The following is a 144,179-nucleotide window of genomic DNA, read 5'->3' as shown; positions in this document are numbered from 1 at the left end:
GCACAGCCACAACAGCAACTTGGACAGGTCACACCGCTTCCTCCTCCACGCTCTGGCTCCCAGGCAGTTGGTCCTTTTACAGTGTGCACCTCCTCCTCCCCCGTGTCCTCTGCCTCCACTGCACGTCCAAATCTCGGTGGCCCTTCATCGTACCACGTGTGTAGGGCACAGCAGTGTCAAGCCGTCCTTCACATGGTTTGCCTTGGCGAAAGGAGTCACACAGGGGAGGAACTGCTAAAGTTCATTAGGGTAAGAAATCAGAGTATGGCTTACTCCACGAAATCTGGAAATGGGTACCATGGTGACCGACAATGGGAAGAACATTGTGGCCGCGCTGCGACAAGGAAGTGTGAACCATTCGCCCTGCATGGCACACGTGTTGAATCTGGTTGTCAAGAAGTTCATCAAGTCTTCACCCCATTTGCAAGACGTCCTGACAATGGCAAGGAAACTGTGCATGCACTTCAGCCACTTGTACGCCGCCAAGCACACTTTGCTTGAGCTGCAGCGTCAGAACGGTATCCCACAACATAGTCTCATTTGCGATGTTGCCACACGTTGGAATTCCACTCTCCATATGTTGGACAGACAATACGAACAAAGAAAAGCCATCACGGATTTTTTGATGATACAAGCAGATAGGAGTACTCCCCTGTGTAACTTCAATGTGAACAAGCGGCAGCTCATACGTGAAACCTGCCGTTTGCTGAGGCCCTTTGAGGAAGCCACATTTTTTGTTAGTCGCTTGAATTACGCCATGAACGACGTAATTCCACTCCTACATTTACTCCAAAAAATGATTGAAACCATGGCTGGTCACGGCAATGGAGACGTTGCGCCTACATCAGAAGGCTACATGAGTCCTGTGGGGGATGAACTGGAGGAGGATGATGAGGGGCAGTGCGGAGCACAGTTTACGGTGGATGAGATGGCCGGTGTTTCTGGTCATTGGACAGGAGAGGAGGAGCAGGAGGGTTATTATGAGGGAGGCGAGACAGAGGACCCAGACGCACCGTGGCAGTATGCAGTGGAGATGGAGGCAGGTAGTCCAAGCGAGTCACTGTCACAAATGGCACGATGCATGCTGAGTTGCTTGCGTAGTGACCCACAAATTGTCAAAATTCGTCAGCGCGATGCCTTCTGGATCTCCACCTTATTAGACCCTCGCTACCGGCCCAGAATGGGGGCCTTTTTTACACCCACTGAGAGGGAGGACAAACTGACCTACTTTAGGGAGCTTCTACGTAGTCGGCCACATGGTCCATCCACTCGCAGGTCTGACTCGGGGGGCCCTCTGCGCTCATCTTCCACTGCCACGGCTGCTGGCTGGGGAGGGGGGGGGAGGGGTGGCAGGAGCAGTACCGGCTCAATCAGCAGCAGCCTGAGTCTACAGTCGCTGATGAGTAGCTTCCTTCGGCCGCATAGTGAAGCTACTCATCAGCAGCAGGTGGACATGGAGCAGGACCTGAAAAAGCAGGTGGTGGCTTACCTCGACATGACCCTGCCAACAACCGTTGAAGATCCGCTGGACTTCTAGGCAGCCAAACTCGATTTATTGCCCTGGAAAAGCTGTCCTGCCTGCCTGTCCAGTAGTGTGCCATCAGAACGGATGTTTAGTGTGGCCGGGGCCATAGTCATCCCAAGACAAACTCGTCTGTCCACTAAAAATGTGGAGAGACTGACTTTTGTCAAGATGAATCAGGGATGGATCAGCCAGGATTTCCAGCCACCAATGACAGATGGGTCTGAGTAGATTGACCATACTCCTACAACAAAATTTTCTCTATTGTGGTTGGTTATGAAACCCTCTGGGGCAGACCTGGGCATTGTATGGCCCTTTGATTGGCTCTGACCGGCCCGTGCTGATTGGGGGACAACTATGCTGCCTAATCTGGGGGACAACTATGCTCCTAATTTGGGGGACATCTATACGGACTAATCTGGGGGACATCTATGCTGCGTAATCTGGGTGACATCTATGCTGCCTAATCTGGGGGACAACTATGCTCCTTATCTGGGGGACAACTATGCTCCTAATCTGGGGGACAACTAAATTCCTAATCTGGTGGACATCTATGCTGCCTAATCTGTGGGAAAAGTATGCTCCTAATCTGGGTGACATCTATGCTGCCTACTCTGGGGGACAAGTATGCTCCTAATCTGGGGGACATCTATGCTGCCTAATCTGGGGGACATCTATGCTGCCTAATCTGGGGGACAACTATGCTCCTAATCTGGAGGACATCTATGCTGCCTAATCTGGGGGACAACTATGCTCCTAATCTGGGGGACATCTATGCTGCCTAATCTGGGGGACATCTATGCTGCCTAATCTGGGGGACATCTATGCTGCCTAATCTGGGTGACATCTATGCTGCCTAATATGGGGGACAACTATGCTCCTTATCTGGGGGACAACTATGCTCCTAATCTGGGGGACAACTAAGATCCTAATCTGGGGGACATCTATGGTGCCTAATCTGAATAAAATATATGCTGCCTAATCTGGGTGACATCTATGCTGCCTAATCTGGGGGACAACTATGCTCCTAATCTGGGGGACATCTATGCTGCCTAATCTGGGGGACATCTATGGTGCCTAATCTGGGGGACATCTATGCTGCCTAATCTGAATGACATCTATGCTGCCTAATCTGGGGGACATCTATGCTGCCTAATCTGGGGGACAACTATGCTCCTTATCTGGGGGACAACTATGCTCCTAATCTGGGGGACAACTAAGATCCTAATCTGGTGGACATCTATGCTGCCTAATCTGGGGGACAAGTATGCTCCTAATCTGGGGGACATCTATGATGCCTACTCTGGGGGACAAGTATGATCCTAATCTGGGGGACATCTATGCTGCCTAATCTGGGGGACAAGTATGCTCCTAATCTGGGGGACATCTATGCTGCCTAATCTAGGGGGCAACTATGCTCCTTATCTGGGGGATATCTATGCTGCCTAATCTGGGGGACAACTATGCTCCTAATCTGGGGGACATGTATGCTGCCCAATCTGGGTGACATCTATGCTGCCTAATCTGGGGGACAACTTTGCTCCTAATATGGGGAAAACTGATGCTTCTGGCCTTGGGCCTATAATTTTTTGAAGTTTAGCAGTAGCTAAATACATGCTTAATGCAAATGTCAACATTGATCTTTAAATGTAAGGGGTTATGAAACCCTCTTGGGTACTGCGAATGACTGCTCCAGACTCATTCTGTGTCTTTCACAAATTGCTTGCCTCCCTGGTGCCTCAGGCCTTGGGCCTATAATTTTTTGAAGTTTAGCAGTAGCTAAATACATGCTTAATGCAAATGTAAACATTAATCTTTAAATGTAAGTGGTTATGAAAACCTCTTGGGTACTGCAAATGCATGCTCCAGACTCATTCTGTGTCTTTCAGGAACTACTTGCCTCCCTGGTGCCTCTGGCCTTGGGCCTTACATTTTTGGATGTTTAGCAGTAGCTAAATACATGCTAAATGCAAATTTCAACAATGATCGTGAAATTCTCGGCGCTCTGCCAGGGCCTTCTCCTACCCCGCCTGGGCCGATCCGAGGACCTCACTAACCAAGGAGGGGATTGTGAAGCCCGGGTGTGTACTGGTGCATCAGCCAACTCCAGGCTGTGTCCTTCAGGCAATATATGGGTTCCTGATGCTGCAGAGGTGGAGCCTGGGTCTAGGAATTTCAATTTAAAAAAAAAAAAAGAAAATAAATTTATAATTTTTGGATAGCGGGTGCTACCTTTGAGAAATCTTTGTCAAAAATGTAATATATTGTGTTGTTTTTTGGGGGGTATTGTGAATCCCTGGTGTGTAGTGTACTAGTGCATCAGCCAACTCCACGCTGTGCCATTCAGCCACTATATGGTGTCCTCATGCTGCCAACACCTCCATGCTATGTCATTCAGTCACTATATGGTCTCCTCATGCTGCCAACACCTCCATGCTATGTCATTCAGTCACTATATGGTCTCCTCATGCTGCCAACACCTCCACGCTGTGCCATTCAGCCACTATATGGTCTCCTGACACTGATGCCACCACCAGGCTCCGTCATTGTGCTGCTGTGCGGCAGTGATTCTAAGAGCGATGCTGGTAATCTGCATGTTATTCTGAATAACAGTATTATTTCACTACCCCAGCACACTCCATATGAGTTTTTGGACACAGCAAAGTGTGTGACATCAGCAGCAACCCCTCCACTGCTTCAGAGCAAGAAAAGGTGGTCTACAGCCTAGGCTATGAGCAGTAAACAAGGGGCAGAGAAAACAACTGTAACATGAAAAGGAGGTAAGATATATATATATATATATATATATATATATATATATATATGTATATATATATATATATATATATATATATATATATATATATATATATATTTAAATATTAGAGATAAGCGAGGGGGCGGGCGGGCGAGCGGGCGGGGGGGTGGCGGAGGTGCACGGAAGGGGAGACCTTCCTGTGGTCTGGGCCTCTTCTTCTTTAGCCCGCCTCTAAAGATGACAACACTAGAACCAGAAGAAGATAATCAAGATAAGATTGGTAAATATGAGTCTGTTCACATTGAAAGACTGTGGGAGTTGTAGTTTAGTAAAAAGGAGCCTCAAGCTGTTGCTAAAATACAACCACCATGTATATAGAAAGCAGGCGGGCTCAGTATCATACACAATGGGGTGCTATTAAGCGTACCAAATAACAATGACTACACAAAAAGAGAAAGAGATACGCAATATAATGCACACCCACAATAACTGTAATCCAAAAAGTATATCTTTATTACATATAAATAGTACAAAAAGCAGACAATACAGTTAAAACCAATTAAAAAAGGCCCAATTGGCCACTGCACAAACGAGGGGGGGGGGGGGGGAACCCCTACCAAAAAGAAGGGGAGAAACCCCACCCAGGGCACCTGCCTCCACAAATACACAGGTTATCAACCTATCATACAACGAGAATGTTACATCAATACAGTCCTGTCCCCACAACACCAATAATATGTATACAACCTGAATATCCTCAGTATATAGCACAGAGGACTGGTAGTAGAGGACAAAAGATGGAGGAGTAATACGGCAGGTGCCCCCCTAAAGACCTCACGCGTTCCGTTGCCCGTCAGCAACTTCCTCAGAGGAGTGGTTTCCTGTCTCACTTCCCTACACTTGGAGATGTTGTCGGACCAATTTCCCACAGAACGGTCTAAGGTGGCTTTCGTAGTTAGTCTTCTGTCTGGAAAGGCCTCGTCATGGGCCACACCGCTCTGGGACCGCAATGATCCTGCCACAGCCACTGTCCAGGCCTTCTTCGCTGAAGTCCGTAGTGTCTTCGAGGAGCCAGCCCGGGCCTCCTCTGCCGAGACTGCTTTGCTGAAACTAGTCCAAGGAAGTTCTTCCGTAGGCGAATACGCCATCCAGTTTCGTACCCTCGCCTCAGAGCTAGCCTGGAACAATGAGGCCCTCTGCGCGACCTTCAAGAAAGGCTTATCCAGCAACATCAAAGATGTACTGGCTGCACGAGAAATTCCTGCTAACCTGTCTGAACTTTTCCATTTGGCCACCCGCATCGACATGCGTTTTTCTGAAAGACACCAGGAGCTCCGCCAGGAAAAGGACCTTGATCTCTGGGCACCTCTCTCCCAGTATCCTTTGCAATCTACCTCTGTGCCTCCTGCCAAGGAGGCTATGTAACTGGATCGGTCTCGCCTGACCCATGAAGAGAGGTCTCGTCGTAGAGAAAAAAATGTATGTCTGTACTGCGCTAGTACCAAACATTTCCTAGTGGACTGCCCTTTTCTTCCCCCACGTCTGGGAAACGCACGCACACGCACCCTGTTCACGTGGGAGTGGCGTCCCTTGGTGTGAATTCTGCTTCTCCTCGTCTCACTGTGCCTGTGTGGATTTCTCCTTCTGCCAACTCCTCCTTCTCAGCTGTGGCCTTCTTGGACTCTGGTTCTGCAGGAAATTTTATTTTGGCCTCTTTTGTTAATAGGTTCAGCATCCCAGTAACGTCTCGTCAAGCCGCTCTACATTTCTTCTGTCAACGGAGAAAAATTGGACTGCACTGTGCGTTACCGCACAGAACCCCTGCTTATGAGCATTGGACTGCATCACGAAAAAATAAAATTTTTTGTTCTGCCCAACTGCACCTCTGAAGTCCTCCTCGGTCTGCCATGGCTCCAACGTCATTCGCCCACCCTTGACTGGACCACAGGGGAGATCAAAAATTGGGGTCCTTCTTGTCACAAACAATGCCTCACATCTGCTCCCATTTGTCTAACTCCTGAGGTTCCACCCTTACCGGTCCCTCCCAAGGCTTACCAGGATTTTTCAGATTTTTTCGGCAAAAAGCAAGCAGAGATCTTACCTCCTCATAGCCTCATTCCTGGTACCACTCTGCCCAGTGGCAAGCTTCACCCTCTGCCCCCCCTCCCCATTCCCACTTCTTCTGGAGTTCCTGCCCTAGATGAAGTAAACCAGGACTTCTCCGTTATCTGGAAGGAGACTCAAGAGTCGCTCCCAATGGCCTCGTCTCGTATGAAGGGACAAGCACATAAAAAGAGGGGGAAACCTAAGGGGGGGTACTGTTACGCCGAGCGCTCCGGGAACCCTGCTCCTCCCCGGAGCGCTCGCGGCGTTCTCCTCTCTGCAGCGCCCTGGTCAGACCCGCTGACCGGGAGCGCTGCACTGACACTGCCGGCGGAGATGCGATCCGCATAGCGGGACGCGCCCGCTCGCGGGTCGCATCCCAATCTACTCACCTGTCCCCTTCCCCGGCTGTCACGTCCTGGCGCGCGCGGCTCCGCTCTCTAGGGCGCGCGTGCGCCAGCTCTCTAAGATTTAAAGGGCCAGTGCACCACTAATTCATGCCTGGCCCAATCAGTGTAATTTGCTCCCATCTGCTCCATGCCTATAAAACCTCACTTCCCCTTCCCAGCATTGCCGGATCTTTTTGCCTCAGTGCCAGTGAAAGCGTTTTCTGTGTTTGCCTTACCAGTGTTATCAGACCTTCTGCCGTTGCCCTTGACTAAGTACCTTGCCGCCTGCCCTGACCTTCTGCTACGTCTGACCTCGCCTCTGTCTAGTCCTCCTGTCCCAAGCCACTCTCAGCAGTCAGTGAGGTTGAGACGTTACCAGTGGACACGACCTGGTTGCTACCGCCGCAGCAAGACCATCCCGCTTTGCGGCGGGCTCTGGTGAATACCAGTAGCAACTTAGAACCAGTCCACCGGTGCGGTCCACGCCAATCCCTCTCTGACACAGAGGATCCACCTCCAGCCAGCCGAATCCTAACAGTGGCCTTGACATGGCGAGTGGGCTTTGTACTTTTTGATCAAAACGTATACTAACAACCTGTTAGTTTTTGAAATTATGCTGAGAAGCAATTAGATCATTATACAAGATTGTAGATGTGCGACCAGGTCTTTCTTCTACCTGAATTCACATTCGCATATATATCTTCACATAAAAAACGAATATTTGTTAATACGAATATATATCACTATATTCTAAATATTTGTAGAATCACAAAGTGCCGATATTCATGGTAAATATTCGTATTTCGAATATTCACACTCAACACTATTGCTGGGAACTTTATCTTTATGTAGACATAATCAGATCTTCTGCTTATGTGCAAGCTGTACTGTGTCAGTGAGTCATGCAAAGTGCTAGTAGCTTACATAATACCAGCCCTCTATAGGTAAGGAGAAGCCCCCCAGCTGCCATTTAAACTCATCGGACCCCAGCGATTGCGCTGCAGGGGTCAGATGTCCACTCTAAACCCACAGGCAACTGTCCTTCTATCCAGTAGATGTTGTGACTGTCATTGTTTCTGACAGCTAAAGGGTAATGGCAGACATTGGTGTTATTAAGAATGTCTGCCATCAGTGGTAAGTCCTTGCTGCTGATAGTAGCCGTCACTTACTGTCTACAAAGTGAGTGCAGCTCCTGACATCATACACTGCAGGACCCAAATGTGTGTCTTGGTGCACAATGTACCACGTAGCCAGGATGTACATTTATGGCCTTTGTCAGGAAGAGGTTAATAAAATACTGACCAGAAAAGAAGCTGATAACTTTTATATCATGCAACAAATAGCATTTATTTGAAAGTGGTTACATTGTGAAATTAATTTTTTGTAATGCAATTGTCATAATCATAATGTAAATGATACAATGTAACGTTATTAATGCTATCATTTCCTGGAAATTTATTTTTCTTTCCTATAGAAGTTTCCTGACCCAATGGAATTGTCTAAGAATCTGTTACTGAATTATAATGAAATTACTTAACTGGGGCGGCTCAAGCCTTGGGGCCAATACTTATTTCATATGTCTACATGGCAGGGTAGGACAGGCGGGCACTTACATATCATCAGTAGTGTATAGGAAAATACTAAATGATAAGAAAACAGTGAAGAAGAAAAAAACCAGAAGAACAACTCTAGAGGTGATATATATATATATATATATATATATATATATATATATACACACACATTGGGGGATATTTATCAAAGCTGTCTATGTCCCGCATCAATATAGACCAAACTACAGAGGGTTAGGCTGGTCTATTGTGCGCCTAATTTATCAAAAGGCGCAAGGCTCTTGATAAATTCTGGGCACAGACTTTGAGATCCATGCTTTAGACTGTATTTAAACCTGCTCCAGCATGGTCTGTAATTTCGGCGTACTTTCAGCAGATGCGACTTGTCGCTGAAAAGTCGCTTTTTATAAATTCAGCACCAATGCATTTTCCAATGCATTTCTGTCTAAAATAGACTAGAATGCATCATGTTCTAAAAATCCTCTAGAGCAAAAGTCGCAAAAAAGTCGCACATATTTAGACTGCGACTTCCTGTGCGACAAATTTAGACAAGAAAAACCAGTCTAAATCCTTTGATAAATATCCCCCATTGTCTCACTTTATCTACATATACATTTCCGTTTTATCGCCTCTAGATGTAAACTCTTCTGATGTAATGAAAACTTGATCTAAAATATTCTGTAAATTAATCAAAACCAAATTTAGCCAGTAAATGATATTTATCTATTATAAAATGATATGTGTGTAAAGCCTTTTAATATTTGGCTCTATCATGGGCTCAATCCACAGAACAGTTGTCACTTGTGAAGTTCAGAAGGTCTGACTGGGTAAGCTTTGTATTCTAGCTCGATCTGGAAAAGCCCTTGTCCACAGTTATCCCCTCTTTCATATCTATCCCCTCTAACATAGGTATTGTCTGCTGCCCGGATATTGTACAGGCCATAGGTGTCAATGCCTCCAGTGTCTACACACGTCACATCGTCCCATCCCCCTCGATTTCCCAGGCGTCCAGTAGACTGTCCATTGGAGAATCCTATGGTCACTTCAACCTGAGAACATCTATTATAACAGAACTTCATGGATTGTACACGTCTGTCATGTAAGTAAATTTTATGAACCGTTGCGCCAAAACTACTTCCGCAAATTAAACCAGCGCCTGTGCTGTAGAACACCTGGAAGCCTTCAATAATATTATATTCTCTAACACTTATTCTGGTGACATCACCTCCCCATGTGTTGTCATCATCTGGTGAATAAAAAATAGGTTTTCTTTTTCCTCCATCAAGTTCTGGTGAAATGGGGCCAAAGCTAGCTATAGACATGGATGACGGTATCACTGAGGGATTATCTTCATTCCCGGGGATAAAATTATCCAGGTAGAAGGTTGGCACTAATATTTGCAGCATTTCACCATTCCGAAAACCAAACATCTTCTTTTTTACAACTTCACATGAAGGTCTAAAATACTCTTTATCGTTACCTAAATAATTCTTATCATTAAAATAAATTGTTTCTGTGCCTAATTGATCATAAACTTTTCCATATGATACGTATTTAAAAACCGTGACTAAGGGGGCAATCACATGTTCAAGCGATTTACCTAATTCTACAATGATTTGTGAATTTCTCCATTCAACCCATTTGGAATAAATGTCTTTTATGTAATCTTTATATTTAGAAATCTGATTCACCAGCTCCTTCCTCCACACTGGAGTATTGTCCTCATCGTACATCTCCTTTCCATGTAGAAGTCTCTCCTTTAGGATCAGTAGATGCAGAGTGCTGTGAGTCACCACTAGGGGGATGAACTGCACAGAGTTTTTGGACTGTGTTAGCTTGATGCACAATTCATTACAGGCATGGATCATGGTTGACATCAATGAGCCCTTTTCTTTGATCTGAGCGTCTACATACATCTCCATGGTTCTCTTTATAGCCCCGATCTCATTATTTCTCTCCTGAAGTTCATAGTCAAGGATTTTTTCATCTATCAATCCTTCTACTTGGTCTTTTATGAGGCTCCAGATATCTGGCTCAGAATCTGGCCAAAATGTATTTAAAATAAAACTTAAAGTTTTTCCAATTGGGACGCCTCCAACCGGTGGAATCGCTCCTGTGATGGAGACCAAAACTTTTTTCATTCTAGAATTCCATGTACCTCCTGGAGATCTTCTGCTTTTCCTTCCTAGGGACATACAGACATAAAAAAGTATTCAAATCCTGTAATAACATTAGAACTTATTGAAGATAAAAATATAGTAACTTTTGAAATTATAGAACCAGTCATACACGTGTGATGTTCATAATGGTCTCCGGGGAAAAAAAAAAAAAAAAGAACTCTAGAACCTCTTTTATATAGGCCCCTATGTTTATAGAACCAAAAATTTATTCCAAAAATAATTCATTAAATACTGTGTGAAACAGTACTCATATTATAGTAAATCATTGGATTAACGCAAACCCCCGCCAGAGCCGTTCAATCCCGAGAACTTTGGCGAGACTACGAATTACAATGATGAGTTAATCGCATAGTAACTGTGAATTGCTTCCAGGAGGAATGAGGTATGGTATGGGAATGTAGCTGTGCGGTACTTTAATGGGGTCTGTTTAACCCTTTCTACTCGTGATGCCAGGGTGAGGGCTCCTCTGTAATGCTTGACCTACCGCTACCCGTCCCAAGAGTGATAGGGAGGTATGAAATAATTGAAGGTCCACAACCGGAGAGTTTGCTGAAAACAGTCGGAACTTTTACTGAAGATTTTATGCAAGTTTTATAACCGGAACAGTCTCTGTACAAGCGCCTAGGTGGAGGATATCACTCTTCCTTCAACCAGCTTACAGTACAGGTCCACCCTGGGCTGAATGCCCCCCGATCTGCTTTCCTCCTCTCTGCAGGTCGATGTTGCTGTGATCCTGGCTTTGTCTAAAGGATTAAGGGTTCAGTCTGAATATGGTGCTACTTCCCCCAAAATCCCGGTTCAGACCTCGCGAGTCCAGGGTACACAACCTATATATCCAGTATCCAGTCTCTTTCTGTACTATCTTTTTATATCTCCTCCCCCATCTTGGTTAGAGCCATTCATTATTCACCTGGAATTTAAGTTGTGCTATCGTATGTTCTTTTTCTTTAACCCCTTAACGACCAAGGACGTAAATGTACGTCCTAGTTTGGCGGGACTTCCCGCACCAGGACGTACATTTACGTCCTGTGTATGACCGCGAGCATCGGAAGGGTGCTCGCGTCATGCATGGCAGGTTCCGGCTGCTAGCAGCAGCTGGGGACCCGCCGGTAATGACCGACAATGGATGTCCGCCATTTACCCCTTCGATGCCGTGATCAATACAGATCACGGCATCTGCGGCATTGCGGCACTTTGATTGGATGATCGGATCGCCCGCAACGCTGCCGGGGGGATCCGATCATCCAGCATGACAGCCGGAGGTCCCCTCACCTGGCTCCGGCTGTCTCCCGGGGTCTTCTGCTCTGGTCTGCGATCGAGCAGACAATCACCGATAATACTGATCAGTGCTGTGACCTATGCATAGCACTGCACAGTATTAGCAATCAAACAATTTCTATAGATAGTGTAAAAAAAGCTGAAAAATGTAAAAATAAAAAGTAAAAAAAAAAGTGAAAAATCCCCTCCCGCAATAAAAATGAAAATTGTCCGTTTTTCCCATTTTACCCCAAAAAGCGTAATTTTTTAAAATAAACATATTTGGTATTGCCGTGTGCGTAAATGTCCGAACTATCAAAATATAATGTTAATGATCCCATATGGTGAATGGCATAAACGTAAAAAATTTAAAAAGTCCACAAATGCTGCTTTTTTGTCACATTTTATAAAAAAAATTCATAAAAAATTATCTAAAAGTTTTATATATGCAAATGTGGTATTTAAAAAAGTACAGATGACGGCGCAAAAAATTAGCTCCCATACCGCCCTATATACGGAAAAATGAAAAAGTTATAGGTGGTCAAAATAGGGTGATTTTAGATTACTGATTTTGTACAAAAAGTTTTAGATTTTTTTTAAGCGGTGCAAAAATATAAAAGTATCTAGCCATGGGTATCATTTTAATCGTATTGACCCACAGAATAAAGAACACGTCATTTTTACCATAAAGTGTACAGTGTGTAAAAAAAAAACTCCAAAATGTGCAAAGTTTTGGTTTTCATTAAAATTTCCCCTGTACATTTTAAGGTAAAAGAGGTTTCATTACAAAGTACAAATGGTCACGCAAAAAAAACAAGCCCTTATATGGGTCTGTAGATGGAAATATAAAGGAATTATGGATTTTAGAAGGAGAGGAGGAAAAAACAAAAACGCTAAAAATAAAATTGGCCTGGTCCTTGAGGTGAAAATGGGTTTGGTCATTAAGGGGTTAAAGGGGTACTCCACTGCTAGACATCTTATCCCCTATCTGAAGGATACGGGATAAGATGTCTGATCGCGGGGGACGCGTTGCTTATTTTGGTTTATGTTTTGCACAATGCTTTTTCCAAACTGGTCTTGGTAGACACATTTTGAGACAGTGGTCACTAGTTTACTATTCACGAATAATTATGAAGTTGCAATTTTAAACCACAAAGCGTTAAAATAAAACACAACTATAGACCACCCTCCTACCTTCTTTACAATGAGAGAAATAGTGTGTGAGGTCATTTTGTTAGTTTTGGCAGACCAGGGTATTATTTATTACACATGGTGAAACTACATAATAGTCGAGTATTAGCCGACCCGAATATATGCCGAGGCCCCTAATTTCACCCCAAAAACCCAGGAAAAGTTATTGACTCGACTATAAGCCTAGGGTGGGAAATACATCATCCCCCCTGTCATCATCCAGACCCCCGTCATTAACACCCTCATTATCATCCCCCCCCCTTTCATCATCCCCCCTGTCATCATCCCCCCTGTCATCATCATCCCCCTGTCATCATCCCCCCTGTCATCATCATCCCCCCTGTCATCATTATCCCCCTGTCATCATCATCCCCCCCTGTCATCATCATCCCCCTGTCATCATCCCCCCCTGTCATCATCATCCCCATGCCATCATCATCCCCCTGTCATCATCATCCCCCTGCCATCATCATCCCCCTGTCATCATCATCCCCCTTTATCATCCCCCCCTGTCATCATCATCCCCCTGCCATCATCATCCCCCTGCCATCATCATCCCCCTGTCATCATCCCACCCCCTTCATCATTACCGCCTGTCATCATTACCCTGTCATCATCTCACACCACCCCCTTCATCATCACCGCTTGTCAATGTCTGATTTAACAGTGGTCTTCAACCTGCGGACCTCCAGATGTTCAAAAACTACAACTCCCAGCATGCCCGGACAGCCATCGGCTGTCCGAGCATGCTGGGAGTTGTAGTTTTGAAACATCTGGAGGTCCGCAGGTTGAAGACCACTGCCCAGGCCTTCGTCATCATCCAGACCCCCACCCTCCTTCCCCCCTTTAATTTTGTACTCACCTCCGCTCGGCGGGACGTTAGGGTGAGCTGGTCCGGGCCATCTGTGCTGCAGGGACCGTCCGGTGGGGAGGGATAGTCGTTCCGGTCTGTCCATCTTCCCCCGGTGGGGGGGCCTCTTCTTCGCGCTTCATGCCCGACCCCGTAATAATGACGTTGCCTTGACGACGAGGCACAGGGACGTTCATGAGCAACGTCCCTGTGCGTCGTCGTCAAGGCAACGTCATTATTCCGGGGCCGGGCCCGAAGCGCGGAGAAGAGGCCCCCCCGGTGAAGATGGACAGCCCGGAACGACTATCCCTCCCCACCGGACGGCCCCTGCAGCATAGATGGCCCGGACCAGCTCACCCTAACGTCCCGCCGAGCGGAGGTGAATACAAAACTAAAGGGGGGGTCTGGATGATGACGAAGGCCCAGGCAGTGGTCTTCAACCTGCGGACCTCCAGATGTTTCAAAACTACAACTCCCAGCATGCCCGGACTGCTGATGGCTGTCCGGGCTTGCTGGGAGTTGTAGCTTTGAAACATCTGGAGGTCCGCAGGTTGAAGACCACTGAGGGCGGAGAGTTCACTCGAGTATAAGCCAAGGGGGGTGTTTTCAGCACGAAAAATCGTGCTAAAAACTCGGCTTATACTCGAGTATATACGGTATGTGCACTTCTGCCAAAAAAAAAACCTGCGACAAAAGTGACTTGAAAAAAGGACATACAAAACAACTTCAGTGATAAATCTTCCCCATAGTGTCTAGAAATCTAACCTGTGCCTGGCTGTATGTCATTGTAAATTGCAGCTTATCCCTGATACTGTCAAAAAATGTCTGTAAGGACTAAGGTGGCCTTTACCAAATACAAAAGATATGGGGGGAGATTTATCAAAACCTGTGCAAAGGAAAAGTTGTCCATAGCAACCAATCAGATCGCTTCTTTCATTTTGCAGAGGCCTTGTTAAAAAGGAAAGAAACGAGTTGATTGGTTGCTATTGGCAACTGGGCAACTTTTTTCTCTGCACGGGTTTTAATAAATCTCCCCAATTGTCTATAAATCCGCGCCACATGGCTGCATTTTTATTTATTTATTTTTTAAAGATCATGAGAGAGATTTATCAAAATCTGTCCAGAGAAAAAGTTGCTGAGTTGTCCATAGCAACCAATCAGATCGCTTCTTTCCTTTTTAACAAGGCCTCTACAAAATGAAAGAAGCGATCTGATTGGTTGCTATGGGCAACTCAGCAAGTTTTCCTCTGGACAGATTTTGATAAATCTCCCCCCGATGTCCATAGACAAATTTGTTTTCCAAAGTAAGAAAAATATGCAAATGAATACATGAATAATGGGGGGGCGGGGGGGGGGGGGGAGAATCCTCAGAAATGAAATAATTATTTCCTTAGACAATGGCTAAAGCTTCATCCACTCTTGGGGCCCATTTCTAGTAACCAGACCGACATTTTACTTCAGACTCTTCTATTTACTGACAAAGTCTCATTTCCGGGAGAGTCCTCTACAGCTCCGGATGCTGCCACATTGGGTCCTCCAACCCAGGATCCAGAAGCAGTAAGTATATGGAGAAGTTACTGTAGTGACCGGAGCCGTGTAGGATCATGTGATGGAAACCACATGACCCAGTACAGTAAATCTACTAACAGACCAGTGTCCTGATACCTCCCACCCTGCTGTCTGCTGTGAGGATTAATCTGGTTACAATGTGACACATGAAGCCTGAACTTGTTCCATCTCCACTTACCTGCAACGATTGTTGTATTTAAGACAATATCCTTCCCCTCATCATCATAGTGCTGGGCCCCTAAAAATCAAGAAATAAAAAATACACATTATTATGTTACATTGGTTTTCCAGGCATTATACATGAATGGACTATGTTTAGGATAGTCTGTAAAATGCAAGAGAAGTGCAGCTCACAGCATAGAGCCGGGGGCCACCAGGGTTAAATTGTACCTGTCATTACATTAAAACTTTCGATTTAATGTAGATAATACCAATATATGTATATTTGTATAAAACATTGGTCACAGAATCTCAGTGCACTGAGCCCTGCTTGTCCTCAGTGTACAGAGCCCCGCTTGTCCTCAGTGTACAGAGCCCCGCTTGTCCTCAGTGTACAGAGCCCCGTTTGTCCTCAGTGTACAGAGCCCCGCTTGTCTTCAGTGTACAGAGCCCCGCTTGTCCTCAGTGTACAGAGCCCTGCTTGTCCTTAGTGTACAGAGCCCTGCTTGTCCTCAGTGTACAGAACCCTGCTGATCCTCAGTGTACAAAGCCCTGCTTGTCCTCAGTGTACGGAGCCCTGCTTGTCCTCGGTGTACAGAGCTCCCCTTGTCCTCAGTGTATGGAGCCCTGCTTGTCCTCAGTGTACAGAGCTCCGCTTGTCCTCAATGTACAGAGCCCTGCTTGTCCTCAGTGTACAGAGCCCTACTTGTCCTCAGTGTACAGAGCCCCGCTTGTCCTCAGTGTACAGAGCCCTGCTTGTCCTCAGTGTACAGAGCCCTTCTTGTCCTCAGTGTACAGAGCCCTTCTTGTCCTCAGTGTACAGAGCCCTGCTGATCCTCAGTGTACAGAGCCCTGCTTGTCCTCAGTGTACAGAGCCCTGCTTGTCCTCAGTGTACAGAGCCCTGCTTGTCCTCAGTGTACAGAGCCCCGCTTGTCCTCAGTGTACAGAGCCCTGCTTGTCCTCGGTGTACAGAGCCCTGCTTGTCCTCGGTGTACAGAGCCCTTCTTGTCCTCAGTATACAGAGCCCCGCTTGTCCTTAGTGTACAGAGCCCTGCTTTTCCTCAGTGTACAGAGTCCAACTTGTCCACCCTTACTTCCTGTATTTGGTCTCCTCACAGAGACACACAGACAATAGATGTGGGGACAAAAATATTCACAATTTTTAACCAATGTTAGTATTATCTACATTATATAAAAAAGTTTTTGCTAATGACAGGTATACCTTAACTTTAATGTGCACGTATACCCAAAAAGTAATAAAAGAAATTAAGAGGGGGCGTGGCTTGGTGCGCTGGAGGGAAGACGGGCTTAGTGTGAGCTCCTGGCATGGCTACGTTCATAGGACTATTGTAGTGCAACATGGGAGGCAGAAACAAATATAAAAAGCACCTGCAGTTCTCCCAGGATTCCGGGGACCCTCCATGCTCCATCTCAGACTTCTTCCCTCCTCACCAACAGCCCAAAGACCGCACCACTGCTCCGAGCCAACTCTGGGGCTGAAATGGCTGAAACCGGAAGTTTAGCTCTCTCCCCTGTTTGCGCGGCGTGCGGTCAGAAGAGGACCCCACACCTCACAGCCGCTCCACCTGCTACCATGGGCCCTCTGGAAGTGCCTGCTGGACCGGACCCTGTAGGAGAACTCATCCAAAGGGAAGATAGGAGCAGCTCGCCCACCTCCACCTCCCTGTCAGTGTCAGTCCCTGCTGCAGCATGGCCGCCGTCGGCATCTCCCTCCAACTACAGCCAGGAGATACTCCAACAGTCCCTAACCTCTGAAGCAGGTGCGGTGGCGCCACATGATGCTGACAGTGCCTGTCTCCCCACCTCACTTGCAGTGGTGCCAGGAGGACTTTCCACCTCTGGAGACCCCCAAACTCAGACCACTGCTCAATTAGACCTGTACCCTGGAGCGCAAAAAGGTCACAGTGGGCCTGCCCATACTCCACAGGGCTCTGAAGCTCCCATTATTGTAATGAGAGTGTCCTCCCCCTCAAAACATGGCTCTCCCAATACACACATTCAGATACCCCCTGACTACCCTGCTGCCGCCCCTAGACATACTTCATCCCCTGGGCCTGACCGGGTCCTGGCACCCCCACCTAGAAACGTCCTAGACTGGGCGACTGAACTCGAGGTTGCGGATTGCAAATCAGATGGAAGCTCCTGCGAATCTTCGGAGGATACCGCTACACCAGACTACTGGGGTGCTAGCCCCCCGACTAAAAAGAAGCTGTTCAAGAATCCTATGAAAGGGGCTGCTCCTAGATCACACAATTCCAGTTATTCTTCTTCTGACGACTTGCAGAGTTGCTCGAGACACACACCAGCATCCTCTAAACCCCGCGCCTCCCCATCCTCCTGTGATTCTCATTTACCATCAGCCCAGCCTGACTTCAGTGCTGCCTTGCTAGCTCCAGAAATGGCTGCCAACACTCTCAAAAGTCACCCTGAACTCCAGGCATTGCTTGCACTTCTCCCGACAAAAGCTGACATGCAAACCCTGGTGACAGATTTGAAAACGGCGTGGAAGAAAGATCTCCAAGCTGTTAAAACAGAAGTCGCGCACTTACAATCTTGAGTGCAGAAACTTGAAGACTTCTCCCCCTCTGTCACCACACAGTTACAGGCCCTCCAAAATTCTATGAAAGCCCTGTCGTTGAAGCATGCCTCTACCGTCGACCATATGGATGATATGGACAATAGAAATTGACGTAATAACATTAGGATTAATGTCGGAAAAAGTTTTGCCACAGGACTTATCTGCGACTTTGCAGAGACTTTTTAATGAGATCCTTCAGAAACTGCCTGATCATGTCATTGAACTGGACAGGGCGCACAGGGCATTGAAAGCTAAAGATCCAGACCCGAACAAACCTCTTGATGTCATATGCAGAGTGCATCATTTCTTGCAGAAGGAGGAGATCATGCGGAAAGCTCGCATGCTCAAAATCCTCACCTATAATGGGACTGCCATACACCTGTATCCAGATCTCTCACTTCGTACACTGCATCTTAGATCTACTTTGAAACCCCTTCTGCAGATGCTCCAAAACGTGAAAATTGTGTTCAGGTGGGAAATCCCCTTTGCTCTAGTTGCCAGACATGGAGACACTACGGCAACCCTGAGACGTCCAGTGGACACTGCTCATTTTCTCCACACCTTCAGGCTTCCACCGGTGGTGCTGCCAGAATGGGAATCAATGATTTTCGTGCCTGCCCCCCGCCAACCGGACTCCAGACCTTCAGCATCGAGTGGGTCCCGCTTGTCTCAACAGACACCCCCTCTGTCTCAAAGGCAGAAACGAAGGACCTGACTGACACCCCGGTGCTCCTGTGGGTCTTGTTTGATCTGTCCGGATAACCCTCCCTGGACGCTGCTACGATCTGGGATCTTTGATGTCTCCTGATATCGTCCTCCTCGCGGTGTCCTCTCATGTTTTTCTGTTGTCATTTGTTAGATTGCAGCTACACCTGATATCCGCTGTTAGCTTATTGACCCTGGTTAGTCTCTTTTCTACCCCATGTTCCTGCCTCCCTTCCAGTTAATTCTGTAGGGCCTTAGGCCTGGCCGATTTGTCACAGCCCTTCTTTTTTTATGCCCTCCCCCTGCCTTACAGGGTGGATGTCTTCATGTGTCATATCCTGGCCCTGGCCCAGACGTTCCCTTAGCGAATGCACGAGCGATAAGTACACCTACTTGATCGCGGGGCTTCCCTCTGCTTCACCTTCTACGTTACCCTCAATAGCCTGAATGCCGTGCTGGTCATGGCATCATTATGTCATTATGGGCCCATATGGCCACTCTCATTAGCACCTGTGCTGTTGTGTGTATGCGCCAGCTTCTCAGTTTCACCTATGTCCTTACTTTTTCTTTCACCCCTCTCTTTTCTTCTAGGTCTACCTGTTCCAGTGTAGCCATGCCTCTTGGATCGGACAGCGGAGGAACCCCTAGGCATCAGAGTAAGGTGAACAACGCCCCATACACACTCCATGGCAGTAGACATTAAAGTCGCTTCATTGAATGTACAGGGATTTAATACCCCTGAGAAGAGGGCCCAACTGCTATACTCCTTTCACAAACAGAAAGTACATATTCTTGCTTTGCAAGAGACCCATTTTAAAGAAGGCCATACCCCTCCTTTCACGTCTAGATATTTTCACCTATCGTCACACAGCACCAACCCTGAAGCCAGGACGAAAGGTGTGTCCATAGCATTCCATAGGTCCCTGCCAGTGCAGATCACCTCCACTAAAACGGACCCCAATACCAGGTACCTTTTTATTAACTGCACCATAGCGGATCCTTCCTACACGCTACTTTAGAGACACTGTGTACCTTCGCGACGGGTGCCATTATCCTGTGTGGAGATTTTAATACCCCGCTCTTCCCTTCATGCGACACCTCCACGGGACACTCTTCCATTTACCATTCCAAATTGAGGGAAATGCGCAGAACGCTGCACAACATGAAACTTGCTGATGTATGGCGGGTACTGCACCCACAGGACAGGGATTATACCTTTTACTTTCTCACCCTAGAAACTCCTACAGCTGAATAGTTTATACATTTTTCCCACACCATCTTCTACAAAACGTCACCACGGCCTCCATTGGATTTGTGATGCTGTCCGACCACACCCCTGTATTCTGTTCATTCATGCTTCCTTCCTTGACCAAGCCTCATGCCTCTTGGAGACTGAATGAGTCTTATCTGCTGGACACGCTTTGTCTCCAGGACCTAAAAGACACTGTGCTCCAATTTGTCAGCGACCTTGCATCTTTTCAGACTGCTCCTACTATGAAGTGGGACACCTTGATGTGTGTTCTCCGAGGAGTCCTGATGAGACATGGGGCAAGGTTGAAGAGGGAAGCCTCCGCAAAATTTCAGTTGCTAACCCAGACCTTACAGGCTCTGGAGACACAACACAAACTGGCGGACCACCTGGGCTCTCTCATCCATCCAGATCAGGTTGGCTTCGTTCGGGGGCGAGAGGCTAGGGATAACACACTGAGAGTGTTATCCACTATGCTAAGCATTGTGGGATCCCTCTTATGCTCTTGTCCCTCCATGGGGAGAAAGCCTTTGATCGGGTGCCCTCTTTCCCCACTACTGTTTGTCCTCTGCATGGAACACTTACTGATAGCCATCAGACAACACCCCGATATTCGTGGGATCTCTCTGTCGCCGTGCCATTACAAGTGTTCTGCCTATGCCGATGATTTGTTATTGTTCTTGTCCTCCCTGATGGTGTCGCTGCCCTCCCTGTTGAGTGTCCTCCACCAATACTCGGCGATAAGCAATTACAAACTTAACTCTATGAAGTGTGAGGCCTTAAACATCTCCATACTCCCGCATATTCTTCACTCCCTGAACGCATCATATCCGTTTAGGTGGCAGACCTGCTCCCTTAAATACCTTGGCATTAATGTCCCATCAGACGTATCAGATACGTACCAATTAAACTTCCCACCGCTTCTTCACACGCTCCGCTCCGACCTGGCTAGATGGGAGTGCAGGGATTTATCGTGGCTTGGCAGGATTAAGGTTTATAAGATGAACATGCTTCCACGACTACTCTACTTGTTCTCAAGTATTCCGATCTCACTGCCTTGCTCATTTCTACGGGGGATCTCTGTGCTGCAGTCTGGTTTCGTTTGGGCTCAGCGCCACCCCTGCCTAGCCAGACAGATATTGATCAGAAGGAAGGACAAGGGAGGATTAGCGATCCCGGATTTCACCTCATACTACTTAGCAGCGGCCCTGACCAGAGTTCTAGACAGCTTCCATAATAGAGCGGATAAACAGTGGGTAATGCTTGAAAGTAGGGCCTCAGGGATGGACCTTAAGTTTTTACTCTGGTTACCTAGTAACCTGTGCCCTAGAAGACTCTCGCAGGACCTCCCCCCTGTGACAGCATCCTTGCTTTCGGCTTCTAGAACCTACCTGAAACGCTTGCCCATTGCCTCCACTTCGTGCCCACTAGTCCCTTTATTTGGTAACCCGGCTTTTCCACCGACACACAACTCATCCACATTTCTATCCCTTCACAAGGACAATGCCCTTGTGCTGCATGACTTACTCACCCAGACGGGTTGGAACCTATCTCTGACTTTTTCCGGACCTCCCTTCCGACACCTACACAACAACTGCAATACTATCAACTCACACACTTTTATAACGCTCAGAAGACACACTTGTAGCATCATAGAAACCTCACCCAGTTTGAATACCTCTGCATCTCCACTGGGTCGTCAGGCCTTGCAATTAGCACCATTTACTCTCTCCTCCTAGAATCCTACACAACAGACCCCATGGCGTTCTGTTCAGCCTGGGAAAGAGAGCTAGGGTGCTTAATCTTGGAGAGGGACTGGAAACTGGCATTCTCAAGATGTCACAGATCCTCCACGTCTTGCAAGGCACACAAAACTAATTATAAATAATCACCTGGTGGTACCGGGTTCCCTCCCTCCTTGCACATATGTATCCAAATGTAGCAGATGTCTGCTGGCGTTGCGGGAACCCTGGTGGCACCATGACACATATATGGCTTGACTGCCTGGCCCTAGCCCCCTTCTGGTCTCAGGCACTAGATATAATTTCCAGGCTAGTCTCTCATACGATCCCTAAATCTCCTACGCTGCTCCTCCTCTCTATACCCCAGAGCTCCTTACCCGGCTCCTCCGCAAGACTACTTCACTATCTCTTGCTGGCAGCCAGAGCGGTTATCCCACGACTGTGGAAATCACCTCCACCCCCCCCCCCCCCCCTTACATCTCATCCTAGCTTCGGGAGGTTTCTGTTACGCCGAGCGCTCCGGGTCCCCGTTCCTACCCGGAGCGCTCGCCTCATCCTCGTTGCTTCAGCGCCCCGGTCAGATCTCCTGACCGGGTGCGCTGCGGTACCGCCTCCAGCCGGGATGCGATTCGCGATGCGGGTGGCGCCCGCTCGCGATGCGCACCCCGGCTCCCGTACCTGACTCGCTCTCCGTCGGTCCTGTCCCGGCGCGCGCGGCCCCGCTCCCTAGGGCGCGCGCGCGCCGGGTCTCTGCGATTTAAAGGGCCAGTGCACCAATGATGGTGCCTGGTCCAATCTTCCCAATTACCTTGATTAGTTTCCACCTGTGCACTCCCTACTTATACCTCCTCCCAGGCACTCCCTTGCCGGATCTTGATGCCCTTGTGCCTAGTGAAAGCGTTCCCTTGTTTGTTCCTAGCCCGTGTTCCAGACCTCCTGCCGTTGCCCCTGACTACGATCCTTGCTGCCTGCCCTGACCTTCTGCTACGTCCGACCTTGCTTCTGTCTACTCCCTTGTACCGCGCCTATCTTCAGCAGTCAGAGAGGTTGAGCCGTTGCTAGTGGATACGACCTGGTCACTACCGCCGCAGCAAGACCATCCCGCTTTGCGGCGGGCTCTGGTGAAAACCATTAGTGACTTAGAACCGGTCCACTAGCACGGTCCTCGCCAATCCCTCTCTGGCACAGAGAATCCACCTCCTACCAGCCGGGATCGTGACAGTAGATCCGGCCATGGATTCCGCTGAAGTTCCTCTGCCAGTTGTCGCCGACCTCACCACCGTGGTCGCCCAGCAAGCCCGACAGATCACCCAGCTAGTCCAACAGATTGCCCAACGAAATCACCAGCTGGCATACTTGACCACCGTGACACTGCAACTTCAGTCACAGATACAGCAGCTGCTGCCGCAGATACAGCAACTTCAGTCACAGACACAGCAGCTGCAACAACCATCTCCTCCGCCGGCTCCTGCAACTCCTCCGCAGCAACCGGCCGCTCCTAACCCCTGCTTGTCCCTGCCGGACAAATTTGATGAGGACTCTAGACTCTGCCGTGGTCTCCTTTCTGGAAAGGCCTTGTCTGGGGCCACACCACTCTGGGACCGCAATGATCCTGCCACAGCCACAGTCCAGTCCTTCTTCGCTGAGGTCCGTGGTGTCTTCGAGGAGCCTGCCCGAGCTTCTTCTGCCGAGACTGCCCTGCTGAACCTGGCCCAGGGTGTTTCTTCCGTTGGCGAGTACGCCATTCAGTTCCGTGCTCTTGCTTCCGAATTGTCCTGGAATAGTGAGGCTCTCTGCGCGACCTTTAAAAAAGGCCTATCCAGCAACATTAAAGATGTTCTGGCCGCACGAGAAACTCCTGCTAACCTACATGAACTCATTCATCTTGCCACTCGCATTGACATGCGTTTTTCCGGATGGCGTCTGGAGCTCCGCCTGGATATGGACTTTGTTCGCACGAGGCGTTTTTTCTCCCCGGCTCCTCTCTCCTCTGGTCCTCTGCAAACCGTTCCTGTGCCTCCCGCCGTGGAGGCTATGCAAGTTGACCGGTCTCGCTTGACACCTCAAGAGAGGACACGACGCCGCATGGAGAATCTTTGCCTGTACTATGCCGGTACCGAACACTTCCTGAAGGATTGTCCTATCCGTCCTCCCCGCCTGGAAAGACGTACGCTGACTCCGCACAAAGGTGACACAGTTCTTGATGTCAACTCTGCTTCTCCACGCCTTACTGTGCCTGTGCGGATATCTGCCTCTACCTTCTCCTTCTCTACTATGGCCTTCTTGGATTCCGGATCTGCAGGAATTTTTTTTTTTGGCCTCTCTTATCAACAGGTTCAACATCCCTGTGACCAGTCTCGCCAGACCCCTCTACATCAATTGTGTTAACAATGAAAGTTTGGACTATGCCGTGCGTTACCGCACGGAACCCCTCCAAATGTGCATCGGACCTCATCACGAAAGAATTGAGTTTTTGTTCCTCAGGTTCTTTGGACCCAAGAAGAGGGGGAGACCCAAGGGGGGGGGTACTGTTACGCCGAGCGCTCCGGGTCCCCGTTCCTCCCCGGAGCGCTCGCCTCATCCTCGTTGCTGCAGCGCCCCGGTCAGATCTCCTGACCGGGTGCGCTGCGGTACCGCCTCCAGCCGGGATGCGATTCGCGATGCGGGTGGCGCCCGCTCGCGATGCGCACCCCGGCTCCCGTACCTGACTCGCTCTCCGTCGGTCCTGTCCCGGCGCGCGCGGCCCCGCTCCCTAGGGCGCGCGCGCGCCGGGTCTCTGCGATTTAAAGGGCCAGTGCACCAATGATGGTGCCTGGTCCAATCTTCCCAATTACCTTGATTAGTTTCCACCTGTGCACTCCCTACTTATACCTCCTCCCAGGCACTCCCTTGCCGGATCTTGATGCCCTTGTGCCTAGTGAAAGCGTTCCCTTGTTTGTTCCTAGCCCGTGTTCCAGACCTCCTGCCGTTGCCCCTGACTACGATCCTTGCTGCCTGCCCTGACCTTCTGCTACGTCCGACCTTGCTTCTGTCTACTCCCTTGTACCGCGCCTATCTTCAGCAGTCAGAGAGGTTGAGCCGTTGCTAGTGGATACGACCTGGTCACTACCGCCGCAGCAAGACCATCCCGCTTTGCGGCGGGCTCTGGTGAAAACCAGTAGTGACTTAGAACCGGTCCACTAGCACGGTCCTCGCCAATCCCTCTCTGGCACAGAGAATCCACCTCCTACCAGCCGGGATCGTGACAGTTTCCCACATCCACAGGATGGAGGAACTCTTAGCTGACTCTAGGAATCGGACAGATCTTATGGAATTTGGAGGCCCTGGATGGAGTTTACGTCCTCAGCAGACTTTGAGACCCTTCACCTGTAGATCTGTAAGTTAACCCTGTACTTTTACCATACACTCTCAATTCTACTGCTGGTGATGCTGCAATGATGCCCGGGGGTTTCCCATTTTGTCTGCTCTGAGTGGTAAGTGTCTGATTTCTCTAGACCTACTATGACTTTCTTTCCTTTCGTTTCTTCCTCTTCTCTACTCCCCTACCTCTCACCTTCTACCTCTCCCCCCCTTTCGCCCCCCCCCCTTGCTCCTCTTTATTATCCACGAGTACCAATCGTCAATGCCTCTTAAAGCCTTCTCGAGGTTCTCTACAGTTCCTTTCTGAGTGTACTCCTTCAGACTGAATGCCCCTTTCACAGGTGCTGAGCTCTTTCGAGTAGTAGTCAAATATGTTTCTAAGATTTTATTCAGCTAGGTTTCTTCATGGCTTGCTGTTAACAGGTTGCCCTACACTCAATGTTGCTGCTTTGGGCCATTGATGTACTGGTTACCGGTTCTTGACACCAATTGCATTTTTGAGTTGCTGTGTCTATTTTTCCTTTGAAGCCATTGTTTACTTTGTGTCCATTGTTTACCATTGATTGTGTACGACACTTTACCTTACATTGACCTTTGTATGGTTCCATGAAAAGTAAATAAAGATATACTTTGAAAAAAAAAATTAAGAACGAAGAGACAGTCCTCAGGTGGACCCTATTTAGTATGGAGAATGTTGCATGGGGTTAAGGTAATAAGGAATAAGAATAAATAATGGTCATTAGAGTCCATTTAGTTTCTAAGGTTGGGGTTAGCGCCCTTTTATTTATGATTTAAAAATTAATAAAAAGAAGTATGCAAAATTTTTTATTAAATTAATAAAAAATTTGGAAATGTAGAATATGCTCAATAATATATAACAAATAAGAAGTGCACGACATGGCCTCTGTGGGCTCTCAGATTAAAGGCCAACAGATATATGCTGTGTGTATAATAGGCTCAGTACATAGATGAAAAGTAGATACAATAGGGGAGACTTGATCAAAACCTGTGCAGAGGAAAAGTTGCCCAGATGCCCATAGCAACCAATCAGATCGCTTCTTTAACTCTGCTGAGCTGGTGCATAGCGTTTAGTCATCAATAATTGCAGTGGGTCAAATCTGCTGCAAATAACTTCTTAAAGGGGTAAGGATAGGGGATAAGATGTCTGATCATGGGGGTCCCACCGCTGGGGACCCCCACAATCTCTCATGCACGACCCACCTGTGTTGCAGGTCTGAAGGGTCACAACTAAGGGGCCGGAGTATCGTGATGTAACGCCTCATCCCCTCTCAAGTCTATGGGAGGGGGCGTGATGGAGTCGTGACATCACAATACTCCGGCCCCGTAGTCATGACCTAGAGCGATCATCGCTCTGTGCAGCAGACACAGGTGGGTGCTGCATGAGAGATTGCAGGGGTACCCAGCGGCAATACCCCCATGATCAGACATCTAATCCCCCATCCTTTGGATAGGGGATAAAATGTCTTAGGGACGGAGTACCCCTTTAAGACACGTCTGATTGACATGTAAAAGTTGTTTTAAATTACAGTAGCCTTAAAGGAGAACTCCAGCCAAATGAAATGACTTACAGTACCAAGCTTTTACTTGGTCCTTTGCTTTTCTTCTATAGCCCTGCATCTAATGATTAGTGTTGAGCGGCATAGGCCATATTAGAATTCACGATATTTCGCAAATATATGGATGAATATTCACCATATATTCGCAAAATTTGCATATTCGTAATATTTGCGTTTTATTTTCGCATATGCGAAAATTTGCGTATGCGAAAATTAGCATGTGCAAAAATTTGCATATAGAAAAATAAGCATAAGCGAAAATTCGCATACGCAAAGATTAGCATATGCTAATTTTCGTATATGCGAAAATTCGCACGCCAGTCTTACACAGTAGTATTAGAGCCTCATTTACACCACACAAGCTGGAAGCAGAGAGGGGTGATCACTGTGATGTGTACTGTGACAAAAAATAAATAAATAAACGAATATTCGTAATTACGAATATATAGTACAAAAATTCGCATTGCTAATATTCGCGAGCAACACTACTAATGATGTCATCATTAGAGGTGGAGCTACAGAAGAAGAGCCCTGGACCAATAAAAAGTTTGGTAAGTATGGGTCTGTTATGAATGTGCATTTTTATGCCTTTTTTTTTTTTTTTGTAAATAAGCATGTTAAAAACATATATTGTGAACAGATCCATTCTGCCAGTGTTTTCCCAAAGCCTTATGTGTTGCTTAACTACAACTTCCATCATTCCGAGAAACTTTTCATCTGTCTGGGAATGATGGGAGTTGAAGTTAAACAACCGCTGGAGGCTCCCAGTTTGGAAACACTCTGATTTATGGGCGCTCTTACTCAGGGCAGAGCTCCCTCAATGAACTAAACTATTTTTGTGTTTCTTCTCATTTCAGATCTGTGTATTCAGAGGACTAATTTGTTTTCGGTGGACTAACCAGTGTTTTTTTTTTAATGTAAATAAAATGGCTAACAAGAACTTCTGGGAGAGTTTTTTTTTTTAACCTCTTCAGGACATAGGGCGTATGGATACGCCCTGCATTCCAAGTCCTTAAGGACCGAGGGCGTATCCATACGCCCGTGGGAATTCCGGTCCCCACCGCTAGCCGGTTGGGGACCGGAGCCGGATGCCTGCTGAAATCGTTCAGCAGGCATCCCGGCATATCGCCCAGGGGGGTCATTATGCCCCCCCATGTCGGCGATCGCCGCAGATCGCTGGACAATTCAGTCCAGCGATCTGCGGCGATTCCGGGTCAATCGGGTCTCCAGTGACCTGGTGACCCGGAATTACTGGCTGTTCGGGGCCGTCTCTGATGGCCCCGAACAGCCAGAGCCTGCAGGGGTGAGGTGGCACTGGTGCCACCTCACGATCGCCCTGATTCGTCGGCCGGATTACCGGCCAACCAATCAGGGCGCCTGCTGCGGGTGTCACTCCCGCACCCGCTCCGCCCCTCTTCCGGAGGACGTGAGCGGTAGTGTTGAGCGGCATAGGCCATATTCGAATTCGCGAATATTCGCGAATATATGGACGAATATTCGTAATATTCGCGAATATTCGCATATTCGTAATATTCTCGTTTTATTTTCGCATATGCGAATATTCGCGTGTGCGAAAATTAACATATACGAAAATTTGTATACAAAAATTAACATAAGCGAAAATTCGCATATACGAAAATTAGCATATGCAAATATTCGCATATGCGAAATGTTGCGCACCAGTCACACAGTAGTATTAGAGCCTTCTTACACCACAAAAGCTGGAAGCAGAGAGGGATGATCACTGTGATGTGTATTGTGAAAAAAAAAATATAAAAAAATACCAATATTCGTAATTACGAATATATAGCGCTATATTCGCGAATATGCGATATTCGCGAATAAAATTCGAATTGCGAATATTCGCGAGCAACACTAGTGAGCGGGTGCGGGACGTGCACCCCGGGTGCTGGGGACCCCGATCCCCGGCGTCAATGTTGGGATCGGGGTCCCAGGAGCAGCGGCGGCGGCGGGACTGACCTCATGCGGCTGGATCGTTGGAGGTGAATGACAGCCTCCTGCTGTTGCTTAGCAACAGCTCCAAGCATGCAAAAAGGGCATGCTGGGAGCTGTAGTTATGCAACAGCAGGAGGCAGACCACCACAACTCCCAGCATTCCCTTATGGGCATGCTGGGACTTATAGTTTTGCAACAGCTGGAGGCACATTTTTTCTATGGAAAAGTGTACCTTCAGCTGTTGGATAACTACAACTCCCAGCTTGCACAAACAGCTAAAGTGCATGCTGGGAGTTGTAGTGGTGCATCTGCTGGTTGCATAACTACAACTCCCAGCATGCCCGTTGGCTGTCGGTGACTGCTGAGAGTTGTAGTTTTGCAACAGCTGAAGGCACACTGGTTGTGAAACTTAAGAGTTTTTTTTTTACCTAACTCAGTGTTTCACTACCGGTGTGCCTCCAGCTGTTGCAAACTCCAACTCTCAGCAGTCAATGTACACCATGTACCGTACATGCTGGGAGTTGTAGTTTTGCAACAGCTGGAGGCACACTGGTTGTGAAACACTGAGTTAGGTCAAAAACTCAGTGATACATAACCAGTGTGCCTACAGTTGTTGCAAAACTACAACTCTCAGCAGTCACCGACATGCTGGGAGTTGTAGTTATGCAACAGCTGGATGTTCCCCCCCCCTCCCCCCAATGTGAACGTGCAGGGTACACTCACATGGGCGGAGGTTTACAGTAAGTATCTGGCTGCAAGTTTGAGCTGCCGCAAACTTTCTGCTGCAGCTCAAACTGACAGCGAGAAACTACTGTGAACCCCCGCCCGTGCGACTGTACCCTAAAAACACTACACTACACTAACACAAAATAAAATAAAAAGTAAAAAACACTACATATACACATACCCCTACACAGCCCCCCTCCCCTCCCCAATAAAAATGAAAAACGTCTGGTACGCCACTGTTTCCAGAACGGAGCCTCCAGCTGTTGCAAAACAACAACTCCCAGTATTGTCGGACAGCCGTTGACTGTCCAGGCATGCTGGGAGTTTTGCAACAGCTGGAGGCACTCTGTTTGGGAATCACTGGCGTAGAATTCCCCTATGTCCACCCCTATGCAAGTCCCTAATTTAGGCCTCAAATGTGCATGGCGCTCTCACTTTGGAGCCCTGTCGTATTTCAAGGCAACAGTTTAGGGCCACATATGGGGTATCGACGTACTCGGGAGAAATTGTGTTACAAATTTTGGGGGGTATTTTCTGCTTTTACCCTTTTTAAAAATGTAAAAATTTTGGGAAAACAAGCATTTTAGGTAAAAAAAAAAAATGTTTTCTTTACATATGCAAAAGTCGTGAAACACCTGTGGGGTATAAAGGTTCACTTAACCCCTTGTTACGTTCCCCGAGGGGTCTAGTTTCCAAAATGGTATGCCATGTGTTTTTTTTTTTTGCTGTTCTGGCACCATAGGGGCTTCCTAAATGCAACATGCCCCCAAAAAACCATTTCAGAAAAAACGTACTCTCTAAAATCCCCTTATCGCTCTTTCCCTTCTGAGCCCTCTACTGCGCCCGCCGAACACTTTACATAGACATATGAGGTATGTGCTTACTCTAGAGAAATTGGGTTTCAAATACAAGTAAAAATGTTCTCCTTTTTACCCCTTTCAAAAATTCAAAAATTGGGTCTACAAGAACATGTGAGTGTAAAAAATGAAGATTGTGAATTTTCTCCTTCACTTTGCTGCCATTCCTGTGAAACACCTAAAGGGTAAAAACGCTGACTGAATGTCATTTTGAATACTTTGGGGGGTGTAGTTTTTATAATGGGGTCATTTATGGGATATTTCTAATATGAAGACCCTTCAAATCCACTTCAAACCTGAACTGGTTCCTGAAAAATACTGAGTTTGAAAATTTTGTGAAAAATCGGAAAATTGCTGCTGAACTTTGAAGCCCTCTGGTGTCTTCCAAAAGTAAAAACTCGTCAATTTTATGATGCAAACATAAAGTAGACATATTGTATTTGTGAACCAAAAAAAAATTTATTCGTAATATCCATTTTCCTTACAAGCAGAAAGCTTCAAAGTTAGAAAAATGCAAAATTTTCAAATTTTTCATCAAATTTACGGATTTTTCACCAAGAAAGGATGCAAGTATCGACAAAAATTTACCACTATGTTAAAGTAGAATATGTCACGAAAAAACAATCTCGGAATCAGAATGATAATTAAAAGCATTCCAGAGTTATTAATGTTTAAAGTGACAGTGGTCAATGTGCAAAAAACGCTCCGGTCCTTAAGGCCAAAATGGGCTCCGTCCTGAAGGGGTTAATACAATTGTTTAAAACATGTGTCCTGTGTTATTTTAAATTGATTTTACAGGCTTAGTAGTGGAAGCCGTCTCATAGACGGAATCCGTTACCAAGCTGGGCTTAGCGTCAGCCCCAAAAACAGCTAGTGCTAACCCCCAAATATTACCCCAGAACCCGCTGCCACAGGGGCACCGTGAAGAGCCGGTACCAACAGGCCCAAATTTTCTAAATTATTGCTCCTGGGCCTCGACATGATTTATGCTTTTTAATCCACATAGGGCCGGGCCAGAGAGGCCAGAGGTTTTTGGTAGCAGACATGCCCCGAGCAGGCATGCACGTCTCCAAGCCCCTGACGTGTCTCTGCCTCAGCAATATCCACAGACCCCACTACATCTCCAACCCCACTACATCCCAGGACCCCGGTGTAGTAAAGGAAACTGTCAGTGCATAGAAGCAGCAGCCTCCAGTACCTCACAGCAACCAGCTATACCGGCGACCTCTGCTGCACCAGGTGAGTGGCAGGCCGTGGCAATGATCTCCTGGGGGTGAGGAGACCGGGGGAATGGGGGGTTTGAAGTGTGTGTATGTATAATAGATGTGTGTATGATAGATGTGTGTGTGTGTAGGATGTCTATTATGTGTGGTTGTATAATGTGTGTGTGATAGATGTGTGTATATGTATGCATGATAGATCTCTGTACATATATATGATGTATGTTGATCTATCATACATACATACACACACATCTATCATACATACATTATACATACACACATCAATCATACATACACACATCTATCATACATACACACATAATACATACATACACACATCTATTATACATACATACACACTTCAAACCCCTCCCGTCCCCCCACTCCCCGGTCTCCTCCCCCCAGGAGATCATTGTCCTGGCCTGCGGCTCACCAGGTGCTGAGGGTCGGAGGCAACGAATATTGCCGGTATCACTGGTCGCTGTTAGGAGGCAGAGGCTGCTGCTTCTTCACCACACCAGGGTCCGGGGACGTAATGGGGTCAGAGATGTAGCGGTGGCAGGTACAGGTCAGAGGCTTGGAGCAGACATGAAAGAGGCTTGGAGCAGGGCACGTCTGCTCCAGGACCGTACCTCCACACAATCCTGTTTTTGAGCTCTACAGGCAATTATTTCCCCCTCATCGCTTGGTTTTTCCTTGATATATATTGTCAGATGAGAGACCTTATATAGACAGGGCATGTCCATGCTAAATTTTAGATTTTCCTTTTTAATAAACTTGTAAACATTTTAAAAAATTCTATTTCCAAACTCTCATTATGGGATATTGAGGGCAGAAGGATGGGAGCAACATTTTCATAAGATTTTTTAAATAAATTTAAGAGTCTGTAAACTTTCTGAATACATTGTTTCACTGTTAGATCTGTTATTGCTGAACCTGCAGAGTTTGGATTCTTACCTATGGGAGAAGCTTCCCCTTCGTCATCTAATGTCGGTCCTACAAGGACTTTACCATAGTTCACTAAGAGGAAAACACACAAAATATTATTATTATAAATACTGTGAAATAAAATTATGAGAAATTATCAACCAGGAACATTATTCCATGAATGTGATGGATAATATAAATACAGTGACCCCCCCCTCCCCCGAACCTACGATTGCCCTGACATACGATAATTTCAACATACGATGACTAGAGATGAGCGAACTTTTCAAAAATTCGATTCGGCCAATTCGTCGAATTTTCCCGAAAAGTTTGTTTCGATCCGAATTTATTTGCGGCAAATCGATGTTAAAAAGGCTATTTCTAGCCTACATACAGCCTCTATAGGGGTATAGAACACTTTGCTGTGTCCTAAAACGCATATGGAGTGTGCTGGGGTAGTGAAATAATACTGTTATTCAGAATAACATGCAGATTACCAGCATCGCTCTTAGAATCACTGCCGCACAGCAGCACAATGACAGAGCCTGGTGGTGGCATCAGTGTCAGGAGACCATATAGTGACTGAATGACATAGCGTGGACATGTTGGCAGCAAGAGGACACCATATAGTGACTGAATGGCACAGCGTGGAGTTGGCTGATGCACTAGTACACTACACACCAGGGCTTCACAATCCCCCCCAAAAAAACAACACAATATATTAATTTTTTGACAAAGATTTCTCAATGGTAGCACCCGCTATCCAAAAATTAGAAATTTCCAGACCCAGGCCCCACCTCTGCGGCATCAGTAACCCATATATTGCCTGTAGGACACAGCCTGGAGTTGGCTGATGCACCAGTACACACCAGGGCTTCACAACCCCCCCTCCAAAATCAACACAATGAGACATTTTTGTCAAAGATTTCTCATTGGTAGCACCCGCTATCCAAAAATTAGAAATTTCCAGAACCGGGCCCCACCCCTGCGGCATCAGTAACCCATATATTGCCTGAATGACACAGCCTGGAGTTGGCTGATGCAAGAGCACAAACCAGGGCTTCACAATCCCCCCCCAAAAAAACCAACACAATATATGAAAATTTTGTCAAAGATTTCTCATTGGTAGCACCCGCTATCCAAAATTTTGAAATTTCAAGACCGAGGCCCCACCTCTGCGACATCAGGAACCCATATATTGCCTGAAGGACACAGCCTGGAGTTGACTGATGCACCAGTACACACATGGGCTTCACAATCCCCTCCAAAAAACAACATTTTAGAAATTTTTTAAAGAAATACCTTTGTGTAAGAACAATAATGCAGGACGGTGGACCACCCAAAGACATTCTTCTCAAAAATAATAAACCACACAATGTTTGAATTTTTTTTTTACAAAAACTAATTCAATATGTGTGTAAGCGCATCTGTCTCCAAAAGATCAGATCACCAAAGGACTTTTTTCGCCCAAAATGATGAAGCAGAGTTAATCCCTGTCCGTATTTTTTTTTTTTTCATTAAAAAAATCACATGCAACAAGCGTTCCGTTGTGTAACGATTAGCATTCTGGAAACCTCAACTGTGCTGCTATAGTATATAGCCTGAAATCTGGAACAGATAATCCTCCATTATTCACCCCTCTACTTAGATAACTTAATTTCATTCTTGTTTTTTTCCCCTTCAAGACCAGTTCTCTTTCCATGGTTTCAATTGTCTTTAATACTCGTTCTCCTAACCATAACGGACTATTGGTCAACAAACAGTGTCTGAGGTAAAATTATCATCTTCAGAAGGCCAATCCTATCCGCCATATTAAGTGGTAGACCTAACCAGATTTTTATTTTCACTTTTATCTTTCTTAGGATGGGCCAGATATTTAATTCTGGATATTTTTGCACTTGCTTTCCTACATTTATGCCTAAATACTTAAATGTCTCCCCATCTCTTATAATCTTTAGTTTCTCGTGGGGCATTTGCTTATCTAGTGGCATTAATACAGTTTATTCCAGTTCATACTTTATCCTGATTTACTCCCAAATTCCTCTATTACCTCTATAATCTCCTTCAATCTCCTTCCGTTGCGTGTTCCGAATATAAAGTAATATATCGTCCGCAAAAAGTATCACTCTGTCCCCTGTCCCTCTCCTCTCGTTGTTACTGATCCTTATTGCCAATGGCTCAATATAAAGGGCAAAGACATGGGGGAACAGAGGACAGCCTCGTCTGGCTCCTCTAGTCAGTTCAAATCCCTCTGACTGCATACCATTTATCAAAACTGCTGCCCTAGTGGAATCATATAGAATTCCCAACCATTTCATAAATCCTTCCCCAAACCCATATCCCCTCATTACCATCCATAGGTAGGACCACTCCACCCTGTCAAAGGCCTTAACAGCGTCCAACGACAGGATGGAGCGGTCCCTCTCTCTCATCTGCAGATTCCCGAACAGTCTTCTCACATTATCTGCCGTGGTTCTTTCACTCATAAATCCGCATTGGTCTTTTGATATTAATAATGGCATTACCTTTGCCAATCTCAATGCTAAAACCTTTGCCAATATCTTCGCATCGGTATTTAGCAGCAAGATTGGCCTATACGCGTCTGACTTACATTCATCTTTTCCAGGTTTAAGAATTAGCATTATTATTGCTTCCTTCATTGAGGGGGGGGGGGCAGTGTTCCTCTTTTTAGAATGTCTTTAAATAATTTCGTTAACCTAGGGACTAAAATACTCACATACTTCTTATACAGCTCGAGGGGATCCCATCCGGCCCGGAGCCTTTGATCTAGGTGTCTCTTTTACTACCTTCCATTCTTCACTTTCTACAATCTCTCCCTCCAACATCTCTACAGCTTCTTCCATTAGTTTTGGTAGCTCACACTCCTCCACATGTTTCCGCATTTCTTCTTGCCCTACTTTTACCTGTGATGTATTTAGCTCTTTATAGAATTCTGAAAAAACTTTTATTATTTCTTTCTGTTCTTTCACTTTTTTTGTCTTTAACAGCTGCTATTAACGTTTTTCCTTTTTCTTCTTCTATAAACCTAGCCAACCACCTTCCTGGCTTCCCTCATTCTAGATATATCTTCTTTTCTGCCTGGAACAGTGTTTTCCTTGCTCCCGACGTTAATATTTCTTTATACCTCCCTGTCATCTCCTCCCATTCTTTTTCATCCTTTTCCAGCCCTGTTACTACAAAGCGCTGTTCTGCTTCCTCTACTTTTCTTACCATCTCTTCTTCTTTCTTTGATCCTTTCTGCATTCTTACTATTCTCTCCTTACAAATACCTCGCAATAGCGCCTTAAAAGTATTCCAGACCATCCCTTCCCGAGCTTTTCCATAATTTATCTCAAAATATGCATTTATTTTGTCCCCTATCTCACTGCCCTCCCTCCCCATTCTTCTATCCAAAATGGATCTATTCTTATGCTTGTTTGATATGTTTTTCTGCTCTCCATTTGGAGCATTACCAGATATACTCCTCGGCTCGTATTTTATACTTTTTACCCATGGCATGATCTCCCTATCTCCAATTATCATGTCTATGTGAGATAATGTTCCCTTAGATTTATTATAGCACGAATATGTTCTTAACTCCGGATTCCTCTCTCTCCAATATTCCACCCATCCTAATTCCTCCACCATTCTCTTTAATCCCGTTATCCCGCCATTCAGATCAGTGTGCAACTCTTATTACTACAGGTGGAAAAAGATCATAGAAAAGGCCTCTGTTGGGTCTGCCCATAGGGGGCGCAGGTGCTCCATTATGCATCTTAAAGTACTCCGGCGCTAAGACATCATATCCCCTATCCAAAGGATAGGGGATAAGATGCCTGATCGTGGGGGTCCCGCCACTGGGGACCCCCGTGATCTTGCACCCCGTTACAATCAGTCCCCGGAGCTTGTTCGCTCCGGGGACTGGTTGTAATGGGGTGCTGGGTGTAAGATCTTGGGGGTCCCCAGCGGCGGGACCCCCGCGATCAGGCATCTTATCCCCTATCCTTTGGATAGGGGATAAGAAGTCTTAGCGCCGGAGTACCCCTTTAATGGGTGAACATCCAAATTCTATCCTGGCCAATGCTTTTGAAAATTTGAGATTTTCCTTTTTAATAAACTGCTAAAAGTTAATTTCCAAATTCTCATTATGGGGCATTACAGCCAGATGGGAAGAAAATTAGATATTTTTTTTATTTCTACTTCAACATAACAAAATGGAAAAAAAGTCAAAGGGTCTGAAAACTTTCCAAATGCATTGTATCACTGTTAGATCTGTTACAGCTGAACCTGCACACTGTGGATTCTTACCTATAGAAGATGCTTCCCCTCCATCATCTAATGTTGGTCCCACAAGACTTTTCCCATAGTTCCCTAGGAGACAAACACACAAAAAAATTATATAAATGCTGTGAAATAAAATGATGAGGAATTATCAACCAGAAAAATTAAAGGTGTCCTCTGCCCTGAGACATCTTATCCCCTATCCAAAGGATAAAGGATAAAATGTCTGTTCATGGGGGGTCCAGCCACTGGGACCCCCCCACAATCTCCGTGCAGTATCTGTCATTTTTCACCAGGTGCTGCTCCAGTCTTGTGATGTTGCGTCACGTCCCCCATAAACATGATTGGAGGAGGTGTGGTGTGACGTCACGAGGGGGCGTGGCACAAGGTCACGTCTCTGTCTTGGAAACCCAGCGTTTCCAAGACTTGAGCAGGACCTGGCACTAAATGCCGGATGTTGCACTGAGATCGCGGGGGGGGGGGGGGGGGGGGGTCCCAGCAGAGGGCTCCCCGGAACAGACATCTTATACCCTATTCCTCAGATAGGGGATAAGATATCTAATGGTGGAATATCCGTTTAAGCTATGAATCTGATAATATAGATAATATAAACCTCATATCTTATGAAATATCCCACCTCGTATACTATGCAATAGAATGTATTAAAAACGCATTAAACCACAGTATTACACTTGCTGATGATTTCTGTCCATTTTGGGAGTCAGTCCCAATGTAGGACTTACATGGATACATACAAATCTGCTCAACTAGCAGGAGGATCCGAGACTTGATTTGGACTGACAGAACTGTGTGCCCTTCTGGGGGAAATGTTTTTGTATATCTATATGGAATGAGTGTTTGATGCATTTTTTGGAAATTGTGACTTTTTTCCTATTTTCTGTTGGATACCTCTGAAGCTCTTAATAATATTCATAAACTTACCAAATAATACCTCTATACAGGGAAATTATTATCACCATACATAATTCAGCGCCCCTGGACCAAATAAAGCAATGGCCCCCTGTGAAACTCCGACCCTGGTAATACCTCTGTCATGCCCTTGTCCCAACCAAATCCCTCCTCTTGCCTTACTCCTGCCCCCCCCCTATATAAATATATACATATATATATATATATATATATATATATATACATACACACACACACACACACACACACACATATTTAACCCCTTAAGGACCGGGCCATTTTGCATTTCTGCACTTTCATTTTTTTCTTCTTCACCTTCTAAAAATCATAACGCTTAAAATTTTCCACCTACAGACCCATATGAGGGTTTATTTTTTATTTTATTTTTTTACGCCACCAATTTTACTTTGTAATGACATCAATCATTTCACCACAAAATCTACGGCAAAACCAGAAAAAAATATTTGTGGGGCAAAATTGGAAAGAAAAAAAAAACGCCATTTAGTAAATTCTGGCTTTCTAATGATTCTACACAGTGCACTTTTTGGTAAAAATGACACTTTATATTTATTTTGTAAGTCCATACAGTTATGAGGATACCTAATTTATATAGATGTTATTTTATTTTATTTTACTACTTTAAAAAAAATTATAACTACATGTACCAAAATTAGTATGTTTAAAATTGTCATCTTCTGACCCCTATAACTTTTTCATTTTTCCGTATTCGAGGGTATGAGGGCTCAATTTTTTGCACCATGATCTGAAGTTTTTAACAGTATCATTTTTGTTTTGATGGGACATTTTGATAACTTTTTATACATTTTTTTTAGGGTATTCAAAATTACCAAAAATGCGCAATTTTGGACTTTGGAATTTTTTTACGTATACGCCATTGATTGTGTAGTTTAATTAATGTAATATTTTTATAGGTCAGACATGTACGCACGCGGCAATACCACATATGTTTATTAATGTTTTCATTTTTTAAATGGGAAAAGGGTGGTGATTCAAACTTTTAGTAGGAGGGGGTTAAATCACATTTATTAACTTTTTTTTTTTACAATTTTTTTACACCATTTTTTAGTCTCCATAGGGGACTGTTACATGCAATCTTCTGATTTCATACACTGTTCACTGCCATGCCGTAGCATAGCATTTTTCAGTGTTATCGGCGGTTTGCTTCTCCAGCGTGGATCTTAGGAATGGAGCAGCAGAGCCCCGATTGGACGGAGATGGAGGCAGGTATGGACCCTCCCCGTGCTCTCAGTTGTTCGGAACACTGCAATTTCACTGTGGCGGTTCCGAACAGCCCAACTGAGCTGCCAGGAACGGTTTACTTTAGTTTTAGATCAACTTTCATTGCACGTCTAAGGGGATAATGCCGGGCAACACCATGATCAGTGATGTCCAGCATTAGACAACGGGTCCTGAAGGCTGATAGCCTCCGGGACCACCCGGCTATGACTCGGAGTCAGCCCGTGTACCAGCTTCATGGCAACAAGAATGTATGAAACATTACAAAAGTTTATTTATTGAGAATCATATAAAATATTCATCATAGCAATTAAAAAGCACAGTGTACACAGCTGGAAGAAAAGGCAGGAACATACAGGCTCAAAGCAAAGGGTATTGAATAAAAAGAACACTGACAAACGTTGCATAAACAGGGGACTCAATGAAGAAATGCAGACAATGCAGTATAGCTAAATAAACTGAGTACAAGTGCAACAACAGTCAGAGAAAAGGTCAAGTGTATATTACCACAACAGAGCCATGTAGTTACCTGCACCTACCCCAACGCACGTTTCACGCCAATGGGCTTCATCAGGGGGCATGGCCAAAGGATTGGCAGGACCCTACAGCAACCACAAGCAAAGACTCTCCCAAAAATGAAGTGGTAAATATTTCCTCTATTCCTCTTACCATGGAACAACTCGAACTGTTATCTAAGGGGCTACATTTTTGCCCCACAAACTCGCCTGATTGGTTCCAAACCGAGTTGGACTTCACTCAATTCCTGAGGAGAGTCTAACTCAAAATTTGGTTCAAGGAACATCCCATTGATAATGTTTCTACCAACTCCAGTGTTAATGCATTGTTTAAGGCATCTGATTTCTCTTTAAAAAACCCCAGCAACTTTCAACCTCCTCTCAGCTCCAACGCTGAGGATACCTTCCACACGTTGGTAAAGAAGGAGTTTGAAAGGATCAGGGAGTTAGAAATGCACCATTTTCATAATTTATCCAATAAACAGACACTGGCACTACAGGAGTTAGTCCATAACCACAACCTAATTGTGAAACCAGCGGACAAAGGGGGCGCCCTTGTGGTTATGGACCGCTCAAAGTACATCAGTGAGGTCACCAGACAACTAGATGACACACAAACATACAAACTTCTCAAACAGGACCCCAGGAGAGAAATAGAGGTTAAAATTAAAACCACACTCAATCATCACAAACGATTGACAAACCACTGTACGATTACCTTACAGTATCGCACCCTAAAACACCTCTCCTCTATATACTCCCCAAGATCCACAAAGACCTCCAAACCCCCCCCCCCCCCCCCCGGAAGACCAATAGTCTCCGGACGAGAGTCTATCACGAGCCACATTTCGATCTTTCTTGATCAAGTGCTCAGAAAATATGCAGAACAAGCTAAATTATATATCAGGGACACCTCGGACTTTCTCCTTAAACTCAATGCCATCTCCCTGCAGGAGCCTGTCATTCTGGCTACACTGGATGTAGCCAGTGTGTACATGTCTATACCACACAATGACGGAATTGAAGCTGTTAATCACATGATTACACCAGACTTCCCGACAACACAGACATCCTTGATCACCGACCTACTGAGAATTGTCCTCGAGTGCAATTATTTTGCATTTAACGACAAGTTCTATGCCCAGACGTTCGGGACCGCGATAGGTACGAACGTCGCGCCCACCTATGCAAATATTTTCATCGCCACATTGGAGGAGGCATTCGTCTATGTATCGCCCCACTTCAGCCTTGTGCTGGGGTGGTGGCGGTACATAGACGATGTCTTCCTCCTGTGGAAAGGTTCCCAGGCCGAACTGGAAGAATTCCACCTTTTCCTCAATGGGATCCACCCACACATACAGTTCACTCTGAACTCCTCCCACGAATTGGTCCAATTCCTTGACACAGTTGTCACCATACAAAACCAACAAATCCACACAGATCTCTTCACAAAAAAACAGATTGCAACTCCATCCTAAGATTTGAAAGTAATCATCCCAAACATGTCCTCAAAGCTCTCTCTGCTGGCAAAATGATGAGAGCCCGCAGAATTGTCAGCAGAGAAGTGAACGTGGAAAAAGCTCTGGACGACATGGCCCAGAAATTTACCCAAAGGAGCTACCCTCGTGAACTAGTCCAACGTAGTAAAACTAAAGCACTACACATGGACAGAAATACCCTCATACAGACAACCAGTCAGAAAAATGAAATGACCCACGTACCGTTTGTCTCTACATACAATCCCTGTTCCCAAAAAGTGGCCAAATCCATTCAAAAATACTGGCACATTCTGAAAGATAGCTACCCAGACATACCTGAATTCCAAACTCCACCACTGATGTCATATCGTAGACCCCTCAGCCTCAGGAATTCTCTGGTTAAGGCTGACATCTCCACCAAAAATGGTACACAACAAACCTTTCTCACAGTCAAAAACAAGGGCTAATATCCCTGTCGCAATTGCATCAACTGTACCTATATTATCAAAGGGCCCACATTCAAACATCCAGGTACAGTTAAGGAATATAAAATCAAATCATATGGACCATGTCATCTATGTCCTCAGCTGCCCCTGCAACCTTATTTATGTAGGTGAGACGACACTAGAATTTAAAAACCGCATCAACCAACACAGGTACTCGATCCGTAAAAAACGCCTCGACCTACCCGTGTCCAAACATTTTGCAGAAATGGGCAACTGCAAAAAAGACCTACACTTCACACTTATAGATCACTTCCCCCCACTCAAATATGGGGGCGACCGTACTAGCATCCTTAAAAAAACGCGAACTAAAATGGATACATACCTTAAAATCATTACGCCCACATGGTCTTAATGCAGAATTCGTAGTAACACCGAGTATACTGCAAATTTCATAAGTATACTCTACCATGATTTTTATGAACTACAGTTTAACTCTTGTTTTTATTCTTTATTCCTTATTCTCTATCTTTAGAAACTGGATATACGCAAGGAACAGAGGAAGCGTCATACCACCACACTGCAACCCATTGCACAAGTCTGCAGCATCCCCTCGCTCCATCATGATAAGAGTCTGCCACCGGAAAAACTACGGACACTGAACCTGTTTCCACAGCACTCCGAATCGGGCCCACCAGGTATGGGTGAGTGGGGGACTGAATCAGTTTTCCTTTCACTCCACGTCCCTGACGGGAGCGGAGGGGGACTGACTGGTGACACTCATTCCACATGTCCATGTGGGGAAGGCCGCCACTGCCCTCCACCCCAACCACGGGCACCCGTTGAAACCGCACTCAAGCATAGCCGTATGCCCACAGGTTGTCCCACAGTTAAAATGTCTGCCAGAGACTCTGTATATCGATCTGCGCAGGCGCGGGCCTGCCAGAAAAACCGTTACCATGGCGCCGCTGATGCCGGCAGGTGATTGGCCCCACAGCGGCGTCTGACGCCACACCGTATGCTGCAGACATCAGGATACAGTATGTATGCGTTATACCTACTCTTAAACCCACATATCTATGTCAATATGAGTAAGCACTTATATATGTTCACGACACTGCTGAAATGTATGTAACAACAGTGTTTTTGCATCTATTGTGTATGTACAGACTTGTATTCATGAAGTCAAATCAAACTTTTATCGAATCACAATTACCATACCCATAATATCAATAAAAAACATATACACAATAGGCAGATTAAAACATATAGAGATGGGGGAAGCACGAGGAGCCCATAATTAAATACTGATAACACCGTGCAATTGCAGTGTACCCTCATATGCAGATAATACACACGTGTCATGATAGGGGGGGGAGTGAGCCCTAAGCTGTCCCTAAGATCGCTATCCCTGCCTACTCGCCCATCCACCCTAAATTGTAATCCTTGCGCTAAAGTGCATGGACGTCAAAGTCAACAAAACAAACGGAACTGTACGAAGTCGGGAACAAGTCAGGAACATAACAGGAACAAAGAACAGAATATACTGTAGCAAACTAACAGGTCAGGAAATCAAGAGCACTGTTCACACTGGACTTAGAACAAGGAACACACTGAACACCCCACTCCATTCATGGAGGGACATCAATACAAAAGCCAAATTGTTATGGCGAGCGCTCCGGCCAGTCATACTGGCCCATGAGTGGTCTCTTCCTCTGTCCGCTATCTGGCCCAGGATTCGCATCGAGGGACGTGCCCGCATGCAAATCTTGGGCCGTCATTCACCCCCTCCTTCTTCTGTTTCTCCGTGTTCTTACACCGCCGGCTCTAACATTTAACCCCTTAACGACAATGGACGGAAATGTACATTATGGTGCCGTGGTACTTAACGCACCATGGCGTACATTTACGCTTTACGTGCTCGCATCATGTCCAGCAGGTCCCGGCTGCTATCAGCATCCAGGGACCCGCCGGCAATGGCGGACATCAGCTATAGCGCGGATGTCCACCATTAACCCCCACAGATGCCGTGATCAATACAGATCACGGCATCTGCAGCAGTGCGGTACTTTGAGTGGATGATCGGATCGCCCACAGGGCTGCCGTGGCGATTTTCCTGACACAGCCCAAGCCATCATTCACACAGGTTCAGCGGATCTACTATCTCCTTGCCGCTAACACAAATTGGCTCATAGCCAGCGGGAACTCTCCACTGAGTAATCAAGATACTGGCCTAGGAGGAAACAGAAATCCTAAATACAAGCAAACATGGGTACAGACACAAGACTAACTCACTCCTAGATAAACAGATAGCACAAGGCTCAGAACAGGATTCTATCCTAAGAGATCAAGGATCAAACAAGGTCAAAACAGGACTGACAAAATGCACAGTGTGAATACAGACTAAGGCAACACAAAGCAAATGCAGAACGAACATACACAAATACTAAGAACTGACAATTGTACTAAAACAAAGCAGGCTAAAATCTATATATCAGACAGAACAGAAAAAATTGTTAAAACTCAGGAAATGTGCTCAGACAAACAAAAGCTGAGGTGTGTCATAAACAAGACATGGTCAGAGTAACGAGTGTAATCACCAGCCAGGAACAGCACCTGAAGAGGCCTTATATATCCTCCCACTACTGAAGTCAGGAAGGTTAACTCTTCTCATCCCAGGGAGAATTAACACAGAAACTGTTCAGACATAAAAAATGTCTGAACAGGACCCAAGGCAAAAAATACAAAATACAGATAAACAGACATTACAATACATCTTTCAGACTAATAATAAAGTGCATGTGCATATGTGCAATGACAGCAGTAGTATTGTAGTACACACTGAGACTCAAAGTACTGCATTAAATGTACAAGGTGGGACATTTATATGGATACACCTTAATAAAATGGGAATGGTTGGTGATATTAACTTCCTGTTTGTGGCACATTAGTATATGTGAGGGGGGAAACTTTTCAAGATGGGTGATGACCATGGCGGCCATTTTGTAGTTGGCCATTTTGAATCCAACTTTAGTTTTTTCAATATTAAGAGGGTCATGTGACACATCAAACGTATTGGGAATTTCACAAGAAAAACAATGATGTACTTGGTTTTAACGTAACTTTATTATTTCATGAGTTATTTACAAGTTTCTGACCACTTCTAAAATGTGTTCAATGTGCTGCCCATTGTGTTGGATTGTTAATGTAACCCTCTTCTCCCACTCTTCACACACTGATAGCAACACCGCAGGAGAAATGCTAGCACAGGCTTGCATTATCTGTAGTTTCAGGTTCTGCACATCTCGTATCTTCACAGCATAGACAATTGCCTTCAGATGACCCCAAAGATAAAAGTCTAAGGGGGTCACGATGACCAATCCACTTTTCAGGACACTGTTCCTCTAGGACTGTTCGGACCTGACACCCATAATGTGGTGGTGCACCATCATATGGGTGTCATGTCTGAGCATTCCTAGATGTACAGTTTCCTGGAAAGTTGATTGGTCATTGTGGGCCAGTTGAATGGCCCCCAAGGTCTCCCGATCTGACCCCCTTAGACTTTTATCTTTGGGGTCATCTGAAGGCAATTGTCTATGCTGTGAAGATACGAGATGTGCAGCACCTGAAACTACGGATACTGTAAGCCTGTGCTAGCATTTCTCCTGCGGTGGTGCAATCAGTGTGTGAAGAGTGGGAAAAGAGGGTTGCATTGACAATCCAACACAATGGGCAGCACATTGAACACATTTTACAAGTGGTCAGAAACTTGTAAATAACTCATAAAATAATAAAGTTACGTTAAAACCAAGCACATCATTGTTTTTCTTGTGAAATTCCCAATAAGTTTGATGTGTCACATGACCCTCTTCCTATTGAAAAAACAAAAGTTGGATTCTAAATGGCCGACTTTAAAATGGCCACCATGATCACCACCCATCTTGAAAAGTTTCCCCCCTCACATATACTAATGTGCCACAAACAGGAAGTTAATATCACCAACTATTTCCATTTTATTAAGGTGTATCCATATAAATGGCACACCTTGTACTTTTGGTAGAGATAGGTATAAGGTGCAAGTGCATAGTAATAAGAAAACATATAGCATCATACCACAATAAATTGTAGCAAAGGTTGTAGAGTAATCACAGGGTTAAACTGTAATACACAAGAATGAAACCAGAAGATAGAATCATAAAATATTACAGGTGAAGTCACTATAATTAGAGGTCCGATATTACCTTGTGTTCCCCACTTCATCCTCCAACACCAGGACCGGTGAACAGGAGGTAATATCGGACCCCTGATTATGATGACTTCACCTGTAATATTTTATGATTTTATCTTGTGGATATCCAGCGGGAATGCTGGATGTCATTTATCTTGATTTTTCCAAAGTTGTACCACATGGGACAGTTTTGGGTCCTATTCTGTTTTTTTTTTTTATAATGACCTTGTTGAGGGATTGTATAGTAAAGTAGCAATCTTTAAAGATAATACTAAACTCTGTAAAGTGGTTAACACAATAGAGGACAGTGCACTGTGTATAGTAGATAATACAATTGAGGACAGTGCTGTCACGATTCGGCTTACAGGTTGTGGATCCACTGTGTCAGCGAGGGATTGGCGTGGACTGTGCCGGTGGACCGGTTCTAAGTGGCTACTGGTGTTCACCAGAGCCCGCCACAAAGCGGGATGGTCTTGCTGCGGCGGTAGCAACCAGGTCGTATCCACTAGCAACGGCTCAACCTCGCTGACTGCTGAGAAGGCGTGGGACAGAAGGACTAGGCAGAGGCAAGGTCAGACGTAGCAGAAGGTCGGGGCAGGCGGCAAGGTTCGTAGTCAATATGGATAGCAGGAGATCAGGTAACACAGGCTTGGACAACACTAAACGCTTTCACTGGCACAAGGCAACAAGATCCGGCAAGGGAGTGCAGGGGAAGTGAGTAGATATAGCCAGGGAGCAGGTGGAAGCTAATTAAGCTAATTGGGCCAGGCACCAATCATTGGTGCACTGGCCCTTTAAGTCTCAGAGAGCTGGCGCGCGCGCGCCCTAGAGAGCGGAGCCGCGCGCGCCAGCACATGACAGCCGGGGACCAGGACGGGTAAGTGACTTGGGATGCGATTCGCGAGCGGGCACGTCCCGCTATGTGAATCGCATCCCCGCCGGCAATGTCAGTGCAGCGCTCCCGGTCAGCGGGTCTGACCGGGGCGCTGCAGGGAGAGAGACGCCGTGAGCGCTCCGGGGAGGAGCAGGGACCCGGAGCGCTCGGCGTAACAAGTGCACTATTACAAATACATCTGGATAGGCTGGAAGTTTGAGAAGTGGAAGATGAGGTTCAACACTGATAAATGTAAGGTAATGCCTGTGGGAAGGAAAAATCCAGGCTGGGATTATTTATTAAATGGGAGAACACTTGGGACGACTGACATGGAAAAGGACTTAGGAGTTTTAGTTAACAGTAAATTTAGCTGTAACAACCAGTGTCGGGCAGCTGCTACCAAGGCTAATAAAAACATGGGGTGCCTCAATAGGGGCATAGATGCCCATGACAGGGAAATAATTCTACCGCTGTACAAATCACTAGTCAGACCACATATAGAATACTGTGTACAGTACTGGGCAGACCACACATAGAATACTGTGTACAGTACTGGGCACCAGTTTACAAGAAAGATATAGTGGAGCTGCAGAGGGTTCAAAGATGGGAAACCAGAGTAATACGGGGAATGGGAGGACTACGGTACCCAGAAAGATTATCAGAATTAGGGTTATTTAGTTTAGAAAAAAGAAGGCTTAGGGGAGACCTAATAACTATGTATAAATATATCAGGGGACAGTACAGAGATCTCTCCTATCATTTATTTATACCCAGGACTGTATCTATAACAAGGGGGCATCCTCTACGTTTAGAGGAAAGAAGGTTTCTACACCAACACAGACGGGGGTTCTTTACTGTAAGAGGTGGGCCGGAAATTGCAGAGGTCGGCAGAGCCATTGGCTCCTCATTCCATTAATCCCTCTTGTGGCCACCCCCATTATGCAGGCAGCCACAAGTGGTCCAACATCCTTTCTCTCCGCTCCGTCACATGAGTGAAGTCATCATCATGTGCCAGAGCACACCGGAAGAAAAGAGAAAAGGCCATGCTGTGGACTCTGTGAGAGCCAGGTGAGTATTTTTTATTTTAATGTTTTGTTTTTGTTTTTTAATCTTAGCAATAGGGGCTGCAACTACTATTACCTAAAGGGGGCTGTTATTATTACTACCTAAAGGGGAATGCTGCTAGTATTAGTACCTAAAGGAGGCTGCTGCTACTTCTACTTAGAATGGGCTGCTGCTACTAATACTACCTGAAGGGGCTGCTACTACTATTGCCTAAAAGAGGCTGCTACTATGACTACCTAAAGGGAGGCTACATCTACTACTACTTAAAAGGGTACTGCTACTACTTAATACAGGTGGCTGCTACTATTATAAATGGGGGAGCTTTAACTTTATACAGGTAATTGTAACTACATACAGGGGGCTACAATCATGGGGACTTACCTATTGGTGGCACCTACATAATGGTGGAAACCAGGCGAAGGAACCTTTCAACCTACTGAAGCAACCTAAGTATCTAATGAGTCTCGGCCAGATGGAGAAACAAAAGGAAAGTGAACAACTCCAGTTAGAAAACGTCACTTGATGTAACTGTATGTGATCACTTATATAGTCTGTGGAGCCTGTGTACAGCTGATATCTACCACTATATTATCACTGTATGGAGGAAATATTTCCTCTTAGCATACTGTAAGTATTAGTCATAATGTTCTCAGTATATATTGGTTAGTAACAGTATGATGGTTATATGTATGGTGATAATAATCTACCTTGTATACTGGTATAATTGGTAATATTACTCTCAGTATACAGGATTTGGTCAGTAACAGTATGATAATATGTATGGTGATCATTTTCCTCCTCGTGTACTCTTTTTGTTGGTGATATTGTTCTCAGTATATATTTGGTCAGTAAAAGTATGATGGTAATATGTATGGTGATAACATTCCACCTTGTATTCTGGTATTATTGGTATTATTGGTCTCAGTATACAGGATTTGTTGAGGAACAGTATGATGGTAATATGTATGGTGATAATATTCATCCTTATATACTGGTATTATTGGCAATATTGGTCTCAGTATACAGGATTTGGCTAGTAACACTATGGTGGTCATATGTATTGTGATAATGTTCTTTCTTGTATACTGGTATTATTGGTAATATTTGTCTCAGTATACAGGATTCGGTCAGTAACAGTATGATTGAAATATGTATGGTGATAATATCCCTCTATATATATATTGATATTGGTAAAATTGGTCTCATTATACAGGATTTAGTCAGTATTTGTATGGTGGTCATATGTATGGTGATAATATTCCTCTTGTATACTGGTATTATTGGTAATATTGGTCTCAGTATACAGGATTTGGTTAGTAACAGTACGATGGTGATATGTATGGTGATAATATTCCTTCTTGTAAACTGATTTTTTTTTTGTAACTTAACATAATTTATTTAGAGGTTTATCAAAATATTTTTTTGTATTTTTCCCAGTATGTATCGTACTATACCACACTATGATTTACATTTGAACTCTTCCCTTTGTGCATCCAACTTCACATGGGCATCTTAGTCTTAATTGTGCGGCCCTGGTAGTCGTTGTTAGCAGAGTGAGCTAGTGGTCATATTGGTAAATCAAGAGGTGAAGTAATGGCCCCAGTGCACTGAATGGCCTCATTTGCATATCAATACAACTAATATTACAGATGAATGGCAGATCAGAGTGCAATATTAGAGGTACAATACTGCAATGCTCATATAATTGACCCCCTATTAGCATCTATCAGACATTTAGGAAGTCCTAACCTGCTGATAGGCTTGATTTAGGGCTCCTGTACAGAGGAAGCAGCTTACCTTGTATGAAGAGGAGTAATATGAAGAGAATGCCCACCGACCATCCGGAGCTACTGGAGACCATTATTACCCTGAGGAGAGCTGTAGGTCTCTAGTAAGTTCTATGTATAATGGTATATATAGCGTTATAGATAAGTTAATGAATGTCTCAACTCAGAGACTGTATCCAGAAACCCTGACATTATAATATTTGTATGACCTTTACAGTAATGAAACAAATCATTTCCCAAAACTCAAACACTGAGACTTCTGCAGAAATTCACACAAAAACATTCCCTCTCTTAGGTCAGAGTCAAGTATATGTCCATAAAATGTCAGAATAATATTACAGACAATGGTTTTATCCAGCTTTTATTTCTCCCATCACATTCCCAGTGGATTCTCAGAAATTTACATACAGGTGATTAGTATTTGGGAGCGTTGCCTTCACATTGTATAACTTGGGTCACATGGTTTGGGGACTATCTCCCAAGATAGATAATTTACTAATATTGTATCATTACAGATTGCACTGGCTTCAGCATGGTTTTGTATGATTAACCCCTGACAGAAAGTTGTGTAGTCATCTTATTGTCTGTGTGGTATCGTCTTAGCAGCTCTCTGGCACCTTCCTTTCACCTGACAGGAAGTTGTTTAGTCCTTTTATTGTCAATGTGATGTTATCTTAGCAGCACCCTGGCTCCTCCCTCTCTCCTGATAAGAAGATAGTGTAGTCCTCTTGCTACTATTGCTGGACCCTCAGGGTACATCCCAGTATACAGTGCCCTGGTGATTACGGGATGCGTTGAGCGGATTCGACACAAATTATGGGTATGGCACGGCTTGCCAAACTTTAGAACTTTTACTGGTTTGACTCGCCCAAGAGGAAACAGAAAGCACAGGGGGCAGTAATATGACATGAGGGTGACCAGCATATCACATGATAACCAAGGTTATTATATAATTTGCTGGTTTATGTTTCAGTCAGCCTAAAGGTCAATAGAAGACAACAGGGGCGGGGGATTTTGCACAGTTAAAGACTTATCATACTGTCTCTGCGCGTAGTCAGAAAGAAAGACAAAGACATACAGACAGGAAAACAGAGAGAGGTGATAGAGATAATACAGGGATGGAGATCAGAAACAGAAACAGACAGTGGGCATGAACAGGAGACATACTCCTTATCCTAACTATTGCATTCCCAATGCATGAATCATATAGGGGCTATACAAGAATTCACAGCAAAGAAGTAATCATTCCCAGCCTCTGTGTGTGTGTGGGCTGATCATAGAGGGACCTCCTGTACATTCCTACACAAGCCTCATCGTGTACCACTAATCCCAACAAGCCTTTGTTTAGACTCATGCAAAAGAAAAAAAACAAACAAACAGTACAAGCAGTAAACCGAGCAAAGCTGTGCTGCAGCAGACCTGTATGATAGCAATACATATGCAAAGTGCCATTAATGCAGAATAGCGCCTTTACTCACATCTACAGGGATTAATTGTCAAACGAGTATACCAACAGTTTGTTACATAGTAGAGGACTAAAAAGAATGTGCAATTAAAACACATTGGCCTTATAAAGACACTGTAGGGGAGATTTATCAAAACCGGTGTAAAGGAAATTATGACCAGTTGCCCATAGCAACCAATCAGATCGCTTCTTTCATTTTTTCAGAGGCCTTTTCGGAAATGAAAGAAGCGATCTGATTGGTTGCTATGGGCAATTGCACCACTCTAACGTTACACAAGTTTTGATAAATCTCCCCCTGTATGTTTATTTTCCAGATTGAGTCAAACTCTCATTATGTCTTCCTAGTTTTGTCATAGCTGCGTACTAAAAAGCATGTGCAAGTGAATTAAATGAAGCTGCCAGTTACCATGGTTTACCACATGTCGCCATAACTGAGCCTTAAACCCACTTCAAAACTATTTGAATACATTCCTAGGAGTGTTATACAGGGCTTTAGTTGATCAGTAGATGAGTGAAAAATCATCCCAAAAAGATCAAAATAACCTGAGAAAATATTTTACAATACCCAGGAAATATGTCTGGTAAAAGAATTGTCCGTCCTAGATGCTTTGTTTCCACATCTCTGTTTTTGCTTCCGCCTTACTGAGAGGAGTGGTAGGGATAATGAAGAGGAGTTTAACCCCTTGGGGACGAAGCCCATTATGACCCTAAAGACTTGAGCATTTTTATTTTTAAATCTTACTTCTATCACTTTAAGCATTAATAACCCTGGGATGCTTTTACTTATAAATTTGATTCCGAGATAGTTTTTTGTGACAAATTCTACTTTATGTTAGTGGTAAATTTTGTCGATACTTGTATCATTTCTTGGTGAAAAATTCCAAAATTTCAGGAAAATTTTGAAAATTTTGCATTTTTCTGACTTTGAAGCACTCTGCTTGTAAGGAAAGGGGACATGTCAAATAAACTATATATTGATTTACATATACAGTATGTTAACTTTTTGTTAGCATCATAAAATTTACATGTTTGTACTTTTTGAAAACATCATAGGGCTTCAAAATATAGCATCAATTTTCCAATTTTTCACAAAAATTTCAAAATCTGAATTTTTCAGGGACCAGTTAAGTTTTGAAGTGAATTTGAGGGTCTTATTGTTTGAAATCCCCTATAATGTACCCCATTATGAAAATTGCATGCCTCATAGTATTCAAAATGACATTCAAAAAGTTTTTTTAACCCTTTAGGCATTTCACAGGAATAGCAGAAAAATGGAGGAGAAAAATCAAAATCTCCATTTTTTACACTAGCATGTTATTGTAGCCCCATTTTTTTTTTCATTTTTACAAGGGGTAAAAGATAAAAAAGGTCCCCCAAAACTTGAAATTCATTTTCTCTTGAGTAAGGAAATACCTCATATGTGGATGTAAAGCGCTCTGTGGGTGCACTAAACGGCTCAAAAGGGAAGAAGCGACATTGGGCTTTTGGAGAGCGATTTTTTTCTGAAATGGTTTTTGGGGGGCATGTCTTATTTAGAAAGCCCCCATGATGCCAGAACAGTAAAAAAAAAAAAAAAACATGGCATACTGTTTTGGAAACTACACCCCTCAAGGAACGTAACAAGGGGTAAATTGAGTTTTTATACCCCGCAGGTGATTGACGAACTTTCGTTAAAGTGGGACGTGAAAATGAAAAGTTTGATTTTTAACACTAAAAGGCTGGTGTTCCCCCAAACTTTTCATTTTTACAAGGAGTAATAGGAGAAAATGCCCCCCAAAATTTGTAACTCCATTTCTCTTGAGTAAGGAAATACTTCATATGTGGATGTAAAGTGCTCTGTGGGTGCACTAGAGGGCTTAGAAGGGAAAGAGCAACATTGGGTTTTTGGAGAGCAAATTTTGCTAAAATGGTTTTTGGGGAGCATGTCTCATTTAGGAAGCCCCCATGATGCCAGAACAGTAAAAAAAAAAAAAAAAAAAAACACATGGCACACTATTTTACAAACTACACCCCTCAAGGAATGTAACAAGAGATATAGTGAGACGTAAAAACAAAAATATATATTTCATTTTCACAAGGGGTAATAGGAGAAAACACCCCCAAAAATGTGTAACCCCATTTCTTCTGAGTATGGAAATACCTCATATGTGGATGTAAAGTGCTCTGTGGGCGAACTACAATACTTAGAAGAGAAGGAGTGCTATTGGGCTTTTGGAGAGAGAATTTGGTTGGAATGGAAGTCATCGGCCATGTGTGTTTACAAAGCCCCCCGTGGACCCCCCACATGTGACCGCATTTTGGAAACTACACCCCTCACAGAATTTAATAAGGGGTGCAGTGAGCATTTACACCCCACTGACGTTTGACAGATCTTTGGAACAGTGGGCTGTGCAAATAAAAAATTTTCATTTTTACAGACAATTGTTCAAAAAATGTGTCAGACACCTGCGGGGTGTAAATGCTCACTGCACCCCTTGTTACATTCCGTAAGGGGTGTAGTTTCCAAACTGGGGTCACATGTGGGGGATCACTGTTCTGGGGGCTTTGTAAATGCACATGGCCCTCAATTCCAGCCTAATTCTCTCCAAAAGCCCAATGGTGCTCCTTCTCTTCTGAGCATTGAAGTTCACCCGCAGAACACTTTATATCCACATTTGGGTTATTTCCTTACTCAGAAGAAATGGGGTTACAAACTTTCTGAGATTGTTTCCTATTAACCCTTGTGAAAATGAAAAAAATTGGTTAACACCAGTCTTTCAGAGAAAAAAAACAAATTTTTCATTCTCAAGTACAACTTTAACCCCTTAAGGACAGAGCGTTTTTCAGTTTTTGCACTTTTGTTTTTTCTTCCTTACCTTTAAAAGATCCTAACCCTTTCAATTTTGCACAAAAACATTTATATGATGGCTTATTTTTTGTGCCACCAATTCTACTTTGTAATGACATCAGTCATTTTACCCCAAAAATCGACAGCGAAACGGAAAAAAAAATAATTGTGCAACAAAATGGAAGAAAAAAACGACTTTTTGTAATTTTTGGGGGCTTCCGTTTCTGCACAGTACATTTTTCGGTAAAAATGACACCTTGTCTTTATTCTGTAGGTCCATACGGTTAAAATGATACCCTACTTGTATAGGTTTGATTTTGTCGTACTTCTGAAAAAAATCATAACTACATGCAGGAAAATTTCATTGTCCTTTCTGAAGCCTATAACTTTTTTATTTTTCCACGTACGGGGAGGTATGAGGGCTCAGTTTTTAGCAGTGCCATTTTTGTTTTGATCAGACTTTTTGATCGCTTTTCATTCATTTTTTTATGGTATACGCTACCAAAAATACGGTATTTTGGACTTTGTATTTTTTTTTGCGCGTACACCATTGACCATGCGGTTTAATTAACAATATATTTTTATATTTTGGACATTTACGCACGTGGCGATACCACACATGTTTATTTTTATTTACACAGTTTTTTTTTATGGGAAAAGGGGGGTGATTCAAACTTTTATAAGGGGGCTATAACACTGCACACACTGATCTTTTACACAGATCACTGCAAAGCCATTGCATTGATCAGTGTTATTGGTGGTTGATTGCTGAAGCCTGGATTTCAGGCTTGTAGCAATCAATTGACGATCGGAAACACAGGAGGCAGGTAAGCTACCCTCCTGCTGCGTCCTACCTGATCGGGACATCGCAATTTTGTCGCGATGGTCCTGATCAGCCCGACTGAGCAGCCGGGATGCTTTTACTTTCACTTTTAGACACGGCGATCAACTTTGATCGCTGCGTCTAAAGAGTTAATGCCGGACATCAGCCCGATCGGCGATGTCCGGCATTAGTGTGGGTCTCGGTTGCTTATAGCAACCGGGACCCACCGGGTATGATGCGCGCTCACCTCGTGATCGCATTATATCTGGGGAACACATATGGACGTTAATAAACGTCCATTTGCGCTAAGGGGTTAATGAAAATTGGTCAAAGACCTGTGGGTGTTAAGGCTCACTATACCCCTTGTTACATTCCTTGAGGGTTTTGTTTCCAAAATGGGGTCACATGTGGGTGTTTTTTTTGTGTTCATGTCAGAACCGCTGTAACTAACAACCACCCCTGTGCAAATCACCTATTTAGGCCTCTAACTACATAGTGCGCTCTCACGCCTGGGGTATTTCCGTACTCGGGAGAAATTGCATTACAAATTTTTAGGGTCTTTTTCTCCCTTTAACTCTTGTGAAAATAAAAAGTATGGGGCAACACCAACATGTTAGTGTAAATAATTAAATTTGTTTACACTAACATGCTGGTGTAGCTCCTAGCTTTTCGTTTTCATAAGGGGTAAAAGGAAAAAAAGCCCCCCAAAATTTGTAACGCAATTTGTCCTGAGCACGGAAATACCCCATATGTGGCCTTAAACTGTTGCCTTGAAATACGAAAGGGCTCTGAAGTGAGAGAGCGCCATGCGCATTTGAGGCCTAAATTAGGAATTTGCAATAGAGGTGGACCCGGATAAAAGGATGGGTCTTGTCTCCACCAAAACCCTACAGCAGTGTTTCTCAAACAGGGTGCCTCCTGCAGTTGCAAAACTCCCAGCCTGCCAGGACAGTCAATGGCTGGCCGGCAATACTGGGAGTTGTTGTTTTGCAACAGCTGGAGGCTCAGTTTAGGAAACACTGCCGTATGAGACATTTTTCATTTTTATTGGGGGTGGGGGGGGGACGTGTAAGGGGTTGTATATGTAATGTTTTTACTTTATTTTGTGCTAGTGAAGAGTAGTGTTTTTAGGGTACATTCACACGGGCGGGGGTTCACAGTGAGTTTTCTGCTGGGAGTGTGAGCTGTGGCAGGAAACCCACTGTAAACCCACCTGTGTGAATGTATCCTTCTGTACATTCACATGGGGGGAGGGGTGTCCAAAACCTTCAGCTGTGGCAAAATTACAACTCCCAGCATGCACTGACAGACCGTACATGCTGGGAGTTGTAGTTTTGCAACAGCTGTAGGCACACTGGTGGGGATCCACTGAGTTAGGAAAAAGACTCTAGCTCAGTAATTACAACCCGTGTGCCTCCAGCTGTTGCAAAACTACTCCTAGCAACTCCCAGCATGTACGGTCTGTCAGTGCATTCTGGGAGATGTAGTTTTGCGACAGCTGTTGGCACACAGGTTGGAATCAGTGAGTTAGGAAACAGACTCTAGCTCAGTGTTTCCCAACCAGTGTGTCTCCAGCTGTTGCAAAACGACATCTCCCAGCATTCACTGACAGTCGATAGGCATGCTAGGAGTTGTACGTATGCAACAACTTGGAAAGAACAGTTTGGAGACCGCTAAGTAGTGGCCTCCAAACTGTGGCCCTCCAGATGTTGCAAAACTACAACTTCCAGCATGCCCAGACAGCATGCTGGGAGTTGTATTTTTGCAACTTTTAGAAGGCCACAGTGAAGATAACTTACCAGCGATCTTCATTGCAGCCTCCTCCACCGCCGCACTTTATGGCCGACCTGCCTCCTCCTGCCGCCGCTGCTCCCATGCCACCGCCGCTGCTCAGAAGCCGCCCATGTAGCCGCTGCTCAGGTAAGCCGGTCCTCCCGCTGAACTTTAACCCCCCCTGCCCCAACTGCCATTGGTCGGTCAGTCCTGATCGACCAATGGCAGGGGATAGGAAGAAGTGGCACCACTGCCACCTCGCTCCTGTCCTTGGTCGTAGCTGTCTCCGATCACTCTTATTTTCCAGGTGATCGGGTCACCAGTGACCTGATTGGCCTGGAATCTCCGCAAATCGCCGGTCTGAATTGACCGGTGATTTGCGCCGAGCGCTGACAAGGGGGGTCTCAGGACCCCCCTAGGCATTTTCACAGGATGCCTGCTGATAGATATCAGCAGTCATCCCGGTCTGATCACCGCCCGGCGAGTCAGAAATGGGAATCAGAAATATGGAGGGCGTACAGGTACGCCCTCCGCCCTTAAGTACCAGGACGCAAGGGCGTACCCGTTCGTCCTCTGTCCCCAACAGGTTAAAGAGCAGGATGTCAGCAGGCATTTTGGTCTAAACAGCTCAGGAGCAGGTGATGGTGACACTGGTGCTGGATCTGCAGGTTTGAGAAAAATACCTTCTAGAACAGTTACCATAGTTCTTTACGGTATCTTGACGTGTAGAAATGTTTTACCAGATGCAGTAATACAGTGTCGTATCTGCAGAGATAACGTAAGGCACAGTCAGGGTCAGACTTCCGACTTTAGCAATTAAGCCTGTACGTCAGCACATGTAGAGGTAGCTCAAGGCCTGGCTAAAAATATACCTAGTCCACCAATGCCTTCTGTCTGGAGGCGGCTACAGCTAAGACTACTTCACCGCTGCCTGCTGTCCACTGGCTACAGTTACCACTAGTCCCTGATGTGCACAATCTTGTGGTGCAGAGGGTAGGCTACTCCATACAGTTTTCGGTGTGCAGAACAGTGCCTGCGGTGCAAACGCTGATTACTTCCAGCCAGACCTGGGCCACCTGGCTTGAATACATTTTTTAACCTCCTGCTGTACACAAGAAAATTAAACTTTTACCAGTCTACCTCCTCCTGCTGTATGCTGACTACTACTTTAGCATTAATGTGTCATCCCACCCTGCTGCTACCTGCAGCCAGGCCTGGGCCGCCTGAAAAAATTGAAATACTTATTATATTTTAATATTTAAACCTCCTGCTCTCTGATTGCTACTACAGTTCCTGTAGTAGCAATGGGCTGCCTGTCAGTAAAAATGTTAATAAAATGCATTTTTAAACCTCTTGCTGTATGCAGGCTACTACACTTCTCTTACCAATCAGCCACCATCTGCTGTATGCTGAATACAGTTACAACTAGTTCCTGCTGTGCACAATCATATGGCTGTAAGGGTGGGCCACTCCATGCAGTTGTCAATGTGCAGCACAGTGCATGCCACAATACATACTTTGAGTAGTAGTTATTGCCAGGGCAATTTTAATATTAAAAATGTCAAAATAGCTATTTCTCTTGTGCACAAAGCTTTTGCCACTCCCACAAAGGAATATTTTTTTAGAATGCTTAAAAAAAAGCCACTGCGTCTTCTGATAGCTCTTTGTGCATTTTTATACCGGCAGGCATTTGCCAACAACCAGGGATACTTTATGCCACTTTATTTTAAGGTTAATAAGTAGAGATGTCGCAAATTGTTCACCGGCAAACAGTTCCTGGTGAACTTAGCATGTTGGCGTTCGCATCACCGGGCGAACAAATGTGAAGTTCGATTCGCCCCCTATACTTTAACAGCAGACACATCACAGCCAATCAGCAGCAGTCCCTCCCTTCCAGACCCTCCTACCTCTTGCACGGACGCCATTTTAGCGTCATTCAGCATGCTGCAGGCTTAGAAAGTGGAGGGACAGAGAAGCTGCTCCTGCTGTAATAGGGAAAGCGATAGCTAGGTTGCTGCTAGGTGGTGTATTCAGGGTCCAGTTTACTACTAAAGAACTAGTGTAACATCTGCTTTAAGGACAGCACCCAAAAAAGCCCTTTTTAGGGCTCAAATATCAGCCCGTGTGTCTTGCAACAGCTGGAGGCACCCTGGTTGGGAGGGAACAGCTGGTTAAAAGGGGAACTCCGGTGTAAAACTTAATTTCCTTCAAGCAACTAACTACAGTATAAAAAGGGCTATAAGTTCAGTCCGTGTGTCTTGCAACTGCTGGAGGCACCCTGGTTGGGGACCTCTGCTTAAAAGGGGAACTCCGCTGGCAACCTTTTTTGCTCATTGTCACACTAGTGCAAATCACATTTGGTGTGACAGTTGTTCAAATAATAAAAAATAATACCTTTTTTGGCTGTGAAATAAAACCAGTGCTACCTAAAGGGAGGCTCTAACTATGTGCTGCCTAATGTGGGGGAATCTATGTGCTGCCTAAAGGGGGATCTAAATATGTGCTGCCTAATATGGGGGCTCTATGTGCTGCCTAAAGGGGGGCTCTAACTATGTGCTGCCTAACATGAGGGAATCTATATGCTGCCTAAAGGGGGGATCTAACTATGTGATGCCTAAAAGGGGGATCTAACTATGTGCTGCCTAAAGGGGGGCTCTATGTGCTGCCTAAAGAGAGGCTCTACCTATGTGCTGCCTAAACGGGGGCTCTAACTATGTGCTGCCTAATATGGGGGAATCTATGTGCTGCCTAAAGGGGGATTTAAATATGTGCTGCGTAAAGGGGGCTCTATGTGCTGCCTAAAGGGAGGCTCTACCTATGTGCTGCCTAAAGGGGGGCTCTAACTATGTGCTGCCTTATATGGGGAAATCTATGTGCTGCCTAAAGGGGGGATCTAACTATGTGATGCCTAAAGGGGGGCTATATGTGCTGCCTAAAGGGGGCTAAAGCACGTTATTCCAAAGAATTTAGAAATAATAGGTGATTTATGCCCTTTCTTGATTAAAACCAGACTCTGCATCAACTATGTAATTTTTCATGGGAGTTTTGCCATGGATCCCCCTCCAGCACGCCACAGTCCAGGTATTAGTTCCCTTGAAACAACTTTTAAATCACTATTGTGGCCAGAAAGAGTCCCTGTGGGTTCTAAAATTCGCCTGCCCATTGAAGTCAATGGTGGTTCGCCCGGTTCCCCGGTTCGTGAACATTTGCGGAAGTTCGCATTCGTCATTTGTGAACCGAAAATTTTATGTTCACGACATCACTATTAATAAGCAAAAAAATAAAAATTGCAAGGGCATTAAACAAGCTGGTAGTTATCATGGGTTACCTCATATCACCATCACTGAGCATTGAAACTCCCTCTCATGTAGAATCACCTATAATAACACAGTCTTCCCACTATGTTGTTCCCTGAAATGTCTGGATGCAACTGATGCCGCACGGGTCTGAACACTGTCCAAGACCTGTGCACCGGTAACATGCTCTGTTTCAATTTCCGAATTGTGGAGTCAATATTTTGCACATTGCATAAGGTACACATAATGTAATATACTACGTGAAAAAGTGAGGATTAAACTAAAATAAATAGATAACAATATAGATAAAGCAATGTAAAAGTAATAAAGATCTGCTGGAGCTGTAATCACTGTCTATGTAGAGGACGGGAGCTTCTTCAGGGTCCTGTACAGAACACAGTGTCCTAAAAAAGTCACAGGGAGCTTCCCTCACCTGGTGTCCAAAGGAGCAGCTAACCCTGGTACAGGTAAAGAGTAGTACAGAACATGTAATACCTCCCTGTACTGTAGGGGGCGCTACCAGACCGGAATTCAGTGCATGCACTTCAGTTATACAGGTGTTTCACCAGTGAATGCCTAATCTAATTGGACAGATCTTCCAGTCATTGACATGCATCAAAGATCTGGACTATCTGTAGTATTGTATAGTGAGTCTGGTTTCAAGTTACAATGGTCGAGAAAAGACCATTGTATGTTGACACTATTGTATGTTGAGGCCATTGTAAGTTGAAGGATCGCTGTATTGTGAAACTTTATTGAGTTATTGTACACATTACATTATGCAGATTTTTAGAGCTCTTGCCCCACAATTTAGTATTTTCTTTGATAACTCCGACATTCACTTGATAATGGGCTTTTCTTCTGGTTCTAGAACTGTTGTCTAGATCATTTATAGGTGGGCACTTGGATTGTGGTGCAAATCTGATGGGAAAAGGTGCAGAAAGTCTTGTCTGCTCTTCTGCCACCATTCACTAATGTATCTGGCCCCAGATCTGTATAATAATCCATCACAGATCATTAGGTCTGATTATATCTCATCTACTTAATCGATTTATTTACAGCTGTTTCCCGTAAGCCTCAGGATATCAGATGTCAAATGTAAAACCTAAAGTTCATTGTACAAAGCAAATATACCAAGTATTGCTAAATGTCCCAGTAATGTGTCTGCAGCTGTCCATACTTATTACTAGATATGAGCGAACTTTTCAAAAATTTGATTCGGCCGATTTGCCGAATTTTCCCGAAAAGTTTGTATCGATCCGAATTTGTTCGCGGTGAATCGATATTAAAAAAGGCAATTTCTAGCCTACATACAGCCTCTATAGGGGTATAGAACACTTTGCTGTGTCGTAAAACGCATATGGAGTGTGCTGGGCTAGTGAAATAATACTGTTATTCAGAATAACATGCAGATTACCGGCATCGCTCTTAGAATCACTGCCGCACAGCAGCACAATGACAGAGCCTGGTGGTGGCATCAGTGTCAGGAGACCATATAGTGACTGAATGACACAGCGTGGACATAGCGTGGCAAGAGGAGACCATTTAGTGGCTGAATGACATAGCGTGGAGTTGGCTGATGCACTAGTACACTACACACCAGGGCTTCACAATCCCCCCCAAAAAAACAACACAATATATAATATTTTTGACAAAGATTTCTCATTGGTAGCACCCGCTATCCAAAAATTTGAAATTAACACACCCAGGCTCCACCTCTGCGGCATCAGTAACCCATATATTGCCTGAAGGACACAGCCTGGATTTGGCTGATGCACCAGTACACACCAGGGCTTCACAATCCCCCTCCAAAATCAACACAATGAGACATTTTTGTCAATGATTTCTCATTGGTAGAACCCGCTATCCAAAAATTTGAAATTTCCAGAACCAGGCCCCACCCCTGCGGCATCAGTAACCCATATATTGCCTGCATGACACAGCCTGGAGTTGGCTGATGCAAGAGTACACACCAGGGCTTCACAATCCCCCCCAAAAAACAACACAATATATGAAGTTTTGACAAAGATTTCTCATAGATCCAAAAATTAGAAATTTCCAGACCCAGGCCCCACCTCTGCGGCATCAGGAACCCATATATTGCCTGAAGGACACAGCCTGGAGTTGGCTGATGCACCAGTACACACCCGAGCTTCACAATCCCCTCCAAAAAACAACATTTTAGAATTTTTTTAAAGAAATACCTTTGTGTAAGAACAAGCGCATATCCAACAGTTCACAAGACTCTATAATGCAGGACAGTGGACCACCCAAAGACATTCTTCTCAAAAATAATAAACCACACAATGTTTGAATTTTTTTTACAAAAACTAATTCAATATGTGTGTAAGCGCATCTGTCTCCAAAAGATCAGATCACCAAAGGACTTTTTTCGCCCAAAATGATGAAGCAGAGTTAATCCATGTCCGTATTTTTTACATTGCACCAGGAGCAGACAAGACTAGGCCTCAGCAGTACCCAAGAGGCTTTAATAACCCCCTACCTTTGCACGATCAATTGTGAGATGGAGCAATACCAGGTGTGTTATGGCCTCTGATTTCCGGGGCCGCAGGTGCGCTCCACTTTATCGGATTAGCGTGTCTCTATCTTTCATCGACCGGTGCTGGTAACCCGCTAATTCCCGGAAAGGTAAGCTGCCGCGAAGCAGGTGGTCTCCCCTAGGCACGTTTGGCTCCAGAATTTCCACTACTGCCACACCACGCTGACTGCCAACCGTGCTACCGCCTTGCTGACTCAAGGGCAACCTGCAACTCTCTTCTCCCGATGATGAACCCCCCTTCTCCTGAGATCGAGCAATAACAGGTGTGTTATGACCTTAGATGTCCGGGACCACAGGCGCACTCCACTGAACTGATTAGGAATTCAGTCCATGCACTTCAGTTATAGAGGTGTTTCACCAGTGAATGCCTAATCTAATTGGACAGATCTTCCAGTTATTGACATGTGTCAAAGATCTGGACTGTCTGTAGTATTGTATAGTGAGTCTGGTTTCAAGTTACAATGGTCCAGAAAAGACCATTGTATGTTGACACTATTATATGTTGAGGCCATTGTAAGTTGAAGGATCACTGTATTGTGAAACTTTATTGAGTTATTGTACACATTACATTATGCAGATTTTTAGAGCTCTTGCCCCACAATTTAGTATTTTCTTTGATAACTCCGACATTCACTTGATAATGGGCTTTTCTTCTGGTTCTAGAACTGTTGTCTAGATCATTTATAGGTGGGCACTTGGATTGTGGTGCAAATCTGATGGGAAAAGGTGCAGAAAGTCTTGTCTGCTCTTCTGCCACCATTCACTAATGTATCTGGCCCCAGATCTGTATAATAATCCATCACAGATCATTAGGTCTGATTATATCTCATCTACTTAAACTATTTATTTACAGCTGTTTCGCGTAAGCCTCAGGATATCAGATGTCAAATGTAAAACTTAAAGTTCATTGTACAAAGCAAATATACCAAGTATTGCTAAATGTCCCAGTAATGTGTCTGCAGCTGTCCATACTTATTTCTAGAGATGAGCGAACTTTTCGAAAATTCGATTCGGCCGATTTGCCGAATTTTCCCGAAAAGTTTGTTTCGATCCGAATTTGTTTGCGGTGAATCGATATTAAAAAAGGCAATTTCTAGCCTACATACAGCCTCTATATGGGTATAGAACACTTTGCTGTGTCGTAAAACGTTTATGGAGTGTGCTGGGGTAGTGAAATAATACTGTTATTCAGAATAACATGCAGATTACCGGCATCGCTCTTAGAATCACTGCCGCACAGCAGCACAATGACAGAGCCTGGTGGTGGCATCAGTGTCAGGAGACCATATAGTGACTGAATGACACAGCGTGGTGGTGTTGGCAGCATGAGGAGACCATATAGTGGCTGAATGACACAGTGTGGAGTTGGCTGATGCACTAGTACACTACACACCAGGGCTTCACAATCCCTCCCAAAAAAACAACACAATATATGAAATTTTTGACAAAGATTTCTCATTGGTAGCACCCGCTATCCAAAAATTTGAAATTAACACACCCAGGCCCCACTTCTGCGGCATCAGTAACTATACTGCCTGCCTGAAGGACACAGCCTGGACTTGGCTGATGCACCAGTACACACCAGGGCTTCACAATCCCCCTCCAAAATCAACACAATGAGACATTTTTGTCAAAGATTTCTCATTGGTAGAACCCGCTATCCAAAAATTTGAAATTTCCAGAACCAGGCCCCACCTCTGCGGCATTAGTAACCCATATATTGCCTGCATGACACAGCCTGGAGTTGGCTGATGCAAGAGTACACACCAGGGCTTCACAATCCCCCCCCAAAAAACAACACAATATATGAAGTTTTGACAAAGATTTCTCATAGATCCAAAAATTAGAAATTTCCAGACCCAGGCCCCACCTCTGCGGCATAAGGAACCCATATATTGCCTGAAGGACACATCCTGGAGTTGGCTGATGCACCAGTACACACCCGAGCTTCACAATCCCCTCCAAAAAACAACATTTTTGAATTTTTTTAAAGAAATACCTTTGTGTAAGAACAAGCGCATATCCAACAGCTCACAAGACTCTATAATGCAGGACGGTGGACCACCCAAAGACATTCTTCTCAAAAATAATAAACCACACAATGTTTGAAATTTTTTTACAAAAACTAATTCAATATGTGTGTAAGCGCATCTGTCTCTAAAAGATCAGATCACCAAAGGACTTTTTTCGCCCAAAATGATGAAGCAGAGTTAATCCATGTCCGTATTTTTTACATTGCACCAGGAGCAGACAAGACTAGGCCTCAGCAGTACCCAAGAGGCTTTAATAACCCCCTACCTTTGCACGATCAATTGTGAGATGGAGCAATACCAGGTGTGTTATGGCCTCTGATTTCCGGGGCCGCAGGTGCGCTCCACTGAACGGATTAGCGTGTCTCTATCTTTCATCGACCGGTGCTGGTAAACCGCTAATTCCCGGAAAGGTAAGCTGCCGCGAAGCAGGTGGTCTCCCCTAGGCACGTTTGGCTCCAGAATTTCCACTACTGCCACACCACGCTGACTGCCAACCGTGCTACCGCCTTGCTGACTCAAGGGCAACCTGCAACTCTCTTCTCCCGATGATGAACCCCCCTTCTCCTGAGATCGAGCAATAACAGGTGTGTTATGACCTTAGATGTTCGGGACCGCAGGCGCACTCCACTGAACTGATTAGGAATTCAGTCCATGCACTTCAGTTATAGAGGTGTTTCACCAGTGAATGCCTAATCTAATTGGACAGATCTTCCAGTTATTGACATGTGTCAAAGATCTGGACTGTCTGTAGTATTGTATAGTGAGTCTGGTTTCAAGTTACAATGGTCCAGAAAAGACCATTGTATGTTGACACTATTGTATGTTGAGGCCATTGTAAGTTGAAGGATCACTGTATTGTGAAACTTTATTGAGTTATTGTACACATTACATTATGCAGATTTTTAGAGCTCTTGCCCCACAATTTAGTATTTTCTTTGATAACTCCGACATTCACTTGATAATGGGCTTTTCTTCTGGTTGTAGAACTGTTGTCTAGATCATTTATAGGTGGGCACTTGGATTGTGGTGCAAATCTGATGGGAAAAGGTGCAGAAAGTCTTGTCTGCTCTTCTGCCACCATTCACTAATGTATCTGGCCCCAGATCTGTATAATAATCCATCACAGATCATTAGGTCTGATTATATCTCATCTACTTAAACTATTTATTTACAGCTGTTTCCCGTAAGCCTCAGGATATCAGATGTCAAATGTAAAACTTAAAGTTCATTGTACAAAGCAAATATACCAAGTATTGCTAAATGTCCCAGTAATGTGTCTGCAGCTGTCCATACTTATTACTAGAGATAAGCGAACTTTTCAAAAATTCGATTCGGCCGATTTGCCGAATTTTCCCGAAAAGTTTGTTTCGATCCGAATTTGTTTGCGGTGAATCGATAATAAAAAAGGCAATTTCTAGCCTACATACAGCCTCTATAGGGGTATAGAACACTTTGCTGTGTCGTAAAACGCATATGGAGTGTGCTGGGGTAGTGAAATAATACTGTTATTCAGAATAACATGCAGATTACCGGCATCGCTCTTAGAATCACTGCCGCACAGCAGCACAATGACAGAGCCTGGTGGTGGCATCAGTGTCAGAAGACCATATAGTGACTGAATGACACAGCGTGGTGGTGTTGGCAGCATGAGGAGACCATATAGTGACTGAATGACATAGCGTGGAGTTGGCTGATGCACTAGTACACTACACACCAGGGCTTCACAATCCCTCCCAAAAAAACAACACAACATATGAAATTTTTGACAAAGATTTCTCATTGGTAGCACCCGCTATCCAAAAGTTTGAAATTAACACACCCAGGCCCCACTTCTGCGGCATCAGTAACTATACTGCCTGCCTGAAGGACACAGCCTGGACTTGGCTGATGCTCCAGTACACACCAGGGCTTCACAATCCCCCTCCAAAATCAACACAATGAGACATTTTTGTCAAAGATTTCGCATTGGTAGAATCCGCTACCAAAAAATTTGAAATTTCCAGAACCAGGCCCCACCCCTGCAGCATCAATAACCCATATATTGCCTGCATGACACAGCCTGGAGTTGGCTGATGCAAGAGTACACACCAGGGCTTCACAATCCAACCCCAAAAAACAACACAATATATGAAGTTTTGACAAAGATTTCTCATAGATCCAAAAATTAGAAATTTCCAGACCCAGGCCCCATCTCTGCGACATCAGGAACCCATATATTGCCTGAAGGACACATCCTGGAGTTGGCTGATGCACCAGTACACACCCGAGCTTCACAATCCCCTCCAAAAAACAACATTTTAGAATTTTTTTAAAGAAATACCTTTGTGTAAGAACAAGCGCATATCCAACAGTTCACAAGACTCTATAATGCAGGACGATGGACCACCCAAAGACATTCTTCTCAAAAATAATAAACCACACAATGTTTGAAATTTTTTTACAAAAACTAATTCAATATGTGTAAGCGCATCTGTCTCCAAAAGATCAGATCACCAAAGGACTTTTTTCGCCCAAAATGATGAAGCAGAATTAATCCTGGTAACCCGCTAATTCCCGGAAAGGTAAGCTGCCGCAAAGCAGGTGGTCTCCCCTAGGCACGTTTGGCTCCAGAATTTCCACTACTGCCACACCACGCTGACTGCCAACTGTGCTACCGCCTTGCTGACTCAAGGGCAACCTGCAACTCTCTTCTCCCGATGATGAACCCCCCTTCTCCTGAGATCGAGCAATAACAGGTGTGTTATGACCTTAGATGTCCGGGACCGCAGGCGCACTCCACTGAACTGAATAGGAATTCAGTCCATGCACTTCAGTTATAGAGGTGTTTCACCAGTGAATGCCTAATCTAATTGGACAGATCTTCCAGTTATTGACATGTATCAAAGATCTGGACTGTCTGTAGTATTGTATAGTGAGTCTGGTTTCAAGTTACAATGGTCCAGAAAAGACCATTGTATGTTGACACTATTGTATGTTGAGGCCATTGTAAGTTGAAGGATCACTGTATTGTGAAACTTTATTGAGTTATTGTACACATTACATTATGCAGATTTTTAGAGCTCTTGCCCCACAATTTAGTATTTTCTTTGATAACTCCGACATTCACTTGATAATGGGCTTTTCTTCTGGTTGTAGAACTGTTGTCTAGATCATTTATAGGTGGGCACTTGGATTGTGGTGCAAATCTGATGGGAAAAGGTGCAGAAAGTCTTGTCTGCTCTTCTGCCACCATTCACTAATGTATCTGGCCCCAGATCTGTATACTAATCCATCACAGACCATTAGGTCTGATTATATCTCATCTACTTAAACTATTTATTTACAGCTGTTTCCCGTAAGCCTCAGGATATCAGATGTCAAATGTAAAACCTAAAGTTCATTGTACAAAGCAAATATACCAAGTATTGCTAAATGTCCCAGTAATGTGTCTGCAGCTGTCCATACTTATTACTAGAGATGAGCGAACTTTTCAAAAATTCGATTCGGCCAATTTGCCGAATTTTCCCGAAAAGTTTGTTTCGATCCGAATTTGTTCGCGGTGAAGCAATATTAAAAAAGGCAATTTCTAGCCTACATACAGCCTCTATAGGGGTATAGAACACTTTGCTGTGTCGTAAAACGCATATGGAGTGTGCTGGGGTAGTGAAATAATATTGTTATTCAGAATAACATGCAGATTACCGGCATCGCTCTTAGAATCACTGCCGCACAGCAGCACAATGACAGAGCCTGGTGGTGGCATCAGTGTCAGGAGACCATATAGTGACTGAATGACATAGCATGGACATGTTGGCAGCAAGAGGACACCATTTACTGGCTGAATGGCACAGCGTGGAGTTGGCTGATGCACTAGTACACTGCACACCAGGGCTTCACAATTCCCCCCAAAAAAATAACACAATACATGACATTTTTGACAAAGATTTCTCATTGGTAGCACCCGCTATCCAAAAATTTGAAATTAACACACCCAGGCCCCACCTCTGCGGCATCAGTAACCCATATATTGCCTGAAGGACACAGCCTGGAGTTGGCTGATGCACCAGTACACACCAGGGCTTCACAATCCCCCTCCAAAATCAACACAATGAGACATTTTTGTCAAAGATTTCTCATTGGTAGAACCCGCTATCCAAAAATTTGAAATTTCCAGAACCAGGCCCCACCCCTGCGGCATCAGTAACCCATATATTGCCTGCATGACACAGCCTGGAGTTGGCTGATGCAAGAGTACACACCAGGGCTTCACAATCCCCCCCAAAAAAACAACACAATATATGAAGTTTTCACAAAGATTTCTCATAGGTAGCACCCGCTATCCAAAAATTAGAAATTTCCAGACCCAGGCCCCACCTCTGCGGCATCAGGAACCCATATATTGCCTGAAGGACACAGCCTGGAGTTGGCTGATGCACCAGTACATACCCGAGCTGCACAATCCCCTCCAAAAAACAACATTTTAGAATTTTTTTAAAGAAATACCTTTGTGTAAGAACAAGCGCATATCCAACAGTTCACAAGACTCTATAATGCAGGACTGTGGACCACCCAAAGACATTCTTCTCAAAAATAATAAACCACACAATGTTTGAATTTTTTTTTACAAAAACGAATTCAATATGTGTGTAAGCGCATCTGTCTCCAAAAGATCAGATCACCAAAGGACTTTTTTCGCCCAAAATGATGAAGCAGAGTTAATCCATGTCTGTATTTTTTACATTGCACCAGGAGCAGTCAAGAGTAGGCCTCAGCAGTACCCAAGAGGCTTTAATAACCCCCTACCTTTGCACGATCAATTGTGAGATGGAGCAATACCAGGTGTGTTATGGCCTCTGATTTCCGGGGTCGCAGGCGTGCTCCACTGAACGGATTAGCGTGTCTCTATCTTTCATCGACCGGTGCTGGTAACCTGCTAATTCCTGGAAAGGTAAGCTGCCGCGAAGCAGGTGGTTTGGCTCCAGAATTTCCACTACTGCCACACCACGCTGACTGCCAACCGTGCCACCGCCTTGCTGACTCAAGGGCAACCTGCAACTCTCTTCTCCCGATGATGAACCCCCCTTCTCCTGAGATCGAGCAATAATAGGTGTGTTATGACCTTAGATGTCCGGGGCCGCAGGTGCACTCCACTGAATTCATTAGGGTGTGTCCATCTTTTTTTGTAGCACCTGCAATCCAAAAAAGTTAAATTCCCAGACCCAGGCCAAATCTCTGTGGCATCAGGAACCCATTTATTGCCTGAAGGACACAGCCTGGAGTTGGCTGTTGCACCAGTACACACAGGGCTTCACAATCTGCCCCAAAATCAACAAAATTGTATAATTTTTTTTAAATGTACAACTTTGTGTAAGCACAAGCGCATATCCAACATTTCAGAAGACTCTATAAGGCAGGACAGTGGACCACCCAAAGACATTCTTTTCTAATATAATAAACCACACAATATGTTAAATTTTTTTAAATAATTGAAATTCCAAGACCAAGGCCCCACCTCTGCTGCATCACTAACCCATATATTGCCTAACGGACACAGACTGGAGTTGACTGATGCACGAGTACACACTACACACCCGTCACCCGGGCTTCACAATCCACCCCAAAAAAACTTTTTTTATCGAAATTGTCTGACAAAATACCTTTTTTTTTAAAAAAAAACAAGCGCATATAGAGCAGTTCAGAAGACTCTATAATGCAGGATGGTGGACCACCCAAAGACATTCTTCTATAATATAATAAACCACACAATGTTTGAAATTTGGTTTAAAAAATTATTACATGTGTGTAAGTGCATCTGTCTCCAAAAAATCAGATGACAAAAGGATTCTAATCGCCAAAAATGATTAAGCAGAGATAATCCCTCTCCATCTATTTATTTATTTTTTTCATTAAAAAATCACACGCAACAAACGTTCCGTTGTGTAACGGTTTGCATTCTTCAAAATTAAATTTTATTGCTGATAAAATTACCAGTAAATTTAACAATAACACTACCCAAGAGTGTTTAATTACCCCATACATTGCACCAGGAGCAGTCAGGAGTAGGCCTCAGCAGTACCCAAGAGGCTTTAATAACCCCTTACCTTGCCCAATCAATTGCGAGATCGAGCAATAACAGGTGTGTTATGGCCTCAGATGTCCTGGGTCGCACTAGCGCTCCACTGAACGGATTAGCGTGTCTCTATCTTTCCAGGACAGGTTCGTGTTGCACGCTGAAACCAGTTCGTGATAGGGATCTGTGATTGTAATTATTTAATCTTAAAACAAGGAATTACCAGTAAGTGAGTGTCATAAGCTGGCACTTATTATGTCCCTGCCCTTTGCACACACCAACAGTCACTATAAGCGATTGGATTAGTGAGTTGGTTAGTGAGGTCCTCGGATCGGCCCAGGCGGGGTAGGAGAAGGCCCTGGCAGAGCACTGAAAATTTAACGATCATTGTTGAAATTTGCATTAAGCATGTATTTAGCTACTGCTAAACATCCAAAAATATAAGGCCCAAGGCCAGAGGCACCAGGGAGTCATGTAGTTCCTGAAAGACACAGAATGAGTCTGGAGCATGCATTTGCAGTACCCAAGAGGTTTTCATAACCCCTTAAATTTAAAGATCAATGTTTACATTTGCATTAAGCATGTATTTAGCTACTGCTAAACTTCAAAAAATTATAGGCCCAAGGCCTGTGGCTCCAGGGAGGCAAGTAGTTTGTGAAAGACACAGAATGAGTCTGGAGCAGTCATTCGCTGTACCCAAGAGGGTTTCATAACCCCTTACATTTAAAGATCAATGTTGACATTTGCATTATGCATGTATTTAGCTACTGCTAAATGTTACGCCGAGCGCTCCGGGTCCCCGCTCCTCCCCGGAGCACTCACAGCGTTCTCCTATTCGGAGCGCCCCGGTCAGACCTGCCGACCGGGTGCGCTGCGATAATGTTCCCAGCAGGGATGCGATTCGCGATGCGGGACACGCCCGCTCGCGATGCGCATCCCGACTCGCTTACCAAACCCGTTCCCCGTCTGTGCTGTCCCGGCAGGCTCGGCCCTGCTCCTTAGGGCGCCCGCGTGCCGGGTCTTTGCAATTTAAAGGGCTGGTGCGCCACTGATTGGCGCATGAGGTTTTAATTAGTACCTTCACCTGTGCACTTCCCTACTTATACCTCACTTCCCCTGCACTCCCTTGCCGGATCTTGTTGCCATTGTGCCAGTGAAAGCGTTTCCTTGTGTGTTCCTAGCCTGTGTTCCAGACCTCCTGCCGTTGCCCCTGACTACGATCCTTGCTGCCTGCCCTGACCTTCTGCTACGTCCGACCTTGCTCTGGTCTACTCCCTTGTACCGCGCTTATCTCAGCAGTCAGAGAGGTTGAGCCGTTGCCGGTGGATACGACCTGGTTGCTACCGCCGCTGCAAGACCATCCCGCTTTGCGGCGGGCTCTGGTGAATACCAGTAGCAACTTAGAACCGGTCCACCGACACGGTCCACGCCAATCCCTCTCTGGCACAGAGGATCCACCTCCAGCCAGCCGAATCGTGACAGTAGATCCGGCCATGGATCCCGCTGAGGTTCCGCTGCCAGTTGTCGCTGACCTCACCACGGTGGTCACCCAGCAGTCGCAACAAGGCCACCAGCTGTCTCAACTGACCGTGATGCTACAGCAGCTACTACCACAGCTTCAACAATCATCTCCTCCGCCAGCTCCTGCACCTCCTCCGCAGCGAGTGGCCACATCCAGCCTTCGCTTATCTTTGCCGGACAAATTTGATGGGGACTCTAAATTTTGCCGTGGTTTTCTTTCACAATGTTCCCTGCATTTGGAGATGATGTCGGACCAGTTTCCAACTGAAAGGTCAAAGGTGGCTTTTGTAGTCAGCTTTCTGTCTGGGAAAGCCCTGTCATGGGCCACACCGCTCTGGGACCGCAATGATCCTGTCACTGCCTCTGTACACTCTTTCTTCACGGAGATTCGAAATGTCTTCGAGGAACCTGCCCGAGCCTCTTCTGCTGAGACTGCCCTGCTGAACCCGGTCCAGGGTAATTCTTCTGTTGGCGAGTACGCCATCCAATTCCGTACTCTCGCCTCCGAATTGTCCTGGAATAACGAGGCCCTCTGCGTGACCTTTAAAAAAGGCCTATCCAGTAACATCAAAGATGTGCTGGCCGCATGAGAAATCCCTGCTAACCTGCATGAACTTATTCATCTTGCCACCCGCATTGACATGCGTTTTTCCGAAAGGCGTCAGGAGCTCCGCCAGGATATGGACTTTGTTCGCACAAGGCGGTTTCTCTCCCCGGCTCCTCTGTCCACTGGTCCACTGCAATCCGTTCCTGTGCCTTCCGCCGTGGAGGCTATGCAAGTTGACCGGTCTCACTTGACATCTCAAGAAAGGACACGACTCCGCATTGAGAACCTTTGCCTGTACTGTGCCAGTACCGAACATTTCTTGAAGGATTGTCCTATCCGACCTCCATGTCAGGAAAGACGCACGCTGACTCCGCACAAAGGTGAGACAGCTCTTGATGTGAACTCTGCTTCTCCACGTCTTACTGTGCCTGTGCGGATTTCTTCTTCTACCTTCTCCTTCTCCTTCTGTGGCCTTCTTGGATTCTGGATCTGCAGGAAATTTTATTTTGGCCACTTTCATCAACATGTTCAACATCCCGTTGACCAGTCTCGCCAGACCCCTCTACATCGCCTCTGTTAATAATGAAAGATTGGACTGTACTGTGCGTTACCGCACGGAACCCCTGTTTATGTGCATCGGACCCCATCACGAAAAAATTTAATTTCTGGTCCTCTCTAACTGCACTTCGGAAATTCTTATTGGATTACCGTGGCTTCAACGCCATTCCCCAACCCTCGATTGGACCACCAGGGAAATAAAGAACTGGGGTACTTCTTGCCACAAGGACTGTCTTAAGCCTGCTCCCTGTACTGTCAGTCAAGACCCTGTGGTTCCTCCTATATCTGGTCTCCCCAAGGCCTATCTGGATTATGCTGATGTTTTTTGCAAAAAACAAGCAGAGACTTTGCCTCCTCACAGGCCTTATGACTGTCCTATTGACCTCCTCCCTGGTACTACTCCACCCCGGGGCAGAATCTATCCTATGTCTTCTCCGGAAACACAAGCCATGTCGGAGTACATCCAAGAGAATTTAAAAAAGGGGTTTAACCGCAAGTCTTCCTCCCCTGCCGGAGCTGGATTTTTTTTCGTTTCCAAAAAAGACGGCTCCTTACGCCATTACATTGGCAACAAATCCCAACCTTCAAGATATCTCAACACACCACTATCACAGAGGATAAGAGTTACTCACATTGAACAGCCTGAAGATACAAACCTTCCTCTGTCAAACAGATACTCTCCACTACAAGAAAATGAAAATTCGTCAATTACCTCTTCCCCATCGGGGAGTCCAGAAAAACAAAAACAAAAGTTTTCCTCCCAAGAAAACTTATCTGAAAACATCCATTTAGATACAGAACCGGACGACCAATTACAAAACATGCCAGCATCTTCGGACACTGCCACAGAAGTAAAAAATATGCTGCTGTTGCTAAGACGTCAGATCCAGAAAGATACAAAATCCACAATGGCAGAAATAAATAAAAATGTAGAAGCCTTAGGAGAAAGGGTTGATCACACCGAAAAGAAAATGGGAGAATGTGTGGCAGCCCATAACAAACTAGCAGACGCCCAAGATCTACTTTGCGATGAAGTAAAATCCCTGAGAGCCAAACTCATCGACTTAGAAGACAGAAACAGACGAAATAACCTAAAGTTCAGAGGAGTTCCAGAAAGTATCTCAAGCCCTAAAATAGTCCCATACCTACAAAAGATGTTCAAATGTTTGGTTCCAGAATGCTCAGATATTGAGCTCACCATAGACAGGGCACATAGATTGCCCAAACCAAAAAACCTACCTGATTCAGTCCCAAGAGATGTAATAGCGAGACTATTATTTTTTCAAACAAAGGAGAAAATCCTGACAGCAAACAGGAAAGCGGGTTCCCTTCCAGACCCATACAAGGGAATATCGATATTCATAGACTTATCACCATCTACCTTAGCGGCAAGAAGAAATTTCACCCCTGTAACTACAGCTTTGAGAAAAAATGGCTTCAAATACAGATGGGGATTCCCGACTAAAATCATTGTGATGAGAAACGGCATCAATCATATCCTCACCTGTCCCATCAAAGCCAAAGAGACATTGGAACAATGGAACATAACGGTTGAGCCCTTCCCATTCCCACCACTGAAAGAAAACCAATCCCTGGAACGAACTGTAACACCAACTTGAACCATCTATCCGAGGTGGTGATGCTCTGTTGATTATCTATTCTAGGAAGTCACTACCCATGTCAAATTTATTTTCTCTCTGGATGCAAGCTCACCCCAACTTGCACATGTTAAATCAGCTCTGTATTGTTATCTATTTTTTCATTCTAGTTATCACATTCTATTGGTTTAATAACAACTACTGTATTTATGTTGTTCACACTCTATTTTCTCCATACTTATTTAGGACATTATGGTATGATGTCTACATACTGTGGTCCGAGGTGCTCAGCCGTCTACAACTGAAATGCTACACTCCACGTTCCCTAAGGTATTATCTACTACTCAGAACCTCCTCTACGCAAATCATTTTCTTACACAGATAGATGACGCTTAAATTTTATAGCCATAATGTTAGGGGCCTAAATTCACATAAACGTAGAACTTTCCTATGGAACGACATTAAGGAATCTAATGCAGATATTATTTGTATACAAGAAACACACATTAGGGATCAAGATAGCAACAAATTTAAATATAAGCATTTTCCAAATATATTCATGTCCTGTGCTCCGACGAAGAAAGCTGGTTCCATGATTTTGGTTAGAGACACTGTGACATTCCATAAGAAACAAATAGAAACAGATCCACTAGGACGCTTTATTATCGTATCCTGCACAATCAATAATAAGGACTACACAATTGCATCAGTATATGCCCCGAACTCAGGCCAGATAAGGTTCTTAAATAAACTAATGAAAAAAATAAATAAGATTAAACAAGGAAAACTAATTATATGCGGTGACCTAAACTTAACAAACGACTTTAAACTAGACTCTAATTCTCAGAGTTCAAGAAAAGTTCTAACACTCAACAAATGGTTATTCACTGAAGGTCTATTCGACATTTGGAGATGTAAACACGGAATTGAGAGGGATTACACATTCTACTCTCAGACACACAAGTCTTACTCGAGAATAGATTATTTTTTAACTACAATTCATACAATCTCTGATGTTGAATTATGCACTATTGGCAATATAACGTGGGCCGATCATGCCCCTTTGTCCTTAACTATCTCCACACCTGATTTTCCAAAGAATAAATTTATTTGGAGGAATAATTCTTACATTATGAACCTACCAGAGGTCAAAAACAGACTCTATAAAAACTTAACTGAATACTTTAAGCTTAATGTAAACTCCACTACGAAGTGCTCAACCCTCTGGAATGCACATAAAGCTTATGCAAGAGGGCTATTAATCCAAGAGACTGCTAGATACAATAGAAACACGAAAGAAAACATCAAAAAAGTTCTCCAATCCATAGCAACCCTAGAATCCCAAGATAAATCGAACCACTCTCAGAACTTGGATATAAACACAAAACTAAAAGCAGTTAGGATAAAATTAGCTGAGTTATTGTCCGCAAAGTTTGATAAACAGATTAAAAGACTTAAATACAATTATTATTGTAATTACAATAAAGCATCTTCATTGATGGCCATGAGAGTGAAGGGTATCAACACTAAAGCTAGAATCCCCCACCTGATTAACCCACAGACAAAAGAAAAAATACAAAACCCACAAAGTATAGCAGATTCCTTTAGTAAGTATTATGAATCCTTATATAACTTATCAAATGACCCCTTAACAACACAACCAGACCCTGACAAAATAGACCTCTTTTTGAAAAAATGCAACCTCCCTCAACTACCACAGAATTGCATTACAGAACTAAACAACCCTATCTCTCCAAAAGAAATATCAGAAGCCATTACCTCCATGAAACTAAATAAATGCCCTGGGCCAGATGGTTTTACGTCAGAATATTACAAAACGTTTGAATCCATACTTCTCCCCTATTTGGAACAATTCTTCAATGAATCAAAATTGAATGGACATTTCCCTAACGAATCTTTAGAGGCGACTATAGTGACTCTTCCGAAACCAGGGAAAGATCCGTCATGGCCATCTAATTTTAGACCCATATCCTTACTAAATAATGATGTGAAAATTTATGCTAGGATATTAGCTAATAGAATTTCGCTAGTCCTGTCCCACATTATACACGATGACCAAGTAGGATTTATGATTAATAGACAAGCAAATGATGGGGTCAGGAAAATAATTGATTTAATTCACTGGTCAAACAAAAATAAACATCCATCCATATATTTATCATTAGATGCAGAGAAAGCTTTCGATAGGATCCACTGGACTTATGCGTCTAAAGCAATGAAATCATTCGGCTTTCCTGATGAAATTATAAAATCCGTCTTTGCCCTATACAGCAACCCGAGCGCCTCAGTCCTGGTCAATGGCATTCTTTCAGTCCCTTTTCAGATAACAAATGGAACTAGGCAAGGTTGCCCCCTATCTCCATTATTATTCCTTATCTCATTAGAACCATTAGCAAAAATGATAAGAGACAATCTTTCCATCAAAGGCATCCCTATATCTAAAGAAAGCCAGAAAATAGGATTATTCGCAGATGACATAATCTTATCTCTATCTGAACCTCTCACTTCTCTCCCGATAGTACAAAATATTCTACACAAATTCGGCGAACTCACATATTACAAAGTCAATGAACCTAAATCTAATATTTTAAGCATTCATATTGACCCACCCACCAAGGAGCAATTAATGAGACGCTTCTTATACCAATGGGACGCACCGAAAATGAAATATTTAGGCATAATCTTAAACAAAAACATTTCGTGCATGGTGAAAACAAATTTCTCCACCCTAAAGTCAGATCTCCAATCCTCTCTAGATAAATATACGAAAGGTGAATGGAGTTGGATGGGTCGTTCCATCATATACAAAATGTTTATTATGCCCAGGGTTTTATATGTTATGCGATCCCTTCCAGTTTACGTGCCAGCCAACATACTAAACAGTCTTAATAAACAAATGACATCATTTATATGGGGTCAGTCTAAACCCAGAGTTTCCCTAGTGGCATTACAAAAATCTTTTAAACATGGAGGAATGGGACTACCCAATTATCATGCCTGTCACGATGCCGGCTGGCAGGAGGTGGATCCTCTGTGCCAGAGAGGGATTGGCGTGGACCGTGCTAGTGGACCGGTTCTAAGTCACTACTGGTATTCACCAGAGCCCGCCGCAAAGCGGGATGGTCTTGCTGCTGCGGTAGTGACCAGGTCGTATCCACTAGCAACGGCTCAACCTCTCTGACTGCTGAAGATAGGCGCGGTACAAGGGAGTAGACAGAAGCAAGGTCGGACGTAGCAGAAGGTCGGGGCAGGCAGCAAGGATCGTAGTCAGGGGCAACGGCAGGAGGTCTGGAACACAGGCTAGGAACACACAAGGGAACGCTTTCACTAGGCACAAGGGCAACAAGATCCGGCGAGGGAGTGCAGGGGAAGTGAGGTATACATAGGGAGTGCACAGGTGAAGACACTAATTGGAACCACTGCGCCAATCAGTGGCGCAGTGGCCCTTTAAATCGCAGAGACCCGGCGCGCGCACGCCCTAGGGAGCGGGGCCGCGCGCGCCGGGACAGGACCGAGGGAGAGCGAGTCAGGTACGGAAGCCGGGGTGCGCATCGCGAGCGGGCGCCACCCGCATCGCGAATCGCATCCCGGCTGGAGGCGGTATCGCAGCGCACCCGGTCAGTGGGTCTGACCGGGGCGCTGCCGTAGCGAGGATGTTGCGAGCGCTCCGGGGAGGAGCGGGGACCCGGAGCGCTCGGCGTAACAGTACCCCCCCCTTGGGTCTCCCCCTCTTCTTAGAGCCTGAGAACCTGAGGACCAAACTTTTATCTAGGATATTGTCCTCAGGTTCCCAGGATCTCTCTTCAGGGCCACAGCCCTCCCAGTCCACTAAAAAAAAAGTTTTTCCTCTGACCTTTTTGGAGGCTAGTATCTCCTTTACGGGGAAGATGTCTGAAGAACCGGAGACAGGAGTAGGAGAAATAAGTTTGGGAGAGAAACGGTTGATGACGAGTGGTTTAAGAAGAGAGACATGAAAGGCATTAGGAATACGAAGAGAAGGAGGAAGAAGAAGTTTGTAAGAGACAGGATTAATTTGGCACAAGATCTTGAAAGGACCAAGATAGCGTGGTCCCAATTTGTAGCTGGGAACACGGAAGCGGACATATTTAGCGGAGAGCCATACCTTGTCTCCGGGAGAAAAAATGGGGGGAGCTCTTCTTTTCTTATCAGCAAACTTCTTCATGCGTGATGAAGCCTGTAAGAGAGAATTTTGGGTCTCTTTCCATATGGTGGAAAGATCACGAGTTATTTCATCCACAGCGGGCAAACCAGAGGGCAAGGGAGTAGGGAGGGGGGGAAGAGGGTGACGGCCGTACACCACGAAAAATGGGGATTTGGAAGAAGATTCAGAGACTCTGAAGTTGTACGAGAATTCGGCCCATGGAAGGAGATCTGCCCAGTCATCCTGGCGGGAGGAAACAAAATGCCGTAAATAATCACCCAGGACCTGGTTAATTCTTTCTACTTGCCCATTGGATTGAGGATGATAAGCAGAAGAAAAGTTTAATTTAATCTTGAGTTGTTTACAGAGAGCCCTCCAGAATTTTGACACGAATTGGACGCCTCTATCCGAGACGATCTGCGTGGGCAACCCGTGAAGACGAAAAATGTGTACAAAAAATTGTTTTGCCAACTGAGGCGCTGAAGGAAGACCAGGAAGAGGAATAAAATGTGCCATCTTGGAAAATCGATCAACGACCACCCAAACAACAGTGTTGCCACGGGATGGGGGTAAGTCTGTAATAAAGTCCATACCAATCAGAGACCAAGGCTGTTCGGGGACAGGCAGAGGATGAAGAAGACCAGCAGGCTTCTGGCGAGGAGTCTTATCCCGGGCACAGACAGTACAGGCCCGCACAAAATCAACAACATCCGTTTCCAGAGTCGGCCACCAATAGAAACGAGAGATGAGTTGCAAGGATTTCTTGATGCCCGCATGGCCTGCGAGATGGGAGGAGTGACCCCATTTGAGGATTCCGAGGCGTTGGCGTGGAGAGACGAAGGTCTTCCCTGGAGGAGTTTGCCTGATGGAGGCTGGAGAAGTGGAGATCAGGCAGTCAGGAGGAATGATGTGTTGCGGAGAGAGCTCTACTTCCGAGGCATCCGAGGAACGAGAGAGAGCATCGGCCCTAATGTTCTTATCGGCAGGCCGAAAGTGAATTTCAAAATTAAACCGGGCAAAGAACAGAGACCACCTGGCCTGGCGAGGATTCAGCCGTTGGGCAGACTGAAGATAGGAGAGATTCTTGTGATCGGTGTAAATAATAACTGGAAATTTTGATCCCTCCAGCAGATGCCTCCATTCCTCAAGTGCAAATTTAATGGCCAGTAGCTCTCGATCCCCGATGGAGTAGTTCCTCTCCGCCGGAGAGAAGGTCCTAGAAATAAAACCACAAGTAACAGCATGCCCAGAAGAATTTTTTTGTAGAAGAACTGCTCCAGCTCCTACTGAGGAGGCATCAACCTCCAATAGGAAGGGTTTAGATGGGTCAGGTCTGGAGAGCACGGGAGCAGAAGAAAAGGCAGACTTGAGCTGTTTAAAGGCGTCTTCCGCTTGAGGAGGCCATGACTTAGGATTGGCGTTCTTCTTGGTTAAAGCCACGATAGGAGCCACAATGGTGGAAAAATGTGGAATAAATTGTCTGTAATAATTGGCGAACCCCAAAAAACGTTGGATAGCACGGAGCCCGGAGGGGCGTGGCCAATCTAAGACGGCAGAGAGTTTGTCTGGGTCCATTTGTAGTCCCTGTCCAGAGACCAAGTATCCTAGGAAAGGAAGAGATTGACATTCAAACAGACATTTCTCCATTTTGGCATAAAGTTGGTTGTCTCGAAGTCTCTGAAGAACCATGCGGACATGCTGGCGGTGTTCTTCTAGGATGGCAGAAAAAATCAGAATATCGTCCAGATACACAACAACACAGGAATATAAGAGATCACGAAAAATTTCATTAACAAAGTCTTGGAAGACGGCAGGGGCGTTGCACAGGCCAAAGGGCATGACCAGATACTCAAAGTGTCCATCTCTAGTGTTAAATGCCGTTTTCCATTCGTCCCCCTCCCTGATGCGGATGAGATTACAAGCACCTCTTAAGTCCAGTTTGGTAAAGATGTGGGCACCTTGGAGGCGATCAAAGAGTTCAGAGATAAGAGGTAGAGGGTAGCGGTTCTTTACCGTGATTTTATTAAGTCCGCGGTAGTCAATGCAAGGACGTAGGGAGCCATCTTTTTTGGACACAAAGAAAAATCCAGCTCCGGCAGGAGAGGAGGATTTGCGGATAAACCCCTTTTTTAAATTTTCCTGGATGTACTCAGACATAGCAAGAGTCTCTGGGGCGGACAGAGGATAAATTCTGCCCCGGGGTGGAGTAGTGCCCGGGAGGAGGTCAATAGGACAGTCATAAGGCCTGTGAGGAGGTAGAGTCTCAGCTTGTTTTTTGCAAAACACATCAGCAAAGTCCATATAGGCCTTAGGGAGACCGGTTACAGGGGGAACCACAGGGTCACGGCAGGGAGTACTGGGAACCGGTTTAAGGCAGTCCTTGAAACAAGAGGTACCCCAGCTCTTGATCTCCCCCGTGGACCAATCCAGGGTTGGGGAATGGCGTTGGAGCCACGGTAGTCCAAGGAGAATTTCGGAAGTGCAATTGGGGAGGACCAAGAACTCAATTTTTTCTTGATGAGGTCCGATGCACATTAGAAGGGGCTCCGTGCGGTAACGTATGGTACAGTCCAATCTTTCATTGTTAACACAATTGATGTAGAGGGGCCTGGCGAGACTGGTTACCGGGATGTTGAACCTGTTGATGAGAGAGGCCAAAATAAAGTTTCCTGCAGATCCGGAATCCAAGAAGGCCATAGTAGAGAAGGAGAAGGTAGATGCAGATATCCGCACAGGCACAGTAAGACGTGGAGAAGCAGAGTAGACATCAAGGACTGTCTCACTTTTGTGCGGAGTCTGCGTGCGTCTTTCCAGGCGGGGAGGACGGATAGGACAATCCTTCAGGAAGTGTTCGGTACCGGCACAGTACAGGCAGAGATTCTCCATGCGGCGTCGTGTCCTCTCTTGAGGTGTCAGGCGAGACCGGTCAACTTGCATAGCCTCCACGGCGGGAGGCACAGGAACGGATTGCAGAGGACCAGAGGAGAGAGGAGCCGGGGAGAAAAAACGCCTTGTGCGAACAAAGTCCATATCCTGGCGGAGCTCCTGACGCCTTTCTGAAAAACGCATGTCAAGGCGAGTGGCAAGATGAATGAGTTCATGTAGATTAGCAGGAATTTCTCGTGCGGCCAGAACATCTTTAATGTTGCTGGATAGGCCTTTTTTAAAGGTCGCGCAGAGGGCCTCATTATTCCAGGATAGTTCAGAAGCAACAGTACGGAATTGTATGGCGTACTCGCCAACGGAAGAATTACCCTGGACCAGGTTCAGCAGGGCAGTCTCAGCAGAGGAGGCTCGGGCAGGTTCCTCAAAGACACTACGAATTTCCGAGAAGAAGGAGTGTACAGAGGCAGTGACGGGGTCATTGCGGTCCCAGAGCGGTGTGGCCCATGACAGAGCTTTTCCAGACAGAAGGCTGACTACGAAAGCCACCTTAGACCTTTCAGTAGGAAACTGGTCCGACATCATCTCCAAGTGCAGAGAACATTGTGAAAGAAAGCCACGGCAAAACTTAGAGTCCCCATCAAATTTATCTGGCAAGGATAGTCGTAGGCCTGAAGCGGCCACTCGCTGCGGAGGAGGTGCAGGAGCTGGCGGAGGAGATGATTGCTGAAGCTGTGGTAGTAGCTGCTGTAGCATCACGGTCAGTTGAGACAGCTGGTGGCCTTGTTGCGCTATCTGTTGTGACTGCTGGGCGACCACCGTGGTGAGGTCAGCGACAACTGGCAGAGGTACTTCAGCGGGATCCATGGCCGGATCTACTGTCACGATGCCGGCTGGCAGGAGGTGGATCCTCTGTGCCAGAGAGGGATTGGCGTGGACCGTGCTAGTGGACCGGTTCTAAGTCACTACTGGTATTCACCAGAGCCCGCCGCAAAGCGGGATGGTCTTGCTGCGGCGGTAGTGACCAGGTCGTATCCACTAGCAACGGCTCAACCTCTCTGACTGCTGAAGATAGGCGCGGTACAAGGGAGTAGACAGAAGCAAGGTCGGACGTAGCAGAAGGTCGGGGCAGGCAGCAAGGATCGTAGTCAGGGGCAACGGCAGGAGGTCTGGAACACAGGCTAGGAACACACAAGGGAACGCTTTCACTAGGCACAAGGGCAACAAGATCCGGCGAGGGAGTGCAGGGGAAGTGAGGTATACATAGGGAGTGCACAGGTGAAGACACTAATTGGAACCACTGCGCCAATCAGTGGCGCAGTGGCCCTTTAAATCGCAGAGACCCGGCACGCGCGCGCCCTAGGGAGCGGGGCCGCGCGCTCCGGGACAGGACCGAGGGAGAGCGAGTCAGGTACGGAAGCCGGGGTGCGCATCGCGAGCGGGCGCCACCCGCATCGCGAATCGCATCCCGGCTGGAGGCGGTATCGCAGCGCACCCGGTCAGTGGGTCTGACCGGGGCGCTGCAGTAGCGAGGATGTTGCGAGCGCTCCGGGGAGGAGCGGGGACCCGGAGCGCTCGGCGTAACAATGCCTATTATAAATCTATTATTATCAGGCAATCCCTGGAATGGCTAATACCCCTAGAACAACAGAAACCATGGGTTAAGCTTGAATCAAATATTACTAAAATAGAGAACTGGAGCACTACCCTATTAAATAAATCACGCTTCCAATTACTTAATAGACCTGGAATTCCCCCAACCCTCTCAATAGCGGGAAAAGTGTGGAGTTCGAGTATTATAAACATTGACAAAATTGAGGGTACCATGGACTCCCCGATACCACTCCAATCTCTCCAGCTCTTTCTCCCTAAACTGAACATTCTACATTGGGAGGATCTGGGCATTAAATACATCTCTGATGTACTTAGGAACAACAAAATGCTATCATTTGATGAATTACAGTCAAACTACAAAATACCCGAATCCGATAAAAAATATTACAACATTCTACAGAAGCACTTGCAAAAATTCCCTGAATCCTATTCTACGCTCCCAAAAAGCCTCCATACTTGGTTCCTTGATCCTGTAAAGGAGAAAGAAAAGGGACTTAAAAACTTTTATTCCTATTTTAATGAAGACAAATGGTTAAACAAAAATTCGGGGATGGTACGATGGGAATCCGACTTGGGACAATCCTTCTCTGAATCTAAATGGCTGAATACATCCTTAAAGATAAAAAAAAGCAACAGTATGTGCTAATTTATGGGAACATCATTGCAAGTTTGTCAATAGATGGTACTACACACCTAAAAAATTATCTTTGATTTTTCCTCACCTGTCGCCACTATGTTGGAGGGATTGTGGGGAACAAGGCTCCCTAAAACATATCTTCCTCACTTGTCCGGCCATAGTTACCTTTGTTTCAGAAGTAAAAAGTATGATTTTGAAATTGATCCCTCATTGCTCACAACCTAAAGATGAATTACTTCTATTACTTCTGGGTCTGGAAGATCTCCCAAAAAACATACAAACTCCGATTGTACACATATGTTTGTCATATAAAATGTTACTAGCCTCCAAATGGAAATCAAAAGAGATTCCACACATTAACGAATTAGAAATACACTGCTATCTCATTATAACTATGAGCTAATATTTTTTGGTCAAAAGGGAAAAAGAGATGAGTGTACAGCCTCATGGGAATCCTGGATTAAGCTTTATAAACCCCCATAGACCCTTACTATCTAAACTAAGTTATGATACAATTTAGCTTATTACACACAAAAGAGCGGTTCTTCGAGTGTATAAGACGGCTGACCCTTGTGACACCCTTGTGACACCTCGATTCTGAATTCTACCAAATACCAGACAACTGCCTGATTCAGCAATTTTGATTGATTTTGTAGAAGTTATGGAGACTCACTATTTTATTGTTTTATTGTTTTCCTTCTTATTGTTATTTTCTTGCTCTCAAATTTCAATTAAGGTCCCTTTGGACCTGATAGATCCTTTGTGAATATGCATGACACTGTTTGGATGAACAATTATGCTCCACCAGTCAAGGTTGTTATGCATGTTCATATGTAAACTCTGACACATCTGATGTCATAATATGTTATATGTTACATTTCTTATGTTTATAAAATTCAATAAAAACATTGTGAAACTTATGCCATTACATTGATTACCGCGGACTTAATAAAATCACTGTAAAAAAACGCTATCCCCTACCTCTTATCTCGGAACTCTTTGATCGCCTACGAGGCGCCCACATCTTTACCAAGCTGGACTTAAGAGGTGCATATAATCTCATCCGCATCAGGGAGGGGGACGAGTGGAAGACCGCATTTAACACCAGAGATGGACACTTTGAATATCTGGTTATGCCCTTTGGGCTTTGCAACGCCACTGCCGTCTTCCAAGACTTTGTAAATGAAATTTTTCGGGATCTTCTATATACCTGTGTTGTGATTTACCTACACAATATTCTGATTTTTTCTGCTAACCTAGAAGAACACCGCCAGCATGTCCGCATGATTCTTCAGAGACTTCGGGACAATCAATTATATGCAAAAATGGAAAAATGTCTGTTTGAATGTCAATCTCTTCCCTTTCTAGGATACTTAGTCTCTGGCCAGGGACTACAAATGGACCCAGATAAACTATCAGCCATATTGGATTGGCCACCCCCCTCCAGACTCCGTGCTATCCAACGTTTTTTGGGGTTTGCCAATTATTACAGACAATTTATTCCGCAGTTTTCCACTATTGTGGCTCCTATCGTGGCCCTAACCAAGAAAAACGCCAACCCTAAGTTCTGGCCTCCTCAAGCAGAAGACGCATTCCATCATCTCAAGACTGCCTTTTCTTCTGCTCCCGTACTCTCCAGACCTGATCCATCTAAGCCCTTCTCGCTGGAGGTAGACGCCTCCTCGGTGGGAGCTGGAGCAGTACTCCTGCAAAAAAATTCTTCCGGGCATGCTGTTGCTTGTGGTTTCTTTTCTAGGACCTTCTCTCCGGCGGAGAAAAACTACTCCATTGGTGATCGAGAACTACTGGCCATAAAATTGTCGCTTGAGGAATGGAGGCACCTGCTGGAGGGATCCAAATATCCAGTTATTATATACACTGATCACAAGAATCTCTCTTATCTTCAGTCTGCCCAACGGCTGAACCCTCGCCAGGCTAGGTGGTCGTTGTTCTTTCCCCCTTTTAACTTTGAAATTCATTTTCGCCCCACTGACAAGAACATTAGGGCTGATGCCCTCTCTCGTTCATCGGATGCCTCTGAAGTGGAAGCTTCTCCGCAACACATTATTCCTCCGGACTGTCTGATCTCCACTTCTCCAGCTTCCATCAGACAAACTCCTCCAGGGAAGACCTTCGTCTCTCCACGCCAGCGCCTCAGGATTCTCAAGTGGGGACACTCCTCTCACCTCGCAGGCCATGCTGGCATCAAAAAATCCATCCAGCTCATCTCTCGATTTTATTGGTGGCCTACCCTGGAAGCTGATGTTATTGATTTTGTGCGGGCTTGTACAGTCTGTGCCCGGGACAAGACCCCTCGCCAGAAGCCTGCTGGTCTCCTCCATCCTCTGCCTGTTCCGGAACGACCATGGTCTCAGATTGGTATGGACTTTATTACTGACTTACCTTTATCCCATGGCAACACAGTTATTTGGGTGGTCGTTGATCGATTCTCCAAGATGGCACATTTTATCCCTCTACCAGGCCTTCCTTCTGCGCCTCAGTTGGCGAAACAATTTTTTATACACATTTTTCGCCTTCACGGGCTGCCCACGCATATCGTCTCGGATAGAGGCGTTCAATTTGTGTCTAAATTCTGGAGGGCCCTCTGTAATCAGCTCAAAATCAAATTAAACTTCTCGTCTTCTTATCATCCCCAATCCAATGGGCAAGTAGAAAGAATTAATCAGGTTCTGGGTGACTATTTGCGACATTTTGTTTCCTCCCGCCAGGATGACTGGGCAGATCTTCTACCATGGGCCGAATTCTCATACAATTTCAGAGTCTCTGAATCTTCCGCTAAATCCCCATTCTTCGTGGTGTACGGCCGTCACCCTCTTCCCCCCCTTCCCATTCCCATGCCCTCTGGTTTGCCCGCTGTTGATGAGGTGACTCGGGACTCAAAATTCTCTCTTACAGGCCTCATCCCAGATGAAAAAACATGCCTATAGGAAAAGAAGAATTCCCCCCATTTTTTCTCCCGGAGACAAAGTATGGCTCTCCGCCAAGTATGTCCGCTTTCGTGTCCCCAGTTATAAACTGGGACCACGTTATCTTGGTCCTTTCAAAATCAAGTGCCAAATCAACCCTGTCTCTTACAAATTCCTTCTTCCTCCTTCTCTCCGTATTCCTAATGCTTTCCATGTCTCTCTCCTTAAACCACTCATCCTTAACCGCTTCTCTCTCCCAAAGTTGTTTCTCCCACTCCAGTTTCCGGGTCCTCTGACGTTTTTTCGGTGAAAGAAATTCTGGCATCCAAGACGATCAGAGGTAAAAAAATGTTTTGGGTTGATTGGGAGAATTGCGGCCCACAGGAGAGATCATGGGAACCTGAAGACAACATCCTGGACAAGGATCTTATCCTCAAATTCCAAGGTTCCAAAAAGAGGGGGAGACCCAAGGGGGGGGGGTACTGTTACGCCGAGCGCACCGGGTCCCCGCTCCTCCCCAGAGCACTCACAGCGTTCTCCTATTTGCAGCGCCCCGGTCTGACCTGCCGACCGGGTGCGCTGCGATAATGTTCCCAGCCGGGATGCGATTCGCGATGCGGGACGCGCCCGCTCGCGATGCGCATCCCGACTCGCTTACCAAACCCGTTCCCCGTCTGTGCTGTCCCAGCACGCGCGGCCCCGCTCCTTAGGGCGCGCGCCGGGTCTTTGCAATTTAAAGGGCCGGTGCGCCACTGATTGGCGCATGAGGTTTTAATCAGTACCTTCACCTGTGCACTTCCCTACTTATACCTCACTTCCCCTGCACTCCCTTGCCGGATCTTGTTGCCATTGTGCCAGTGAAAGCGTTTCCTTGTGTGTTCCTAGCCTGTGTTCCAGACCTCCTGCCGTTGCCCCTGACTACGATCCTTGCTGCCTGCCCTGACCTTCTGCTACGTCTGACCTTGCTCTTGTCTACTCCCTTGTACCGCGCTTATCTCAGCAGTCAGAGAGGTTGAGCCGTTGCCGGTGGATACGACCTGGTTGCTACCGCCGCTGCAAGACCATCCCGCTTTGCGGCGGGCTCTGGTGAATACCAGTAGCAACTTAGAACCGGTCCACCGACACGGTCCACGCCAATCCCTCTCTGGCACAAGGATCCACCTCCAGCCAGCCGAATCGTGACACTAAACTTCAAAAAATTATAGGCCCAAGGCCAGAAGCATCAGTTTTCCCCATATTAGAAGCATAGTTGTCCCCCATATTAGGGAGCATAGATGTCCCTCAGATTAGGCAGCATAGATGTCACCCAGATTAGGCAGCATAGATGTCCCCCAGATAAAGCAGCATAGATGTCCACCAGATTAGGAGCATAGTTGTCCCCCAGATTAGGCAGCATAGATGTCACCCAAATTAGGCAGCATAGATGTCCCCCAGATTAGGAGCATACTTGTCCCACAGAATAGGCAGCATAGATGTCACCCAGATTAGGCAGCATAGATGTCCCCCAGATTAGGAGCATACTTGTCCCCCAAATTAGACAGCATAGATGTCCCCCAAATTAGGATCTTAGTTGTCCCCCAGATTAGGCAGCATAGATGTTACCCAGATTAGGCAGCATAGATGTCCCCCAGATTAGGAACATATTTGTCCCCCAGAGTAGGCAGCATAGATGTCCCCCAGATTAGGAGCATAGTTGTTCCCCCAGATTAGGCATCATAGATGTCCACCAGATTAGGAGCATAGTTGTCCCCCAGATTAGGAGCATAGTTGTCCCCCAGATAAGGAGCATAGTTGTCCCCCAGATTAGGCAACATAGATGTCACCCAGATTAGGCAGCATGGATGTCCCCCAGATTAGGCAGCATAGATGTCCCCCAGATTAGGATCATAGTTGTCCCCCAGATTAGGCAGCATAGATGTCACCCAGATTAGGCAGCATAGATGTCCCCCAGATTAGGAGGATACTTGTCCCCCAGATTAGGCAGCATAGATGTCACCCAGATTAGGAGCATAGATGTCCCCCAGATTAGGATCATAGTTATCCCCCAGATTAGGCAGCATAGATGTCACCCAGATTAGGCAGCATAGATGTCCCCCAGATTAGGAGCATACTTGACCCCCAGAGCAGGCAGCATAGATGTCCCCCAGATTAGGAGCATACTTGTCCCCCAGATTAGGCATCATAGATGTCCACCAGATTAGGAGCATAGTTGTCCCCCAGATAAGGAGCATAGTTGTCCCCCAGATTAGGCAGCATAGATGTCACCCAGATTAGGCAGCATAGATGTCCCCCAGATTAGGCAGCATAGATGTCCCCCAGATTAGGCAGCATAGATGTCCCCCAGATTAGGCAGCATAGATGTCCCCCAAGATTAGGCAGCATAGTTGTCCCTCCAATCAGCGCAGGCCAGTCAGAGCCAATCAAATGGCCGTATGTGGCAAGCGGGCCGTACAATGCCCAGGTCTGCCCCAGAGGGTTTCATAACCAACCACAATAGAGAAAATTTTGTTGTATGAGCATGGTCAATCTACTCAGACCCATCTGTCATTGGTGGCTGGAAATCCTGGCTGATCCATCCCTGATTCATCTTGACACACGTCAGTCTCTACACATCTTTACTGGAAAGACGAGTTCGCCTTGGGGTGACTATGGCCCCGGCCACACTAAACACCCGCTCAGATGGCACACTACTGGCCGAGCAGGAAAGCTTTTCCACGGCAAACTCTGCTAGTTGCGTCCATAAATCGAGTTTGGCTGCCCATAGGTCCAGCGGATATTCAACGGTTGTTGGCAGGGTCATGTCGAGGTAAGCCATCACCTGCTGGTTCAGGTCCTGCTCCATGTCCACCTGCTGCTGATGAGTAGCTTCACTATGCGGCTGAAGGAAGCTACTCATCAGCGACTGTAGTCTCAGGCTGCTGCTGATATAGCCGGTACTGCTCCTGCCACCCCTCCCCACCCCAGCAGCCGTGGCAGTGGAAGGTGAGCGCAGAGGGCCCCCCGAGTCAGACCTGCGAGCGGATGGACCATGTGGCCGATAGGCATCGGCCAACCGACTACGTAGAAGCTCCCTGAAGTAGGTCAGTTTGTCCTCCCTCTCAGTGGGTGTAAAAAAGGCCCCCATTCTGGGCCGGTAGCGAGGGTCTAATAAGGTGGAGATCCAGAAGTCATCGCGCTGACGAATTTTGACAATTGGGGGGTCACTACGCAAGCAACTCAGCATGCATCGTGTCATTTGTGACAGCGACTCGCTGGGACTACCTGCCTCCATCTCCACTGCATACTGCCACGGTGTGTCTGGGTCCTCTGTCTCGCCTCCCTCGTAATAACCCTCTAGCTCCTCTGGTTGCTCCTGCTCCTCCTCTCCTGTCCAATGACCAGAAACACCGGCCATCTCATCCACCGTAAACTGTGCTCCGCTCTGCCCCTCATCATCCTCCTCCAGTTCATCCCCCACAGGACTCATGCAGCCTTCTGATGCAGGAGCAACAGCTCCATTGCCGTGACCAGCCATGCTTTCAAGCATTTTTTGGAATAAATGTAGGAGTGGAATTACGTTGTTCATGGCATAATTCGAGCGACTAACAAAAAATGTAGCTTCCTCAAAGGGCCTCAGCAAACGGCAGGTGTCACGTATGAGCTCCCACTCTTTCACATTGAAGTTACACAGGGGAGTACTCCTATCTGCTTGTATCATCAAAAAATCTGTGATGGCTTTTCTTTGTTCGTATAGTCTGTCCAACATATGGAGGGTGGAATTCCAACGTGTGGTAACGTCACAAATGAGACTATGTTGTGGGATACCGTTCTGACGCTGTAGCTCAAGCAAAGTGTGCTTGGCAGTGTACGAGTGGCTGAAGTGCATGCACAATTTCCTTGCCATTGTCAGGACGTCTTGCAAATGGGGTGAAGACTTGATGAACTTCTTGACAACCAGATTCAACACGTGTGCCATGCAGGGCGAATGGTTCACACTTCCTTGTCGCAGCGCGGCCACAATGTTCTTCCCATTGTCGGTCACCATGGTTCCCATTTCCAGATTTCGTGGAGTAAGCCATACTCGGATTTCTTCCCTAATGAACTTTAGCAGTTCCTCCCCTGTGTGACTCCGTTCGCCAAGGCAAACCATGTGAAGGACGGCTTGCCCTACACACGTGGTACGATGAAGGGCCACCGAGATTTGGACCTGCAGTGGAGGCAGAGGACACGGGGGAGGAGGAGGCGCACACTGTAAAAGGACCAACTGCCTGGGAGCCAGACCGTGGAGGAGGAAGCGGTGTGACCTGTCCAAGTTGCTGTTGTGGCTGTGCAGGAACAACATTTACCCAGTGGGCCGTAAAAGACATGTATTGTCCCTGCCTGTAGTTACAGCTCCACACGTCGGCGGTGCCGTGCACTTTTGAACACACCGACAGGCTCAAGGACTGGCCCACCTTCTCTTGTACAAACTTATGCAGGGCTGGTACTGCCTTTTTCGCAAAGAAATGACGGCTTGGGACTCTCCACCTCGGCTCGGCACAAGCCATCAATTCCCTGAAAGCTGCAGAGTCCACCAGTTGGAAAGGGAGGGACTGCAACACCAGCAACTTGGACAGGAGCACATTCAACTTCTGCGCCATTGGATGAGTGGGCGCATACTGTTGTCTCTTGGACATGGCTTCGCCGATCGATTGTTGGCGGAATGGCTGACTACGAGCGGAAGAAGCAGGAGCGCAAGAAGGAGGGTTTGACACAATGCTCCCTCGGCTTAGGTGGTGGAACCTTGGCTGGATGATGGAGGGAGCGGATGGCCACTGGGTGATGCGGCAGGCTGGACCACTACCTCAGAGCCACGGTTATCCCAGGCCACTTTATGGTGGCGAATCATGTGTTGACGCAGGGCCGTGGTGCCGAGATTGGGACCATGGCCACGCTTCACTTTCTGCCCACAGATTTTGCATGTGACTACGCTAAGGTCCTCCGGATTCTTTATGAAGAACAACCACACCGCAGAGTAGCTGATTTTCCCACCCGTAGTCCGCACTATTTCACTGCTATTGGCGCCGTCTCCAGGAACCCCTGTTCCACTACCTCCTTGAATGGTAGCTTGCCGCGAAGCAGGTGGTCTCCCCCTAGCACGTTTGGCTCCTGAATTTCCACTACTGCCACCACCACGCTGATTGCCAACCGTGCTACCGCCTTGCTGCCTCATAGACAAAGAGCAAATCTCTTCTCCTGATGATGAAGAAGCCCCGGCTTCTGCACACGCCTCCCAATTGCGTTTGGCTTCATCATCATCAAAAGATGTGTGCACGTCACTGATGTCCTCCTTGTGTTCCACAACAGTGTCTGCCTCAGGACCCTGAACAATTGAAACACCGTCTCCCACGTTACTCTCCGCATCACTACTTGGCCGCCTTGCGGAGCAAGGGACGCATGTCTCCTCACATTCTTGGCTGCCCATTAGCTGCTGACTGTCCTCTATTGGATCGTCCTCAGTAAATAGTGGAGCTGAACCCAAAGCATGAGATACTTCTTTGGTACAGGACTGCTCCTGGGCCATGCCAACTGAGAGTTGTGTCTGAGGAACCCACCGACTCTTCACTGGGGTTGTGAGATGTCGCTTGTGATGATGGGGATGAGTGTGCAAACCAATTGATGACCGCTGGGTGTTAACGGGAGCTCAGGCCTATTGCTGCGACTTCTGCTGCCACTAGCCCCAAGTCTGCTGCCAACTCTGCCTGACGTATGTAGGCCTCTGCCCCTTCTTTGTGCACATCCTGGCACTTCCCTGCCTGACATACTTAGTGCGTTTATGAGGATATAGAACAGCAGCAGGCAATTACTTACGGCTGTCCTTTCAAAGTAAATAGGCTCTAGACAGAATAACAGTTACTAAATAGTACACTTGTTGCATGTATGCCCTTTGCAATGATGAGCGCACTGGTATGCATATTTCTACGCAGAAAAAAACACTTTTTTTTAAAATACACCAGCAGGTGTATATTAATGTGTGGAATAGCTCTGAATTAAGAACAGAGACAGAATAACAGGTAGTAAATAGTACAGTACTTGGTTGTATGTAGGCCCTTTGCAATGATGAACGCACTGCTAAGCGTATTTATACGCAGAAAAAAACTCTTTTTTTTGTTGTATACACCAGCCAGTGTATACTAATGTGTGGAATAGCACTGAATTTAGCACCGAGACAGAAATACAGGTAGTAAATAGTACACTCCTTTGTTGTATGTATGCCCTTTGCAATGATGAGCACACTGTTAAGCGTATTTATACGCAGGAAAAACAATTTTTTTTCTTTAATACACCGGCAGGTGTATAACATGTGGTATAACACTTAATTTAGCACAGAGACAGAAAAAAAGGTGGTATATGGTACGCTATTTGCTTGTATGTAGGCTCTTTGCAATGATAAGGCCACTGTTAAGCGTTAAACTTTTTTTTTTCTTTAATACACCGGCAGGTGTATAACGTGTGGTATAACACTGAATTTAGCACAGAGACAGAGTAACAGGTGAAAAATTGTAAAAAGGCACTAAAGTCCACACTAATATGACTTATTTGGGAACAGTAGCAGGATCCAACAGTGCAGCACCAGCAAAAAAAAATCCAGGGATTAAACCCTATATTGCACTCTGTCACACAATTCTAAGCAGCAGAAGATTTGTGGAGCAAATAAAACTCAATTGGGCTGAACAATGAGGAGATAAGATGGTTGATAAAGTTCAGGCAGCTTGGAGATCTGTATGAGGCAGCTGACAGCTATCTGCCCCTCTCTGCTGCAATGCTCAATAACGTGAATAGGAGGTTTAGCAATCAATGATCCTTCTCAGAGTAACAGCACAGCACTCTGCACTCCTGTCTTTCCCTAATGCTGATGTGACTAGCAGTTGCAGTGTAACGCTGTGGTATGAGCTATTCACACACACAGTCCCGTCCTCTCTATCTGACTGCATAGATGAAATGAAGAGAGGCAAGATGGCCGCCGATTATATAGGGGCTGTGACATCACAGGGGTCAGTGAACACTGATAGGCTGCATCTCACATGTGGTTCAGGGTCAGCCCGCCTACCTTCATTCCCTCCGCTGTTTCCCGCCCTCCCATAATCCCCTGCCCCATGTACTCACATGTGGATCCGCCATCTTAGCTCTCCAGTAGCCTGGAACGCTGTAAAATGGAGTTTAATGAAGTGATTTGTGCGATAGAATCGCGGCGATATTCGTATTTGTTGCAAATCGAATTTTTCATGAAATTCGTAACGAATTCGGGTTCGTCAACTTCGAGTCGCTCATCTCTAATTGTAACTTGAAACCAGACTCACTATACAATACTACAGACAATCCAGATCTGCGATATATGTCAATGACTGGAAGATCTGACCAATTAGACTGGTCATTTTACTGGTGAAACACCTGAATAACTGAAGTGTATGCACTGAATTTCTGTCTGGTAGCGCCCCCTACAGTACAGGGAGGAATTACATGTTCTGTACTCTTTACCTGTGCCAGGGATAGCTGCTCATTGGACACCAGGTGGAAGCGGCTCTATGTTACATTTTTAGGACACTGTGTGCTGTACAGGACCCTGAAGAAGCTCCCGTCCTCTACATAGACAGTGATTACAGCTCCAACAGATCTTTCTTATTTTATATGTAAGGACTTGCTTTATCTACATTGTTATCTACTTATTTTTGTTTATTGCTCACTTTTCACGTAGTATATTACATTATGTGTACCTTATGCAATGTGCAAAATGTTGACTCCACAACTCGGAAATGGAAACAGAGCATGTTACCGGTGCACAGGTCTTGGACAGTGTTCAGACCCGTGCGGCATCAGTTGCATCCCGACATTTCAGGGAACAACATAGTGGGAAGACTGTGTTATTATAGGTGATTCTACATGAGAGGGGGTTTCAATGCTCAGTGATGGCGACATAAGGTAATCCATGATAACTAACAGCTTGTTTAATGCCCTCGCAAATGTTTTTGGCTTATTAACTGTGAAATAAAGCAGCATAAAGTATCCCTGGTTGTTATCAAATGCCCGCCGGTGTTAAAATGCACAAAGAGTTATCAGAAGACACAGTGGCTTTTTCCAAGTGTTCTAAAAAATGATTCCGTTGTGGGGGTGGCAACAGGTTTGTACACAAGAGAAATAGCTTTTTTTTATTTATATTTTTTAAATTATAATAGCCCTGGCCATAGCTACTACTCAAAGTATCTATTGTGACATGAACTGTGCTGCACAGGGACAACTGCATGGAGTGGCCCACCCTTTTAGCCATATGATTGTGCACAGCAGCAGCTAGTTGTAATTATATTCAGCATAGAGCAGGAGGTGGCTGACTGGTAGGAGTAGTAGTAGCCTGTAGAGATGAGGGAACTTACAGTAAATTTGATTCGTCACAAACTTCTTGGCTCGGCAGTTGAGGATTTATCCTGCATAAATTAGTTCAGCTTTCAGGTGCTCCGGTGGGCTGGAAAAGGTGGATAAAGTCATAGGAAAGAGTCTCCTATGACTGTATCCACCTTTTCCAGCCCACGGGAGCACCGGAAAGCTGAACTAATTTATGCAGGATAAGACATCAACTGCCGAGCCGAGAAGTTTGTGACGAATCAAATTTAATGTAAGTTCGCTCATCACTAGTAGCCTGCGTACAGCAAGAGGTTTAAAAATTTATTTTATTGAAAGGTTTACAGAAAAGCAACCCAGCCCTGGCTGTTGGTAGCAGCAGCAAGGGTGATGCTTGACTACGGGAACTTGTAATAGCCATCAGAGAACAGGAGGTTTAAATATTAAAATATAATAAGTCTTTCAAATGTTTCCAGGTGGCCCAGGCCTGGCTGCAAGTAACAGCAAGGGGAATGAAAGTTTAGTGGTGTTGTAGTAGTCAGCTTACAGCAGGAGGAGGTAGACTGGTAAAAGTTTTATTAGCTTGTGTACAGCAGGAGGTTCAAAAATTGATGCCCGCCAAGTGGCCCAGGTCTGGCTGGAAGTAGTCAAAGTTTGCACTGCAGGCACTGTTCTGCACACCGAAAACTGTATGGAGTTGCCTACCCTCTGCACCACATGATTGTGCACATCAGGGACTAGTGGTAACTGTAGCCAGTGGACAGCTGGCAGCGTTGAAGTAGTGTTAGCTGTAGCCACCAGACAGCAGGCATTGGTGGACTAGGTATATTTTAAGCAAGGCCTTGAGATACCTCTCCATGTGCTGAAGTAGAGGCCTAATTCCTAAAGTCGGAAGTCGGACACTGACTGTGCCTTATTTTCTCTCTGTAGATACAACACTGTATTACTGCATCTGGTAACATAGTAAAACATTTCTACTCATCAAGATACCGTAAAGAGCTTGGTACATCACCACTTGACTGCCCCTGTTCTAGAAGGTATTTTTCTCAAACCTGCAAATTAGAGAGATGAGCGAATCGAAGGTGACGAACCCAAATTCGTTACGAATTTCATGAAATATTCGATTTGCAACAAATGCGAAAATCGCCGCTATTCGATCGCACAAAACGCTTCATTAAATTCCATTTTACAGCGTTCCTGGCTAAAGGAGACCTAAAATGGTGGATCCACATGTCAGTACATGCGGCAGGGGATTATGGGGGAGGCGGGAAACTACGGCGGGAATGAAGGTAGGCGGGCTGACCCTGAATCACATGCGAGATGCAGCCTATCAGCATTCATTGACCCCTGTGATGCCACAGCCCTATATAATTGGCAGCCATCTTGCTGCTGCTCATTTCATCCATGCACTCAGAGAGAGAGAGAGAGAGAGAGAGAGAGAGGACGGGACTGTGTGTGTGTGAATAGCTCATACCACAGCGTTACACTGCAACTGCTAGTCACATCAGCATTAGGGAAAGGCAGGAGTGCAGAGTGCTGTGCTGTTACTCCGAGAAGGATCATTGATTGCTAAACCTCCTATTCACGTTATTGAGCATTGCAGCAGAGAGGGGCAGATAGCTGTCAGCTGCCTCATACAGATCAACAAGCTGCCTGAACTTTATAAACCATCTTATCTCCTCATTTTTCAGCACAATTCAGTGTTTTTTTTTGCTCGACAAATCTTCTGCTGCTCAGAATTGTGTGTAGACTGTATGAAAACCAGTGCTCACCATAATTAACACTCTGTGACAGAGTGCAATTTAGGGTTTAATCCCTGTTTTCTTTTATTTTTTTTTTGTGGTGCTGCACTGATGGGTCCTGCTGCTGTTCACAAATACGTTTTTTCAGCTGACTGTAGTGCATTTGTCTGCCCTCATACGTGCATACCACATACCTACATCAAAGCAGTCTACTATTCTGTATCTGTAACAAGTCTAGATACAGGGAAAGTCCTGGAAAAAGTAATCCCCGGCTGGTGTTTTACAAAAATACAAATTTTTTTCTGGGTATTATTGCACATTTTTCTGCCATCATCAGTGCATACCGCATCCGTACATCCAAGTAGTGTAACATTTTGTACCTGTTAATCTGTCAAGGGCCTACATACTGTGAAAGTCCAAACAATAGTACTCACCGGTTGGTGTTTTACAAAAATACTGATTTTTTTTCTGCTTATTGCTGCACATATTTCTGCCCTCATCAATGCATACCTGTTAGGATTCGGCAGGCTGGATTTGGATCCTCTGTGTCAGCGAGGGATTGGCGTGGACCGTACTGGTGGACCGGTTATAAGCTGCTACTGGTATTCACCAGAGCCCGCCGCAAAGCGGGATGGTCTTGCTGCGGCGGTAGCAACCAGATCGTATCCACCGGTAACGGCTCAACCTCACTGACTGCTGAGAAGGCGTGGGACAGAAGGACTAGACAGAGGCGAGGTCAGACGTAGCAGAAGGTCAGGGCAGGCGGCAAGGTTCGTAGTCAATGGTGATAGCAGAAGGTCTGGAAACACTGGTATGGCCCTTCATTGTACCATGTGTGTAGGGCACGGCAGTGTCAAGCTGTTCTTCACATGGTTTGCCTTGGTGAATGGAATCACACAGGACAGGAACTGCTAAAATTAATTCGTAAAGAAATCTGAGTATGGCTAACTCCATGAAATCTGGAAATGGGAACCATTGTGACCGACAACGGGAAGAACATTGTGTCCGCGCTGCAAAAAGGAAGTGTGAAACATGAGCCCTGCATGGCACACATGTTGAATCTGGTTGTCAAACACTTCCTCAAGTCTTCACCCCATTTGCAAAACATCCTGACAAAGGCAAGAAAACTGTGCATGCACTTAAACCACTCGTACACCGCAAAGCACACCCTCCTTGAGCTGCAGCGTCAGAATGGTATCCCACAACATAGTCTTATTTGTGAGGTTGCCACACGTTGGAATTCCACCCTCCATATGTTGGACAGACTATACGAACAAAGAAAAGCCATCACCGATTTCTTGATGATCCAAGCAGATAGGAGTACTCCCCTGTGTAACTTCAATGTGAACCAGTGGCAGCTCATACGTGACACCTGCCGTTTGCTGAGGCCCTTTGAGGAAGCCACATTATTTGTGAGTCACTTGGATTACGCCATGAATGACATAATTCCACTCCTACATTTCCTACAACAAATAATTGAAACCATTGGCTGGTCACGGCAATGGAGACGTTGCGCCTACATCTCAAGGCTACATGAGCCCTGTGGGGGCTGAACTGGAGGAGGAGGATGATGAGGGACAGAGCGGAGCACAGTTAAGTTTGGATGAGAGGGCCGGTGTTTTTAGTCTTCGGACAGGAGAGGAGGAGCAGGAGCAGCCAGAGGAGCTGGAGGGTTATGAGGAAGTTGAGACAGAGGACCCAGACACACCATAGCAGTATGCAGTGGAGATGGAGGCAGGTAGTCCCTCTGAGTCACTGGCGCAAATGGCACGATGCTTGCGTAGTGACCTCCGAATTGTCAAAATTCATCAGCAGGATGACTTCTGGATCTCCACCTTATTAGACCCTCGCTACCGTCCCAAAATGGGGGCCTTTTTTTTACACCCACTGAGAGGGAGGACAAACTGACCTACTACAGAGAGATTCTACGTAGTCAGTTGGCTGATGCCTATCGGCCACATGGTCCATCCACTCGCAGGTCTGACTCGGGGGGCCCTCTGCGCTCACCTTCCACTGCCATGGCTACTGGGGAGGGGAGGGGTGGGAGGAACAGTACCAGCTTAATCAGCAGCAGCCTGAGTCTACAGTCGCTGATGAGTAGCTTTCTTCACCCGCATAGTGAAGCAACTCATCAGCAGCAGGTGGACATGGAGCAGGACCTGAACCAGCAGGTGGTGGCATACCTTGACATGGCCATGCCAACAACCATTGAAGATCCGCTGGACTTCTGGGCAGCCAAACTTGATTTATGGCCACAACTAGCAGAGTTTGCCCTGGAAAAGCTGTCCTGCCCGGCCAGTAGTGTGCCATCAGAGCGGGTGTTTAGTGCGGCCGGGGCCATAGTCACCCCCAAGGCGAACTCGTCTGTCCACTAAAAATGTGGAGAGACTGACGTTTGTCAAGATGAATCAGGGATGGATCAGCCAGGATTTCCAGCCACCAATGCCAGATGGCTCTAAGTAGATTGACCATGCTCCTACAACAAAAATTTCTCAATTATGGTTGGTTATGAAACCCTCTGGGGCAGACCTGGGCATTGTATGGTCCGCTTGCCATATACGTCCCTTTGATTGGCTCTGACCGGCCCGCGCTGACTAGGGGACAACTATGGTGCCTAATCTGGGGGACATCTATGCTGCCTAATTTGGGGGACAACTATGCTCCTAATCTGGGGGACAACTATGCTCCTAATCTGGGGGACAACTATGCTCCTAATCTGGGGGACATCTATGCTGCCTAATCTGTGGGACATCTATGCTGCCTAATCGTGGGGACAAGTATGCTCCTAATCTGGGGGACGTCTATGCTGCCTAATCTGGGGGACAACTGTGCTCCTAATCTGGGGGACAGCTATGCTGCCTAATCTGGGGGACAAGTATGCTCCTAATCTGGGGGACATCTATGCTGCCTAATCTGGGGGACATCTATGCTGCCTAATCTGGGGGACAACTATGCTCCTAATCTGGGGGACAGCTATGCTCCTAATCTGGGGGACAACTATGCTCCTAATATGGGGGAAACTGATGCTTCTGGCCTTGGGCCTATAATTTTTTGAAGTTTAGCAGTAGCTAAATACATGCTTAATGCAAATGTCAGCATTGATCTTTAACCCCTTAAGGACATAGGGCGTATCCATACGCCTCCGTTTCCAAGTCCTTAAGGACCGAGGGCGTATGGATACGCCCTGAGCATTTCCGGCCCCCACCGCTAGCCGGAGGGGAGCCGGATGCCTGCTGAAATCGTTCAGCAGGCATCCCGGCATATCGCCCAGGGGGGTCATTATGTCCCCCCATGTCGGCGATTGCTGCAGATCGCTGGACAATTCAGTCCAGCGATCTGCGGCAGATTCCGGGTCAATCGGGTCTCCAGTGACCCGATGACCCGGAATTACTGGTTGATCGGGGCTGTCAGAGACGGCCCCGAACAGCCAGAGCCAGCAAGGGTGAGGTGGCACTGGTGCCACCTCACGATCGCCCTGATTCGTCGGCCGGATTACCGGCCGACCAATCAGGGCGCCTGCTGCGGGTGTCACTCCCGCAACCCGCTCCGCCCCTCTTCCAGAGGACGTGAGCGGGTGCGGGAAGACGACCCCCGGTGCTGGGGACCCCGATCCCAAGCGTCCCTGTTGAGATCGGGGCCCCAGGAGCAGCGGCGGCGGCGGAGACGACGAGGGACTGACCTGTGCGGCTGGATCGTTGGAGGTGAGTGACAGCCTCCTGCTGTTGCTTAGCAACAGCTCCCAGCATGCAACAAGGGCATGCTGGGAGCTGTAGTTATGCAACAGCAGGAGGCAGACCACCACAACTCCCAGCATGCCCTTATGGGCATGCTGGGACTTGTAGTTTTGCAACAGCTGAAGGCACATTCTTTCTATGTAAAAGTGTACCTTCAGCTGTTGTGTAACTACAACTCCCAGCTTGCACAATCAGCTAAAGTGCATGCTGGGAGTTGTAGTGGTGCATCTGGTGGTTGCATAACTACAACTCCCAGCATGCCCGTTGGCTGTCGGTGACTGCTGAGAGTTGTAGTTTTGCAACAGCTGAAGGCACACTGAGTTAAGTAGTAAACCAGTATGCCTCCAGCTGTTGCATAACTACAAGACCCAGCATGCCCTTCCGCTGTCCGTATATGCTGGGGGTTGTAGCTTTTGCAACAGCTGAAGGCACACTGGTTGCAAAACACTGAGTTTGTTACCAAACTCGGTGTTTCACAACCTGTGTGTCTCCAGCTGTTGCAAAACTACAACTCCCAGCATGCACTGATAGACCGTACATGCTTGGAGTTGTAGTTTTGCAACAGCTGGATGTTTCTCCCCCCCCCCCCCCCCAATGTGAACGTACAGGGTACACTCACATGGGCGGAGGATTACAGTAAGTATCCGGCTGCAAGTTTGAGCTGCGGCAAATTTTCTGTCGCAGCTCAAACTGCCAGCGAGAAACTACTGTGAACCCCCGCCCATGTGACTGTACCCTAAAAACACTACATTACACTAACACACAATAAAATAAAAAGTAAAAAACACTACATATACACATACCCCTACACAGCCCCCCTCCCCAATAAAAATGAAAAACGTCTGGTACGCCACTGTTTCCAGAACGGAGCCTCCAGCTGTTGCAAAACAACTACTCCCAGTATTGCCAGATAGCCACTGACTGTCCAGGCATGCTGGGAGTTTTACAACAGCTGGAGGCACCCTGTTTGGGAATCACTGGCGTAGAATACCCTTATGTCCACCCCTATGCAATCCCTAATTTAGGCCTCAAATGCGCATGGCGCTCTCACTTTGGAGCCCTGTCGTATTTCAAGGCAACAGTTTAGGGCCACATATGGGGTATCGCCGTACTCGGGAGAAATTGGGCTTCAAATTTTGTGGGGTATTTTCTGCTATTACCCTTTTTAAAAATGTAAAATTTTTGGGAAAACAAGCATTTTAGGTAAAAAAAAAAATTTTTTTTTTACATATACAAAAGTCATGAAACACCTGTGGGGTATTAAGGTTCACTTAACCCCTTGTTACGTTCCCCGAGGGGTCTAGTTTCCAAAATGGTATGCCATGTGTTTTTTTTTTTGCTGTCCTGGCACCATAGGGGCTTCCTAAATGCGGCATGCCCCCAGAGCAAAATTTGCTTTCAAAAAGCCAAACGTGACTCCTTCTCTTCTGAGACCTGTAGTGCACCAGCAGAGCACTTTTCACCCCCATATGGGGTGTTTTCTGAATCGGGAGAAATTGGGCTTCCAATTTTGGGGGGTGTTTTCTGCTATTACCCTTTTTAAAAATGTAAAAATTTTGGGAAACCAAGCATTTTAGGTAAAAAAAAATAAAAAATGTTCACATATGCAAAAGTCGTGAAACACCTGTAGGGTATTAAGGTTCACATTACCCCTTGTTACGATCCCCGAGGGGTCTAGTTTCCAAAATGGTATGCCATGTGTTTTTTTTTTTTGCTGTTCTGGCACCATAGGGGCTTCCTAAATGCGGCATGCCCCCAGAGCAAAATTTGCTTTCAAAAAGCCAAACGTGACTCCTTCTCTTCTGAGACCTGTAGTGCACCAGCAGAGCACTTTTCACCCCCATATGGGGTGTTTTCTGAATCGGGAGAAATTGGGCTTCCAATTTTGGGGGGTGTTTTCTGCTATTACCCTTTTTAAAAATGTAAAAATTTTGGGAAACCAAGCATTTTAGGTAAAAAAAAATAAAAAATGTTCACATATGCAAAAGTCGTGAAACACCTGTAGGGTATTAAGGTTCACATTACCCCTTGTTACGATCCCCGAGGGGTCTAGTTTCCAAAATGGTATGCCATGTGTTTTTTTTTTTGCTGTTCTGGCACCATAGGGGCTTCCTAAATGCGGCATGCCCCCAGAGCAAAATTTGCTTTCAAAAAGCCAAACGTGACTCCTTCTCTTCTGAGACCTGTAGTGCACCAGCAGAGCACTTTTCACCCCCATATGGGGTGTTTTCTGAATCGGGAGAAATTGGGTTTCAAATTTTGGGGGGTATTTTCTGCTATTACACTTTTTAAAAATGTTAAATTTTTGGAAAAACAAGCATTTTAGGTAAAAAAAAAAATAAAATTTTTACATATGCAAAAGTCGTGAAACACCTGTGGGGTATTAAGGTTCACTTTACCCCTTGTTACGTTCCCTGAGGAGTCTAGTTTCCAAAATGGTATGCCATGTGTGTTTTTTTGCTGTCCTGGCACCATAGGGGCTTCCTAAAAGTGACATGCCCCCCAAAAACCATTTGACGCTCCTTCCCTTCTGAGCCCTCTACTGCGCCCGCTGAACAATTAACATAGACATATGAGGTATGTGCTTACTCGAGAGAAATTGGGTTTCAAATACTAGTAAAAATTTTCTCCTTTTTACCCCTTGTAAAAATTCAAAAATTGGGTCTACAAGAACATGCGAGTGTAAAAAATGAAGATTTTGAATTTTCTCCTTCACTTTGCTGCTATTCCTGTGAAACACCTAAAGGGTTAATACACTTATTGAATGTCATTTTGAATACTTTGGGGGGTGTAGTTTTTATAATGGGGTCTTTTATGGGGCATTTCTAATATGAAGGCCCTTCAAATCCACTTCAAACGTGAACTGGTCCATGAAAAATAGCGAGTTTGAAAATTTTGTGAAAAATTTCAAAATTGCTGCTGAACTTTGAAGCCCTCTGGCGTCTTCCAAAAGTAAAAACTCATAAATTTTATGATGCAAACATAAAGAAGACATATTGTATATGTGAACCCCCCAAAAAAATATTTTGAATATCCATTTTCCTTACAAGCAGAGAGCTTCAAAGTTAGAAAAATGCAAAATTTTCATTTTTTTCATCAAATTTGGTGATTTTTCACCAAGAAAGGATGCAAGTTACCATAAAATTTTACCACTAAGTTAAAGTAGAATATGTCACGAAAAAACAATCTCGGAATCAGAATGATAACTAAAAGCATTCCAGAGTTATTAATGTTTAAAGTGACAGTGGTCAGAATTGCAAAAAACACTCCGGTCCTTAAGGTGAAAAAGGGCTCGGTCCTTAAGGGGTTAAATGTAAGGGGTTATGAAACCCTCTTGGGTACTGTGAATGACTGCTCCTGACTCATTCTGTGTCTTTCACAAACTACTTGCCTCCCTGGTGCCTCAGGCCTTGGGCCTATAATTTTTTGAAGTTTAGCAGTAGCTAAATACATGCTTAATGCAAATGTCAACAATGATCGTTAAATTCTCGGCGCTCTGCAAGGGCCTTCTACCCCGCCGGGGCCGATCCGAGGACCTCACTAAACCATCCAATTGTTAGTAGAGACATGCGGTGTGTACAAGGGGCAGGGACTTAATGAATCCGAGCTTATGACCCGCACTTAGTTGTGATTCTTCTTTCCTGGCAAAAATGATCCCTATCGCCAACGGGAGTCGGGTGCAGAAGGGGCTTAATCATCATCAGGAGAAGAGAGTTGCAGGTTGCCCTTGAGTCAGCAAGGCGGTAGCACGGTTGGCAGTCAGCGTGGTGTAGCAGTAGTGGAAATTCAGGAGACAAACGTGCTCGGGGGAGACCACCTTGTTACGCCGAGCGCTCCGGGTCCCCGCTCCTCCCCGGAGCGCTCGCAGCATCCTCTCATTCGCAGCGCCCCGGTCAGACCTGCTGACCGGGTGCGCTGCAATATCACTCCCAGCCGGGATGCGATTCGCGATGCGGGAGGCGCCCGCTCGCGATGCGCATCCCGGCTCCCGTACCTGACCCGTTCCCCGTCTGTCTTGTCCCGGCGCGCGCGGCCCCGCTCCTTAGGGCGCGCGCGTGCCGGGTCTCTGCAATTTAAAGGGCCACTGCGCCACTGATTGGCGCAGCAGGCTTAATCAGTATGTTCACCTGTGCACTCCATACTTATACCTCACTTCCCCTGCACTCCCTCGCCGGATCTTGTTGCCATTGTGCCAGTGAAAGCGTTTCCTTGTATGTTCCTAGCCTGTGTTCCAGACCTCCTGCCGTTGCCCCTGACTACGGTCCTTGCTGCCTGCCCTGACCTTCTGCTACGTCCGACCTTGCTCTTGTCTACTCCCTTGTACCGCGCTTATCTTCAGCAGTCAGAGAGGTTGAGCCGTTGCTGGTGGATACGACCTGGTTGCTACCGCCGCTGCAAGACCATCCCGCTTTGCGGCGGGCTCTGGTGAATACCAGTAGCAACTTAGAACCGGTCCACCGACACGGTCCACGCCAATCCCTCTCTGGCACAGAGGATCCACCTCCAGCCAGCCGAATCGTGACACACCTGCTTCGAGGCAGCTTACCTTTCAGAGAGGTAGTGGGTTACCCGCACCTGTCGGTGAAAGATAGAGACACGCTAATCCATTCAGTGGAGCGCTAGGGCAGCCCAGACATCTGAGGCCATAACACACCTGTTATTGCTCGATCTTGCAATTGATTGTGCAATGTAAGGGGTTATTAAAGCCTCTTGGGTACTGCTGAGGCCTACTCCTGACTGCTCCTGGTGCAATGTATTGGGTAATTAAACACTCTTGGGTAGTGTTATTTTTAAATTTACTGATAATTTTATCAGTAATAAAATTGAATGCTAACCGTTACACAACGGAACGCTTGTTGCGTGTGATTTTTTAATGAAAATAAAAAAATGTAAAAAGATACGGAGAGGGATTAACTCTGTTTAATCATTTTTGGCGAAAAAACTCCTTTGGTGTTCTGATCTTTTGGAGACAGATGCACTTACACACATATATAATAATTTTTATTTTTTATTTCAAACATTGTGTGGTTTATTATTTTTGAAAAAAAGGTCTTTGGGTGGTCCACCGTCCTGCATTATAGAGTCTTCTGAACTGTTGTATACACGCTTGTTTTTACACAAAGGTATACATTCTTTAAAAAATGTATTCAATTTTGTTGATTTTATGTCGGGGGTGGATTGTGAAGCCCAGGTGACGGCTGTGTAATGTGTACTCGTGCATCAGTCAACTCCAATCTGTGTCCTTTAGGCAATATATGGGTTACTGATGCAGCAGAGGTGGGGCCTGGGTCTAGGAATTTCAATTTACAAAAAAAAATAAAAAAATTTGTGGTTCATTATTTTTAAGAAGTGAGTCTTTGAGTGGTCCACCGTCCTGCATTATAGAGTCTTCTGAAATGTTGGATATGCGCTTGTTCTGACATAAAGGTATAATTCTTTTTATAAAAAATTATACAATTTTGTTGATTTTGGGGGGGATTGTGAAGCCCTGTGTGTACTGGTGCATCAGCCAACTCAAGGCTGTGTCCCTGAGCCAATATATGGGTTACTGATGCCGCTGTGGTGGGGCCTGGGTCTGGGAATTTGGAATTTTCTCATAGGTAGCACACGCTATACAAAATGTTTTTCAAAAATGTCTTATATTGTGTTGTATTTTGGGGGGATTGTGAAGCCCTGGTGTGTACTGGTGCATCAACCAACTCCAGGTTGTGTCCTTCAGGCAATATATGGGTTACTGATGCCGCGGGGGTTGGGCCTGGGTCTGGGAATTTCAAATTTGTGGATAGCGGGTGGCACCAGGGCTTTACAATCCTCCCCCCCCCCCAAAAAAAAAAAATAAAAAAAATTTTGGAAAATTAAAGTACCTAAGATTACTCATAGGTAGCACCCGATGGGTGTAAGTACACTGTGTGCTCGTGCATCAGCCAACTCCAGGCTGTGTCATTCAGGCAATATATAGGTCAGTGTTTCCCAACCAGTGTGCCTCCAGATGTTGCAAAACTACCACTCTCAGCATGCCTGGACAGCCTTAGGCTGTCCAGGCATGCTGGGTGTTGTAGTTAGTTTTGCAACAGCTGGAGGCACACTGGTTGGGAAACACTGATCTAGGTTCACACTGCGGTGAACCACGTTTTTCAGTATACGGTTCCTGTATACAGCTGGGGGGAGGGGGCGGGGCTTAATCGCAGCGCCCGCACTCAGCCGTATACGGGAACCGCATTCAATGCATGTCTATAGGTTGGCCAACCGCATACGGCCGAAAACTCAGCCGACCGGAGGCTGCGGTTCACTCCGGTCAGCCAGAGACGGCTCAGTGCGGGCGCCGCGATTAAGCACCGCCCCCCTCTCCCCAGCCGTATACGCGAACCATATATTGAAAACCTGGTTCATCCCAGTGTGAACCTAACAGTATTATTTCACTACCCCAGCACACTCCATATGCATTTTAGAACACAGCAAAGTGTTCTATACCCCTATAGAGGCTGTATGTAGGATAGAAATAGCCTTTTTTAATATCGATTCGCCGCGAACAAATTCGAATCGAAACAAACTTTTTTGGAAAATTCGGCGAATCGGCCGAATCGAATTTCTGAAAAGTTCGCTCATCTCTAGTCATGGCATAACACACAGGATAAAATCCAAACTTTAAATACTTTCTTAGGAACATCACATGTATCATGAGATCACACTTAATAAAGACATGGAAAACATGGAAATGGAACAATGGATGTGTATATGCACATGAATTCAGGCAGAAAAAAACCCACACAAAAAATGTATGCAATTATACAGCAGCCCTACACAAAGTAATAAAGAAAAAAAAAATAGTTTTTGAAAAAAATAAATAAATAAAATAAAAAAAGGAAAAAAGGGGCAGAATAAATTAGATGGACACGTCAATAGGTCAATATTAGGTCATGTCTCAAGTTCAATCCATTCAGATCTCTGGTGTTTAACACGAACATCCAATAGGATTCTCTATTGAATAGCTTATGTTTCAAATCGCCCCCTCGAACACTGTTTAGGCATCACGTATCAGATGCCAGAGGTGAACAATTTAATATATCAGCCTTGTCCCGACATTTTTGGGACCAACATAATGAGGATGGGGATGTATCCACATTGTGCGTTAATGGGGTACTCCGCTGCTTACACATCTTATCCCCTATCCAAAGGATAGGGGATAAGATGCCTGATCGCGGGAGTCCCGCAGCTGAGGACGCCCGTGATCATGCACGCGGCACCCCGTTTGTAATCAGTCCTCGGAGTGTGTTCGCTCCGGGTCTGATTACGGTCGACCACAGGGCGGGCGGCGTGTGACATCACGCCCCTGCCCCCGTGTGACGTCACGCTCCGCCCCTCAATGCAAGCCTACGGGAGAGGGCGTGATAGCTGTCACGCCCCCTCCCATAGACTTGCATTGAGGGGCGGAGCGTGAGGTCACACGGGGCGGAGCCTTGACGTCACACGCCGCCGGCCCTGCGGTCGACCGTAATCAGACCCGGAGCGAACACGCTCCGGGGACTGATCACAAACGGGGTGCCGCGTGCATGATCACGGGCGTCCTCAGCTGCGGGACTCCCGCGATCAGGAATCTTATCCCCTATCCTTTGGATAGGGGATAACATGTGTAAGCACCGGAGTACCCCTTTAATGCAATAGAACGGGTCCTAAACAGTGTTAGAGGGGGCGATTTGAAACGTAGGTTATTCAATAGAGAATCCTATTGGATGTTCGTGTTAAATAACAGAGATCTGAATGGAATGAACTTCAGACATGACCTAATATTGACCTATTGACATGTCCATCTAATTTATCCTGCCCCCTTTTTCCTTTTTTTTGTTTTTGTTTTATTTTTTTCAAAAAATATATATATATATATATATATATATATATATATATATATATATTTTTTTTTATTACTTTGTGTAGGGCTGCTGTATAATTGCATACAATTTTTGTGTGGGTTTTTTTCTGCCTTAATTCATGTGCACATACACATCCATTGTTCCATTTCCATGTTTTCCAAGTGTCTTTATTAAGTGTGATCTCATGATACATGTGATGTCCCTAAGAAAGTATTTAAAGTTTGGATTTTATCCTGTGTGTTCTGCCATGACTAAGGACCTGTAACGGTATGAAACGCGTCGGCTCCTGCCTGATGCACGTTTGTATCCGCTGATCCTACAATAAAGTACTTGTTGTTTTACCGCACTTGGCGCTGGACATTCCTTTGCTATACCATTGATACAGTGACCAAATAGTTCCAGATATGAACTCTACAGAGGCTCTGTAGTGATTACATACAGTTATATTAGATTTCTCCCTGTTCCATAGTGTTCCTGGGATTCCTAGAGTCCAAAGGTCTTATTCCTGCACTACGAGAACAACTCCATGGACAGTTGTTAGTTGGGTCCACAGGGGGACATTAGGTTAGCTTCACCGTCTGCCACAACACATGATGGTAAAAGGACTACAACTCCCAGCAAACTTGCACCACAACTGTCCCCATGGGCTACAAATGGGCTTTCTTGTCAGGTCTCTAGATATGCACTTGTTTTTTCTCCTCAATATTCGAGAACCCTGATCTGTTCTTATTTTCTGTTCCCAAAACTTCTCTCTTCTCCTCCGTCTCTAGTTTTGGATACGTTTCTAGTTTGTGATTTTGTGACCTTTACATTGAACATTAAGCCATGTAATCTACAAAAACATGTGTACTTACCCAGTATCCCCCCCCCCCCCCCCCCCGAGCCATGTTTTACTTAATAAGTTATTATTTAGCAAAACTAGTCAAAATCTACAGTAAGAGGTTGTTCAAAAAAAAAAAAAAAAAAATCCTCGTCTCATTCAGGCTATAAAACCAGACGGGGACGTGACAGCTCCACTCACTTGGAGATACTGCTGTGAAGTTGACCTGATCTCTCATCCAGAAGATGTTGTCCTCACTTTTATTATCATTGTTATTACAGGCAACATTGACCTATGGAGAAACAATTTGGGTTAATAATGGCGGCTATTGGGGCGACTGGGGAGAGATGGAGCACTGTCCTACTGGGACCTCTGCAATAGGATTCAGCTTAAAGGTACAACAACATGGTTTGGTGACACTTTGTCTCCGGTGATGGTCTATGTGTGGTCCCCCAGTTATGTACATGAAGTATTTTAAGTCCTTTGGTCACATGCTCTGATATTGTGTTAAATCTAAATCATTAACAAAACTAAAGCTGAGGGTGGACACCTCTGTGTGTTGTTTGGAGGAAAGATCAATGGACATTTATGATGGGATGGCAGCAGGGACAGGCAGTGGAATAACTACTATGTACTTGTTACAAAGCTTTATCGTCATCTCTACTCTAAGACTGTGTTTGTTTTCAGGTGGAGCGACCACTTGGATCTCATGGAGATGACACTGCCCTGAATTCAATCATGTTACATTGCGCCCCCTATGGAAGCACAGATGTTGAAGGGACAATTGAATCTACAATCTCAAGGTTAGTCCATAAAATTGTCTTATTAAGCAGATATTTGTCTTGGGTGATATAGACCGGGGAGTTAAAGGGATATTCCTTACGGCCTCTTTACCTTGTCTGTCCTGTGGGTAATAACACAGAGTATAGGCCGGTGGCATAAACACAGTTACATACATACACACAAACAATACATACACACAGTCACATATGTACACACAACATAATACATACACACAGTCACATATATACACACAACATAATACATACACACAGTCACATATATACACACAACATAATACATACACACAGTCACATATATACACACAACATAATACATACACACAGTAACATACATCCACACAACATAATACATACACACAATCACATATGTACACACAACATACTACATACACGCAGTCACATACATGCATACATACAAAACAATACATACACATAGTCAAATACATACATACAAAACAATACATACACACAGTCACATACATACAAACAAAACAACACATACAAACAGTCACATACATACAAAACAATACATACACACAGTCACATACATACACACAAACAATACATACACACAGTCAAATAAATACATACATGCATACAATACAATACATACACAGTCACATATACACACAAAACAAAACATACACACAGTCACATACATACACACAAAACAAGACATACACACAGTCAAATACATCAATACATACAAAACAATAGATACACATAGTCAAATACATACATACAAAACAATACATACACACAGTCACATACATACAAACAAAACAACACATACATACAGTCACATACATACAAAACAATACATACATACACACAACAATACATATAGTCACATACATAAACACAAACAATACATACACACAGTCACATACATACAAACAAAACAACACATACAAACAGTCACATACATACAAAACAATACATACACACAGTCACATACATACACGCAAACAATGCATACACACAGTCACATATATACACACAACATAATACATACACACAGTCACATACATACACACAAAACAATACATACACACAGTCACATACATACACACAGTCAAATAAATACATACATACATACATACAATACAATACATACACAGTCACATATACACACAAAACAAAACATACACAGTCACATACATACACACAAAACAAGACATACACGCAGTCACATACATAAGCACAAACAATACATACACATATACATGTATTTCTATCTTTGCAGATGACACCAAGCTTTGTAGCACGGTACAGTCTATAGAGGATGTGTATAGGTTACAAGATGACTTGGATAGACTAAGTGTCTGGGCATCCACTTGACAAATGAGGTTCAATGTGGATAAATGTAAAGTTATGCATCTGGGTACTAATAACCTGCATGTGTCGTATGTCTTAGGGGGGATTAAACTGGCAGAGTCACTGGTAGAGAAGGATCTGGGTGTACTTGTAGATCACAGATTTCCGAATAGCATGCAATGTCAGGCTGCTGCTTCCAAAGCCGGCAGGATATTGTCATGTATAAAAAGAGGCATGGACTCAAGGGACAGGGACATAATACTCCCCCTTTATAAAGCATTGGTACGGCCTCACCTGGAATATGCTGTTCAGTTTTGGTCGCCTGTACATAAAAGGGACACTGCAGAGCTGGAAAGGGTGCAGAGACGCGCGACTAAACTAATATGGGGTATGGAACATCTTAGCTATGAGGAGCGATTAAAGGAGTTACAATTGTTTAGTCTTGAGAAGAGACGTTTAAGGGGGGATATGATAAACGTATATAAGTATATTAATGGCCCATACAAAAAATATGGGGAAAAACTGTTCCAGGTTAAACCCCCCCAAAGGACGAGGGGGCACTCCCTCCGTCTGGAGAAGAAAAAGTTTAGTCTCAAGGGGCGACACGCCTTCTTTACCATGAGAACTGTGAACTTATGGAACAGTCTACCTCAGGAACTGGTCACAGCAGGAAAAATTAACAGCTTTAAAACAGGATTAGATACATTCCTGGAACAAAATAACATTAATGCTTTTGAAGAAGAAATATAAAATCCCATCCCTTCCCCAATATCGCGCCACACCCGTACCCCTTAATTCCCTGGTTGAACTTGATGGACATATGTCTTTTTTCGACCGTACTAACTATGTAACTATGTAACTATGTAACACAGTCAAATACATCAATACATACAAAACAATACATACACACAGTCAAATACATACATACAAAACAATACATACACACAGTCACATATATACAAACAAAACAACACATACATACAGTCACATACATACAAAACAATACATACATACACACAACAATACATATAGTCACATACATAAACACAAACAATTCATACACACAGTCACATACATACAAAACAATACATACGCACAGTCACATACATAAACACAAAACAATACATACACACAGTTACATACGTAAACACAAAACAAAACATACACACAGTCACATACATGCACACAAAACAATACATACACACAGTCACATATATACACACAACAATACATACACACAGTCAGATACATAAGCACAAACAATACATACACACAGTCAAATACATACATACATACAAAACAATACATACACAGTCACATATATACAGACAAAACAAAACATACACAGTCACATGAATACACACAAAACAATACATACACACAGTCAAATACATACACAAAACAATACATACAGTCACATACATAAACACAAACAATACATACACACAGTCACATACATACATACATACATACAAAACAATACATACACACAGTCACATACATACACACAAAACAATACATACACACAGTTACATACGTAAACACAAAACAAAACATACACACAGTCACATACATACACACAAAACAACATACACACAGTCACATACATACAAAACAATACATACACACAGTCACATACATGTACACAAAACAATACATACAGTCACATACATGCATACGTACATACACACAGTCACATAAATACACACAAAACAATACATACACACAGTTACATACATAAACATAAAACAAAACATACACACAGTCACATACATACACACAAAACAAAACATACACACAGTCACATATATACACACAAACAATACATACACACAGTCACATACATACACACTTCAATTCAATCCCTTACTAGTTCTTATCTGACTCTTCTGTGCTTACTGTGCTGAATGTTGAGGACTTTTTGATCAAATGATAGTAGCTCCTGCTCTCATAAAAGAAGAAGAGTGAGGGTGAAGGCTCAGATATATACAGGGCTGTCCTTGAGACCCCTTCCTGCCCCTCAGGAGTCAGACAGCTGCCCCCAGCCTGCGAGCTTTCCTGCCAAATGCAAAGAGATAGAATGAAATCACCAGCCCGGCCACCTCTTCTAGAGCAAAGATATGGTCTGTAACCTAGCCAATGAGCTGCCAACAAGAGAGGGTGACAAAAGCCTCTATCTTTGAAATGATGCATGAGAGGAAATGATAACTAGTTGCAAACGTGTATTTTAACATGAGCTACAAGATTAAATAGGACCTTTGAGATGATGAATACCCCTAAAGGCTCTCATACACATTAAAAAATTGTCCAGACCAATCAAATCCAGCTAGACTGACATAATATCTTATGATTATGGGAACCTCCCAACTTTCCCCTGACAAATTATGTCAAGGAAAGGAAGGATCAGAATGTTAAATTTCAATGTCTGAATCTTTTGTTCTACCACTGTCCTGCACATTTAGCTGAATGGAGTGTGCACGTGCTTGAGGAAGTCAGGAGGAGAAGCCGTGGCCAAACAAACTTTCAATGTATTTGCTCCCTGAGACACGGTCTCCAACCAGAGACATAGTATCAAGCTCATGGGCTCTGATACCAAATGTTTACCCTTTACCTTTAGTAGTTATAGTGCTGTTATCCTTGGGGTCATTAGAAATTCTTAAAGGGGTATTCCACCATAAGGTAATTTTAGTACTTACCTGCCAGCCAGTAATGGACATGCTTAGGAAGGACCTGTGCTTGTTTTGGGACTAAATGGTTGTATCCTAAGTCCACCAAATACATCTGCTGCTTTTATTTTGTAAAATGGCTATTCCCTGTTGAATTTCCCTCCCTCCAACTACAAGTCCCAAGATTCCTTGTTTGTAAGTGTGAGGTCACTTTTCGTCCTTCCCACCCGCCCATTGAATTCCCTGCTGACTTTTGGCGAATTATCTCCTTCCCACTCAGTAGTTTCTCCACCCATTGAAGTGGACAGGCTCCCTCAGAACCCCTGACTAGTGATGTAATGTCTCGGGCCATAATGCAGCCTGGGAAAAGCTGAGACAACTGTTATTTTCTATTCTGTTAAAAATAAATATTGGGTCAAAAATTACATAAGAATTATGAGACCAGCCATCAAACACAGGTACAGACACTATATTATGAACTACACTAACTTAACTTCCCCTATAGCATAGTCAAATAAATAAATTCTGGAATATCCCTTTCATAATTATTCATCCTTATGTAGCTCCAGGAGTTGTGGAAACCAGAGCAGCTACTGTTGCTATACTGTTTATACAGCTATTACATAGAACTATTTAGCTCATTGGTGCTTGTCAGTATTCTTTGCAACATCATAAAATAATATACAGACGGGAGTGTAGCTATAAGGGGTGCAAAAGTAGCAGTTTCACCTGTGCCCAGGTACCTAAAGGGGCCCCATAGAACATCTGCCCCATAAAAGACCAGTATTAGAATTGGCACATGGGGCTCTCTTGCAGATTTTGCAATGTGGCCCAGAAAAGAACATTATACACCAAATGATATAAGGAAAAGGCAAATACCTAATCTCTAGATATATAAAATGGAGGTGACTTGTATGAACACTTCACCCACTTCTAACTAACCATACAAATCTGGTAGTACATTTTTAGGTAGAGTTCAAGATATATAATCTCACATTAAATGATATACAGAATGGGCAAATACCTGATCTCTACTTACGTAAAATTGAACAATCACAAAACTGCACATATAGCCAGCTCAGATTGGGTGGGATGCAAAACAATAGAAGCGTCACATAAGCCGGCACTTCTTAGGATCTCATTCTTTAATGCAGATGAATAAAACAAATACAAATATTCACATAAGTGGTTTTATGTAAAGATTTGTATTTGTTTTATTCATCTGCAGTAAAAAATGAGATCCTAAGAAGTGCCGGCTTATGTGACCCTTCTATTATACATAAAGTAACTAACCAAACAAATCTGGTAAGGACTTTTAGGTAGAGTACAAGATATATATGTAATATCTATAAATATGTGTTTTGTATTTTCTACCCTCGGACCTGTTCAGATATGCAGTTTATGTCTGAACAGTGTCCTGTGTTAATTCTCCCTGAGATGGGAGGAGTTAACTTTCTTGGCTTCTGCACTAGGGGTGGATATAAGGCCTCTTCAGCTGTTCTTTCTTGCTGGTAATTAGACCTTTACTCTGACCAGATCTTGTTTCTTTATGAACCTTTTTTCTGTCTGAACACATGTCCTGAGATTTAACTATGGTTATCTGTTGTGTTTGATATATGGATTTTAGCTTGCCTTGTTTAAGTACTTTGTCGCATTTTAGTATTCTTGTATTGTTAATTCTGCTTTGTGCTGCCAAGTCTGTGTTTACACTGTGCATTTTGTCAGTCCTGTTTTGACTTTGGTTGATCTTGGATCTCCTGGGAAGAAATCATTGTTACGCCGAGCGCTCCGGGTCCCCGCTCCTCCCCGGAGCGCTCGCTTCACTCCCTCCGCTGCAGCGCTCCGGTCACGTCCTCTGACCCGGGGCGCTGCGATCCTGCTGCCAGCCGGGATGCGATTCGCGATGCGGGTAGCGCCCGCTCGCGATGCGCACCCCGGCTCCCCTACCTGACTCGCTCCCCGTCTGTTCTGTCCCGGCGCGCGCGGCCCCGCTCCCTAGGGCGCGCGCGCGCCGGGTCTCTGCGATTTAAAGGGCCACTGCGCCGCTGATTGGCGCAGTGGTTCCAATTAGGGTTTTCACCTGTGCACTTCCCTATATTACCTCACTTCCCTTGCACTCCCTTGCCGGATCTTGTTGCCTTAGTGCCAGTGAAAGCGTTCCTTGTGTGTTCCTTGCCTGTGTTTCCAGACCTTCTGCCGTTGCCCCTGACTACGATCCTTGCTGCCTGCCCCGACCTTCTGCTACGTCCGACCTTGCTTCTGCCTACTCCCTTGTACCGCGCCTATCTTCAGCAGCCAGAGAGGTGAGCCGTTGCTAGTGGATACGACCTGGTCACTACCGCCGCAGCAAGACCATCCCGCTTTGCGGCGGGCTCTGGTGAAAACCAGTAGTGGCTTAGAACCGGTCCACTAGCACGGTCCACGCCAATCCCTCTCTGGCACAGAGGGTCCACTACCTGCCAGCCGGCATCGTGACAGTAGATCCGGCCATGGATCCCGCTGAAGTTCCTCTGCCAGTTGTCGCTGACCTCACCACGGTGGTCGCCCAGCAGTCACAACAGATAGCGCAACAAGGCCAACAGCTGTCTCAACTGACCGTTATGCTACAACAGTTGCTACCACAGCTTCAGCAGTCATCTCCTCCGCCAGCTCCTGCACCTCCTCCGCAGCGAGTGGCCGCTCCTGGGATACGCTTATCCTTGCCGGATAAATTTGATGGGGACTCTAAGTTTTGCCGTGGCTTTCTTTCCCAATGTTCCCTGCATCTGGAGATGATGTCGGACCTGTTTCCCACTGAAAGGTCTAAGGTGGCTTTCGTAGTCAGTCTTCTGTCCGGAAAAGCCCTGTCATGGGCCACACCGCTCTGGGACCGCAATGACCCCGTCACTGCCTCTGTACACTCCTTCTTCTCGGAAATCCGAAGTGTCTTTGAGGAACCTGCCCGAGCCTCTTCTGCTGAGACTGCCCTGTTGAACCTGGTCCAGGGTAATTCTTCCGTTGGCGAGTATGCCGTACAATTCCGTACACTTGCTTCAGAATTGTCCTGGAATAATGAGGCCCTCTGCGCGACCTTCAAAAAAGGCCTATCCAGCAACATTAAAGATGTTCTGGCCGCACGAGAAATTCCTGCTAATCTACATGAACTTATTCACCTAGCCACTCGCATTGACATGCGTTTTTCTGAAAGGCGTCAGGAACTCCGCCAAGATATGGACTCTGTTCGCACGAGGCGTTTCGTCTCCTCGGCTCCTCTCTCCTCTGGTCCCCTGCAATCTGTTCCTGTGCCTCCCGCCGTGGAGGCTATGCAGGTCGACCGGTCTCGCCTGACACCTCAAGAGAGGACACGACGCCGTATGGAGAACCTCTGCCTGTACTGTGCTAGTACCGAACACTTCCTGAGGGATTGTCCTATCCGTCCTCCCCGCCTGGAAAGACGTACGCTGACTCCGCACAAAGGTGAGACAGTCCTTGATGTCTACTCTGCTTCTCCACGTCTTACTGTGCCTGTGCGGATGTCTGCCTCTGCCTTCTCCTTCTCTACAGTGGCCTTCTTGGACTCTGGATCTGCAGGAAATTTTATTTTGGCCTCTCTCGTCAACAGGTTCAACATCCCAGTGACCAGTCTCGCCAGACCCCTCTACATCAATTGTGTAAATAATGAAAGATTGGACTGTACCATACGTTTCCGCACGGAGCCCCTTCTTATGAGCATCGGATCTCATCATGAGAGGATTGAACTTTTGGTCCTCCCCAATTGCACCTCGGAGATTCTCCTTGGACTTCCCTGGCTTCAACTTCATTCCCCAACCCTGGATTGGTCCACTGGGGAGATCAAGAGTTGGGGGTCCTCTTGTTCCAAGAACTGTCTAAAACCGGTTCCCAGTAACCCTTGCCGTAACTCTGTGGTTCCTCCAGTAACCGGTCTCCCTAAGGCCTATATGGACTTCGCGGATGTTTTCTGCAAAAAACAAGCTGAGACTCTACCTCCTCACAGGCCTTATGATTGCCCTATCGACCTCCTCCCGGGTACTACTCCACCCCGGGGCAGAATTTATCCTCTCTCTGCCCCAGAGACTCTTGCCATGTCCGAATACGTCCAGGAGAATCTAAAAAAGGGCTTTATCCGTAAATCCTCCTCTCCTGCCGGAGCCGGATTTTTCTTTGTGTCCAAAAAAGATGGCTCCCTACGTCCTTGCATTGACTACCGCGGTCTTAATAAAATCACGGTTAAGAACCGCTACCCCTTACCCCTCATCTCTGAACTCTTTGATCGCCTCCAAGGTGCCCACATCTTCACTAAATTGGACTTAAGAGGCGCCTATAACCTCATCCGCATCAGAGAGGGGGACGAGTGGAAAACGGCATTTAACACCAGAGATGGACACTTTGAGTATCTGGTCATGCCCTTTGGACTGTGCAATGCCCCTGCCGTCTTCCAAGACTTTGTCAATGAAATTTTTCGTGATCTGTTATACTCCTGTGTTGTGGTATATCTGGACGATATCCTAATTTTTTCTGCCAATCTAGAAGAACACCGCCAGCATGTCCGTATGGTTCTTCAGAGACTTCGTGACAACCAACTCTATGCCAAAATTGAGAAATGTCTGTTTGAATGCCAATCTCTTCCTTTTCTAGGATATTTGGTCTCTGGCCAGGGACTACAGATGGATCCAGACAAACTCTCTGCCGTCTTAAATTGGCCACGCCCCTCCGGACTCCGTGCTATCCAACGCTTTTTGGGGTTCGCCAATTATTACAGGCAATTTATTCCACATTTTTCTACCATTGTGGCTCCTATCGTGGCTTTAACCAAGAAAAATGCTGATCCCAAGTCCTGGCCTCCTCAAGCAGAAGACTCCTTTAAACGACTCAAGTCTGCCTTTTCTTCGGCTCCCGTGCTCTCCAGACCTGACCCTTCCAAACCCTTCCTATTGGAGGTTGATGCCTCCTCAGTAGGAGCTGGAGCTGTTCTTCTACAAAAAAATCCTTCCGGGCATGCTGTCACTTGTGGTTTTTTCTCTAGGACCTTCTCTCCAGCGGAGAGGAACTACTCCATCGGGGATCGAGAGCTTCTAGCCATTAAATTAGCACTTGAGGAATGGAGGCATCTGCTGGAGGGATCAAGATTTCCTGTTATTATCTACACCGACCACAAGAACCTCTCCTACCTCCAGTCGGCCCAACGGCTGAATCCTCGCCAGGCCCGGTGGTCGCTGTTCTTTGCCCGATTTAATTTTGAGATTCACTTTCGTCCTGCCGATAAGAACATTAGGGCCGATGCTCTCTCTCGTTCCTCGGATGCCTCAGAAGTTGATCTCCCTCCGCAACACATCATTCCACCTGACTGCCTGATCTCCACTTCTCCTGCCTCCATCAGGCAGACTCCTCCAGGAAAGACCTTTGTTTCTCCACGCCAACGCCTCGGAATCCTCAAATGGGGTCACTCCTCCCATCTCGCAGGTCATGCGGGCATCAAGAAATCTGTGCAACTCATCTCCCGCTTCTATTGGTGGCCGACTCTGGAGACGGATGTTGGGGACTTTGTGCGAGCCTGCACTATCTGTGCCCGGGATAAGACTCCTCGCCAGAAGCCCGCTGGTTTTCTTCATCCTCTGCCTGTCCCCGAACAGCCTTGGTCTCTGATTGGTATGGATTTTATTACTGATTTACCCCCTTCCCGTGGCAACACCGTTATTTGGGTGGTCGTTGATCGATTCTCCAAAATGGCACATTTCATCCCTCTTCCTGGTCTTCCTTCTGCGCCTCAGTTGGCTAAACAATTTTTTGTACACATTTTTCGTCTTCACGGGTTGCCTACGCAGATTGTCTCGGATAGAGGGGTCCAATTCGTGTCTAAATTCTGGAGGGCTCTCTGTAAACAACTCAAGATTAAATTAAATTTTTCCTCTGCATATCATCCCCAGTCCAATGGACAAGTAGAAAGAATTAACCAGATCCTGGGTGATTATTTGCGACATTTTGTTTCCTCACGCCAGGATGACTGGGCAGATCTCCTTCCATGGGCCGAATTTTCGTATAACTTCAGGGTCTCTGAATCTTCCTCCAAATCCCCATTTTTCGTGGTGTACGGCCGTCACCCTCTTCCCCCCCTCCCTACCCCCTTGCCCTCTGGTCTGCCCGCTGTGGATGAAATTTCTCGTGACCTTTCCATTATATGGAGAGAGACCCAAAATTCTCTCTTACAGGCTTCTTCACGCATGAAGAGGTTCGCGGATAAGAAAAGAAGAGCTCCCCCCGTTTTTTCCCCTGGAGACAAGGTATGGCTCTCCGCTAAATATGTCCGCTTCCGTGTCCCTAGCTACAAGTTGGGACCACGCTATCTTGGTCCTTTCAAAATTTTGTGTCAAATTAATCCTGTCTCTTATAAACTTCTTCTTCCTCCTTCTCTTCGTATCCCTAATGCCTTTCACGTCTCTCTTCTCAAACCACTCATCCTCAACCGTTTTTCTCCCAAATCTGTTCCTCCCACTCCTGTTTCCGGCTCCTCGGACGTCTTCTCGGTCAAGGAAATTTTGGCTGCCAAAAAGGTCAGAGGGAAAAATTTTTTTTTAGTAGACTGGGAGGGTTGTGGTCCTGAAGAGAGATCCTGGGAACCTGAGGACAACATCCTTGACAAAAGTCTGCTCCTCAGGTTCTCAGGCTCCAAGAAGAGGGGGAGACCCAAGGGGGGGGGTACTGTTACGCCGAGCGCTCCGGGTCCCCGCTCCTCCCCGGAGCGCTCGCTTCACTCCCTCCGCTGCAGCGCTCCGGTCACGTCCTCTGACCCGGGGCGCTGCGATCCTGCTGCCAGCCGGGATGCGATTCGCGATGCGGGTAGCGCCCGCTCGCGATGCGCACCCCGGCTCCCCTACCTGACTCGCTCCCCGTCTGTTCTGTCCCGGCGCGCGCGGCCCCGCTCCCTAGGGCGCGCGCGCGCCGGGTCTCTGCGATTTAAAGGGCCACTGCGCCGCTGATTGGCGCAGTGGTTCCAATTAGGGTTTTCACCTGTGCACTTCCCTATATTACCTCACTTCCCTTGCACTCCCTTGCCGGATCTTGTTGCCTTAGTGCCAGTGAAAGCGTTCCTTGTGTGTTCCTTGCCTGTGTTTCCAGACCTTCTGCCGTTGCCCCTGACTACGATCCTTGCTGCCTGCCCCGACCTTCTGCTACGTCCGACCTTGCTTCTGCCTACTCCCTTGTACCGCGCCTATCTTCAGCAGCCAGAGAGGTGAGCCGTTGCTAGTGGATACGACCTGGTCACTACCGCCGCAGCAAGACCATCCCGCTTTGCGGCGGGCTCTGGTGAAAACCAGTAGTGGCTTAGAACCGGTCCACTAGCACGGTCCACGCCAATCCCTCTCTGGCACAGAGGGTCCACTACCTGCCAGCCGGCATCGTGACAATCATGTTCTGAGCCTTGTTCTAATCTGTCTATCTAGGAGTGAGTTAGTCCATTTGTAGTTAGTATTGTTGTCCTCCATGATTGGAGTGGGGTATTTAGTGTGTTTCTTGTTCTGTGTCCAATGTGAACAGTGTTCTTGATTTCCTGACATGTTAGTATGTTATATCCTGCCTTGTTTGTATTTTTATATCTGTTTATTGGTTATTGTATTCCCATTATGTTCCTGACTTGGACCCTGACTTTGTACAGTTCCGTTTCTATTGTTGACTTTGACGCCCATGCACTTTAGCACAAGGAAGGGACCAACTCCAATTTGTCCATCCATGGTTTAGGGAGGATGGGCAAGTAGGCAGGGAGAGTAGTCTTAAGGACAGCTTTAGGGCTCACTTCTCCTTGCCCAACGTTAATGACAATATAACAATATAAACTTTGGTACTAAATTTGAGTCTACGATTAAGCCCTGCACAGGGCGAAATGCGTAAGACCATCTATCTGTATGTGAACTGCTGTTTATTAATAAAGTCAAGCCTTTTAATCCACACATTGGGTGCCGGACGAAGTCCTTTTTCAGTAACTTTGGAGGTGATACTTAAAATTCCTTGAGGATATATTTTATTTAATATTAATTAGATGGCAAAAGATTTCAGACTATGCTACATGCGTTATAAGAATGCACTGATTTGCATAGATCACTCTACGGTCACATTCTGCAGAAGAAGAAGTGATCCATATGCTATAACTCTACAATCTAACTCGGAGATATTTTGGAAACTACACCCCTCAAGGAACATAACAAGGGGTACAGTGAGCCCTAACACCCCACAGGTGTTTGACGACTTTTCGTTAAAGTTGTATGCGTAAATGTATTTTTTTCCCCTAAAATGCTGCTTTTCCCCCAAATTTTACATTTTTACAAGGGTTAATAGGCGTAAATGACCCCCAAAATTTGTAACCCCATTTCATCCACAGCCCATGTGTGGATGTAAAGTGCTCTGCTGGTGCACTACAATGCTCAGAAGAGAAGGAGCGCCATTGAGCTTTCGGAGAGTGAATTTGCTTGGAATGGTAGTCAGGGGCCATGTGTGTTTACAAAGCCCCTCGTAGTGCCAGAACACTGCCCCCCCCCCACATGTGACCCCATTTTGGAAACTACACCCCTCACAGAATTTAATAAGGGGTGCAGTGAGTATTTACACCCCACTTGACAGATCTTTGGAATAGTGGGCTGTGCAAATGAAAAATTACATTTTTTATTTTCACGGACGACTGTTCCAAAATCTGTCAGTCACCTGTGGGGCGCAAATGCTCACTGTACCCCTTATTACATTACGTGAGGGGTGTAGTTTCCAAAATGGGGTCACATGTGGGGGGGGCGGTCCATTGTTCTGGCATTATGGGGGCTTTGTAAACACACATGGCCTTCAATTTCAGACACATTCTCTATCCAAAATCCTAATGGCGCTCCTTCTCTTCTGAGCATTGTAGTGCACCCGCTGAGCACTTTACATCCACATATGGGGTATTTTCTTACTCAAAAGAAATGGGGTAACACATTTTGGGGGGCTTTTTTTTTCCTATTTTCCCTTGTGAAAATTAAACATTTAGGGTAACACCAGCATTTTTGTGAAATTTTTTTTTTTTCATTTTCCCATCCAACTTTAATGAAAATTCTTCAAACACCTGTGTGGTGTTAAGGCTCACTGTACCCCTTGCGACGTTCCATGAGGGGATTAGTTTCCAAAATGGGGTCACATGTGGGCATTAATTTTTTTGCGTTTATGTCAGAACCGCTGTAAAATCAGCCACCCCTGTGCAAATCACCATTTAGGCCTCAAATGTACATAGTGCGCTCTCACTGCTGAGCCTTGTTGTGAGTCCGCTGATCATTTTACGCCCACATCTGGGCTATTTCCATACTCAGGATAAATTGTGTTACAAATTTTGGGCTCTTTTTTTGCTTTTACTGCTTTTGAAAATATAAAGTATGGGGCAACATCAGCATGTTAGCGTAAATTTTATTTTATTTTTTTTACACTAACAGGCTGGTGTAGACCCCAACTTTTCCTTTTCATAAGGGGTAAAAGGAGAGAAAAAAAAATGTGTAGTGCAATTTCTCCCGAGTATGGAAATACCCCATATGTGGCCCTAAACTGTTTCCTTGAAATTTGACAGGGCTCTGAAGTGAGAGAGCGCCATGTGCATTTGAGGACTAAATTGGGGATTGCATAGGGATGGACATAGGGGTATTCTACACCAGTGATTCCCAAACAGGGTGCCTCCAGCTATTGCTTAACTCTCAGCATGCCTGGACAGTCAGTGGCTGTCCGGAAATGCTGGGAGTTTTTATTTTGCACACTGCCGCACAATACGTTTTTCATTTTTATTGGGGGGACAGTGTAAGGGGGTGTATATGTTGTGTTTTACCCTTTATTATGTGTTAGTGTAGTGTAGTGTTTTTAGGGTACATTCACACTGGCGGGTTACGGTGAATTTCCCGCAAGGAGTTTGCGCTGTGGCAAAAAATTTGCCGCGGCCCAAACTTGAAGCAGGAAACTTACTGTAAACCTGCCTGTGTGAATGTACCCTGTACTCTGTACATTCCCATGGGGGGGGCAAACCTCCAGCTGTTTCAAAACTTCAACTCCCAGCATGTACTGACATACCGTGCCTGCTGGGAGTTGTACTTTTGCAACAGCTGGAGGCACACTGGTTGGAAACCTTCAGTTAGCTCCTGTTACCTAACTCAGTATTTTCCAACCAGTGTACCTCCAGCTGTTGCAAAACTACAACTCCCAGCATGTACTGATCGCCGAAGGGCATGCTGGGAGATATAGTTATGCAACAGCCTGGAGGTACACAACTACAACTCCCAGCATGCTGAGACAGCTGTTTGCTGTTTGGGCATGCTGGGATTTGCAGTTTTGCAACATCTGGAGGGCTACAGTTTAGAGACCACTGCACAGTGATCTCCAAACTGTGGCCCTCCAGATGTTGCAAAACTACAAATCCCAGCATGCACAGAGAGCAAACAGCTGTTTGGGCATGCTAGGAGTTGTAGTTTTGCAAGATCTAGAGGAATATAGTTTAGAGACCACTGTATAGTGGTCTCAAACTGTAGCCCTTCAATTGTTGCAAAACTACAACTCCCAGCATGCCCAAACAGCTGTCTGAGCATGCTGTGAGTTGTAGTTTTGCAACATCTGGAGGACTATAGTATAGAGACCACTATAGTGGTCTCAGACTGTGGCCCTCCAGATTTTGCTAGGCAACTCACCGGCTTCCGTAGGATCCAGGGAGCCGCATAGCCGTCCTCTTCTGCCGCCTGCTGCCACTGCCGATCGTGTCCCGCTGCCATCGCCGATGGGTAAGTGGACTTCGGCCTCGGTCCTCTGTCGTTTCCCCGTTCTGCCCTGCCTATTGTGGGTGGGCAGGATGGGGAAAGCGAAAGTTAACCCCCCCCCCCCCCCCCCCCCGATATCGATAACAGCAGTCAACCCGGTCCGGGCGGGGACCGAAATTCTCCATGACATATGCGTACGTCCTTGGTCCTTAAGTACCAGGGAGCTAGGACGTACGCGTACGTCCATGGTCCTTAACAGGTAAAAGGGGTACTCCACCCCAAGACATCTTATGGAATAAGATTTCCGATTGCGGGGGTCCGGATACTGGGACCCCCAATAAACTCCAGACCGGCACCTCCGTAATCAGCATGCAGAAGTGAACTCTGCTCTGTGCCGGATTATGAGCGACCATGGTCGTCACGCTCTCTCGCATAGACATTAATGGAGGGGAGTGACGACCTCGGCTGCCTGAAACCTAGCACAGCCAGCATTCTGAACATAAATGTTTCGAATGCCAGGGTGCCAGGCCAGAGATCAGGGGGGAGGGTATCCAGCGACCAGACCCCCACGATCATACATCTTATCCCCTACCCTTTAAATATGGGGAAGAAATGTCTTGAGAGCAGAGTACCCCTTTAAGTATAGTATACAATCATCCATTCTGAGTGGATCTAATTATCGTATTTATCGGCGTATAACACGCACTTTTTAGGCTAAAATTTTTAGCCTAAAGTCTGTGTGCGTGTTATACGCCGATACACCCCCAGGAAAGGCAGGGGGAGAGAGGCCGTCGCTGCCCGCTTCTCTCCCCCTGCCTTTCCTGGGGTCTAGAGTGCTGCTGTCGGCCCTTTTCACCCCCTGGTTATCGGCGCAGCCAGGGGGAGAGAAGGGGCAGCGGCACCCATTGCCGGTGCCGCTGCCCCGTTGCCTCCCCCCATCCCCGGTGGCATAATTACGTGAGTCGGGTCCGCGCTGCTCCAGGCCTCCGTCGTGCGTCCCCGGCGTCGTTGCTATGCGCTGAACGGCGCGGCGCATGACGTCAGAGCACCGCGCCGTGCATAGCAATGACGCTGGGGACGCACGACGGAGGCCTGGAGCAGCGCGGACCCGACTCAGGTAATTATGCCACCGGGGATGGGGGGAGGCAACGGGGCAGCGGCGCTGGCAATGGGTGCCGCTGCCCCTTCTCTCCCCCTGGCTGTCGGCGCCGCTTCTCTCTCCCTGGCTGCCGGCACCGATAGTCAGGGGGACAGAACGGGCAGCGGCGCCGATAACCAGGGGGTGAAAAGGGCCGACAGCAGTGCTCTAGACCCCAGGAAAGGCAGGGGGAGAGAAGCGGGCAGCGACGGCCTCTCTCCCCCTGCCTTTCCTGGGGGTATATCTGGGTATACACGCGCACACACGCACCCTCATTTTACCATGGATATTTGGGTAAAAAACTTTTTTTACCCAAATATCCTTGGTAAAATGAGGGTGCGTGTTATAGGCCGGTGCGTGGTATACCCCGATAAATACGGTAAATGTAACTGCAACACAATAACAAGTTGTTCATAAACATTCAAGTTTATTATGTTGGTCAATACTTTTAATTTTAATAATACCCATGGTCACACACTTTATTATTATTATGATTATTATTATTATACTTCTTAAAAAAAAGAAAAAAACTATTTTCTGTCTCTCATTTTTTTTTTTTTTTACTTTTTTAGTCCTTACTGGGCACTATTTATTCCAATTTTTAGATTGCACATACTGATCAATGCTATGTATAGGCATAGCACTGATCAGTATTATCAGCAATCTACTTCTCTGGTCTGCTCGAAGGCACACCAGAGAAAAAGACCGTAGGAGTCAGCCGGGAGCTGGTAAGTGGCCCTTTAGGGGCTATTTTTACTGATCGGACCACCACCTTTTTACTGCGGGTGGTCCAATCAGTCCTCTGTACTTCCCCTACATACTTCAGTTGCCGTGATCAGTGTTGATCACAGCATCTAAAGGTTTAATGGCATCTGTCAACACAATCACTGATGTCAGCCATTACCGGTGGGTCCCTGGTTGCTGACATCAGCTTCTGCCCTCACTTCATAGTGGGAAGGGACTCAGGACGTACATGTCCTAGTGCTCAAAGTCCTGGGCACCCAGGGCATACCTGTATGTCTTGTGTTCTCTAGGGGTTACATTTTAGAATAGCATGCAGATTGTGAATATAAAATATGTGTATATGTGTGATGGACTATTTTACATTCCCTGAAATTACATTATTTTATTTTTTTATTTCTAGTTGATCTTTGCATGAACCTGCTAAAAGATGGCCGCTAGAGTAAAAATGGAGACACATGTCTGTCTGCTTTGTTTTGCCCTTGACAATCATAATAGGAGACCTAGTTCAATATGTGCCCTTTCTTTGCCACATGTGGATGATAACTGTTTTTCTTCACAGATGGGGGGACTGGACTCATGTTCCATGGTGTCCCAGTGGACATTTCATAAGTTTTTCCTTAAGAGTTGAGAAACCGCAGGGTAGAGGAGATGACACAGCGGCCAACAACATCAGGATGAAATGTTCAGATGGTACCATTATAGAAGGAAAAGGAGGATACTGGGGAGAATATGGAGACTGGAGTGGAGAATGTGCAAAGGGGATCTGTGGCATCCGAACCAGAGTGGAGAAACCACAAGGCAATGGAGATGACACCGCGCTCAATGATGTCCAGTTTGAGTGTTGTTCATCTTAGTGAAGGGTTCATGTAAATCTGGATTCAAATTTAATAAATAAAATGAGAAATATCGCTGTCATTCTCTGTGCTTCCTTTGATAGGGAATAAAAGTATAAACAAAGATAAAGTACAAAAAAAGACAAACTATCTACAACAGAGATAGAAACAATACGATTCTGTGCACAGTGGGGCCTGTTTCTGCGAGGATCATGGTAGATTAAGACCGAAACTCTATGGAAAACTGGTAATTGGTTCCAAAGCTCCGAGATGTCAAACTGAAATAGATAACTGGGGGTAGAGAGATATGTGATGATAGATAGATAGAGAGATAGATAGATATGTGATGATAGATAGATAGATAGATATGAGATAGATAGATAGATATGAGATAGATAGATATGTGATGATAGATAGATAGATAGATGATAGATAGATAGATAGATAGATAGATAGATAGATATACAGCAACAGGAGAATACAGCAGCACACAGCTAGCACAAAGATATAGATAAAACATAAGTATATAGATAAAACATGAAAAGCTATACAGCTATGGTGCAATAAATGGAAATATAAAAGTATGCAGTTATGAAATAGTGAGGTACTTAGCTTGCAATTTGGCAGCCAAATAGCTTGGACCGTCCCACCACGGTAAGGTGACCTCATTGGGACGGACCCTACACTATGAATATGCCTCTGTGTGATCAGTTCAGCAGGCATTGCAGGATCCGAAACATCCAAGACACCTTATATACACCTGATAAAGGTGGGTGGGGTGCAAGAGCCAACATGGAGGTAGCCACTCCCCTGTAGATAGATATGAGATAGATATATATGAGATAGATAGATAGATAGATAGATATGAGATATATAGTAGATATGAGATATATAGATAAATAGATAGCAACAGAAGAATGCAGCAGCACACTGCCAGCACAAGCTAAGTGCCTCACTATTTCATAGTTTCATCCCAATGAGGCCACCTTATCGCGGTGGGACGGTCCAAGCTATTTGACCGCCGGCGGAGACAAATTTGCGAGCAGAGTGCCTCACTATTTCATAGTTTCACATTTGCATCTATTACACCATAGCTGTATAGCTCTCCATGTTTTATCTGCATGTTCATGTTTCACCTATATCCTTGTGCTGGCAGTGTGCTGCTGCATTCTTCTGTTGCTGTATATCTAGCCTAGTAGCGTGCACCTGTAGGCCAGGTCCATGTAATAGTTTGGTATCAACTAAAGTGCTGGCTGACTTATTCTTTGTAGATAAATAGATAGATAGATAGATGTGTGATATATAGTAGATATGAGATATATAGATAAATAGATAGATAGATATGAGATAGATAGATAGATAGATGTGAGATGTATAGTAGATATGAGATATATAGATAAATAGATATGAGATAGATAGATAGATAGATATGAGATATATAGTAGATATGAGAGAGATAGATATATATGAGATAGATAGATAGATAGATATGAGATATATAGTAGATATGAGATAGATAGATATGAGATAGATATGAGATAGATAGATAGATACGAGATAGATGATAGGTAGATACAGTGCAAATAGAAGCAGCAGCACACCCAGACAGTATTCAGTGAAAACTTCAGAGCTTTATTTGCCCATATTCAGTGTAACGTTTCAAGGTATCACAGCGTCTTTATCAAGAGAGATACAGAAGCCCTAACAAGCAGCACAAAGTGCCAAAGGTATAAGGTGCACGCCATCATTAGGTTCCTGGTCAGCGAATCCAGCATCAATCCAAAGGAAAGGATCACAGCACACATTCAATAAAGTGCAGTGTTTATTGCATCCTCACAACACAAATGTGACGTTTCTGAGGACTCTCTCTTCCTTTCTCAAGCATAGCAAGTGAATCAAATAGGGGTTCTTAAATATCCCCTGAACAGTGTACATTAATCAATCAATAAAAGTCGATAACATCATAATATCGAAATATTACAATCAAGTGTTAAAATATTCATCCAACTATTGAAGTGCATAATATAATACAAGTAGTGCAGTATTTCAGAGGAGTATTGCTCCAAATAGGTGCCAGTGTAAAGTGCATGTCACGATGCCGGCTGGCAGGTAGTGGATCCTCTGTGCCAGAGAGGGATTGGCGTGGACCGTGCTAGTGGACCGGTTCTAAGCCACTACTGGTTTTCACCAGAGCCCGCCGCAAAGCGGGATGGTCTTGCTGCGGCGGTAGTGACCAGGTCGTATCCACTAGCAACGGCTCACCTCTCTGGCTGCTGAAGATAGGCGCGGTACAAGGGAGTAGGCAGAAGCAAGGTCGGACGTAGCAGAAGGTCGGGGCAGGCAGCAAGGATCGTAGTCAGGGGCAACGGCAGAAGGTCTGGAAACACAGGCAAGGAACACACAAGGAACGCTTTCACTGGCACTAAGGCAACAAGATCCGGCAAGGGAGTGCAAGGGAAGTGAGGTAATATAGGGAAGTGCACAGGTGATTACCCTAATTGGAACCACTGCGCCAATCAGCGGCGCAGTGGCCCTTTAAATCGCAGAGACCCGGCGCGCGCGCGCCCTAGGGAGCGGGGCCGCGCGCGCCGGGACAGAACAGACGGGGAGCGAGTCAGGTAGGGGAGCCGGGGTGCGCATCGCGAGCGGGCGCTACCCGCATCGCGAATCGCATCCCGGCTGGCAGCGGGATCGCAGCGCCCCGGGTCAGAGGACGTGACCGGAGCGCTGCAGCGGAGAGAGTGAAGCGAGCGCTCCGGGGAGGAGCGGGGACCCGGAGCGCTCGGCGTAACAGTACCCCCCCCCTTGGGTCTCCCCCTCTTCTTGGAGCCTGAGAACCTGAGGAGCAGACTTTTGTCAAGGATGTTGTCCTCAGGTTCCCAGGATCTCTCTTCAGGACCACAACCCTGCCAGTCTACTAAAAAAAAATTTTTCCCTCTGACCTTTTTGGCAGCCAAAATTTCCTTGACCGAGAAGACGTCCGAGGAGCCGGAAACAGGAGTGGGAGGAACAGATTTGGGAGAAAAACGGTTGAGGATGAGTGGTTTGAGAAGAGAGACGTGAAAGGCATTAGGGATACGAAGAGAAGGAGGAAGAAGAAGTTTATAAGAGACAGGATTAATTTGACACAAAATTTTGAAAGGACCAAGATAGCGTGGTCCCAACTTGTAGCTAGGGACACGGAAGCGGACATATTTAGCGGAGAGCCATACCTTGTCTCCAGGGGAAAAAACGGGGGGAGCTCTTCTTTTCTTATCCGCGAACCTCTTCATGCGTGAAGAAGCCTGTAAGAGAGAATTTTGGGTCTCTCTCCATATAATGGAAAGGTCACGAGAAATTTCATCCACAGCGGGCAGACCAGAGGGCAAGGGGGTAGGGAGGGGGGGAAGAGGGTGACGGCCGTACACCACGAAAAATGGGGATTTGGAGGAAGATTCAGAGACCCTGAAGTTATACGAGAATTCGGCCCATGGAAGGAGATCTGCCCAGTCATCCTGGCGGGAGGAAACAAAATGTCGCAAATAATCACCCAAGATCTGGTTAATTCTTTCTACTTGTCCATTGGACTGGGGATGATATGCAGAGGAAAAATTTAATTTAATCTTGAGTTGTTTACAGAGAGCCCTCCAGAATTTAGACACGAATTGGACCCCTCTATCCGAGACAATCTGCGTAGGCAACCCGTGAAGACGAAAAATGTGTACAAAAAATTGTTTAGCCAACTGAGGCGCAGAAGGAAGACCAGGAAGAGGGATGAAATGTGCCATTTTGGAGAATCGATCAACGACCACCCAAATAACAGTGTTGCCACGGGAAGGGGGTAAATCAGTAATAAAATCCATACCAATCAGAGACCAAGGCTGTTCGGGGACAGGCAGAGGATGAAGAAAACCAGCGGGCTTCTGGCGAGGAGTCTTATCCCGGGCACAGATAGTGCAGGCTCGCACAAAGTCCCCAACATCCGTCTCCAGAGTCGGCCACCAATAGAAGCGGGAGATGAGTTGCACAGATTTCTTGATGCCCGCATGACCTGCGAGATGGGAGGAGTGACCCCATTTGAGGATTCCGAGGCGTTGGCGTGGAGAAACAAAGGTCTTTCCTGGAGGAGTCTGCCTGATGGAGGCAGGAGAAGTGGAGATCAGGCAGTCAGGTGGAATGATGTGTTGCGGAGGGAGATCAACTTCTGAGGCATCCGAGGAACGAGAGAGAGCATCGGCCCTAATGTTCTTATCGGCAGGACGAAAGTGAATCTCAAAATTAAATCGGGCAAAGAACAGAGACCACCGGGCCTGGCGAGGATTCAGCCGTTGGGCAGACTGGAGGTAGGAGAGGTTCTTGTGGTCGGTGTAGATAATAACAGGAAAACTTGATCCCTCCAGCAGATGCCTCCATTCCTCAAGTGCTAATTTAATGGCTAGAAGCTCTCGATCCCCGATGGAGTAGTTCCTCTCCGCTGGAGAGAAGGTCCTAGAGAAAAAACCACAAGTGACAGCATGCCCGGAAGAATTTTTTTGTAGAAGAACAGCTCCAGCTCCCACTGAGGAGGCATCAACCTCCAATAGGAAGGGTTTGGAAGGGTCAGGTCTGGAGAGCACGGGAGCCGAAGAAAAGGCAGACTTGAGTCGTTTAAAGGCGTCTTCTGCTTGAGGAGGCCAGGACTTGGGATCAGCATTTTTTTTGGTTAAAGCCACGATAGGAGCCACAATGGTAGAAAAATGTGGAATAAATTGCCTGTAATAATTGGCGAACCCCAAAAAGCGTTGGATAGCACGGAGTCCGGAGGGGCGTGGCCAATCTAAGACGGCAGAGAGTTTGTCTGGATCCATCTGTAGTCCCTGGCCAGAGACCAAATATCCTAGAAAAGGAAGAGATTGGCATTCAAACAGACATTTCTCAATTTTGGCATAGAGTTGGTTGTCACGAAGTCTCTGAAGAACCATACGGACATGCTGGCGGTGTTCTTCTAGATTGGCAGAAAAAATTAGGATATCGTCCAGATATACAACAACACAGGAGTATAACAGATCACGAAAAATTTCATTGACAAAGTCTTGGAAGACGGCAGGGGCATTGCACAGTCCAAAGGGCATGACCAGATACTCAAAGTGTCCATCTCTGGTGTTAAATGCCGTTTTCCACTCGTCCCCCTCTCTGATGCGGATGAGGTTATAGGCGCCTCTTAAGTCCAATTTAGTGAAGATGTGGGCACCTTGGAGGCGATCAAAGAGTTCAGAGATGAGGGGTAAGGGGTAGCGGTTCTTAACCGTGATTTTATTAAGACCGCGGTAGTCAATGCAAGGACATAGGGAGCCATCTTTTTTGGACACAAAGAAAAATCCGGCTCCGGCAGGAGAGGAGGATTTACGGATAAAGCCCTTTTTTAGATTCTCCTGGACGTATTCGGACATGGCAAGAGTCTCTGGGGCAGAGAGAGGATAAATTCTGCCCCGGGGGGGAGTAGTGCCCGGGAGGAGGTCGATAGGGCAATCATAAGGCCTGTGAGGAGGTAGAGTCTCAGCTTGTTTTTTGCAGAAAACATCCGCGAAGTCCATATAGGCCTTAGGGAGACCGGTTACTGGAGGAACCACAGAGTTACGGCAAGGGTTACTGGGAACCGGTTTTAGACAGTTCTTGGAACAAGAGGACCCCCAACTCTTGATCTCCCCAGTGGACCAATCCAGGGTTGGGGAATGAAGTTGAAGCCAGGGAAGTCCAAGGAGAATTTCTGAGGTGCAATTGGGGAGGACCAAAAGTTCAATCCTCTCATGATGAGATCCGATGCTCATAAGAAGGGGCTCCGTGCGGAAACGTATGGTACAGTCCAATCTTTCATTATTTACACAATTGATGTAGAGGGGTCTGGCGAGACTGGTCACCGGGATGTTGAACCTGTTGACGAGAGAGGCCAAAATAAAATTTCCTGCAGATCCAGAGTCCAAGAAGGCCACAGCAGGGAAGGAGAAGGCAGAGGCAGACATCCGCACAGGCACTGTAAGACGTGGAGAAGCAGAGTAGACATCAAGGACTGTCTCACCTTTGTGCGGAGTCAGCGTACGTCTTTCCAGGCGGGGAGGACGGATAGGACAATCCCTCAGGAAGTGTTCGGTACTAGCACAGTACAGGCAGAGGTTCTCCATACGGCGTCGTGTCCTCTCTTGAGGTGTCAGGCGAGACCGGTCGACCTGCATAGCCTCCACGGCGGAAGGCACAAGAACAGATTGCAGGGGACCAGAGGAGAGAGGAGCCGAGGAGGAGAAACGCCTCGTGCGAACAGAGTCCATATCTTGGCGGAGTTCCTGACGCCTTTCGGAAAAACGCATGTCAATGCGAGTGGCTAGGTGAATAAGTTCATGTAGATTAGCAGGAATTTCTCGTGCGGCCAGAACATCTTTAATGTTGCTGGATAGGCCTTTTTTGAAGGTCGCGCAGAGGGCCTCATTATTCCAGGACAATTCTGAAGCAAGAGTACGGAATTGTACGGCATACTCGCCAACGGAAGAATTACCCTGGACCAGGTTCAACAGGGCAGTCTCAGCAGAAGAGGCTCGGGCAGGTTCCTCAAAGACACTTCGGATTTCCGAGAAGAAGGAGTGTACAGAGGCAGTGACGGGGTCATTGCGGTCCCAGAGCGGTGTGGCCCATGACAGGGCTTTTCCGGACAGAAGGCTGACTACGAAAGCCACCTTAGACCTTTCAGTGGGAAACAGGTCCGACATCATCTCCAGATGCAGGGAACATTGGGAAAGAAAGCCACGGCAAAACTTAGAGTCCCCATCAAATTTATCCGGCAAGGATAGGCGAAGCCCAGGAGCGGCCACTCGCTGCGGAGGAGGTGCAGGAGCTGGCGGCGGAGATGACTGCTGAAGCTGTGGTAGTAACTGTTGTAGCATAACGGTCAGTTGAGACAGCTGTTGGCCTTGTTGCGCTATCTGTTGTGACTGCTGGGCGACCACCGTGGTGAGGTCAGCGACAACTGGCAGAGGAACTTCAGCGGGATCCATGGCCGGATCTACTGTCACGATGCCGGCTGGCAGGTAGTGGATCCTCTGTGCCAGAGAGGGATTGGCGTGGACCGTGCTAGTGGACCGGTTCTAAGCCACTACTGGTTTTCACCAGAGCCCGCCGCAAAGCGGGATGGTCTTGCTGCGGCGGTAGTGACCAGGTCGTATCCACTAGCAACGGCTCACCTCTCTGGCTGCTGAAGATAGGCGCGGTACAAGGGAGTAGGCAGAAGCAAGGTCGGACGTAGCAGAAGGTCGGGGCAGGCAGCAAGGATCGTAGTCAGGGGCAACGGCAGAAGGTCTGGAAACACAGGCAAGGAACACACAAGGAACGCTTTCACTGGCACTAAGGCAACAAGATCCGGCAAGGGAGTGCAAGGGAAGTGAGGTAATATAGGGAAGTGCACAGGTGATTACCCTAATTGGAACCACTGCGCCAATCAGCGGCGCAGTGGCCCTTTAAATCGCAGAGACCCGGCGCGCGCGCGCCCTAGGGAGCGGGGCCGCGCGCGCCGGGACAGAACAGACGGGGAGCGAGTCAGGTAGGGGAGCCGGGGTGCGCATCGCGAGCGGGCGCTACCCGCATCGCGAATCGCATCCCGGCTGGCAGCGGGATCGCAGCGCCCCGGGTCAGAGGACGTGACCGGAGCGCTGCAGCGGAGAGAGTGAAGCGAGCGCTCCGGGGAGGAGCGGGGACCCGGAGCGCTCGGCGTAACAGTGCATAATCAAAAACAAATATAATTGATCTTAAGTAATAAAAGAGGGGGCGGACATCACCACTGCTCCCGGATTCTTAATACATATACACCACGCTAGCGTGGGTCAAAAAAATCAATGCGCAGGCGCTAGGTAAAAGATCCACGCCCCCGTCAGTGAGAGGCCGGATTGCTACAACCAATAACAACAAAGCATCATGGTAGTCATGGCATTCGTAACTCATTCAGTACGCGCATGCGCCCGGACCTTCTGTGCTCACGTCTGCCATATTACAATTGGACATAGGCATAATTTCGGGGTAAGTCACTATAGACCCAGAGTTCCTCTGCATTTGCAGCACCTCCTATAGTCCTTACCAGATAGGTATCCACACATCAGCGTCCATGGATGCCCGGAGGGGTCACCGGTCAGCCGACGTCAGTCAAGAGAGGACGATCGCTCCTGGAACAGAAATGTCATCCACTAAACTGTTAGGACCCTACCCAATTCCATACATATAAATACAGGTGACTCTGACAGACAATACACTTTGACCTTCTCTGATTCCACAGTACAGTTCCTCGACGTGTCAGTCTCAATCATGGGAAGCGGTTTGACAACGGATTTATATTTTAAGTCTATGGACTATAATACTTTGTTTGGCTTTGAGAGTTGTCATCCACGTGCCATGATTGAATCACTTCCTTAAAGCCGAATGTTAGGGGCACAGAGGATCACCGATACAGATGACAAACTTGATAAAGCCCTTAATAAAATGACAAAACAATTCAGACAAAAGGGGACACCTGAAGAAGGTGATTGCTAGACAGCTGCTCGGGGTTGTCTCTTGGTGCCTAGTCAGGGTCCGCAGCGGGCGAGCACACGCCGCTCTCGTGCGCCGTCCTGCTTGAGTCCAGATGTTGTCCCCCATGCACAGCGCCATCAGGACTCTCCAGCCCGGAGCCCTCCAGCTCCCCCCGCCCACTCTGCTCCGGCAGCAGGTGGCGGGGACGCCGAGAGGACATCCGGACGGAGCCGACGCACTGCTGCTGCGGTCAGGAGATCAGTCCCCTCCTCCTCTGGCCGGTCCCGCTGCAATGCGCACACCGGCGCTGGCGTGGGCCGGCTGGGCTTCCACAACGGCTGAGGATGGGGGCCGCTCCGGAATGGCCAGGCGGTCACCCACGGGCTTGTACAGCAGTGACGGGGTCGGAGGCCCTGGACCTCACTGCCGGGAGCAGGAGAACTGTTGTGAAGGCACGAGGGGAGCGCTCCATAAGCTCCACCTCTGTAGGCGCTGGGATTGCTGTGGAGGAACAGAATGCTGCATCAAGCAGACAGCGTTGCTGTTGCTGGTGGGGCCCCTAGGAGCTGTGGAGGCCGCACTTCATCTTCTGCGCAGGTACCTGGGGAGGAGGGATTGGAGTCCGGCCCCTAGTATGTCTGACTTGGAGGAAGGTGAGCTATCAGCTGATGGGGGCATGTCCCCTGCCCCAGAGGCTTCTGCAGGACTGGAGACTGTGCTCCCTCACCGGGGGTCCCCTGACAGATTTGCGAGGGATGCCCCTGCTTGTTCCAGTGAAGGTTGCTGCTGGGGGCAGTCGGCCTCTGGGCCCCGTGGGCATTCGTTCAGAAGAGATGGCGGTGAGCGGACGTGAGGAGAGGCTGGAGTTACAGCCGCTGGGAGCGCTGCCCCAGACAGGTTAGGTGTGTGTACCACCGACTCCAGTGGGGTTGGGGGTGGTGGGTTCTATGCTTTGTTGCGCAAAGTGCATAGCTTGCTGATGGGACGTAGTTGGGTGGAGGGGTCTCCGGCGGCAGTGTGGGGGGCGCCTGCGCAGTCGGGAGTGTTGGGGGTGTTGTAGGTTTGTGGGGTTAGTGGGTCAGAGGCCCCTTCTTGGGGAACCGGGGTGGCGGCTAGTACTGGGGTGGGGTCCGACAAGCTGGTAGACGGGGTGCACTTGGCAGACGCTGCGAAGGGGGGGTTTATGTCTGCTCTGGGGGGATTGTCCAGCAGTCCTTTTGGGACGGGGCTGGTGGATCCGGCGGGGGGCGCCAGTCGGGTTCTGGCAAAGGCTGCTGCTGGCAGTTTAACGACTGTCAGTGCAAATTTGGGAGTGAGTGCAAGTTTAAGCCTGGTTTTAGGATTACGTGTGTGGTCTTGGGGTCGGGCGGTGGAGGGCGCAATTTGGTGTCAGCTTTAGCGCACCCGTTGGTGGTGCATTCCAAGTTGCTCAAGGAGGTGGCTTTAGACTGGATGGCAGGCCCCTTTCGGGTCTTGCCGTTGCCGGGGTTGCACCTCTCCCTGCTGGCTTGGTCTCTAAGAAAGAGCCCAATAAGTTTAGGATGATTCACCACCTCTCTCATCCTGAGGGGCGTCGGTTAATGATGGGATTGACTCGGATTTGTGTGCGGTGTCCTATACGTCTTTTGATTCTGCGGTTTCTTGGGTTAGGCGTTTGGGTCGTGGGACACTGATGGCGAAGACGGACATTGAATCAGCTTTTCATCTGTTGCCAGTGCACCCCGACAAGTGATGATTTGTTGATATGTGTTTACCCATGGGGTGTTCGATCTCTTGTTCGTATTTTGAGGCTTTCAGCACGTTTTTGGAGTGGGTTGTGAAGAGCGAGACACAAGTGTCGTTGGTGCTGAACTACCTGGACGATTTCCTGTTTTTGGGTCCGCCTGGGTCGGCCTTGTGCGGGGTACTGCTTCAGGCTATGGAGTCGGTTGCGTTTTGGGGTGCCTTTGGCACAGGACAAGACAGAGGGCCCGTCCTTGGCGCTAACATTTTTGGGAATTGTGGTAGACTCACATGGAGTGTAGGTTGCCGGAGACTAAGCTGGACGAATTGCGGGCAGCGGTGGGTGCGGCTTTGAGGGCGCGCAAAGTACAACTGCGCGAGGTCAAATCTGTCTTGGGCCGGCTGAACTTTGCCCATGGGGCGGGTGTTTTGCCGACGCCTGGCCAGTTCGACAGCCGCATCATTTCGTGCGCCTCTCGGCGGAAGTTCGTGCGGACCTGGCGGTTTGGCAGGACTTCCTGGCTTGGTATAATGGGAAGTCCATGATGTTGGAGACCTTAGTGTCCAACTGGGACTAGGAGCTTTTCACCGATGCGGCGTGGGGGGCTTTGGAGCCTATCTTCAGCGCCAGTGGTGTGCGGCAGTCATTTGGGGTGAACAGTTACGGAATTGCAGGGTTTGTTTTCGTTGGGATAACCTGGAAGTCGTGCAGGCAGTGAAATCATAGATGGTGGGGTCCCCACCGGTGGTGCGCTTGCTACGTCAGCGGAAGGGTTGGCCTGCCCGGCATGGCTTTGGAGCGTGGTCTAACTGTGGCATTCGCTTTACTTCGCCGGTCAGTGTGTGCGGCCACTTGGGCGGGTTACAGCAGATGCTGGTCGGAGTGGGAGTCACTGGTGGCTGAGGTGGGCGCGCCGGCCACCCCTGCGGACTGGGAAGTGCTGGAGCTTTACTTTGTTGGTAGATTGTTTATTACTCTGGTGTCGGCCTCCAGCCTGAGTAGGCGCTTGGCAGCGTTAGCTTTTTGGTTTAAGTTGAAGGGTCTACATGACTGGACGAAGTCCTTTATGGTGCGTCTGGCTGCTAGGGGTTATAGAAAAGGGGCGGTGGGACGTGATTCCCGGAGGCCTGTGTCTCTCCCTTTGCTGTCTTGTTTGGGGGAGGCTTTAGGGGGTGTCTGCTCTTCCATTTATGAAGCAGTTCTATTCCGCTTAGCTTTTGCATTGGCCTTTTTTGGGGCCTTGCGCATTTCTGAGTTGGTGTCTCCCAGCAGGACTCGTGCTGGGGGGTTGTTAGTAGTTGACGTGGTTTGGGTTGGGTCTGTATTGGAGTGTATGGTGCCAGTGGCGTTGCTAGGTTTGGTGTCACCCGGTGCGGTAGAAAATGGTGTCACCCCATACCTCCCCCCACCCTCAGTAAGTTTTTAGCCTGTTGTGACAGACACCACTGTTGTAGAGCATTGTGAGAAATTCCAGTATAATAATCAGATATACCAGTTGCCACAGAATGGGAAAGTGTTAAAGAAGTTTTTACCATTTAAATATACAGCTCCGAGAATTACTTAAAGGGGTACTCCACTGGAAAACATTTACTTTTATCTCAACTGGTGCCAGAAAGTTAAACAGATTTTTAAATTACTTCTATTTAAAATCTTAATCCTTACAGTACGTATAAGCTGTTATATTCTCCACAGGAAGTTGTGTAGTTCTTTCCAGTCTGTCCACAATGCTCTGTCTGTCCATGTCAGGAACTGTCCAGAGCAGGATAGGTTTGCAATGGGGATTTGCTCCTACTATGGACAGTTCTTGACATGGACAGAGGTGTCAGCACAGAGCACTGTGGTCGGACAGAAAATAAATTAAAAAAGAAAATAACTTCCTGTGAATCACTTATACAGCAGCTAATAAGTACTGGAAGGATTAAGATTTTTAAGTAGAAGCAATTTATAAATCTGTTTAACTTTGTAGCACCAGTTGATTAAAAAAATATGTTTTCCAGTAGAGTACCCCTTTATGCAGTGGTGAGGTTTTGCTGGGAGTTGTAGTTTCACTCACCATAACTGTAGAACTGACAAGTGACTACAGCTCTGATAGGACATAGAGAGGAGAATACACAATAATATCAGTGACTACAGATGACGTCTTCTCTATAGTGAGGAAAATACACAATGATATCAGTGACTACAAGTGACGTCTTCTCTATAGTGAGGGGAATACACAATGATATCAGTGACTACAGGTGACGTCTTCTCTATAGTGAGGGGAATACACAATGATATCAGTGACTACAGGTGACATCTTCTCTATAGTGAGGAGAATAAACAATTATATCAGTGACTACAGGTGACGTCTTCTCTATAGTGAGGAGAATACACAATGATATCAGTGACTACAGGTGACGTCTTCTCTATAGTGAGGAGAATGTACAATGATATCAGTGACTACCTGTGACGTCTTCTCTATAGTGAGAAGAATACACAATAATATTAGTGACTACAGGTGATGTCTTCTCTATAGTGAGAAGAATACACAATAATATCAGTGACTACAGGTGACGTCTTCTCTATAGTGAGGAGAATGTACAATGATATCAGTGATTACAGGTGACGTCTTCTCTATAGTGAGAAGAATACACAATAACATCAGTGATTACAGGTGACGTCTTCTCTATAGTGAGGAGAATACACAATAATATCAGTGATTACAGGTGATGTCTTCTCTATAGTGAGGAGAATGTACAATGATATCAGTGACTACAGGTGACTTCTTCTCTATAGTGAGGAGAATACACAATGATATCAGTGACTACAGGTGACGTCTTCTCTATAGTGAGGGGAATACACAATGATATCAGTGATTACAGGTGACGTCTTCTCTATAGTGAGGAGAATACACAATGATATCAGTGACTACAGGTGACGTCTTCTCTATAGTGAGGAGAATACACAATGATATCAGTGACTACAGGTGACGTCTTCTCTATAGTGAGGGGAATACACAATGATATCAGTGATTACAGGTGACGTCTTCTCTATAGTCTTCCCTTATCTAATTCAGATGGTACATACCGCCAGGTCCAGCTAAAACTTCTGTCTGTAGAATGTGACGCCCAGACGTCTCCTCACTATGTCAGCGCAATCTACCACATATTGTACCCTCTGAATATAAATCTACCGCATACTGTACCCTCTGAATATAATACTACCACATACTGTACACTCTGAATATAAATCTGCCACATACTGTACCCCTGAATATAAATCTGCCACATACTGTACCCTCTGAATATAAATCTGCCACATACTGTACCCTCTGAATATAAATCTGGTGGTGTTGCTAATGGATGATGGGGGTGCTAGTACTGGGGGGGTGTTGCTGGAGGATGATGAGGGTGCTACTGGCCATCCCCCCTGGCAGTATCACCCTCATCATCCATCAGCAGGATCATCCTCCTGGCAGGAGCACCCCCATCATCCACAATCAGGATCTGCTGATGGAGGTGCTGCTGCTGGGGGGGTTTGCTGGTGGATGATTAGGATGCTACTGCCAGGGGGGAGCATTAGGTAGGCAGCAGTTCCCCCACTTAAGGTAGGTAGCAGTTCCCCCACATTAGGTAGGTAGCAGTTTCTCCACATTAGGTAGCATAGATTCCCCACATTTGGTACCAGTAAACCCACATGTGGTAGTAATTTCCCCACATTAGGTAGCACAGATTCCCCATATTAGGTAGCAGTTTCCCCACATTAGGTAGCACAGATTCCACACATTAGGTAGCAGTTTCCCCACATTAGGTAGCACATATTCCACACATTTGGTACCAGTTACCCCACATTAGGTAGTAATTTCCCCACATTAGGTAGCACAGATTCCACACATTAGATAGCAGTTTCCCCACATTAGGTAGCACAGATTCCCCACATTAGGTAGCAGTTTTCCCACATTATGTAGCAGTTTCCCCACATTAGATAGTAGTTTCCCCCCATTAGGCCGCAGGTTCCCTTGCATGTTCCCCACAATAGGTCAAAGTCTCCCCACATTAGATCACTGGTTCAAACAACCCCCCCCCCTCCCCCCACACAAAAAAAACACATACACACACAACACAGAGACACACACATAGATAGAGAGACACACACACAGTCAGAGAGACACACACTCACAGACAGAGACACACACACACACAGACAGTTACACACAGTCACACACACATAGAGTCACAGGCAGTCACACACACACAGAGTCCCACACAGACAGAGAGACACACACAGACAGAGAGTCACACACAGACAGAGAGCCACACACAGACAGAGAGCCACACACAGACAGAGATAGCAACAGACACACACACAAACACACACACACAGAGACACACACTCACAGAGAGACACACACACACAGTCACACACACACACAGTCACACACACAGAGTCACACACACAAACAGTCACACACACACACACACACACACACAGAGTCACACACAGTCACACACACACACAGAGAGTCACACACACAGACAGATACACACAAACAGAGATAGAGTGAGACAGACACACACTCACTTACCCATCCAGCGCAGCACTCCTTCTCTCCAGGCGCTCTGCGACTGATGTCACGTCCTCCTGCGTGGCCCTGCGGAGGCGTGGGGGCGCAGGCCGGTTCACTGTGCAGGTGACGGGGGGTGGGGGGTATGGTCCTACTAGTACGGAGACAGTGCAAGTGAGGACGGGGGGGTGCGGGGGGTTGCTATTACAGAGACAGCGCAAGTGATGACGGGGGGTGCTGTTAGTACTGAGTCAGCGCAACTGAGGTCTGGGGGCATACCTGGTGTCACCCCATCAGGATAGTGTCACCCGGTGCAGGCAGCACCCCCCGCACCCCGGTCGCAACGCCACTGTGTGGTGTGGCGGTCCAAGACAGATCAGTTTGGAAGAGGGGCAACGGTGCGTCTTGCCGGACTGCTTGTGTCGAGTGTGTGTCCGGTGTCCTGTTTCAGGGAGTTTATGGCCCGGTGGCCAGACGGGGTTGGGCCGTTGTTAGTGCATGAGGATGGGTCTTTTTTATCGAGATTCCAGTTTGTACAAGTTTTCCGCAAGTGCTTGGGTGTGTTGGGTTACGCTCCTGGGGAGTTTTGTTCACACTCGGGGCGGCTATGGAGGAATCCTGGTGGGGGTTGGCACCGGATGTTATCTGGTGGATCGGGAGGTGGGAGTCGCAGCGCTTCCTGTTATATGTGCGTCCTCATTTGTTATAAGGTAGATTGTGCAGAGGTTGTTTGGTGTGTTTGCTGTGGGGTGTGGGGTTGATTGTTTGCCTGTTTGGTGTATGTGTTGACTGTTTGCCTTTTTTGTCTTACAGATGCGGGCCCCTGCCTAGTATGGATAGCGGGGCACTCCTACGTGTGCAGGGGAAGTGAGAGGGCCTTGGTGAGGCCTAATGGGCGTCAGATGGGTTTTACTAGGGAGGTGGCCCAGGTACGTTGGTTAGAACTTATTTTGTTCATCCAGTCTTCTTTCGTTCATCCAGGTGGACCGACCTCCGGATGTCCTTGTAATACACGCTGGGGGCAATGACCTGGCACTCCGTTCTTCCCGATCATTGCTGCGGGACATTAAGTTGGACCTGTTGTGTCTTTGGTCTTCGTTCCCGGGCCTGTTGATCATTTGGTTCGACATGGTGGCCAGGAACGGAGGATTTGTGGTCCACCATATTGACCTGGAGGGGCCTTCCCATGAGTTTATCGGCAGGGATGTCGTTCATCTAACTGACATCGGGATGGACTTCAGAGAGGCGGTGAAAAAAGCAGTAGCATTGTGGAGGAGCGGCCGGGTGTAAGGGGTCACCACATGCCGCTGTGGCGTGAGCTGGAAGGGGATTTGGAGGCATGCTGGAAGGATGGGGGAGGTCCTGGCCATAAGGTCCGGGGGAGAGCTTGGTTGGTAGCCAGCTAATCATGGGGGTCCCTGGCGGAAGGGACATGTGGTCTCCGAAGGTGGTACCCTTGGGTCAGGTGTTGGTCAACCGAGGGCAAAGTAGGAGACCGTGCCTGGACTAGAAGCTGCCTTCAGGTCCCCTTCCAGAATGGGAAAGATTGGTTATATTGGTTGGGAAGGTATGTTAACCCTGATTGTTGGGCTAAATACTGGTTTATATTATTATCTATTGGTCTTGTTATTTGTATTTGGAGGATATTTATAAAAGATGTTTTATATTTTGGTATTTGTTAAATAAAAGTTGCGTCCGCTGTGGCCTTTGCACCACACTTTGAGTCTGTGATTCTTAAGGTAAAGGGGAAAGGGTTGGAAAATGGGGGAGGGGTTTGTGGGGGTGCAACGGTAGCGGAACTGTTATGCCGAGCGCTCCGGGTCCCTGCTCCTCCCCGGAGCACTCGCGGCGTTCTCCTCTCTGCAGCGCCCCGGTCAGACCCACTGACCGGGAGCGCTGCACTGACATTCACGATGGGGATGCGATTCGCATAGCGGGACGCGCCCACTCGCGAATCGCATCCCCAGCCACTTACCCGTCCTGGTCCCCGGCTGTCACGTTCTGGCGCGCGGCTCCGCTCTGTAGGGCG

The 144,179-nt window shown here is 46.1% G+C and overlaps 2 protein-coding genes across 4 annotated transcripts; one reads left to right on the top strand and one right to left on the bottom strand.

The window, feature by feature from the left end:
* Positions 1 to 8,942: 8,942 nt before the first annotated feature.
* Positions 8,943 to 15,396, bottom strand: LOC130366730 (uncharacterized). Of its 2 annotated transcripts, none has more exons than XM_056569053.1 (2): positions 15,278 to 15,396; positions 8,943 to 10,528 (listed from the first exon to the last, which is right to left on the bottom strand). In XM_056569053.1, the coding sequence occupies exon 2, from the start codon at positions 10,482 to 10,484 to the stop codon at positions 9,141 to 9,143; it is 1,344 nt and encodes a 447-aa protein (XP_056425028.1). In that variant the 5' UTR covers positions 10,485 to 10,528; positions 15,278 to 15,396; the 3' UTR covers positions 8,943 to 9,140. The 2 variants fall into 2 exon arrangements, with proteins under 2 accessions (XP_056425028.1, XP_056425027.1); XM_056569052.1 differs by lacking the exon at positions 15,278 to 15,396 and adding an exon at positions 14,587 to 14,661.
* Positions 15,397 to 41,927: 26,531 nt separating this feature from the next.
* On the top strand, positions 41,928 to 127,441 carry LOC130367539 (vitelline membrane outer layer protein 1 homolog). 2 transcript variants are annotated; one of them, XM_056569976.1, is made up of 4 exons: positions 41,928 to 42,073; positions 109,421 to 109,534; positions 109,827 to 109,942; positions 127,109 to 127,441. In XM_056569976.1, the coding sequence occupies exons 2-4, from the start codon at positions 109,487 to 109,489 to the stop codon at positions 127,401 to 127,403; spliced, it is 459 nt and encodes a 152-aa protein (XP_056425951.1). In that variant the 5' UTR covers positions 41,928 to 42,073; positions 109,421 to 109,486; the 3' UTR covers positions 127,404 to 127,441. The 2 variants fall into 2 exon arrangements, with proteins under 2 accessions (XP_056425951.1, XP_056425950.1); XM_056569975.1 differs by lacking the exon at positions 41,928 to 42,073 and having other exon boundaries at positions 109,361 to 109,534.
* The last annotated feature ends 16,738 nt before the right edge of the window (positions 127,442 to 144,179 follow it).

Source organism: Hyla sarda, chromosome 4, assembly GCF_029499605.1.
Source record: "Hyla sarda isolate aHylSar1 chromosome 4, aHylSar1.hap1, whole genome shotgun sequence".
Lineage (NCBI taxonomy): Eukaryota > Metazoa > Chordata > Amphibia > Anura > Hylidae > Hyla > Hyla sarda.
The sequence above is the reverse complement of the archived record's forward strand: the minus strand, read 5'-3'. Positions and strand labels throughout refer to the sequence as shown.

What these genes read in the sequence shown, in the direction of transcription:
- LOC130367539 (XM_056569975.1), top strand. Translation starts at nt 109,385, where the DNA reads ATGTTGTCCTCACTTTTATTATCATTGTTATTACAGGCAACATTGACC. An exon ending in CAATAGGATTCAGCTTAAAG is followed by an intron (nt 109,535 to 109,826) that starts GTACAACAACAT and finishes GTTTGTTTTCAG; the next exon opens with GTGGAGCGACCACTTGGATC. An exon ending in ATTGAATCTACAATCTCAAG is followed by an intron (nt 109,943 to 127,108) that starts GTTAGTCCATAA and finishes TTTTCTTCACAG; the next exon opens with ATGGGGGGACTGGACTCATG.
- LOC130366730 (XM_056569053.1), bottom strand. Translation starts at nt 10,484, where the DNA reads ATGAAAAAAGTTTTGGTCTCCATCACAGGAGCGATTCCACCGGTTGGA.